Source organism: Diabrotica undecimpunctata, chromosome 7 (assembly GCF_040954645.1).
Source record: "Diabrotica undecimpunctata isolate CICGRU chromosome 7, icDiaUnde3, whole genome shotgun sequence".
NCBI classification, from domain to species: Eukaryota; Metazoa; Arthropoda; class Insecta; order Coleoptera; family Chrysomelidae; genus Diabrotica; species Diabrotica undecimpunctata.
In genome coordinates, this window is record NC_092809.1 from 46,452,721 (window position 1) to 46,596,899 (window position 144,179).

The 144,179-nt window shown below is 33.5% G+C and overlaps 3 protein-coding genes across 3 annotated transcripts; 2 read left to right on the forward strand and 1 right to left on the reverse strand.

Annotated features, from left to right (window-relative positions):
• The first annotated feature begins 16,025 nt into the window (after window positions 1-16,025).
• Window positions 16,026-17,252, forward strand: LOC140446668 (kallikrein-6-like). Its single transcript, XM_072539260.1, has one exon. The coding sequence runs from the start codon at window positions 16,072-16,074 to the stop codon at window positions 16,948-16,950; it is 879 nt and encodes a 292-aa protein (XP_072395361.1). The 5' UTR covers window positions 16,026-16,071; the 3' UTR covers window positions 16,951-17,252.
• Window positions 17,253-22,030: 4,778 nt separating this feature from the next.
• On the reverse strand, window positions 22,031-23,026 carry LOC140446360 (uncharacterized). Its single transcript, XM_072538903.1, has one exon. The coding sequence runs from the start codon at window positions 23,024-23,026 to the stop codon at window positions 22,031-22,033; it is 996 nt and encodes a 331-aa protein (XP_072395004.1).
• A 1,188-nt stretch (window positions 23,027-24,214) lies between these two features.
• On the forward strand, window positions 24,215-108,446 carry LOC140445285 (midasin-like). Its single transcript, XM_072537215.1, has 22 exons — window positions 24,215-24,356; window positions 41,503-41,717; window positions 49,794-50,005; window positions 56,031-58,073; window positions 62,263-62,815; window positions 65,902-66,001; window positions 67,500-67,812; window positions 70,775-70,963; window positions 76,153-76,565; window positions 77,628-77,788; window positions 78,317-78,543; window positions 80,553-80,846; window positions 80,925-81,216; window positions 82,857-83,039; window positions 84,069-84,283; window positions 85,967-86,129; window positions 90,239-91,261; window positions 92,005-92,247; window positions 94,055-94,208; window positions 94,377-95,023; window positions 105,085-105,459; window positions 107,128-108,446. The coding sequence occupies exons 1-22, from the start codon at window positions 24,323-24,325 to the stop codon at window positions 108,406-108,408; spliced, it is 9,330 nt and encodes a 3,109-aa protein (XP_072393316.1). The 5' UTR covers window positions 24,215-24,322; the 3' UTR covers window positions 108,409-108,446.
• The last annotated feature ends 35,733 nt before the right edge of the window (window positions 108,447-144,179 follow it).

Here is a 144,179-nt window from a genome sequence, read left to right on the forward strand (position 1 = left end):
AGACTTTCGGAAGAAATATTGGAGGCACTGGCTCTTTCGGTGGATACCTGTTCCAAAAACCGAAGTCTTTCAAACAGCTCCCATTTGGAATTTTTAGCTGTAGCACCCGATCCAGTTGCCATTTTCTTTTTACGTTTGTAACGATTATACGAATCTCGAATGTACTTCCACCTTTTTTTACAGTCAGCATCTGCAAAAAAGAAAAGTATTGTGTTATGTATCAACTAATTGTTAAAATCATGTTATTGTTATTGGTAAAAATTTAGTGATACAATTGTATTTTTTTCAGATTTCTTGCTACTGGAGAAAGCTTTGCATCTCTCTCATATGCTTCTAGAATATCTGCATGTTATATTTCAAGAATTGTGAAAGAAGTATTACATATTTTAAGAAAAAAAATAATTCCTCAATTTATGCCTGAGCCTACACAAGACGACTACAAACGTATTTCTGAGAACTTTTGGACACAATGGAATATTCCGAATTGTATGGGAGCCATCGATGGCAAACACGTTCGTATAAGAGCTCCTTCAAAGAGTGGATCTTTATTTTTTAATTATAAGGAATATTTTTCTATTGTACTCTTAGCTATTGTGGACTCTAATAGCAAGTTTATAACGGTAGATGTCGGTTCTTATGGTAAAGAGGGAGACAGTAGTATTTTCAAAAAATCTGTAATGGGAAAAAATATTATGGACAACAAATTTAATTTTCTTGAGCCTCAGTGCCTTCCAGGAACTGATGTAAAACTAGGTTACTATTTAATAGGAGATGAAGCTTTTGGTCTTGACACTTACATGATGAAACCTTATACAAAAAGAGACCCGAAGAATGATTTAAGTAAACAAGTTTTTAATTATCGACTTTGTCGGGGTAGAATAGTTTCAGAAAATGCATTTGGGTTGTTGGCCCAGGTATTTAGAATATTTTACACACCAATAGCGATTGCTCCAGAAACATGTGATGACCTAATATTAGTTAGCTGTTGTTTACATAACCTACTACGTGAAGGCTTTCTAGAAGAATCTGGGAAATCTGTTTATCGGTTGAATAGTTCCGATGTAACGTCACATCCAAATATGCAGTCTTTAATTCACACAGGCGGCTATACAAATAAAACCGAATTTACCGTAAGAGATGAGTTGAGAAAATATTTTACTTCTGAGGCTGGTAAAGTTTCTTGGCAAGAGGATCACGTAAAAAGAACAAACTAATAAATATTTTAGCTGTACATGGTTGAAATTTCTTTTAATAACGATAACCTATATTCACTGGAATATTCAATATCTCACTATTGCTAACCTTTATAATTACGTATAGTATTATAAATATCTATTCACAAGAGGTTATACCTATTAAAAGTAATGAATTAAAAATAAAATTGTAACTTACCAGTTCTGTTCATTTTTTCTGCTATATCCTTCCAAATATTTTCCCGAACGATAACATCCTTGTAGGATTCTACTTGAGGATCGTATAGTGGTGGGCTCTTAGATAATAACTCTATTAGCAATTCATCTTCCTCAGCACTAAATTTTATTTCGGACATTATTATTAACAAAAATGCATATACAAATCAGCGCCAAATCAGAAGTGTCGCGGGACGACACACTTCACTACTGCTCTTGTAGGAGACCGAGGCGACACAGACAAGCGACAATCGTTTGTAGCTTGTCTCGGTCGCGGTGCATATAACCTGATATAATTGCATTGAGAACAGACGTGGAGAGACCACAATCGGTCTCGCCTATCTGTCGCCTGTCTCGGTCTCCTGTCTCGGTCGCGTGTTGCGGAATGGTACCTTTAGCCACTAAAAGGTGCACTTTGAAGTTGGATACTTGGATTAAATGTGTAAGTGAATTATAATTTAAGAATATTTCCCGTTTTAATTTAGGGGTTAAAACCATAACACAAAGTGTTCTTTACTTTTTGTAAGATTGTAACTATAGAAAATGTTCCAATCAGCCTCAAGAACACCTTCCAAAAGAAGATTTCTAATAATTCTAGTAAACTGAACTTAATAAATTATTGTAAACTGAAGGTAAAGTATGACTCTCTACTTGATCTTTATATAACACACTACTTTGATAACACAAGTATCTTTTTAAATAAATGTAGGTACTTTTATTAGAGGATTTTTAATAAAACATTTTGTCATTATGGTAACAGCCGACTACAGAAAATTAACTTTTTCCTTGTGAATTGTATTACAAGTATACTTACATATTACTGTATTCTATATTACATTAAACTATATTACATTGATATGAAAACGATTATAGGACATTTCTCCGAAATTGTGTTTTTAACTTTTAACCCAAAAAATAAACGACCAAAAGAGCATTATTTTCTGAATTATTTTCTTGTAGTGAGCAATGTCGAGTAGTTTTTATACCCTACTTTATATTACATTTAAAAGAAATTCATCAACGGGGTAAATGGAATAAAAAGGGCATATAAATTATTTCAGCGGTTCAAAAACTAAATTATAATTTTAAATTTCGGTTTAGATTGTACAGCGAATTTAAAGTATCCAACTTAGAGAGCTCCGGAAGTCATTGTTATTCGCTCAGATGATAGGAATGCTTAGATACTCAGCGCGCAAAGGGCGAAACTGGAAAGAACGAAAAATTCGTCTACCCTTAATTAAAGTCTTGTACACGGAGTAAATTCCAAAGTGATATATGGCTTAAACGAGTTTTTGAAAACTTGCCTCTTGATAAGGGTGGATCCAATCTAGGGTTTACCCAAAAAATAACAAGTCAAGATTAGTGACATGATTTTTTATAAAATATAGGTATATTAAAAATGTGGTCGGTCAATTATACAGTGCGATGCAAATCTATTGAATAAATTCACTATTTCAGAAACAGATGACTTTCAAAAAAATCGTCAATATTAATTTTTGAATGGATATATTATGTGTTGTAAATTACGTCATCTTTTTTTATAAATACAAATTAAGGTCACGAGACACCTCATTTGAAAGTTCTCCAAATCGCCTTTGCAACGACGCAATTATTTGAATTTTTATTTCTACAGGGTTAACCAAAACCATAACTGTTTAGTAAAATACAATCAAATTATAAAAAACTGTTGAAATTGGCGACCTTCAGCAGTAATGCAATGAAGAAGATAAATTATTTTTATGTCATGAGCAATGAAGCACTGAAAATAATAGATAAACGTTCTCGATGACTTCAGGAGTTATTTGTGTAATTTTCGTTTTGATCTTCCTCAATTCCAGAACACTTCTAACACGCTCCTAACTCTTCTAGATTATTTAAATATCCCCATAAAAAGTCTAACCTAACCTAACTCCTCTACATTATTCATATATTCCCTTAAGAAAAGTCTAAAGGCCCGAGTAAAATCTTAGTCTACCAATATACGAAAGATAGGCTTGCTGTACTTGTCGATTTTGTTATGGTTAAGGTTAAGGTTATTTTGTTACATATCTAGAGAGCACCCAGAATGTTAGCAAGGTGGGGAACTCTCTTATTTAGCGGTTCATAACCTGTGGTACATGTACCACTGATAGTACATATCATTATTTGCGGCGTACGAAAAGCGCAAAAACACGAAAAACAGCCAAAATCAGCACCGGCATAAAATAACACAAAAAAATTAATATAGTATTTTACGTTACAAATTCAGTAGGTGACTATAAAACTAAAATACGCGAGCTAAAGTGACGGTAAGAGCTAAAGTGTTTGATTTTTCGCTAACGATAATCCTGAAAATTTCGAAAGCTGTTTTGAAGAATAAATACTAACTGACAGTACTAGGTGATTATAAAGTGAAGGCCAATAAAACAAGTGTAAATCCGCTGCGAAGAAGTAATATTCGGTATAAAAAACAACTCTGATAATAATAGAAAGAAGTAAGGTTATTTTGAAAAGATAAACAAAACACCCGTTTTTAAGCCGAAGTCCGAGACAAATATAAAGCGGTCTTGCCAAACCTCAATTTAAGCGAATGGTTGTTGAAAAGCGTAACTAAACAAAATTTAGTGAGAAGCAGCTGGCACTTAGAGTGGTGGATATCTCTGAAGGGTGGACCTGGGTATCAACTCCTATCGCAATGCAAGGAATATTCACGCAAACCAAGGGCAATATTAAGAAAAGTGAAACCTCATATATAAAGTTTTTTATACATGAGGTTAAAAAAAAAACTTTATATACTTGGGATCCCTAGTCACGTCTGATAATAACGTTACGGAGGAAGTGAAGAGGCGAATATTTATTGCAAATAAATGTTACCATGGCTTAATTAGACACCTAAGATCAGATAACGTCGCAAGAAAGACAAAATGCCAAATATATAAAACCCTAATAAGACCGGTACTCACATATGGCTCAGAAACCTGGACACTTACTAAAAGAGAGGAAACGTTGTTAGCCACCTTCGAAAGAAAAATCTTGCGACACATATATAAGGGCACAAAAGAAAACGGAATATGGCGAAGACGATACAACTCTGAACTATACAAAATATACCAGGATCCGGATATTATAACATTCATCAAAATAGGACGGCTGCGTTGGATAGGACATGTAGAAAGAATGGAAGAAGGCGAAATACCAAACAAAATATTCAAACAGATGCCAGTAGGAAAAAGAACAAGAGGAAGACCGAAACTGAGATACTTAGAACAAATAGAAAATGATATAACAACCTTAAAAATAAAAAACTGGAGAAAAAAAGCACGAAACAGATCGGAATGAAGAAGAATCCTAGAACAGGCCAAGACCCAAAAAGGGTTGTCGAGCCAGTGATGATGATGATAAAATCTCATATATAGGACAGACTCCGATTTTACGTATTCAGATGGAGGAAAGAGAAAAGTAGAAATTTAGGGATGATGTATTCAAAAAATCCGAGAAAACGATTAGATCGCCAAAAAAAGGTGATGACCCAAACCCAGATATGCTAGCCCAAATGATGGGTTTACTGAAAGAACTGGCTGAGGATTCAAAGGAAATAAAAAATCAACAGAAAAAACAGGCGGAAACCATGAATATACTAACTGGAGAACTGAAAGAGCTCAAAAAAGAACAAAAGGAGTATCGAAGAGATATGGGAGGACTAAAACTAGCTAATGAAAAAGCGATGAAAGAGATCAGCTGCTACACGAATTAAGTAATACTAATATAAGATTACAAAAACTAGAAGGAGAGAAACGAAATAGAAATATTGTGATCCAAGAACTTCCAATTGACACTGACAATACAAATATGCTAAAGAATGCAGTAGAAGGTTTCATAGAAACGAAAATGAGAGTTAAAGTAAAGATGAATGATGCAAGAAAGCTGGGAGACAAAAAAATGTCTAGTAGAGTTCGATAACAAATATGAAAATTCCAAAGAATGCAAAATAAAATGAAGTTTAACCAACTGATGAAAAAATATATGTAAATGATAATTTAACAAAGGACGAAACGGAAATACTGGTCAAAGTTGGAATAATGGCTAGGGAGCAGAAAAGCAGGGGAAAAATCACAAAAATATGGTACGAGAGATTAATAGTAACAATGAACTAACTATAATTATAATGTAGGAGACGCGTATGCCAAAATAGGCAGAGAAGAAATAATAATGCCACTATAGGCAAGCACAGTTTACATGTAGAGACCAACGAAAATGGATATTTCCTGGTGGATGATTTTGCTAAAGCAAGGGGACTTATAATAAAAAGTACGTATCAACGAAAAGAGGTGACCACCACAATAAGAGAACATGGAGATCTCCGGACGGCCGTACACTCAACCAGATTGACCATGTTGGAATAGGGATGAAACAGTCAGTACCTACCAAATCGTCGAAACAAAAAGAAATTAAAATACGAAAGAAATATGCCAGTCAGATGACAAACAGAAAGTGAGCAAACATTGTATGGACAAATTATTAACAACAAATTAAAGAGCGTAGTAGGTGAAAGGAATGTAAAATGCATGTGAGGAACATTAACAGATGTAATTAAATAAGCATCAAATATTTCCAACACTAATGACAACACAAAGAAAAAAAAAAAAGAATGGTTTGATGAAGAATGTGAACTGGAACTGGAAGAGCTGGCCAGGCTACGATTAAAAATGACAATCCAAGGAACAAGAGAAGCGCAAAAAATTACTTCGAGGAAAGAAATAAAACCAAAAAAATACTACGAAAAAAAAAAGAAAACATAAAGCTAAGCTGAAAAATATAGAGGAAAGCTATAAAATTATCAAATAAGGAACCTGTACTAAGGAAAAAAATGAGAAACGAGAACACCAGCCGAAAAGTGTTTCCGGTAAAGTAGTATTTTACGTTACAAGTTCAGTAGGTGACTATAAAATTAAAATACGGGAGCGTTTTCAAAATGACTGTCACTCCGGCAACATTATTATACTTGATAATTAAGTAGTAGTACACTCAATTTTATGTTAGCCGCGTACCTTGTTATTTTAATTATAAAGTAATGGCTAAATGGTTAAAGAGACCCAATGGTTGCAAATATTTATCGATATTTCAGTTATTTTTCTGTGCAGGACCTTTAAACTCTTTTTATAACTGTCTAAATACCACATAATTTTCTGTGTATTTATATTTCTATTCTCTTCTTTTATTTATAAGATCTGTCGTGGCAAGGGAAGTTAATCCTCATTGTTTTCCTTTTCTCCTTATATCTTCAATAGCACTATATATTTGCATGTCAATTTAAACGGCCGCCAATAATGAAGAATTTTTTAACAAGATGCAATAGTTTGAGTGCCTAGGGTTACTCTATCAAATAAAAAGGAATACAGTCAAGAAATTGAGAATCAGATTTCAATAAAAAATATTTAGCTCTTTATATACTATTGAAACCAAAAAATATCTTTAGAGCGTCATAATTGAACTATAACCGAGAGTGGTTTAATACCCAGACTTTCCTGATGGCAGGGAACTCTGGGTTATGAACCAAAAACAAAAAAATATATCTGGGAGAGGAGTCGGATGAGGAACATTTTTGGAGAAGTTAAATTGGGAAACAGCGATTGAAATAAACCAACAAATGCATAAATTGGGCAACTTTATGGAAAACCAAAAATTATCTAGATCATTACATCAAGAAGAATGGGTTTTCTGGGTTACTTGGCGTCAATGGAAGATAAACCAACGATTCCTTGTTAAGAGCCGAAGGAAATAAATAATGGGACCTAGAATCCATAAGTTTACAAAACTGAGGACAAATAGTTACCTTGGTGGACATACTAGTTACGTTAGTTAGACTGAGACGCTCACTTGGACTCACTTTAACCAATACGAATCACTCCATACATCACAGGTTCCAACTTTTGAAAAAAATTCCTTGTTCTCCTAATTTCTGGATGTTCCTCGTAGTAAATATTACGGGCACAATAATATAGATGGTAAGTTTGATTTCAGCCCCATAAACACTAAATGAATATAGACAAACGCCTGTCGTTTATGGTATGGTAATTTTTCCGACGAAGATTACACAAATGTACTAAATGAGTTGCTATTCGAGATTAGAAGACCACAGAAAACCGATTAAATTCAAAATTAACTAGCCTTGATTTATATGTTGAAGCAAATGTATATATGCACGGAAAACCGCTGCTAAACACGTATATATACGTAGTATAATTGAAGTTCACATTGCACACCCTGACCAACTGTATAAATTATACAGTACAGATATTGGCTCTAAATTTCAAAATTTGACACATTTGCAAAATTGTACCTACTAGTTTGATGATATATTTTGTGAGAACAACTTTGTCAGGGTGATAAGTTTAGGCTCAAAATTCATTTTATGCATCCAGAGTTTTGAGTTTCATCTAAAAATGAATTGATTTGTTTGATTCTAGTGTTACGTGAGTTATTTACCATCACTTTAAATTAAAAGAAGATTACAGGTACAAATTATAAATTAGAAAGTAAAAAATACAATCTCAAAGATAAATTTAACCCCTTCAGTCACGCTACAAGAAATAATATAAATAAAAATCTGAAACTTGCCAGCCTGTTTCTATTATTATTTTGAACATTTTTAAACCATAATATTTGGTTATAGCCCTTTTGGTTTTTTATTTATTGCATGTCTTTGTACAAGGACAAAGTTACTTTAGGTAGTCCACCAGTAAAATCGCAAGAAAAAGTTAAAAACTAAAATATATTGAATTATCAGAAAAGGAAATACACAATTATAATATTTTTCATGATACATATGAAAGCAATAGTTTCGCAGAACGTCCGTTCTTTATATACTGTTACGATACATAATGACGCCTCATATGATACCTGTCTACCTGAGTTCTGATGAGTCACCCGCGACTTGAAATTTCCAGAAGCAGGTCTAATAAAACCAGTCTGAGCGACCTTCTGGGCTCTGCGATGGGAAATCGCGGCAATTCTCGAATAACGGGATTTTATATTTAAAGAGGAATTTTGTTGTAAAGAGAACAGTTAGTTTTTGAACATCGCGTCGAGTTTTTAAAATGTAACGCACGTAGATAAATTATATAATTGTTAGTGTAAGATAAATTAGTTATATTGTGCAAATAAAGACTTTAAATAAACTTATAAGTGTTATAAGTGTAGAACCTTTAATAATAAATAAAAACAATAAATTAGATTAATAATAATACTACAATACTAAGCAAAAAATCAATCTTATCGATTTGGTTATATAACGTAACATCTTTAGGTTGGAGTACATCCATATATATTGTTTATTATTTTTGTATCCCTTTGTAAATTACGCAGTTGTCATATACCAACAAAATTAGATGCAACAATCACTGGTTTATTATCAAATCGTTTCATGATGACCATTTTTCTTACTTTTTGGCATATCTAACAGCTGTTTTTGACTGCTCCTTAAATTTTTAAAAATAGTCTTACATGAAATATGCCCAGATGATAATGACAAAGTAAATTAGAAATAAATCAAAACTAGAATATACTAAAATTGAAAAATTTTACTCTCACAATTTGTGTCATGAAGTACGTTTGTCCTTTCTGGAGAACGTTGATGTTTACAAAAATATACAAAATTTGCAAGAACGCTAAGTGTTTAAATAATAAAGCATAAACTATTAAGCTTTTAGTTATAATCAAACCAATTGTATATATATTTCAGCTTTTAATTCTACTTGTAAATGAATCTCTGGTACTGCGTTCGCTCCTAGGTAGCACCATCATTCATAAATGAGTAAATACATAGTCCTTTTACAAGGAATATGTTATTTTTTTGGGTTAAATGTCACTATCTGCCAATATGATGCTTATTAAGTTTGTGTCCTCGTAGGAGGACGCTCTGACTGAAAGGGTTAAGAAAAAGAAATTTTGAACAGTACGAAATATCAATTAATTCTTGAAAAACGAAGTGTTTTTAACAAAAAAAAAAATGTAAATTCTTTCTGAGTCTGGTCAGTCAAACATTAGATGCTGCAGCTTTAAAATGCAGTAAATTACAAAGTTGGCATAGTTTATTAAACCTGTACCACTTATAGAATATACTTTTATAATCATTATTGGTACTTCCGATCTAGTTGAGTTGCTAAGTCCCCTTAAGATGTCTTTTCTGTAATTTACAATTTGAATTTATTAAATATTATCATCATTGGCACTACAGATCTATTTTAGTCTAGACCTTTAATATTTCGCCAATGGTTTCTACCAACCGTTGTCAATTTGTCGCTTCAATCCTCTTCAATTCCTCATGTGTACTATCTTTCGACCTCATTCTTGGCCTGGGTCTTTTTACTGCTCGTTTTCTATTACCAACAGACATTTATAGTGTGATCGTCTGGAAAGTAGTTCGCTTTTGGCAGGTGTCCTGATTCCTGTTTTTACAGTTTGCACCAAATCTTGTTCTTAGGTCTTTCATTGGAAGTTAAGTAGATGATTAACACATATTATATAAAAAATACATGTTTCCAACAAAAGATCATCATTGAGTTTCGAAGGTCTACTGCTAAACATAAGCCTCCTGTTCTTGTTTTTAACCCGATCTATCGTGCGCTGCTCTCATTCAGTTTTTATTTGTTTTCTTTCATTATTTTTATTCCGTTTATTGGTCATTCAGTGGAACTATAGAATAACATTCCGTGGTATGCTGATTCCAAGTTTATATTAATGATGTAGTGTTCTAGATGATAATGTGATGTAGATCATGTCCTCATGGATGCAAGACACTCTAGTAGCATTATTAATTCGCGAAGAGTAAGAACAGCGATAGTGATCACTTTTGTAAAATCTAAGTTGAGAACACGAATATCACTACCGAAGCTGGAGCAATAAGAACAAAGAAAAAGATGGGACATAGAAGCTCTTCAAACACCAAATAAAGAACTGGATTATAAGCAACATATTCAAATTGTTAGGAGAAGAAGAGCATAATGAAGACTTAGGAGACTTAGGACAAGCATAGAAACGAGTGGCATTACTTATGGAACACGCAGCGAAGGAAACCAATGCGAGGGAATTCTGGAAATAAAAACTCACACAAGATTGAAAAGCTACAAAACTCTACAGATGAGAACAAAGCAGATTTTCACTGAACAAGAACACAGACAAGACGACTACTCAGAACTAAAAAGAGGAGCTACCTAGAACAACAAATACGAGTAATGAACAAAGTGGTGAGACGAATCAAGTAAAGAAATTTTTTAGGGAAGTGAAGACAGTCAGACAAGGTGGAACTGTTGGGGTAACACAAGCTATGAGAAATGAAGCAGATGAACTAGTAATGATAGAAACAGAAATCGTCGAACGATGGAAGGAATACTTTCGGAATTTACTAAATATTGGAAAGCCAGATGGAGGAAACAGATATGACATTCCATTCTGCAGATATGGAAATACCAGCACCATTACTTCAAGAAATAAAGAAAAGCATCTCTTAAAGATCATAAAGTGCGAGGAAATAATGGTATAAATGGAGAATTGATAAAAAAGGAGGAATCCTTTTACATCAAAAATTTTACATGATAATATTTTGAGAGTATGGCAACATCAGAAAATGCCTAGGGAATAGAATGGAAGCATTATAATGCCCATAAATAAGAAGGGAGATAAAAGGACAATTTCGAAACTATAGAGGCATATGGCTTATTACCACAGCATATAAAGTTTTATCAATTATCTTGCTAAAGAGGCTCACACCGGATTGAGAAGATATGCTAGGTGACTACCAATGCGACAAATATTTACGATCCGACAAATATTAGAAAAAACCTGGGAATTCAACCGAGATGTACACCAAATTTTCTTAAATTTCCAGTAAGCATATGATTCGGTAACAACAAGCAGACTATGGCTAGCAATGCTAGAAATGGGAATACCCAGAAAATTACTGGAGCTAACTCAAATGTGCGTGATAGACTCATAAGTGCAGGTAAAAATAGGAAATACGACATCGAAAAATAGACAAAGAAAAGCCTTATCACCGTTGCTATTCAATTTGGCTTTAAAATATGCAATAAGTAAAATATCGTCTGAGGTGACAGGGGGATTTGCGAATCGAGGATCAGAACTATTGTTGGCGTTTGCTGATGATCTTAATTCAATCACTCATTCTACAAGAGACGTGAGAGTGGTGTTTTCACAACTCGAAAAGGAAACAGATAGTCTGGGTCTTCGAATAAATGAAGAGAAGGTGAAGAAAAATCGAAGTCCAAGAGTTAGACAAAACATAACTATAAATAACCACAACTTCGAAGTAGTAAAAGAGTTTAAATATTTGAAGCGGTAATCACAGATGACAACCACATAGAAAAAGAGGTCTCAGCAAGGATAGCTGCAGGGAATAGACCATTATACTCCCTATCATCATTATTAAGATCTAAACTGCTAAAAAGACAATCTAAATTAAGACGTATGTACATGTCAATTATTCGCCCAATTGTTACATATGGAAGTGAAACATGGACTCATTACATGAGTGGGAAATGAGCTACTGGCATTTGAAAGGAAGGTTCTCAGAATGATATTTGGTCCTTAAAGAGATGAATGGACAGGAGAGTGGAGAACACGCCGAAATGCTGAATTGGTGACTCTGTATGATACTAAATACATCGTCAGGAAAGCTAATCGGATAAGATGAGCAGGTCATGTGGTAAGATCAGAGGAAGGCAAATTGCTAAAGATAGTGTTTTGTGAGAGATCAGACGGTAGAAGATCAGTAGACCGTCCCAGAAAAAGATGTATCATGTTGATGAAGCCGATTTATTTAGGATTGGGGTACAACAATAGGAAATAGAAGCGCAAGATCGTAGAAGATGGAGCGCTATAGTGTAACCGGTGAAGACTCACACCGAGTTGTAAAGCCAGTCAAAACAAAGAAGAAGTAGATATAGTGTTAGTAGAAAATACTGAAAGGGATTTAGATCAAGACAAGCGGGATCAAGCTCTTGAGGAACAAGGCCTAGAACTTAGTAGGACAGTACCTAGTGAAAATAGATGGAGTCTTCCCTGATATCGTTCTCCAAGGCTTTTATGAATAAAGCTTTAAAAGTTATACTTTTAATTATTCTGTGATTTAATTAAAGAAGCATGCAGGGGTCTAAATTAACAGAACCTGAGTTCTTTTAATTTAGTTTTAAACCTGAAAGACAAACAAATGATAATATTTTTTAAAAGAGTGTTTTATAAAGAACAATAAAAAAAAGAAGACATATTTATCACATTCATAAACTTAAAGTTAGCATTCGACTCATTTGATAATTGTGCATACAAAAAATTGAAGGGCATGCTACAATTTAAAATATAATTAAAAGCACGCCCGAAATAGTAAGTGCACAATAAAAATACAGCTGTATTTATAACAATCAAGTAATAAAACAGTTATTGGTTTTTCTTTCATACCAATTGTATATAAAATTAAAAATTGTATATAAAAATAGGTAAATAAATTTCTATTTTACACTTTGCCAATTTAAATTTTGGACGCCACTGAGAACGATCGATTATGCCGAGTAAAACACATTTGCTGTCGGATATGTAGCCTTTTGTCTTCTAAGGTTGAAAAATTAGTTACAATATCCTTCTTTTTGCTCAATTCCCCAAAAAAGATCTTATGTAATATCTACTATTCGTGTTTCACGTCTAGTTTGAGAAATTACTCTGGATCATAATAGCATCGCATCAAAAAATAATACGAGAGTATTTGGAAAACTGACAAAAGGGTGATAACTCAGTAAGATGGTGTCGCTGCAAAAAAAAAGAAGAAATAAATATTAAAATCAATAAAAATAAAATATAGTATGTCTCATACTACATCAATATGTAAAATTGATGTTCTAAGCTATAAAATAAGATTCAGGTTCTAAGATTATCATACTTAAAAGCAACAGCACTAAAAACATTATTCTTGATTTAAAAAGTTACCATTTTAGATTTATTTTTAAAGTGAATACTTATCATTGTTCTAAAGCAATTTTCTTGTGGCATGAAAAGTAATTATTATTTAAATGGAAATAAGCCACAATTAAAGGTTAAAGTACGTTTATTGACGTTTCAATTTCCACTTCGGAAATCGTTCTCAAAATACAAACATTAGTAACTTAAACAAATTTTTTTTTGTTACTTGGTGAAAATTTATTAGAAGAATTTTAAGAATGCTTAAGATCCCGTGGACTGACAGAGTCACAAATGAGGAGGTCCTCAGAAGAATGAATAAGAACCGAGAGGTACTGACCACCATCAAATCCCGAAAGTTACAGTTCTTCGGACATATTATGCGAAATGAATGCAGATATACTCTCCTTGAAGTCATCCTGCAAGGAAAAATATTTGGAAAACGAGGTCCAGGAACCTCAGAATCTGGTTCAATACAACATCTGTGTAGCTTTTCCGCGCTGCTGCAGATAAGATAAAAATTGCCATGATGATCGCTAACATTCGTAACGGATAGGCACATACCGAATCTTCTAAAATAGGACTGAAAATGAATTTAAACAAAACAAAAGTCATGCACTCCGAAGACACCGTGACAATAATAAACGATAAAGTTATAGAAAAAGTTGAAGAATATATATACTTAGGACAAAAAATAATACTAAATAGGGAAATTCAAACTGAAGAAATAAAAAGAAGAAGAAAGTTAGCTTGGGTAGCATTCGGTAAACTGAACTATATACTCAGAAATCAACAAATTCAATTACATCTTAGATCTAAAGTTTTTGATGCATGCATTATTCCGATATTAACTTATGCGGCACAAACATGGACAATCACAAAAAAGAATATGAATATACTTAGAGTCACTCAATACGCGATGGAAAGAGCAATGCTAGGTATATCACTTAAGGACAAGAAAACAAACACATGGATAAGACAGAAAACCAAAGTCACCGATGTGGTGCAAAAATCATTAAAGTTGAAATGGGAATACGCTGGACATGTAGCTAGGAGCGATCTAAACAAATGGCACAGATTAATTTTAACCTGGAGACCATACCAACACAAAAGACCCAGAGGCAGACCTCCTATGAGATGGACAGATGATCTGAAAAGGACTGCCGGGAAAAATTGGTTACAAGTAGCGTACAATAAAAAACAATGGAAAGGAAGACTTGAAGAGGCTTATGTTCAGATGTGGACGCGAATGGCTAGACGAAGAAGAAGAAGAAGAAGGCACATCAAGAAGAAGAAGAATATTTATTATGCATCAAAATGTGAAATGATACATATGCGTAGTGTATGGCAAAATATATGGTTGGGTTCATGTAGTTGGATGGATTGTAGGCTTCATGTAGTTGAAATATAACTTGCGGTAGAACGTAGTGTACGTGTAGATGAATGCTACTTGTTTGGATGTAAGCTGAATGTTAGCTGAAGTACTTTAATTTCGGTGTGGAATTCTCCAAAGTGGCGACCATCTTGTTACTTCAGTTTTATTCCCTGTTGTACGACGTGGTTCGGGAAGTCCCTTCCAAATAGGGGGAACAATTTTTGAAGTAAGGCCAAAAAACTAAAATGAGAAACCTTATGTTAGCGACAGCATACATTTTAAACATTTCCTTGTCATATTTTACCAAAATTACACATAATTTCAATTTTAAGACAATTAATAGATATACATAAAAAAATATAGCAAAGATTAAAAGAATGCAATTATATTAAAATCATTAGTTGAAATGCCAAAAGATTCTAGCTACATTCACTTAAATAAAATTTAAAAAGAAACGTGGCTTGGAGAGTTAGGTTATGTCAAAAAAGAAATGTTCTACCCAGAAACTACGGTATATGCAGTAGTAATCTGTAAGAACCAATCAAAAATAAATACTCATAATTCTCAAAGTAAATAAAGTAGTTATAAATTAATCATAAAAAATTTCGAGTATAACTCAGGGAAATTGAAGATTTCCCAAGAAATTATACTATCTGTCAAACTGAAATTGATCAATCAAAAAAGATCTTTGTTAGGATGGACAATAAAATGTCCAATTCTTTCTGTAGCAGCGCAGGATATATTCAATCTTCCCAGGGAAGATAGAATGTCTTCCCCTGGGAAGATATAAGAAATAGCCTCTATCCAGGGTTAGAGAAATAGCCTCTATCCCTTCATACTCCTAGTCCTCTTTTCTAGGACCTTTAGTTGGTTCTAGGTTTCCAGCATGAGTTTGCTCATCAATAATAATTGTTGATTCTGGAAAGTGGTTCTAGTGGTTCATCAGGTCTTGTAAGTATACCTGGTCGCTGTACATTTACAATTTAATAATTTCTTAATTTAAAAATTTGCTTGACAAAAATTTCCGGATTGTTAATGAAAACGTCAAATAAACGAAAAAGGGGATTTTATTTACAATCAAATGTTATTTAATACTATATATATATATATATATATATATATATATATATATATATATATATATAATAATATTTAACCTAAATATGCTAAAATAAAACATTTTGAAAAACTCTTTTACTCTAATTACGTATTTTTTCGATGGCTCTATACAACAATAGATAAAAATAATTAAAAACGAAGCAGAAAAAAAGTCGACAAAAATCCAATGAAATTTGTTTAAATGAACATTTCATTGTCAAAATGTAATACCACTTCTGTCAAATTCATATGATCGAGCTGTTTTTATACATTAGTTATTATATCTCTTTATCTTGGTGTAATATGACCGAACCACTGCCAATGTATCCAAATGTACTTGAATCTTCATCTACGCGAATAGTTGGAGGAAAACCGTGTGACAAGGAATATCTCTTTATGGTTTCTTTGCGACCTCCAGAAAAGCCAAACTTGCATAAATGTTGTGGAACTTTAATAAATCCTGAGTGGGTACTGACTGCTGCGCACTGTAGCACACCAAACGCCATCGCAGTACTTGGTATAAGAGGTAATAGACTCAATAATATAACACTCACAAAAAATAACGAAAATATGACCGTCATGTTCGTAGATTATACGGTAGTACATCCAGACTACGATCAGTACACACATATGAATGATATAGCACTGTGTAAATTATCCAATGCTACAAACTCCCTTCATGTGGTCAAATTGCCAGCTAAAGACTACGGAATGTCCGTACGATTTTGTGACTACGGTCTTGCTATGGGATGGGGATACATTGAAGAAGATAAACCTGTTGCACCCTCTCTCCTACAGTGTGTGTATATGAGAGTATTAAAGTATGTGGACTGTCAAATAAGAATATCGAAAAATGTCATCTGCACATTTACAAGAAACAAAGACACGTGCTTTGGAGACTCCGGAGGACCGTTGTTATGTGGAGAGGTTCAATTCGGAATTCTTTCTTGGGGTAAAGGATGCGGGGGGAAGCATCTCAGTGTCTACACCAGAGTTGACAAGTATTTGAAGTTTATCAAAAAATATGCTAAAACATATACTAGTGATGGGCATATACGGATCGATAATTTATGTGATAATCTTTTGACATTTTGGTTTTACATAATATTTGTACTTTTAACTTTGTGAGATTTTTTTGTCAGATTTTTTTGTGGAATAATATATAATAACTTCTTTAAGGAATCTGTGAGTAAATTTTATACAGGAACTTCGCAACCAGTTATGTGTAGAGAGATAATGGGGTGGAATATGTTTGCATACCGTGATACTCAACAACTAACCCCTGCGCTGCTTGCCTGGTATAGCTTTGCTGCATTCCATACTGTATATAAAGTTAACAAAAATTTTGAAGTATGAATAAATATTTTATAATTCTCTTGTGAAATTTGTTTAGCTGGTTATTTTTCATGAATTTAAAAAGAAGTGTTATAGGACCACTTTTAAACGAGACAGTCATTTTTTTTAAATTTGTTATTTGTTTATTTATTATCATTAACCCATTAATGCCCAAAATTAAATTTTAATCAAAACGAAATCAAAACTTCAGAATGAAATAAAGAGAGGTGGTTTTTAACCCGCGATCAGTACCGCTGTTAGAATTTATCTAACATTTTTAATTTTTTTTTGTATTACTTTTCTTTCGCGACTCGTATATTCATTTCCGGTTCACTATGCCCCACTCAATGTTTTTTCTAGTCAGTCCCATGTTTAATTTAGATTGAAATCAACAAGAATTTGTTCAGTGCGCTAATGAAAGTTGTCAGTGTCGGGATGTTAGTAAAAATCTAACGCGGTACTGATTATGTAGTTAGGAATTTTGAATTATATTAAAATATTTTTTGTGATCTAGAATAAATTTGGACTTTGTTGTTGTTTTGTGATGGCGTACGATAGGGAACAGCAACCGTTACTAGCCCTTTGGGAGGCTATAGAAGATGATATGCAACAAGATGAAATCGATCAATCGGACACATGTTTCAGAGGCCGCTTTCTCAAGTGACGAAATAGATAAAGAGAATGTACAGGGCCCTGCCTCTACACAATCAAATTTAGAAAGATATGACAGAAGTGGTCCCTATTATACTGGTAAAAATGGTACTAAATGGTTAGTGCACGAAAATAAAAACAAAGTTATACTTAAACAAAGTAGATACCAGGTGTAAAAGGTGTTGCAAAAGAAGCCAAAACAATATTGGATTGTTGGAAACTTTTTTTCTCGGATGAAATCATTCAATATATTACAGATTGTACCAACGAGAAACTTCAAAAAATTAGATTCACCAGAAACGCAAAACATTACAGTCCTACAGATTTTGACGAAATGAGTGCATTTGTCGGGCTTTTATATCTTGCTTTTGTAAAAAGAGCCCAATATTTAAATACCTCAGAACTTTTGAGCACGGACGGAACGGCCCCAGAATACTTTGCTGCTACTATGTCAGAACGCCGTTTTCACTCTTTGGTACAAGCTTTTAGGTTTGATGATGAATCTGGAATAAAAAGAGTCCAAGAAGATCATTTGGCGCCTGTGCGATACGTTCTGGATAACTTTGTTGCGAAGTGTTTACAACATTACTCGGTGGGTAGTTACATAGTCTAATCTCTTACTACCAAACGAAAAGTGGTTCTCTCCTTCTCAAATTGGACAAGCTATCCCCTTGAACTGGATCATTCCCACTTAAAGAACTCCCTCGTAACACCAACCAACTTATTTTCAATTTCGCGGAAGCATATAAACATAACGGTATTTTTTAAAAAGGGAAGCAAAAAGGCAAATAACTGTACAATATTGAGGGAAAAGTTCTCTTTGAAGTAAAGTAGCCGCTTCCTTGACCCAACCGTCACAAGCCGGATAAAGGCAGCCATAAAGCAATCTGCAAGTTTTGGTATTTCTTGTAAGGAATAAAAAAGCTGAAAGATATAGGAAGAATTAAGTCTATAAAGATACAAAATTCTAAAGTACTGTTACATTCTCATAAAAGATTATATCGGCACCTCTCATACGGCGCAAAAGGGAGATTTTTGGATACGGCCATTGGCGTAGCTGCTGTAATTGCAAAGAGTTTTTAAAATTAGTCTTAAAGTAATATATAATAATTAGTTACTAATCTGCCGGAAAATTTAGAGAATACAATAGAACTAAAGGGGGAGTAGAGTTCGCGTCGTGGTTAATGGCCAATGGTTTTGTTTTATGGTGCAATGAATGTGACTGGCATAAAAATGCATAACAAATGCCATAATAGAGAAACCTAGAAAGATTTTTTTGGAAAAATTTATGATTTACTAAACGATCATATAAAACGACGAGTTCAACAGGACACTATTCCTAAAAAAAATCGATCAAGGCTTTCAGAAATATTGGCATACAATTTGATTATCATGAAATTAGAAAAGAAAAAAATCGTATAACTCCTCAACGGATAGAACATTTTTATCCAGTCGTATCTTCTCGGAAATTAAATTATCACTATTTTATTTCATTACGATTTTGCTCCAAAATGGAGCGGTTTTACGGAACGGAACGGAAACGGTTTTAAAGTTATAAACAAGAAATTTACAAAATAAAGAAGATATTTTTAATCATTTTTAAATATTTTAATTTTTCAATTAATATTGCCGGAAGGGAATATTATAGAGAGGAAAGATAAGTCAATTATTATTACTGAAGTTGCCACACAACTATTTCTGCAAAAATCAGAATGCCACCTACCTCTCACATCCACCTCAAAACACCCTGGTCTATTCGCGAACTCAATCGCCTATAGGGGGCAGTGCAGTTGTATCAATATGGCGGATATAATTGGGATATCGTTTGTGGATATAATTAATATTGTAGGTGATTCAAAAAGACCTTTAATTGAAGGACAAGCAGTGCTCGATGCCAATCACGTAATAATGTGCGGGGTAATTTCAAAAAATGAATTTCAGGTTAAACTTGAGGCATTATGTTTGCAAACCAGCAATCTGAAAGGATTGCCCCATCAAATACAAATCGACATAAAGTCGTCAACCGATTCGAAAAAGACCTTCATTTGCAAGTGCACCTGTAAAGCTGGAGCCTCTGGGAAATGCAAACACATTGTCGCTGTTTTGCTCTTTGTTTTTCGGTAAAAATACATATTAATTTTTTGTAAGAATTGACAATATATGTTATTTTTGTTGTAGATGCTCCATTCAGAACTTGGAAGACTTAAGTAGTACAGATACGAAGCAGCAATGGGGAAAATTAAAAAAAGAGTATATAGTTTATGAAAAAACCGTTCCTATAAATGGTTTCTGCCACATGGGGAAAACTGATTCTCAAGCAGCACTAGAAAGTCGCCTTGATAATAATGCCGAGACCAGTGTTTTAGACATTCTACTTTCTGGTGCAGAAGGATCGGAACTGCAATTAAGTTTGCATGAAAGTGATAACATTAACTCAGTGGAAGTGTCTGACGGTGATAATTTAGTACAATTAGCAATGTATCATGACATTTTTACTAACAATAAGTTATTACCTATGTTTGATAGTATTTTAAATGTTACAATAGAACTGAGTGATGATTTGGTACAGTTCTATAACAAAGAAATATTTGTTGCTCATGAAAATGGCATAAATTTATGTAGGGCAACTATTTCTCAGTCTGGTGAAATGTGGCGGAATGCTCGAAGAATGAGGATTACTGGAACTACTTGCTACAGTGTTTACACTTATTACAAAAATAAAAATCAAAACTGGGCTTCGAAAGTAAAATCACTATTTGACACTCACTTCAAGGGTAACGTTGCAACTCGCCATGGAAAAAAATTTGAAGGAGATGCTTTAAATGCCTATCAACAAAAATCAGGCAACAAAGTTGAACGTATTGGCATTATTGTACCATCAAGTGTTTCATGGTTGGGTGTGAGTATTGATGGGCTAGTAGACAACAAATGTTGTGTAGAGGTAAAGTGTCCTTTAGCAGGCAAAACCAGAACTTGCTGTGAGGTAATAAAAGAATTAAAATACCTGAATGGGACTTTACACCAAAGGACATTAAGTTTAAAGACCAATCACCAATATTATGGCCAAGTGCAATTGCAGATGTTATTAAGTGGATTGGACCTCTGTCACTTTGTTATATACTGCTCGTATGACAAATCCAGTATTATAATTGAAGTACCATTTGACCCCCACTTTACAGGAGAGATGTTATCCATAATTAAAAATGCATATTTTTATAAAATGTTACCTGTTTTGTGTAATAATATGTCTTCTTCTTCTTCTAATGGCGCTACAACCCGTTGTGAGTCTTTGCCTGCTTAGTAATGTTCTTCCATTCTGCCCTGTTGGATAATTTTCTTCGTCACAGCCTGATGTTGATGGTTCTAAGATCTTCCTGTACGTTGTCTATCATCTTTTACTGGGCCTTCCTCTTGTTCTACTTCCTTGGGGCTCCCATCTCTGGATTATTTTTACAGCTTGATTATGTGGCATTCTTTCTAAGTGACCAAGCCAGTTTAGTCTTTGTGACTTTACAAATCTAACAATATCTATGCTTTGAGTTAGTTCACTTTAAATCTCCACTAACTATTGCAGCAATGGGTTGGTCCAAATAACTTTCTTAGTATTTTGCCCTCAAATATTCTCAGTTGATTTTCATCAGTGGTGGAGAGGGTCCACGTTCCACGCTTAGATTCACGATTCAATAACTTACTTTTCATTAAGTCTTTGTTGCATAAAAGCACTTATTACCGCTAAGAATCTGTGCTTGTATTCCTTGACTGACATTGTTGTTGTCATTTATTATTGAGCCTAGGTAGGGAAAAGTGGAGGCATATTCGTAGGTATAGTTGTCTACCTTCAGGTTCTCATGTAGCTCAAATGTAACAGCTTCCAGTTTCAGCTCTATAACTTTTTCGCTGAATTCCCTTTTGTTGTGACTTATTATGGCAACATCATACACATATGCACATATTTTTATGGATATTGTATTAATATATCCGTTCATATCCAATTTTCTAACAGCTTCTGGGTTTAAGAGCTCTTGATAATGCTCCTTCCACCTTTTCATTAGTTCCTGTTTCGCACTGATAATTGCTCATTTTTGTTCTTTGTTTTAATATGTATGATTAGGATAAATTTTAGTTTTATTATATTTTATTTTTTTAGTGTTTTTATTAGAGTAGGTATAAACAATAAATGTTAACAAACAATTCAAAATGTAAAATATATTTTTAAAACAACCTAATTTGTATATTTATCAACAGTAAGTATTGGAGTAGAAAGATTTACAATTCCTGCAATTATATTCACAATTGAGTCCATATATGGAACCATATATAAATTTATTCGTCCTTTAAGAATTTTAAAGATTTTCATTCTTTGAATTGTCCTTTCAACATGAACACGAGCTGCAGCTATCTCAGCAGTTGATAGTGCATCTTCTGCTGAGAATTGCTTCGTTTTCCCTAAAAATGGTGGACGTATTAGTCTTATTTTATTTTGTAAACATTCGTCTTCAATTAAAAACCCTTTGTCCACCATTATTGCGTCTACATTAGGGATTAACTTGTTTATTAAATTTGATTGCACAAAAATTTCCTTGTCCGAAGTTCTACCCCCATATACTTGGCTTATAAATGTGATCAAACCTGAAGGTGCAATCCCAATAAGTACCTTCAGTGTGTGATCACCTTTATAATAACTATAGGACATTATGCGGCACTTTAAACACCTATTTTTTTCCACAGGAATTTCTGTGCAATCAAGTATTATTCGGGTATCAGGATACTTTTCGAAACAAGTTGGCATTCGTTTCGAAACTCTTTCTTGTGACAGCCATGGTACAGCAGGTTGTAGTACCTTATGTAGTACTTCAACTGTCACATGAAAGTAATTTTTGCAAGTATTTGCTGATACTCTGAATAATACAGATAAACATCTAAATGAAAGGTTAGTTTTTAACTTTACAAATACCAGTATTATACGCTGCCGTAATGATAAATGTAATGGTTTTGCATCTTTCTTTTCCAGCATACTGGCAGCTAAACATATTTTGTCAAGTAGACCCACTGACTGAATTCCTGTGAATGCGTTCACATCTCTGTTGGTTTTTAGCATATCTTCCAATGTGGATTTTCTAGTTTGATTTAGCATAGTTTCCGTAACCTGTACACCTTTATCAGTTAAATATGTTTTAAATCCAGGATCATCTTCTGCAGCTGTCAAAATTTCCTCCATAACATTTATCTCTTCATCTTGTGCAGGTGGAGGTGATGTAGATGTATCGTTAACACCAGAGGAGGAGCAGCAACTTTCATGTTTAAGTGCCCGTCTTCGAGCTAGTCTTGCAGCTCTTTCATGCTTAAGCACTTGTATTCTAGCTAGTCTTGCAGCTCTAGACTGCTGTTGAGATGAAGATGATGGTCTATCCAAACTCCTTGTTGGTAGGTTCTGGGATGGAATACTACCTTTTTTTAAAAATCTTTTGTGAGTGGTTACATCTGAAAATAAAACCACTATTAGGCTCACAGAAGTGAACAAAAAAAAAATGTTACGCCTTGTAATAAAATAACATGCAAGATTGAATATGCAATGCCCATTATTTAAATATTTACTTACTTGGTAGAAAATAATCATTCTCCGTAAAATGCAAACTGCATACATTCATGTATTTGGATATTTTCTTTCCAATGAGAAGTACACGACCCCATTCCTTCTTCTCCATTTCATTTCGAGGAAAGTAATGCAAGGAGATATCTTTCGTTGCTCTCGCAGAACACTGCGGAACTGAGCACATTCTGTTACTACGCTTTTTGGTCTCCATAATTATAAATAAATCGTTAAATGAACAAAATAACACAATCGACAAGCACTCAAATGACGTTTATACATAGGATGACTTAGGTTAACAGATGATTTGTTTACATTTTTATCCCAATTCCTCTAGTTCCAAATAAGCGGCAGCACCGTCGCTTGAGTTCGCGAATAGCGAGTGAAAATAATAATTACGCCATCCTTTTTGCAATAAACATTTATGAATTTATTTTCCAATTTTGTTTTCTTTATGGCATTATTATAAAAAATCAGAATGCTTATAAGATAATGACCATAAATTTTTATTCAAAAATATATGTTTATACAAATAATTATTACAAAAATATTTTTTCAACCATTAACCCTTTCAAAATGTTTGTCATTATATGCATGTCAAAAAATTACATAACTGTTTTTGCGAAGTAAATACCCTATAAACGCCTACTTGTTATACTAAGTTGTTATTCTGAAGCCTTGAAAACAAACTTTAATAATGTTAAAAGCCAAATTTAAATCTTGAGTACTATAAAATAAACAGTCCCTCGCGACTCTTTATAAAGTTTAAAAAAGCACGTAGTAATAACTTCCTTTTTTATCTGTTCTTTCCAGACCGATTATAGCCGACACTTAGATGAGATAGCTAGGGAACTGGAGCGAGTATGTCTTGAAGTGAATCAAGAATTCCTGGTAAACGGCAAAAATGGAGATGCCCTAAGGCTGATGCAGCACTGGGAAACTTATCGGCAACTGTCAGGTGAGAATTTGCCCTTTTTTATTTACGAGATAAGTTATTGAGACCTAAAATTCGTTATTTTAATTCTTAAAGTACTCAAACAATTTATAATAAAAATGGAAATATCAAATTTTAGTTATTTGACTGAATCAAGATACAAAATTAACATGCTATGCGGGAGTTACCTTTTTAATTTCTGCTTAACAGGCTATGTCAGGTTGATATATTTAAATTTAATGAACTTTATATAAAAACTTTATTTTAAAATCCTTTATAAAAGGTATATAATTAACTAATTAATTATATGCCTTTTATAAAGGATTTTTAAATAAATTTTTTGTGATACATGGTATACAGCCTGCTACAGGAACTTGGTTTGCTTGTGAACTTTATATAATTTATATAAAATACAGTTTGACTTTTTACATCTTTTACTTTCGTTCATAAACATCCACTGGATTTTTTTTTATCTTTATAAAACTCTTCCTCCTCATTCCAGTCAGGGCGTAGTGACACAACATTGTTAGCTTGTTGCCTCCACTGGCAGCGGTCCTGAGCCAGATGGACGGTTTCATGTGGGTAGTTTATCACCAAAGCTTTCATATGGTCTGCTCATCTTGTTGGAGATTTTCTCCTAGGTCTTCACCCTTATACCTTCCTTCTACTGCCAATCGTTCCATTGTCCCGGTTAGTAGTAGTAGTAATTTAAGTATGCTCGGCTGTTTTTTTAATCATCACCATCATTCAATATTCGCTTGTCCACTGCTGGACATAGATCTTCCTCATAATTTTCTGTCTGTTCATTCAATTACTGTGGCAACGTTCTAGATCGTCAGTCCAACGTGTTGGTGGACGACCTTTGCTTCGGTAGGCATCATCCCTTGGTCTCCATTTCAGTATCCGCTTTGTCCATTTGTTACCTGTCATTCGAGTGACGTGACCTGCCCAGTTTCAATTGAGTTTTGTTATTCTCTCTACATCAACCATTCTTGATCTTGGTCGTAGCTGGCGGTTCGGGATCTTGTCACCGATCTTTTTCACTGTTTTTTTTTTGTCATGGATGGATAGTCTATGGATGTTGTTCCTACGCATATATATTCGCGGACTGCAAGATTTATTTGTCATCATCTGGGTTTTAAATATATTTATTTTCAATCGCCCTTCTAGCGAGGAAAGGTAATTCCTCCGTAATTTGAGGATCTGGACAGATTTTAAAAATGACATACCTTCTTGTTTCTGTTACTAACATCTGGATAATATTATTGTTTAACATTTTTTCGAACAGAGCAACAGGATCTTCGATATCTTTTTTATTACTTTGCACAGGAAAAGGTCGTGCATGTGATGGAACTAAATCATAATTCTCGTTCCAGTTGATTTTACTGTTAAGCTTAATTTTTTTGGGATATCTTTAGGTAGAGGAAAAGTTTCTGGATTGATCGGAGACTTCGGACTTGGAGCAAGGAACGAGAGGGGAGAGAGAATGGCCGAATTCTGCCAACAACACAACATAGTAGCGACAAATACATGGTTTAAGTTACACCCTCGCAGATTGTACACCTGGACTTCACCACAACACAATGAAAACAGAGTAATCCGTAACCAAATAGATTACATATTGGTCAACAAAAGATATCACAATGCAATCATCAGTGCAAAAACATATCCTGGAACTGACATCAATTCCGATCATAATCCTGTTGTTGCAAAAGTTCGCGCAAGATGGAAACTAATAAAAAAACAAAAACCTCAACACCAACTATTAGACATCCAATTATTGAAAAACGACACCATACATCAGACAGTAAATAAAGAATTAAACAAAAATTTAGGAAATATCGACCACAATAGAATTAGCGAGTACGATGACATAAACGTTCTGTGGAAAACTATTAAAGAACAAATGAACAATGTAACGGAAAAACATCTAAAAGTAACACCTAGAAATAACAAACAGGAATGGATGACAGAAGAGATTTTACAATTAATGAACAAACGAAGAGAATCTAAACGAAAAAATGCCAAGGACGGAGAATACAAAAAACTAAATAGAATAATTCGAAAAAAAATAAACGAAGCAAAAGATAAATGGCTGGAAACAAAATGCGTAGAAATAGAAGAACTACAACAAAGGCACCATTTTTTTTAATTTACATAAAAAGGTAAAAGAGTTTACATCGACTACCAAGAGAACGACTTTTCAGATCATGCTGAACACAGATGGCAAACTGCTAGAATCAACGGAAGATAAACTGAAAGAATGGGAAATCTATATTAAAATTCTTTTTCACGACATACAAGAAGAACCAAGATTGGAAAATAACAACGAAGGGCCAACAATTCTGAAATCTGAAATCATAAATGCAATTAATCATCTTAAAACAAATAAAAGCCCAGTTCCAGACGGAATATACCCAGAAAGTTAAAATTAATCAGCGAAGAAAATATCGAAATATTTGCCCTTTTATTCAATCGCATTTATGATACAGGCAAAATACCCCAAGATTGGCTGGAGTCAATATTCATCCCACTACCAAAAAAAGCCAAACCCACAACACTGCAATGAGTTCCGTCTGATAAGCCTTATGAGTCATGCAGTAAAAGTCCTACTAAAAATCGTACATAATCGTATCTATAGAAAGTGCGAAACAATCATCGGAGACGATCAGTTTGGATTCAGAGCCGGCATGGGAACGAGAGAAGCAATGTTCAGTTTACTAGTTCTCGCCCAAAAATGCTACGACCAACAGAAAGATATATTTATATGCTTTATAGACTTCGAAAAAGCATTTGATAGAGTAAGACATGACCTACTATTAGAACGTTTGCAAGAAGTCGGTTTAGATGGAAAAGACATCAAATTCTTAAAAAACTTGTACTGGAACCAAAACGCCAGAGTTAGGATCGAAGGTTCCACATCCGCAGAAGTAAAAATTAGGAGGGGAGTTAGACAAGGATGTGTTCTGTCGCCTCTGCTGTTTAATCTTTACTCCGAGTTTCCATTTAAAGAAGCATTGGAGGATTCCAAGGATGGAGTCAATGTGAATGACGTAAATATCAACAGTATCAGATACGCCGATGATACAGTGTTAATTGCGGATTCCGACTTAGGTCTACAACGACTCATCGACAAGACCAACTCGACCTGTCAGCAATTTGGTATGAAAATAAACATTAAAAAAACCAAAGTGATGTCAATCCGAAAAAACCAAAACGTACATCAACCTTGCACAATAAATGGGCACATTTTAGAACAGGTCAATAGATTTAAGTACCTGGGATGTTGGATCGATAGCAGCCTAAATCCTGATCTAGAAATAAGATCGAGAATAGAACAGGCCAGAAAATCTTTCGAAAAAATAAAAAAACTGCTTTGTGATTCTCGAATAAAACTCGAAATTCGACTACGTTTATCAAAATGCTACGTCTGGTCGACTCTTCTATATGCAGTTGAAACGTGGACCCTTAAAACATCAACCGTAAATAAATTGGAGGCCTTTGAAATGTGGATCTACCGGAGAATACTTAAAATTTCATGGACATCGCATACCTCAAACGAAGAAGTGCTGCATAGAATAGGCAAGGAAAGAGAACTTTTTAACACAGTAAAAGTTAGAAAAACATCATACCTAGGCCACATACTGAGAAATAATAAGTACCAATATGCCCAACTTATAGTGAAAGGAAAAATCGAGGGAAAGAGAGGCCTAGGAAGGAAAAGACTATCGTGGCTCAGAAACATCCGACAATGGACAGGGCTAAATTTTGAACAGCTAATAAGAACAGCTGAAGATAGAGAAGAGTTTAAAATTGTAGTAGCCAACCTCCATTGAGGAGAGGGCACTTTAAGAAGAAGAAGGGATATCGTCCCTCTCTTCCTACTTTTCAAAAATTCTCATTTTCTATAGTTTCTCCGTCTGTATTTTGTTCGGATGTATCATCTGAAAGAGCTTCGTCATCATCACCATCTCTATATTTTTTAAATTTAATTTCCACTTTGGACAGAAGTTGAAGGCCAGTTAGATTGTCTAAAGTGCCTCCCTCATTATCATTTCCAGAATCCTCATCCGTTAATTCACTGGCATCCGGAGGATCAATGCAGATTTCATCTGCACCATCTATATATACTAATTCTATTGCTTCTTGTAGAGTTAAACCTCGTCTAGAAAGAAATAAAGAGTATTAATACTTAGTTCAAGGTTGAAAAGGACACGTACTCCAGAGAGCCTAGCGTTACATATATGTAACTCTGCAATTCAAAGCTGTTTTTATCAAACATACACAAAGTATTTTATAAATTTTCACAGACAACAACAAAAATTATGTAACAGTGTTCTTGTAAAAATATCATGCATTTTACTCTAAAAATAAGATTTTTGTAACACTTACTCGAAACGAATGTTATGCTCCATGTTACTTGCTAAATTATATCTGATTTAGACTGCAGTTACTCACTAACTAAAACAACTATCAGCATGGCTTTGCACAGAATGCTTTTTATGTTTGTTTTGAATGCCTTACAATGTTTTACACCGCCATCTACGTGATAATAGCCAAACTAAAACTTCATGTACAGTTTTCTAAGTACCTCTACAACCGTAACATAAAAGTAACATTAGCTCATAATGGGTTAAGGGTTTTTACCCAAATATTTAGTGGCTTGACACATGTACACCAGGTAAGTATTTAACCACATTAGTTTTTTCCTTAGTCAAAAATTGATCTTTACGTTTGTATTCGCTAAAGTGGTAATACTTATTTCAGGTAAATACACTGATGATGGAATTGTTAGTCCGAAAACGTTCTGTAATGTAACCTAAAAGGGTTTCTTAATTATATAACTGTTATAAAGGATTTTTAAATAAAACTTTTGTGATTGATGGTATACAGCCAACTACAGGAATTTCATTTTCCTTGTGGAAGCGGAAGAATATTAAAAATAAAATACAATTAAAAATACACAAAATAAATTATACTGCAAACATTCATAATTAATGGGCCTATCCGTAAACCGAGCAAAAACCTAAAACATATGCATTGGGAATTCAACAGCAAACGTGACCATAGATGAAAACAATATGATTGTTTTTATCTATGGTTATTTTTTTTAAATACAACAAAATAAAACCTACTAGAATTATATACTTTAGGTGAGCAAACACAGGATGCGTAAATTAAATTTTTACACGCTCTCGACACCTTTGCCCACAAATCTCCCAGAATTAAATTCAACAATCCCAAGGTAGAAATTGAAACTGTCAAGAGCACGTGACGTTTGAACTTTCGAACTTCATGTTCAGTGCACAAACATTTCGGTTTTTGTTATCTCGTTTATACGGTCGTTTACACCAAAATGGACTGCAATTAAGTTTATTAAACCGCAATGGGTAACATCGGTGCAAAAACTCATTTCAGTTTCACACGTGAAATTACTCGTTGTTGATATATTGGTCGACCCATACCTTTATGTAGTTGTAATTAATAATTAATACTAATATACGATACAGGGCATAATATCGGGACGATGCAGTGTAAATTATCATAAATCGGAAACTCTCTCGTCTCCTAGACACATCAAATGCTTATCTCTACAGCTCTTGCAAATCGAAGAAAGTAGTTTATTCCACCGTTTTTTATTTCTACTAAAAAATAATTCCGAGCCTATGAAAACGGATTACAGAAGTGGCACAAGGAGAGTAGAAAAAATCGATGTTTTTAGTAATTTATTAAATATTGTAATTTTTTTATTAATGTTGCCGACATGTCTGTACGATTACAGCTTTAGAGTGGACAAACACAGTACAATTATTTCTAAAAATAGGAAACTATGAATAAAATTATTATATAAAAATATTTTCCATTTAAGAAGACCACTTTGCAATTAAGTGCTGGTGACTTTATTACTAGCGGACCAGATAAGCGGCGATATATTCTACACTACCTTTATGAATAACATTTTACTGCTCTGTTGTTTCAATCAGCACTGCTTAATAAGTTATCGTTTATTCGTTTTAATATTTTATTGCAATAGTACGAGTACGGAATATTTATTTAAACAGTGAATTTATTACATGTTAATTTTTTTCAATTTCTTCTGACGTATCGTATAATATCGTGTAATGTACCCAATAATCAAAGTGATGCCTTTACAAGAACATATTATTTAAAAAATAAGGAGTACAATGTGCCATAATAATTGTAATCTCCTTTATACACACTTTAAAAATTTGTTTAGTAATGTATTTCTTAAATCCACATAATCATTGAAAAATGATTCATGCTATTTAAAAATATCTTTCTGTTAACGACACTATTATCGACAAAGTAGATCAAATTTAAACTTGTCATCATATTACACTTCTGTTTATCGTTAAAAATTAATGGATGGTCGTGGATTGTATTGGTCTTGTTTAATAATTTAGCAAAATACATAATCAGCAAAAATCTTATTTAAAACATGCGAACGGTTTTTATGCTTGTTTAGCATTGGCTATTAAATAATGTGTGTTCGATTGTTTCGTCTGTTGTACAACCCTCGTCCGTTTTAGGGTGTAGTAGTTGTATAGAAGTACCTTTTTTTTTATAGTAGTGTAGTGAAGCGGTACTTTAAAGTAAAATGAGTAGAATGAAAAAGACAGCAAAGATTTGATTTCACGTTCAAAGCGTCTATGTATCTGTTGATACGTATTTCGACTTAGTAAGTCTCATCAGAACAGTTATTCATAGCCGTTCTTAACGTGAAAAATAATCTTCTCTGTCTTTTAGGAAGCAACAATAAAATGGCTTCGTTATGGACGCAATAGCGACATCTGATAGAAAAATCGGTAAGATAGTTTCAAAACAAATTCAGATTTCTGCTTTAATCTGAACCTTCTATAAATGCAAGGTATAACAGACGTTGATAAAGATGTTAATAGAGACATTGGGAATCTAAAATTTGCATTCCACGACATGTCTATCAACTAAGCAGAAATCCATAACGAATTTGTTTCTTGTACTCATACAGAGTAGATCCGAATAAAATGAAAACGACAGCAAAAATTTTATTTCACGTTCAAAGCGTCTATGTATCTGTTGATACGTATTTCGACGTCGAAACCTGATAGGAGACCAGTAAAATCCAATAATATTACTGAACATAAAATCTTCTTCTTTGGGTGCCGTGTCCGTATTCAGACGTTGGCCGTCATCATGTTTACAATTTCCTGAAACCTTTCCCTGTCGGCTGCTGCGCGAAATAATTCTTCTACTCTGGAACTACACCATTGTCTAATATTACGCAGCCATGAAAGTGTCTTTCCACCAATCCATCTCTTGCCTTCCACTTTTTCTTGTATTATAAGGCGAAGTAGATGGTATTTAGGTCCTCTAATTATATGGCCGAAGTATTCTGTTTTTCTCCTCCTTATGGTGTTTATGAGCAGACGTTCTGAATTGATCATTTGAAGAACATCTTCATTGGAAGTGTGCGAAACCCACGATATATTTAGGATTCGTCTATAGCACCACAATTCGAATGCTTCTAACTTGTTAAGCATTGTGGTTTTTAACGCCCATGTCTCACAACCATACAATAGGATGGACCACACAAAACATTTCAGGACCTTCTTACGAATATTCATCGACAGGTTTCTGTTGCATAAAACTGGTTTCTAGGTCATAAAAGCCTTATGTGATATTTCGATCCTGGTTATTATCTCTTCATCAGAGTCATAATTTACATTTAACCGGCTGCCAAGATATTTGAAATAATTTACCCTTTCGATCACCTCTCTAAAAAGAGAAATCAGACCTTGATCTATATTGATCTTTCCAACTACCATTCACTTTGTCTTTGAAATGTTGATTTTTAGGCCTCTCAGATAACTTGCTTCACTGACTAGATTTAGTAATGTTTGGAGATCTTGTGTAAATTTTCTGCAAGAATGGCTGTATCGTCAGCGTATCTAATATTGTTGATTACTTCTCCACCTAGTCTTACTCCCTCTTGTCTGTCATCCAAAGCCTCCCTAAAGATTTCTTTAGAGTACAGATTAAAAAGAGTGGGTGACAAAACACAACCCTGCCGTACTCCACGTTTGATGGATATTTTTTCAGTCGGACTGTCTTCAATTTGGATAGAGGCTACTTGATTGTAATATAAATATTTTAGCAGTCTTATATCATAGTGGTCAAGTCCTGCTGCCCGTAGACAATCGAAAAGTGTATCATGTTGTACTCTGTCGAACGCCTTCTCGAAGTCGATGAAACAAACATAAACATTCTTTCGGAATTCACAACTTTTTTGTAATAGAACGCGCATACAGAATAGTGCCCCTCTAGTTCCTAGACCGTTTCTAAATCCAAATTGCTTAGTATCCATCCTACTTTCGCATAGAAGGAATACTCGGTTTTGTGTAATTCGTAGGAGTATCTTCAGTGTGTGACTCGTCAAACTGATTAGTCTAAAATCGCTGCATTTGGTGTGCCTGCTTTTCTTTGGTAATGTTATAAACAGTGACTCTAACCAATCATCTGGTATTTTCCCTTCGTTGTAAATTTTGTTGAAGAAAGTGGTTAAGCAGGCAATGCTTTCCTCATCCAAAAGTTTAAGTAGCTCAGCAGGGATTTGATCTGGTCCAGGTGCTTTATTGTTTTTGGCTTGCTGTATTGCCTTTTTGACTTCCGAATTCAGTATACTGGGACCTCTGTCTAACTGGTTGTCACAGGCAGTATTTGGAGCATTTTCTCTAGAAGCATCATTAAAAAGGTCAGTGATGTATCTCTCCCATTCTTTGCACTGTTGTTCGTGATCACAAATTTTTCCGTCCGCGCTTTTAAGTATGTGAGCATTTTTCTGTTTTCTAATTCCGGCAGTATATTTAAGTTTCTTGTAGAGGTTGAAACTGTCATGCTTTTTTTGGAGGTCTTCTATTTCTTTACATAAATTCTCAAGCCAGGATTCTTTGGCTTGCTTAATTTTTCTTTTTATGCGTTTATTGATTTCACGGTATTCGATAATATTTGTATTTTTGTGTTGCCGTCGAACTTCCATCAGGTCTAGAATTTCTTGTGTCATCCACTCATTTTTTGCCAACATGGTAGGTGTTTTCAAAGACTCTTGTACGTTCTCAAAAATCGAGTTTTGAATATCATACCAGCATTCGTTAATGGTTCTGTTTTCGTTTGGTATATTTGATATTCTGTGTATTTTACTATTTATCTGCTGTGATATGTGTTCGCGCGTTTGAGGGTTTTTCAGGGGGTCGAGATATATCTTACAAGGCTTAGTACAACATAAAATATAGGAAATGAAATATTTTTACTTTTCAAGCGATCGGAGTTAATTAACGTCCCACTGTTAGAGGCCCACTGATCATATCTTTATTGCATATCGGCCGTCATAGGATAAAAGAACTTTAACACTGGTTTTGAACTTGATCTTTTTATTTCTGTTTCACGTTTCATAACAAATTTTTTTGTACACACAAAAACTTTACACTGAAACTGTCAATGTTCGTGTTTTCTAAGACACATTAAACCTAAATAGTCAAAATTTAATATTTCCTCACTTCGTATTAATTATTGATTTCAAAATTCGTTGATTCAATCTTTAAAATGAAATAAAACTCCGATGCTCAATATGCTAAAACGAAATTTATTTTGAGAATATTCTAATTTAAAATCGCAAGATTCAAAAGATTTGATATTCACCTCGCAACTTGTGTCGATTGGATTATTGCATTATAAGATGAGAAGAATAAGATAAAAATAAAGGAAAGATATCCGTGATTACATTTTGCCATTTGTCGTTCGGAATCCCTAAGGAATTCAATAAACATTTGAATTTTTTTACCTTTTACTTAAAATGGATCTCATTACAAAAATGTCAACGTATAGGCGTTCCAGAATTAGATATTTCGAAAGTTTTTTCTTTTTAAAGATAAGTGAATATTTAATACAGTCTACGTTAAACTTTGTAAATTATTTCAAACATTAGGGGCCGATTGTTCGAACGCTAATCAAAACTTGATTGTATTCAAATATTTAATTAAAATCAAATACGTCACATTTTGAGGTTATGTTGACTGATTTATTTTATTTTATTCAATTTTGTTATTTTGCATTTCAATTTAAAATAAACCATAATTAAACTCTTTCTGATGTTAATTTCATGTTTTTATTTACAAATCAATAATAATAATAAGCAATTTTTAATAATTTTGACAGCTGCTGTGACGTATTTGATTGTAATTAAATATTTGATTACAATCAAGTTTTGATTAGGGTTCGAACAATCGGCCCTAGAAGTAACATAATTGATTACTGCACCCGTATCAAGATTCACAAAAAGATAAACTTAGACCCACTTTATTTAAAATATCGGTCGAGGTGATTTTCGATTTCTCTAGTATCTACATGTTTAAACGGAATATTTTTAATCCAGAAGAATCAGATGTAGCACAGAAAGCTTTCAAATCAGAAACTGATTTTGAATCTTGTCCAAATTGCGTTGTTGTATTAAATTTAAAAACACCCCGTATATCATTTTAAGTTCTTTTTCATGAAATAATTTTAGGCCGACATACTTCTTAATAAAAATACCGCAATAAAACCTGTTTAAAAGTTTCAGTTATTTAAACCTTATTGTTCCCTTGTGTGGTTATTTACCTAAATGCTGTTTTGACTTAAGTTGTGGGTAGTTCTTTTGTTTGCAAATATACAAGATAATCTCTAAAGAAGAAGCGTCAAGAGATTGTCCTGTTAGATAAAGTCTATATTAGACCACACAACAAGTCAACGGTATTTTGTTATTTGGATATTATCCTATAAGTAGGCCTAGTTTTTCTATTCTATTCATTTTCCGTTAGAAATTGAGTTGTGAAGAAGTTAATATGTTTGGGCTATCGTCTCTGTTCATTAGATTATCTAATTTAATTTGGGACAGTAAAATGCATTTAATTCCTAATATGTCTTCTTTATTTTTCGTATTTTCAGTTTTCCCGGTCTTACTTTATTCTTCCTCTGTCCGTCGATACGAATCTCGTTGTTACTGTTTTATATGGTTCCAGATTTGATTGGTGTGACAAGCAAATTTTTTCTAAAATTAAGACCCATACTCCTCGCTACTTCAGCCTTCATCATAAGAAAGTTGACTACATAGGAAGCCAACGATCAGCTATTAGTTTTACAGGTCAATATGAGGTAATGTGACATCTTTTGTCAGCCAATTTAAGTGAAGTTTTTTCTTAAGAAAGTTACAAATAGAACAAGAGGCTAAATACAGTTACTTAATCGAAATCAATGCTCAAAATCTCTTATTGAAACAGTGCACATTTTATTATTTTTGAAGTGAAAAATTCCTTAGCGACGTTGTGCACTTTTTGGTTAGGATAAAAGCATTAAATACGCGACAGATTTTTGCGACCGTCACCGCTACGTAAATTATTCGCAAAGTCGCACAGCTCGAGAGTGGCTCGACAGATCGTAAGTATGAGGTCTCGTTGGAAAGGAGAGATGGTAACTAGTACAATGACGGAAAAAACAAACAATGCACAAAAAGGGCATTACATCATGTTATTGGTCCGATTTGAGCGTGTGGTGCGTTAAATGAAAAGGGATGGGATAGCGATTATATTAAGATAGAAAAAACAAACAAGGCGAGTACCAAAAGGACACTACACAGCATCTTCGTTATTAATGAATGTATAGTTACATAAGAGATATCAGATGTCACTATGGATGAAAATAGATATATTGTAAGGCAAAGTTTGATTTATTGACTTTACGAAAGCCTCTGGCTGAGTATAAAATAAACAACTGATTGAATCCTAACGTGCGACATATCAAATGAAAGGGTAGAATATAACGAGTTAATTAATATAGAAAAAAAGTAAACAAGGTGACTACCAGAAGGGCACTATGGATGAAAATAGATTTACTATAAGACAACTTTTGATTTATTGACCTAAAAAAGGCTTCTTGTTGAGTAAGAAATAAACAACTGATCGAATCCTAACATGCGACATATCAATTTAAAGGAGAGGATATAATGAATATATTAAGATAGAAAAAACAAATAAGGCGACTACCAAAAGGGCACCACACAGCATCTTCGTTATTAATGTACGTATAATTACAATATACTAAATATTAAAGGGTACTATAGATACAAATATATTTACTATACGACAAATTTTGATTTATTGACTTAAAGAAGGCCTCTGGCTGAGTACAAAATAAACACATGCGATATAGTAAATGAAAGGGGAGGGGATAAAAATTATATTAAGGTATAAAAAACAAGCAAGGCGACTACCAAAAGGGCACTACACAGCATCTTCGTTATTAATAAACGTATAGTTACATACGAGATATCATAGGCGACTATGGATGAAAATAGATTTACTATATGTCAGATGGCACTATGAATAATAATAGATTCACTGTTAGACAAACTTTGATTTATTGACTTATTGAAGGCCTCTGTCTGAGTACAAAAGTAACAACTAGCCGAATTCTAGCATACGATACATCAAATAAAACGACGTAAGACGTATAGTACTTATTATAATGTATATAGCATGCTATCAAAAAATAGTTATGTAGGGTATTGTAAAATTATTCGGGGGATTGCCGAAATTTGGATATTTGTCATTGCACACCAATGGCCAGAAATCTGAATGTGAACCTAACCTCGATTTCAAAAATACATCGCAGCGCATATCAATTATTTAATTTTCTAGAAAAAGTAGGTCCATTTGAAATTTCTCTGAAAATGTTTGGATGTTTCAAAGGTGTCATGAATAGTATCATAAATTTGACCAACTTTTCAATTCTATTGAAATCTCTAAAACGGATTTCAAAGTCTGATACCACTGACTGAATGTCTGTTGTATACTTTTGTGGCTTGACAACATAGACAGGGTGTTTTTCCATGTGATCTTTAATGTTCGTAAATCTTAGAAACCTTTTCTTTTTAATATCAACTATTAAATATACTGCTTGAAGTTTGAATGATGTAGTAGAACACATCATTCCTGATAATGTTTTGTTCTTGCCTTGCAGTTCCAGATTCAATGTGCTCAGTTTACCAGTGAAATCTGCTGGAAATGCAAAATCACATTGCCAGTCTAAGTTACGTAAATGCTGATGATCATTACCCCTTTTCTCAAGAAACTTAATAATGTCATTTAACAAATCTGGAAACATTTGCAACAACTTGCAGCCATTTAGCCACCTTACGTCGGTGTGTGGGATTAAATCTGGTTCTTTGTCATCCAGTTGTTGCTTAAACAGCCGTCTCTGAGAAGATTTTTCTTATTGAATTGACAATTTTAAACGCAATATTCATCATGTCTTTTGTGCTAAGCTTTTTACTGGTCAGGATTTGTTGATGAATAAGGCAGTGGTAATTAATGAAGTCCGGAAAATCTTTATCTTTGTGACATAGTGATGTAAATCAATTATTATCACCAATAATTTCCGGAGCCCCATCTGTCGTTACCAAAACGAGCTTAAACAAAGGCAGATTAATCTTACCGAAAAAATGTTTGAATCCCGTGAATAAATCAATGCCACGTGTTCTGCTTTTTAAAGATATCATCGTTATCAACTCTTATCTTGTTGAAAAATCATCAAAGACCGTCCGAATGAAAATAAGTAACTGTGCAGTATCCGTGATATCCGAAAAAGCAACGCACCGGAGTAGATCGCTTTGCAGTTGTTTATTAAGATTACTAGTTTTGTGTAAAACGTGAGGTCGCTGGTTAAATGAATTAGAATAATAACGAAGAAGAATGCGATATTGTGATTATGAATAAATTAGCAATTAATTTAAATTTCCCGAAAAATAGCTGGCTTAACTCATTGCTGTTATCTGTACAAAGAAAAAAACACTTACCTTTTAAATATGGTGTATTAGTTGTAGCAATCGAAGTAAAGTAGCCCCTGCGCGTCGCGACGCAAGGGCCGAGGCACAAAAAAGGACGTCACCGATAACCTGAAGATGTTTTCCGTAAGCTCTCTCGATTTAAAGCGTCTTTTCTTGTATAAAATAGTATAAAATAGTCAGAAACTCTTTCACCACTCAAACTGATTTCACTTAATTACTGTGTGCTGTGTATGCGGCTTCTTCCGTTCGGTTTTAAAGGCATGTAACTTTGCAAACAGCCAATCACAAACCCTGAAACTTTCCAACACTCAGTGGTCACGCGTCCTTGGGATTCTATCTATTCGACTTCGCGACTTAGTAAAGAAACCAAAACATAAATATTGTTGTTGATTTCAAATATAAGATCAATACAATATCAATGCAAAATGTAATTTCAAAAAAAGTAGAAATAATAAGCTTTATAGATAGGTACACGTTGCGTGCATTATATACTATTGAAGTGAAAACTTCCCCGAGTGTGAAAACCTTCTTATTGAAGTTATACTTCTATACGCACGCTCCACGTTGAAAATTTGTATGGGAGTGAATCTGTGAAATCATTACATATGTAAGATAATGAGTAAGAGAGAGACAGAAGATATATTTTCTCTCTCTTCCTCTCTCGAATAAAAAAATGTTCCTTTTGTATATATATATATATATATATATATATATATATATATATATACATATAATATTATATATATAATAAAATATTTATTAATATTATTATTTATGTGATATGTTTTGTATTATTTATTAAATGTTCATAATTATATTAGTCTTTTGTATTTCAAAATAATAATCTCAATAAATCACTGTATGACCCAGAACTGTCAATTTTGAAATGCATTTGTGTCATGTCATCGGTAGTATAGTAGTCAGTATCCCCGCCTGTCACGTCGGAGACCGGGGTTCGATTCCCAGTGGGGGAGGACTTTCTTATTAATATTATTACATGGTAAATTAAACATAATATGCGTAAGTAGAAAAGTTATGTATATTATTGTCATTTTTAAATACTTAGGAATATTGCATTTTAATTTGTATTTGCATTATTATATTGAATTATGTTGCAGTGTATTGTATTGTATTTTTATATTAATAACAAAATAAACAATGAATTTTACTGCAGAGTATGTGTAAAAAATTTTTGCATTCAACTCCTTTCATACATATATGAAAATAAAAATATACATTTTCATCAAAATATTGATTCAATCCTTCATTTACCATACTCCTATTACAGGTCAAATGTTGTTTATTAATTGTTAGTAAGTTGTTATTAATTCTGTTTTTCTTTCTGCTATGTCTTACCTATAGCATTACATATGTAATGATTGTGCAGATTGAGTCCCAAATAAATTTGTAACTGCGAATGAGTGTATAGAAGTGTAACTTCTACCGGGAGTCCCACTGGACTGCCACACCCGTTTTTTTTTTTTTAGTATTAAATATTTAATATTCTTGTACAGTCTGCGACTTATGTTTAACCTAAAGTAGATTAACTAGGCAGTAAATTTTTTAGTTCTTTTATATTTTAAACTTTTTTTTTAAACAAAGCAGATTTTTATTTTTTTTTTAATATTTTTTCAACATAATAAATCCATTGAAGCGAGGACTTAGTAGCTAGTTATTTAAAGAGTTCAATAAAAAGGTTCTCATTTGTTATGATAATAACTTTATCAATATCTGATATTATGTTTAATACGATATTTATTTGAATATTTTACGTGGATATTTCATGTCTATTTTGTGATATTTATGATTTTAATATTGTTGAATTTAGTTGATATAGTGAATTTTATGTTTTTTATTTTAATGATATTTGCATTAATTCTCTTTAATTTGTGACTATCCCGTTTCTGTTTTTTGGAGGATCCAAATATTTAAAAAAAGTATTTAAAAACTTTTTTTTAACAGTTGTTTTCTTCCTTATTGCCTTTTTTGCTGTTTAATATCTTTTCTTTCTTAAGTTTCTTACCTCTATAATCGTCTCAGTTCATAATCAACACGGATTGAGCAACGGTGCCTTCGAGCCTACTGTGTACCGGTGTTCTAAAATTAGTTCTTCGAAATCTAAATTACTAAGTAGGTTACAGTATTGACTTAAAGTAAGAGGTTAATTTGATATAAACTATCATTACACTATCACATTATAGGTTTTCCAAAGTTCGCAGGTCATGTTATCTACGGAATCAATAGAAATTAAGTTTTTTATACTTAAACCTGTAAGTTGTAGAGGTACCGGTTGCTGCAAACACTTTAAGCTAAACTTTGTATTAAATCTTGTGTCATATCAAAATTTAGTTCAAATTTCAGGGACTAAACTTTATTTCTAAACTGCATGTATACCATGTATCAAATTTTTTTAAATTCTATTATAAAAGGTATGTTAATATAAAAACCCTATCGGGCTACATCACAGAACATTTTCGGAATAACTATTCCATCGTCAGTGTTATCTGGATTTACACGTTACATGAACAAAAAACACATATAAAATATATCACATACACTAAAAAATATTCTTAATGAAAAAGAAATTGTATTCAAGGTAACTTATATGATGAACTATCTATTTAACAAGCCAGGTAATTAACACTACTTTTTCATAAAATTAAACATTTCGGGTACATCATATATTCCACTAGAATTAATTTTATTTGGTTCAGAAATTGCCTGAACAAGGTCACACTTTTCGTATACAAGTTCATTTTTTTTCTGACCACTTCCAGTGATTTAATGTTTTGACCATTGTTGTAACTATATTATCATCACCATTAATTTTAATTTCTGTTTTTATATATTTTCAGGTTCTTTTTTATTTCTTGTGCTTCAACATGTTTCTGTTGATTTTCTTTTCTTTTTTCTTGTTTTTTTCTTTTTTCTTAACTATATTCTCTCTCACATAATATTTTTTGAACAGAATAGTACAATCCATCTTTGGTCATCGGGAAACCTCCTTCACACGAAGCTTCCATTTATGAGCATAGCGTTTTTTTAAGATCGTCTCCTAACACATACTTTGGTCCTACTTTGCCAGTTGTTTCAGGCCGACGATTTACATCTGAGGGTAGTCCTGAAGCGGTCCTGGAGTCCTAAAGCATTTTTTAATGCTTCTGGAATATAATTAAACAATTTGTGTTGTAATTTTTTTTTTGTTTTCTGCATTTGTCATTTTTTTATTGTTGCCCTTTTATTACTGAAAAAAATTGCTGTCTTTTACAATTTTAATGTGAGAATACTTTCTAGATACTCCTAGTTCTTCAATGGAAGAAGAAATTAAACTGTTCCTAAGAAAGATCAGCAGATTGGAGGACGTCGCTCAGTTTATCAGCTCGTACTATCAAGAATCAGTAGTTGCGGCTTTAACGGACCGTCTGCAAAAAATATCTTTCGCAATAAAGAACGAAGCTTCACTTAATGCTGGAGGAAAATTCGAATGGGTCGATTCTGTATTGATAAAAGTAAGTATATATGCTTTTTAACTTTCATAAAATGTACTTAAACTTAAAATTTATTTATAAAATCGTGCCTTGGAAAAGTTAAAATAAATAAAATTAAAGATGAAAATCAAATCGAAATAAGTGGGAAAAAATGAAATACATTAAAAAATAGATACAGATTAAAATAAAAAATGAGGTGTGAGATTCAATGGGAAATTAGTAAACCTGAACTAATGAGAATGTTGAAAGGCATGAAAAATAATAAAGAGTTTGGAAAAGCTGACATTATTATCTTCTTCTTCTTCTCCTAACTCGGTTTACCTACTAGGGTGTCGGATTTTTATTTGTGTTGTATTAAATATAAAAATTAAATGTTACATGAACCTATTGAATATTATGTAACTAATTGTGTCCAGTTTCGTAGTGGGCAATAATTAACTCCTAAACACCACCTACAAAATCCTGCTAGAAAGGACCAAAACATACACAGAAGGAATCGTTGGAGATTATCAATGCAGATTTAGACCGGGCCGCTCTACCATTGACCAGATATTCACAATAAAACAGATACTGGGAGTTTGATCGTGAGCTTCATCAGATGTTCATAGATTTTAAACAACCATTTGATAGAGTATGCAGGGCCAGACTGTGGACAGCGATGCAGGAACTTATCTTTCCAAAAAAACTAGTCAGGTTGATACGGATGTGTATGGAACGGTTACGATGTAAGGTAAGAGTGGGACAACAATATTCGGAGACATTTGAAATAAACAATGGACTAAAACAGGGAGATGCACTTTCACCACAACTGTTCAACTTAGCTCTGGAACACATAATCAGAAGTGCAAGAATCGAAAAACCGAATACAGTATATCATCGAGAAGGACCAAACTTACTACTGGAATTTGCAGACGATATCGATCTAATAGGAAACACACGATTAAGGATGAAGGAGACTTTCTGAGGTTTGAGAAGGAAGCAGAGAAGATGGGGCTCCAAATCAACGAAAACAAGACAAAATATATGTATATGAGCCGCAATAACCAAAGCAGAGACAGAATCGGTCAGAACATCACCATCGATGACTTTAACTTTGAGCGCGTTAGAGAATTCAAGTACCTTGGAACAACAATGACTGAATACAATAACGGATCACAAAAAATAAACAACAGGATCCAGGCCGGCAACAGATGTCTTTTTGCCCTGCAAAACCTTATAAAATCGAAACAACTAACAAGACGTATGAAGGTAAAAGTCTATAAAACAATCATACGACCCGTTGTGATGTATGGAAGCGAAACGTGGACGATAACAAAGGCAAACGAAGAGAGACTACGTGTTTGGGAAAGAAAAATCCTAAGAAAGATGTTTGGCCCTGTGCTGGATGAAGCATCAGCACAATATAGGATAAGAACTAACAAAGTGCTCGAAGAACTTTACCCAGACGCCAACATCATAAAAGAAATAAAGTCCAGAAGACTCCAATGGGCAGGACATCTCAGAATACATTCTGACGAACGAACAGTAAGACTGGTGTGGGAGGAAGTCTTAACTGGAAGAAGACCACGCGGACGCCCTCGTCTCTGGTGGCGAGATAATATATCAGGAGACCTAAGCACTATGGGCGTGGAGAATTGGATGGAGGTTGCTCAAGACAGAAAACAGTGGAGGCATGTTGTCGAGTCGGCTAAAACCCACGAAGGGTTGTAACGCCACGGAGTAAGAGTAAGTAAGTAAATAATTAACTGCCCACTGCTAATATATTATTAACTGCGTCACTATTATTTCGCCTTAAATCCAAATAAAGTCCACATATGGTTAATCGGATTGGCATAGACTAAAATCTAATGAGAATTTAGCAGGTTTAAATTCATCGAGTACCGGTAAAAATTAAGAAAATTTTCTCACAAAATTGGCAAAATAGAGGGAAAATAAATAAATTCGAAAATAAATGAATTTGAGAAGTGGAAAAAGAATACTGACAAAACTGACGATTAAGGAGATTAGCTAAAAGGGACAAAGAATAAAATATTATTAGTAATCGCTGTTGAAAATCATCATCATGAAAATATCTTGAAATTTTATTTCAAGTTCTCTACTCCCAAGTTAATGAGTTTGTTTTCTATAGATTGATATTTGTTTCTTTTGTAATAATAAATATAAAATAATGAATCTTTACGACATATACATCGTATACGAAAATCTGCAAAATATAAAACAACAATTAAATTAATGATAAACATTATAGATAAATGATACACAAGCCTGTATTGACGTACAGAAAGACTTGGAAAATCACAAAAAAATACAACAATTCAAGCTTCGAAGATGAGTTTTTTAAAAAGGTATAAAAAAATGCACAAGACTCGTCAAATTACGTAATGAAGAAATAAGAAATGTAGACATTGTCTACAGTATACAAAAAATTATAAGAAACTCTATAGTAATATAAAAAAAAAATAAGAAAGAACGCCAACGAATCATAGTAAGACCTCCAAAGGAGTGAAAATACATCCAACACTTTGAATTCTTTTTCTTTAAGTTCCATCTTCTATCGAAGGTTGGAAATTATCATGGCTATGCGGACCCTCTTGACTGCCGCTCTAAATAGTTCTGCACTACTGTATTCAAACCATTCCCTCAAGTTAGTAAACCACGATATTCTTCGTCTTGCCACATTTCGCTTTCCTCGAATTGTGCATTGCATAATAAGCTGCAATAATGAGTATCTTTGGCCATGTTATCTCTCATAACATGGTCTAAGTACTCAAGTTTTCTTCTTCTGATAATCAATATTATTTCAACTTCATTTCCTAGCGTTCTAGTAACTTCTGCGTTTGACATTCTTTGAGTCCATGATAATCGTAGAATTCTTCTGTAACACCAAAATTCAAAGGCGGCCAACTTATTTGGATGTACTTGTTTTTAATGACGCCATAAAGAGGAGTAGTGAATACGTAACACCGAAGTATTCTTAGGCGTAGTCCTAACCTTTTATCTCGACAACAAAGAAACTTTTTAAGTGTCTGTCATTTCTTTGATTTTTTTGTGTAAATTTAAGCTATCATACTTTTTATCCAGCTCTTCTATTTCCTTGCATCTGTCGGAGAGCCACCTCTCTGTTGCCTCTCGAATTTTCTTTCTGATAAATTTCTGGATTTGTTTGTAATTATTGTATTCTATTCTTATTTATGTTTTCTTTGTTCTTTCTTAAGTTCAAGAGTTTCTACTGTCATCCAAGTTTTCGTTTTTTCCCCAAGTGTTTTGAGGGTTTCTTTTCCAACTGATACAAGGGCATGTTGAATTTTTCCCCATTTTTTCCAATAGTTAGAGTTTCTGCATTATCTTCTTTGACTTCCCTAAGTTTTCGTTTATTTTAAATTTCGTTTCCGCGTATCGATGGCCTGGTTCCAAAAGTGGCTAACTACAAAATCGTCGATTTCGCTTAAACGAAATTTTAAGTTTAACCCTGTCGATCAAATGAGGTATTTCAAGTCGAATTATTGTTTCTCTATAAAATATTAGGTAGTAATACTGACAAACACTTTAGATATAAGAATAATAAATAGTTATTTAAATTATTCGGTATGGGGAGTATGGGTTTTTCGTAATAAAATGCACGTAGCTACATTTGGAACTTAACTTTATTTTAAATTGAAAAATGAATACTGGTTATCTACAATATTACAACTACAGTAAAATTTATAAAAATAAGTAACAAATAAACAACGGTGTAAACTTCTTGTAAAATAAATATTTTTAAAAAAGTCTTGCTCTTCCTGGTCATTTATATCGGGTAATACCGTCTTCTCCTCAATATTTGGATCTCCAATTAAGCCTCTATAAAAGGCTCTGCAATCGCCGGAAAAATTTGCGGCACTACTGATTTCTTTTAAGTTTTGCAGCCGATATTTTTCTTTTTTCTTCAAACAAAGGCTTTAAACAACTTTCCATGGTGGACGTAACTCTTCGACCCCTACGGGGAATAATCAATATTTTGTGAAATTGTTCTTCATCTAAATAGGTTTTGACGTGCATCACAAAAGGATTACTTTTTTCATAACGAATCCACTTAATGTCACGTCAATTAATCACAGTTCCATCTTCAGCTTTGTTTCGATTAACCATTATATGTAAGTTTTGCAAGGGGTTTCCAATCAATAAAGGTAAGGTCAGCTGTTATATAAACTTCATATTTTGGAGCATTTCGTTTTGCGTTCTTTGCAATAGTTACCCATTTATGCGGCAAGTATACAGGGATATTTTTGGTTGCGGTTTCTATTCTAGCCTTTCTTTGATGACATTTTTGAATTGTCCTAAAACATAAGCTATACTTTTATAAGGTTTCTCCATACCTAAATACAGGGTGCTTTGATTTATTAAGTGGCGCCCTATTCCTATCTTATCTTATCTTTGTTAATTTTACCCATCCATCTTTTTGTTTATTTCGGTATCTTTTCTAATACGTCTTATCCTGTCATACCTTTACTTATTTCGTCCGTTGGACCCATTCCCGGTTCTAAAAGCTAGTTTCGAACCCACGACTCGCTCTCCACCAACCATCTTTCTAGCACCATCTAAAAAAGGTTTCCGAGGTTACAACATATACAGACAATTTAATAGATCTCAAATATATGTAGACTCGCATGGGAAAATGACAAGCTACTTTAATTAAGTTAAACGAAACAAATTGCATCGCAAATTTTTCGCCAGAATGCAATACACTAGTTACCTGAAATAGGGTTAAAGATGCAGTTGGCGCCGAAACTGTCCGAAAGGTAAAAAGTCATACGATATTGTTATTATTATTATCCAGATTTAACCATACGGCTCACACTCCCACTAAGGGGAAAATTCAGATACCTACCATCCCTATCATACCATACCTATCCCAGATACCTACGGTATCAAAAGGATTAAGCTCTGGTGGAACTTTTCCCGTGTTATCGAGCCCTAGGTGACAGATACGTCGAAGTATACCCCAAAAATTTTTGTACGCATCTGGATGTCGAGATTAGCACAGCTTTCTGCCTTTAGATCTTATACAGGTGTTTACAGGTTATTATCTGAGATTTAGCCATATGGCTCACACTCCCTCTAAGGGAAAAATTTACTTATCCCAGATACCTACGGTATCAAAAGGATTGAGCTCTGGTGGGACTCTTTTCGTGTTATCGAGCCCTACGTGGGAGTATATCCCAAAAAATTTTGTACGCATTTGGACGTTGAAAATAGCACAGCTTTCTGCTGTCAGATCTTATATAGATGTTCACAGGTTGTTGTCATTATTACTATTATTATTATCACTACTATGTGGTCTGTACCTCTTAGATTAATTGGGCCTCTCTTAATTTTAATGCCACAATTATAACCATCCAAGGCTTTATTCAAAATATCATCTGAGTATATGTTAAAAAAAGAATGGTGAGAGTACACAACCCTGATGAACCTCTCTCTTTATTTCTATATCTTCGGTTTTCTTTCCATCTATTTGTACGGCAGCGCTTTGGTCGTAATAAAGATTGGAATTAATGTTAATATCTCTTGTAATTTATAGTAACATAAACGTATTTGTCTCTTAAGGGTCAAGGTAATTGTCAAACAAAAGTTCTCAATTAGCGAATACATTTATGACCAGCCTCCAATTTTACTAATGGGCAATTCCTGAGATAGTAAAAATAATCATTAAGGTCAAACATTCACCTACCCTTAATATGGACTTTACGACAGACAAAGAGGACAAGCGAGAAATTATTGAGATTGCAGTACAGTACATACCACTAGAAACAATAATTTGATTAAAGATAGGATAGGAGGAAAGACCGATACAGTGGGAGACATCAAAAATAGGAATATAACAAAGAAGTAAAAAATATTAATGAATGAAGAAACAATCTCGCATCTTCATAAAGTGTAAAACAATATAACCAGATACTTCTTTTTGACAAATAAGATGTATTATTAGCAAAATTTCATATTTTTATACAAAAATTAAACTATGAGGTTTAAAATCTTATTTACTACAGTATTTGGGATTAGTATTGGTAAGTGGAGCGGGCGATGTTTTATTTAAGTAGGGTCAATATTTCCAAGGCAACTGGGTGCTGTTATCTCTTTTATTGAGGCAATTCGGACGTTTTTAATCTCTATAGATTTTCAAATAATTCTTGGTTTATAGAATCTCAAAGGATCAAACTAAGATGGAATAAGACTCATTACAAGGCAGCTAAAAAGGAACTAGAGGAAAAAAAATCTGCTGGCGATGAAAATTTATGCATTAGATACCGCAGTGGTGCTCCTACAGTTTGTGAAGTTAAACTACAAAAAAACTACCTTCACATTAAGAGTTTTTTATCAAAATGTTGGAGGCATTCGTACAAAGATTTCCGAGATCCTAAAAAGTATTTCCTGCTGCTTGTACAATATAATTATTTTAGTGGAGAGTAACTTCATTGATAACATAACTGATTCTGAAATTAAATGTGATGGTTTAAATATGTGTTCATTGTACCATGGGTTATAATAAAACAAATGGCGCTAACTTCACCTACATCGAAAGATGTCCATTCTAAAGGTGGCTATGTGTTACGTTCATTGTGTAGGTAGATACTAATGGTTCTACATATTCTGGCGCTAATTTTTAAATTAATGCTATTCGCCACATTTGCAACAAAACTTAAAATGGCGCTAACTTCACCTACATCGAAAGATGTCCAGTCTAAAGGTGGCTATATGTTACTAGCTACATATGGAATTGCGAACTACGTTCATTGTGTACGTAGATACTAATGGTTCTACATATTCTGGCGCCAATTTTTAAATTAATGCTATTCGCCACATTTACAACAAAACTTAAAATAATTATGCGGTTTACTGTGTAAATAGCTCATAAATGGAAAAATTGTAGTTAGCCACATTTGGAACCAAGCCATCGATATGTGTTGTCTTGTTTGAGTTGCCTTGTATCCATGATTTTCTTGGAGCTAGGGTGCTTTACATTCTTTAGTTTCGTTCTTATCGACAATATAACCGGATCTTGCCCGGAGAATATGTCCGCTCCTGGATAAGTTATGTATGATATTATAGAATTTCTATATCTTCTGTTGATGATAATATAATCTCTTTGATTTCTGACTATTTTGTTGTTAATGTTATGTGTATAATCTATGTTTAGGAAGTTTGAACAAGGTATTTGCAATTATGAGTTCCTCGTTAATACAGAAATCAACCATCTACCACGATCGCCACGTTCATTCCTCTCTCCGAGTACATATCGCCCCACACAATTCTCTTTGGGCCTCTTTAGCTTTTAAATCTCTCAATATAATATTAATATGATATCTTTTAGTCAGCCTTAAGACATTGCCAATTTGTTCATAGAAGTTCTCTATGATGTCTTCATCCTTATCTGCAGTTGGTGCAAATACTTGGATTATATTTACTTTACGTTTTAAATGAGAGTTGAGAGACAGCATCAATACTCGATCAGAGTAGGGAACGAAAGTTACAAACAGCTTTTTGGGAATTATTATCAACTATAATGCCAACTTCCTGCCTGTGATTGGAGTTGTTGTTACCGGAATAATACATTGTTTGGTTTCTGGTGTTACATTTTTCTGATTTAGGCCATTGTATATCGTTAAGCCCCACTATGTTAATCTTCATTCTGCACATTTCCGACACAGTGTTATCTAGTTTTCCAGATTGGTATAAACTTCTTACGTTTCATGTTCCAATTTTCGTGTAAATCTGATTGTCCTCCACTGTTGGATCTTTGATTCCGAGATCCATGATCATTAAGCAAATTATCGACTAGTAGGTCCATGATGATTTTTACTAAGGATATCCATGAGAATCTTTAATGTGGTAGTCATCCAGTGGCTTTCCATATCTCAATACCGTTGACTAATTTAGCTCTTCCGCCTTCGGACTTAATTTCTCATCTTCAGGGTAATGAAGTGCCCTACCACGTGTCGGTTCTTCTATCCGTATCTGTTGACCAACAAGTGGGGATTACTTATAATATTTTCTAATATTGTATCGCAAAGTAAGGATTCAACTATTTATTATTTCTTATAATTGGTTTTATAATTGTAGTGTCTTCAAGATGGTTCCTGGTTACTGGTAGACAACGTGAACTTGTGTAGCTCTGCTGTTCTAGACCGTCTAAACGCCCTTCTAGAACCTAATGGAGTTCTAACAGTTTCTGAAAGAGGGGTGAACGCCAATGGTCAAATGGTAGAAATAAAACCGCATAAAGATTTTAGGCTCTTCCTTACGATGGATCCAAGAAACGGAGAAATTTCAAGGTACAAAAATATATAATGATTTTAAAACAGATTATTTTGATCTTACAGGTTAAACTCAAAATTATTCTCTAATAAGCACACACAATTTTAAATTGTAGTTTATTTACTCTATTAAGTCTCTAAACTAATAAAGTCAACTGGAGCATTGTTTAAACAATAACACTTGGCAGTAGTTATATATGTCCTGTTTTTCAGATGGAACTTCTATTATTCTTAGTATTTTTGTTCTTAAAAAGTTTCGCAATATCCGGTTTCTGTTATTTCCCCCAAGAATATTCATATAATTATCTATATGGAGCTGACAAAGCGTAGCTACACTATGAATTTGCCCCTGCTGATGATCTTGCTTCTGTAAAATAGTATTACCTATTGTAGCATGTTGAATTTCTTCAATTTAAAACTCTTGACGTGTCTGTATTTTCAGTACCATATCTAGAGATTATTAATTTTTATCGCTTCGAATACGAAGTGTTTGTACTTAAAAGCCTCCTTGTCGTAATAAATTATGTTTGAGGTTAGAATATACGTTCTTTTAAACCGCTTCATTTAAGTATTAATCGCACATAATCTCTCTCAATATTTTATTGGTTTTGGCTCATAATTTAGTTACGAGTTATTTCTCAAGGGAACAAATATTTTGAAACACACTACACAGTCTCTTCCCAAAAACTAATTAGTTTAGGTCTAGTTTATAAAAAGCCAAAATCCAATTTTAGTTCTCAGTTGTTATTGGTATATCAATATTTTCATCATTATTCATATTTTCATATCAATTTTGTGAGTCCGACTGGTAATTCACTTTTTGTCGCTACCATTTACAGGTAGCATTTGCCTTTTTGTCGACGCCAAACCACCTTTATCAATATTTTTGCCGAAGAGGAAAACATAGCGTTTTTTACATCTAGAGGGCCACCTGTTTTCAGAGATTACACATATTTCCTTTAGAGGCCAGTGGCTTTGTCATACTGTAAGTGCCAGAGACAATTTTTTGTTGTTTTTGTGTGCGGTTGATGTATTTTATTTTACCGAACGTTTTTTAAAGAATTTAAATTTTTATAAACTATTTTTATAAATAATGAATAGGAATTATGGAAATTCCTGTTTTTTTTTGTAACGGTAATTTGAGAATAAAGGAGACAATGGCCGATAGGATTCGTTTAGGTTGCAGTTAAATATTTATTTGATTATTATTTTTTATGTTGAGAGATTAAAGATTTAATTAAAGTAATTTGCGTATTGAGTTGATTTAAATTATTTAAAACCTGCAATCTATTTTAAGTATAAGATTATTGATGGCAATATGTGTCATTACCTGTTTTTTATTAATATGTCTTTGTTAATAAAACTTTTGAGTATTAATAAACAATTTTTTGAGGACTATTATTTTATTTTCGTTTAGAGACGATATAAATATTGTAAAGTATATTATTGGATATGTAACCATTTTTTGCAGCTTATGGGTAAATATGTCGATTTTCATGATTTTTGTTGATATTTTGCTGATATGTTTTCTGACGTGTGTCTTTATGATGCTTTAGAGAGAAATGTTGGTTTAATTTACTAATTCTTGAGTTCCACACTATGAGAAACAACAACTGGCTCATATTAACTAATAAGTTTCGATATCAAAGTGTTTAATAGAATATTTTACCGCAAGGACTTCGATATCGATATAATATTATATATCGATAGTGTGTACTCTTATTTGATTCGCTCCTATCTGTATTGAATTGTTGATATTCCCGACGAATATGACATGAAATTAGCTACAAGGTCTGTAATATAATATTTTTAATATTAAAACCTATCCAAATCCATCTAGACAAATCGTCAGAAATTTGATCTCTAAAAACGAGACCAGCAAACTGAATTTTTCTGGGAATGTCAATTTTGAGATCCCAAAAAATATGAAAAAAGGTCGCTACTCCTACCCCCTGGCCTCCTCCCCCGCCCTCTGAGTAGCGGCTGAGTGCAACCGCCAATCTGGATCAAACGTAAAAATAAAAATTAGGAATGAAAAAATAAAAATAAGAACGTTTGTTGCACTACCTAACTATTTACAACTCAGAAATATATTTTGTTCTTGATCTTCTTTTCTTCTATGACTGTACCGCCTCTACCACCAACTACTGTTGTATGGGACCGCATCCTGTTTGAGTTTCGGAATCGACTGCTTCTGATCTAGACGTCTGTTTCAGTAGGTACTTTTTCGGCGCTGTACATCCATGCTTGGTTTTTTTCAGTAATCGTCTTTACAATCGTTACACCCTGTTGTTGGCTGTGGTTTTGTAGATGCAGCCTTCTCAGTCATCTCCCTCGGTAGTGTGCACTGGATCCTACCCGGATGGTTGCACTGTATTATGTCATTCTCCGTCGGTTCGCGGAGATAAGAATACAGCCGGGTTAATTTATCCACCAATTTATACCTTTCCGCCCGGGGGGGATAACGGAAGGGCGTACCGCAACCCAGGTAATACGGGGAGGGTGGAGCCCCGCGATGTTTCATGCAACGCGCCACCCTGAAATGGTGTCGGACTCGTAGAGGTTAGTGGCTAGCTAACGGTCGTATGCCGAAAGGCCAGGTAGACCAGGGTCCTGCTAACAATTTATTGTTGGGGGGTACACGAATTTCGTCAATGTATTATGTTATTGCTGTATACAATGTCGTAGCTCTAACGTTGGCTTGCTATAATTAGATTTTCTTACTCTGTCATAGAGGGCTGGTCATGAATGTGTGTGACTAGATCATCTTCTTCTGGATTTCTTGCGTCGATTTAGACTTTCTGGCACTTGACGACATCTCGTCTTGGATTCTATTTCCTGTGGTAGTCTGTTGATTGAAAACCTTTGATGCTGTGTAGATTGTTGTGTCGTCTGCGTATACCGTCGTGTTAGTTCAGCCATCAGTGGGCCGGGCTAAAACAAAAATATTATGTAATAACGTCGATATAATGCTACCCAGCGAATCCCATCGTGAACGAGCTACTTGCACCCTAGACATATTTTGGTCTGTTGGTACCTAAAAAGTTCTGCTGGTTATCTATACATCACATACATTGACCAGGTATGAGTGTAGTCTTACTCTCGATTGAAGATATAAGTTCTTTCCAAACTGTCATATATTTTTTCTATGTGGCCATTTCGCTTCTTCTAGTCTTGTTAAAATCGATTTTTGCTTAACTAATGAGTCTTGTCAGTTGCAACTGGCTTACAATTTCTTCTTTTTCTGAATCCAAATTGATCTTTCTGGACAAGAATGTTGTAGTTTAGACTAGAGCAGAGTAGAATAGATGTGATGGAGAGCGAATGAGGGAGTGGAAGGAGCCGGCTGAAGTACTGCCATATGGATTTTCCATCATACCCTTCTCTACAAACGGAGGGTTTTATTGGGCAGAAATTCCAAACTACCATCTATTATAGAAGGGATTGTGTCTTTTGTATATCTTCCTTCTCTTTCTTAAGGTGCCCTCTCCATTACTGAAGGTTGGCTATAACTACAGCAAATTGCTCTCTATCTTGAACTGTTCTTAGTATCGAATATGTGTCCATGCCTGTCCAGTCTCTTACATTTTTCAGCCAGGAGCATTTTCTTCTTCCTGGACCTCTTCTTCCTTCCCCTTTCCCTTCCATTATCAGTCATAGGAAGTTGTATTTTTCTCCTCTGTAAATATGTCCTAGATAACTCGTTTTTCTGGTTTTTACAATATTTAGGAGTTCTCTCTCAGTCCCCATTCTTCTCAGCACCCCGTTGTTGGCCACATGCTCTGTCTAAGAGATCTTCAGCATTCTTCGAAAAACCCACATCTCAAAGGCTTCTTCACGTCTCATACTAGTGATTCCGAGAGTCCGTTTCCACTTCGTATATCAATATGGAAGAAATGAATGTTTTTACAAATTGGTATCGGATATCCAACGATAAGGTAGAGTTTATTAGGAGTTTTTTCATTCTTTGAAAAGCGGAACTAGCATACTCTATATGAGCACGTATTTCAACTTCGTAGTCAAGATCGTTTGTTATCCAGCAGCCAAGATACTTAAATTTTTGTACGGGTTCTATCTGTTTGTTGTAGATACGAACTAGAATTATTTGATCCCAATATAGGTTTTCAATAAGGGGCACCGTGTTATGGTCTATACATGTTGTGTTAGGGATTCTATGAGTTCTGTGTGTTTTACTCGATCAAATGCTTTTTCGTAGACGATGAAACAGAGAAACACGTCTTTTCGTTGATCTCGTCATTTTTGGAGTAATATCTGGAGGCCAAATAATGCCTCCCTCGTACCCCATACAAAATCCAAATTGATTGTCGCTCAGATTTCTTTCGCATTCTCTGTATAGATGTTGATGTTTGAGTAAAATTTTCAGAAAATGGCTCATCAGGCTAATTAATCTGAACTGTGAGCATCTATTTGCTTTATTTTTCTTGGGTATAGGTATAAATGTCGATCTAAGCTAGTCTTCTGGGAAGATTATAGTGTATATGTGTATATAGTGTATAGTATATATGTTGTTAAATAGTAGTGTTAAGGACTGAAGATTTTCTTCATTGATAAGTTTTATCATCTCTACATATATCTCATCTGGACCTGAGGCCTTTTGTGGCTTTGCCGTATTAATTGTTTTTGTAACTTCCGATGTTAATATATCAAGTATTGTGTCTTGTACTATATTCATTTGGGGTTCTGTTCTCTCGTCATTAAGCAGATCTTCGATATATTTTTTCCATATATTTCCTACATTTTCTGGACTAGATACTATTTGGTTGTTATCATCTACTAGAGTTGTTGTAGTGAATTTTTTCTTCATATTTGTGATTTCCTTAATCTTTTTGTATGCATTGGAGTAGTCATGTTTTTTTAGTAATTCCGTCAGTTTCTGACATCTGCTGTTTATCCAGTCTTCTTTGGCTTTCCTGATTTTGTTTCGGATTTTTCTCTGGGTTTCTTTATATTTTACTTAATTGCGGTTTTTGTAAGATCTTCTTTCGTCCATCAGTTCTAGGATGTCTTCTGTCATCCACGTATTCTTCCTCTTCTGTATATTCCCAAACCAAAGTTTCCGACTACGTCTTCGGTTCGTCCTTCACCTACTTTGGCATTAAAATCTCCCATAATAATGTTTACATCATATTTCTTTGCGATGTTTATTAGCTGTTTGATCTCTTGGTAGAATTCTCATATTTCTCTTTCTGGTTTTTCTCCTGTAGCAGCATATACTTGAATAAAGTTAATCTTTCGAGGAGTGGTATTAATTTGTAGCACAGCTACTCTATCAGATATAGGTATAAAGTTCTTTACACATTTACTGCTTTTCTCTTCAACTATTAATGCCACTCCGTTATAATGATGAGGATCGTCATTACCAGCATAGTATAACACATGGTTATCGATGTTTGTCTGTCCAGATCCAGGCCACCTAACTTCACTGACTCCGAGAATGTTGACTCCTATTCTTTTCATTTCTCTCACGATGTTATGAGATTTTCCTGGCATAAAGAGAGATTTTGCATTCCAGGTTCCAATTGTCAATGTGTCATTTTTGTTTTCCACTTTTGGGTGGTTCTTAGTATTTAACTTGGAGATTCTTAGCACCCCTTGACCATTTAAGGTCTGCCACGGACTAGGGGCCTTTTGTTTTCCATAACTTGCCATAGTCATAATATCTTGAGAATGTTTAGTGTATCGGTCTCTCCTTGCCTTACACACCGTAGTATTACATCCGATTAAACCAATATCAGATTGTCGCCTATAAGTATCTGATTCCAAGCCTATTAAGAAGTCATTCTTCTCTAGCATTGGAGTTAGTAATGGCATATCTTCCTTAACTCGCGTAAAAAAGGCTGAGTTGTCGAAGGAAGGTATATTTTATTGTGCCTTACCCGTTGTGTCCTAATTTGATGTGTTTTTATCGATTATTCCGAACATACGAGTATATTGTACAAATTGGTTAAAAAAAATTCTTTATGCCATAGATTTAATTCTAATTTTGATGTTTCTGAAATAAAATGTATCATTTTAATTTTAGGGCTATGAGAAATAGAGGCATAGAAATCTACCTATTAAACGAAGGAGAACTGCAACGCTCACATGACATCGACAGAAGTAGTTTAATCCAGCTAGAAGGACTAAGCTCATTCCATGCACAAATGCTAATAAACCTACACAATTTTATTTCCGAACTCATCATAGGCGAAAGACCAAATGTAAACGAGCTAATTCAAGTCTCAACACTAGCAGCTCAGCAACTAAAATATGGTGTAGATAGCAAACAGACTTTTATAAGTGCAATACTGGAAGTTTATTATAAAACTAGGTCACCGTGTGAATTTACTTGCACTAATTTTGAAACTGTTATAACCGAGGAAATCACTAAATTACTTAATACCGAATCCAGTACAGTCTCAGCTTGTTTTGACTCAAATGCAACACTTAAAACACAAGAAATATCTCTAAATTCATCTATCGAGAAGGTTAAACAACAGTCTGTCTTGCTGTTTGATTATTTAGAGAATATAGTCAAAACTTGCGCAGATGTAGACGTTAAACTTGGACATCTACTCTTTTGTTTTTATTCTACAACTTCCTTGGAAGATATAAACATTCGGCATTCCTATTTGCAAGCAAAAATTAAATCTATTCAACATTTAACTCCACCATTGCAAAATTTGCTGTTAAATATAACAAATAAGCTATTGTATATATGCCAGAGAAGCTCAACTGACCTCAGTTTGCCCATTGACCATAACTGGATTCCAGAAATATCTACATCGAAAGATACTTTTGAAAGCAACACCCTAATGTTGCCTTTGTTCTTCAGTGTTGATACTTTGTTAGAAAATAACAACTTATCTAATATTTCTGGAAATAGAATAGAGTTCGATGGCAAAAAATTAAATTTTATTAAACCAAAAAAAGGAAGCAAACTAACTCTAGTTGAATATTCTCGATATTTACAACACGGTTTAATCGAAGACCGCTTTGGCGATGTTGTTATTCAAAATTTTACCAATCTAACTAAAGCCTACAACGATTTTTTAATGACTGTTGTGAATATGACAGAAAGTATTAATAATCACGATATTATAGATTTGATTTACATGCTTTTTTGGAAATCTAAGTTGGTAGAACTTCTTCACTTTAATTATTCTGTAGATGTAGACAAAAAACAGCTACAAAAGGTTTTCGCTGAACTTCCTGTACACTACAAATGGTTTTATAAATTTTCTGTGCAGGCTGTTTCAAAGATTACTAATCTGCCAGTACTAGAAAGCTTAGAAGATATCCTAAAGCAGATAAATAGTAAATTAGATAAACAGTTTTCGGTTATGCATAAACTGGGCAAAAACTATCAGAAATCGAGCAACAGGCCTCCTCCTTATACAAGCAAAGAACACTATGATATTATTTATAAATTCAACGAGATAAGTGAACGGTACAATTCTAGTCGTAAAGGAAATGATGTTTTGAACATTTTTAACTCTTTCAATGGAAATAAAGGTTTAAGATCTTGCCTGGTGGAGTTCAAAGCAGAATTAGACTACGGGTTTAACGATTTTGATAAAAAGATTGAGCAAATAAATGAAATTAGCATCAAAATTAGTTCTAAGAATCTTGAACCTTGCACCAAATTTGAATTACAACTTATACCATTACTAGATCATTTAATGCACTTACAAATACGACATAATATTTCTACCGAACATGACATGCCGCTTACCAATAATGTACTCATCCCTACAGAGTTATGTGGTACTCTAGTATTATACCATAGAACAAAAGATCCACGATTATCGTACGAAATGTACCGGCACTACTACCAGTACCTTATGCTGTCGCCCTCTGCACAACCCTCCAAATTTTTGGGCGAAGACGAAGAGAAAGAGATAAATGAGTTTGGTCCTAAAATTACTTTCCTTTTAAGTAATTTGTTGATCAATGCCAAAGGTGTGGAAGATTTGGGAAGAATAACTCTTGGTAATTTTAGACATCTAATGAAACAACACGATGTTTTGAATCTCACGCTTTGGGGGAATTTGTATCAGTTATCCGACAAGGACTATTCGTTTATGTAAGTATTAATTTATAAATTCATATATATTTTAAATAAATTGTATTTGATTAGTTACTTTGTATTCACAACTTTCAGATCTTTAATGTTTTTTTTTTTTCTGGAATATTTGTTATTTCCAATAACACGATATAATCTATATACTCCAGCTCTCCCACCCAAAATCATCGCACACATCAAAACAAAACGTAAAATGATCAGAGAGTATAAAAGATTTCGGGACCCCCTCATCGAAGCAGAGTATAACAAGCTCTCGGCGTCTATAAGATTCGAAGTAAGCAGGCTGAAACAAATACCGTAGATGCGTGTTACGGCCAACCTGGACTACCCAGAGGGTGCTAAATTCTAGAACCAATTCAAAGTCCTAACGAAGCAAAAAAGTCAGCCACGTTTACATCTCACAGTCAATAACATCATTCTTAGTAACCCACAAGACAAGGCCGAAGCCTTCAAAACTTCACTCCAGGCCGCACTCTTTTCCCCCAATAATCCCAATTTCAATGAAAGATCCAAAAGGAAAGCCAAACGGAGAGTGGAAGATATATTCTATTACCCGCAGGCACATTTGGGGCCTCATTCTCACCCGATGAAGCCTTAAAAATCTTCCAGAGAATATAATCCCGTTGCTCACCAACATAATCAATGCATGTCTTACGATGAACTATTTTCCAATTCCATGGAAAGTGGCCATTACAGTTATGATTCCCAAACAAAGGAAACCCCTAACCAATCCTGAATCGTATAAACCCATTTCTCTACTGAGCACCCTAGGTAAAGTCTACGAGATGATCCTTAAGGAAAGACTCGTAGAATTCCTAGACGCTCACCTCGCCATTCCTAATTACCAATTAGGTTTCAGGGCTGGACATTTTACGCAAAATGCATTGGTTAAATCAACAACTTTCATTTCACAATCAATTAACGAAAGGAAACACGTCATAGGCATATTCCTGGACGTTTAGAAGGCATTCGATCAGGTCTGGCACACAGGTCTGTGTCAAAAACTCCGCCTTGCTGTATTGCCCACTTCTTTCGTTAAACTAATAAATTCCTATCTCTCCAATCGGACGATCAGGATCAAAGTTGGCGATATTTTATCCACACCCTTTACTCCACAAACTGGAGTACCCCAGGGCTCAATTCTTCCTCCAATATTATACACAATCTACAATAGTGACATCCCCCGCCCGCAGTATAGTTCGGAAACCCTTCTTCTGTATGCGGATGACACTGCACTCTTCACTTCAGGGCCACATAGAGAGCGTGGACAAATATCTATTCGAAAGAGCACAAAACTATCTAGATCGAGTCATTAGGTGGTGCAATAAATGGAGAGTGACCATAAACGCTTCCAAAACACAACTTTTATTATTCAAATCTTCCAATTGTCGTGATGTTCATAGCCGGATAACCTTGTTAGGAGAAGAAATTATTCTCGGAAACTCGGTTTCGTATTTGGGAGTTCATTTTAGCAGGACTCTCAACTGGAAAACCGACATTCAAGACACCCTAGACAGGTTAAGAAAGAGGTTTAAACTCCTGGCAGCGCTGTCCGGTAAAATGGGCAGGACGTCATCTAAAACATTATTGCACACCTACAAAACCTTTATAAGACAGCTAATCAAGTACAAGGCATGTGTCTACGCATCACTTACCAGCCGCCAAATTAACATCATCATGGCCACTGAAAGGAAAATCCTTAGATTCTGCATGAGGAAGTGCAGATACTATCTATCGGCACACATACATCAGGTAGCCAATCTAACACTCTTTAAGGACAGAATCCTATCACTCAGCAGGAGGTATCTCCTTCGAACTAGTACATTCTCGAACAACCGAGCCAAAAAAATATTAAAGACGCCATGCAATCGCTAAGGGCAAATACTCATCAGGGTTCCTAAAAGAAAAGTTCCCTCTAGCTAAACTTCTACACAACACTGGAAATGAACTTCCTGATGAGTATTTTAATATTTTAGAATCATTCCCCATCAAGCAAGCCAAAAACACTGATTAAGAGCCGTTCCCAGTATGGCTGGTAACCCCTGAAGTACCTCCCTTCGACTTGTTTGGCCTTTTTCACCAACAATTCTTCTTGTGCGTTTCATCATATCGTCCATATCACACATGCCTCCTTCTGAACCCCAGCTTTTTAGTAATTCACCTCTACATCTCTACAAGCGTTCGTCATCACGTTTACTACACCCTTTGCACCGAATAAAAAAGGAGTACCCCTTCCTTGAAGAAGCAATAGCCTAAAGGTTAAAACATTGGATCGATCGAATATTTGTGCTCAAACTTACGTTTTTCTATTTTGTCTATGTTTGTCCTATATAGCATTTTACGCAATAAATATGACTAAGTTTGTTTTAATCCTCTAATGTGCAAATTTGTATTTTTCGATTAAAAAATTTATAAATTTATTTTATAAATTTTTAAGAATATAATCACAAAAAAAGTATTTTAAAAACTCTTTTCATTGACAAATAGCCTTTTTTCACTTTCTTTTTGTATTGTAAGTTTGCTACTGAGCGATTTTTGGGACACTATTTTAAAGTAAAAAATATGTATTATTACGTAATATATTTGTTTAAAAAAATATGCATAGAGTAATTAATTTTTAAAGAAGTGAAAACAGTTTTGAGTGTTATTGGAACATAAACGGACACATAATTTATTACATTTAATAAAGGTCAAAAGGTAAAACCTGTACTATCAGGCAATTGATATAACAGTCGCTTCTTCGTCCAACTTGAAATGTGAGAATTGTGATTTTTTCTGATTTGTGAATTGTTAAGTTTTATATCTTTTGAAAGTAATGATTTTTGAACGCAGGGTAACGTGCACAAAGTAATACATGGACTTTAGTACACATTGGGCATTTGTATGAACTCACATCATACAGAGTATCAGCTACTGAAAATCGTCAAAATTAATATCTTCATATCTTCATTACCAATTAGACGGTCATTTATCTTATGTCTGACAGAGTTTTAGTCAAATATTCTAATTTTTGAACAGTACACCTTCATTTTTTGTTATATATTACCCAGAAAAATGTAAAAATTTATAAGAAACGCGAAATGTAACATATATGCAACAAAAAGTGACAAACAAAATACTTACATCCACATTGGGCATGTTGATGAACTCCCATCATGCAGAGTCTCATCCGATTAAAATCGTTAAGATCGCTATTTTAATATCTTCATCACTAATTAAACCCTCATTTATTTTTAACATTTTTAGCCATAATATGTTCTAATTCTTGAACAGTGGACCTTTGTTTTCTGTTACCTATTGCAAAATATGCAAAAATTTAAAAGAAACGCGAAATGTAAACATATAAACAACAGTTACAAATGTAACATTAGCATATATGCAACTGATACGTAAAATCAGATAGAAATTAAATTATGGTAATTTTAAATATACTTGTATTAGACACAAGACACAAGTTATACTTGTGTCTTGTGTATATACAAATGTATACTATACATTTTAAAAATGTGTATAAATACAATATATTGTGTTTTTATTTTTGAATTGACTCAAAAAATATTTGACAGAAAATACTTATATCCAAATTAACCATTTTGATGAAGTCCCATCATCCCAGATGAAGTATCATTTAATAAAAATAATAAAATCACTATCTTGACTATCTTTGTTACTAATTAGACGAGTATTGATCTTATGTCTGACATATTTTTAAGCAAATACTCTCACTTTCGAGCAAGGCACCTGCTTTTTTCATCCATTACCCTGAAATATCGAAAAAAAAATTATAAGAAACGCGAAATCTAACATATGCAACAGTTATATTTTTTTATAATATGTGGCATGTTGCATGTATGCAACAGATGTTAAAACAAGGTAAAAATATATAAAAATACATAAAAAATGTTTAGAAATACAATATATTATGTAGTGGTTTTTAAATTGAGTTACAAAAAGTGAAAAAGTTGGCAGCTTTTATTCTCAGTGATCATCATTAATATTTCATTCTTTTCGCCCTAACTGCTGTCATCTGTATCTCAGATACTGAAAGATTGAAAGTATGTATTCCCAAACAGCAATAAAACTATGGATTACTGTACATTTTAAAAATATGTCAGGTTTATGCTACACTGCACATTAGATGGTTAACATTATTTATTTCAGAAAATGTTTCACTTTTATATTTTTTTAGGTGTTGTGAGAAACAAAATATCACAAAGGTATACACCAAATTTTTACAAGAACTAGCTCTTTCACTTAAGGTAACCACTGAGAATAAGACTAACGATCTGGTGCAAAATATCCTAAAGAAACTTCAAGATGTTCATAGGTCCGACGCCCATCCTGAGCTAACTGCGCTCTTAGACAAAATAAAATATTCGTTCCTGAAGTTTCAACAACTGCAGAATATTTTAGAGCTCGATCAGTTTATTTTAACCGTTTCTTGTTTATACCAAAGTGTTAGTTACTTAAAAGCGAAGTTCAATTCCAAGCTTTCCTCGATAGATCCTCTTGCTAAGAAGACTCTAAAGAGGAATTACTGTTTGGAGGCTATAAAGATGTTTGACGTCTTAAGATCGTGTTATGATAGTCTTAATCAAATTTATAGTGATAAGAAGGAGACTGTTCATGATTACTATAAAGAGATAGAAGTTTTGCAGACGAAATTGCAATCTAAACATCGCGAACTTAGCAAATATGTTGCTTACAGGCCGGATGATGTGCTCTATAGTAATGTTTCTGAGGTAAGTGTTCATTTATCAAGTTAATGTAATTTTATATCATTAGCCTAATTTTTACTTCTTCTTCTTCCTTTGCCCTATCCGTTTCGGACGTTGGCTATTAACAAGGCTATTTTGACTTTGTTTACGGCACCTCTGAACAGTTCGGTCGATGTTAGTCCGAACCATTGTCGCAGGTTATGCATCCATGAGTGTCGTCTTCTTCCCGGTCCCCTCCTACTGTCGATTCTTCCTTGGACTATTAACTGTAGCAGCCGGTACTTAGTATGCCTCATGACATGTCCGAAGTACTCAAGCTTCCGTTTCTTTACGGTGAAGATTATTTCTTTGCTTTTGCCTATTCTCTGCATTACTTCCACGTTAGTGATGTGGTCTGTCCAGGATATCCGAAGAATACGGCGATATATCCACAGCTCAAAGGATTCTAGTTTCTTCAGGGTGGCTTCCGTTGTGGTCCATGCCTCTGCTCCATAGAACAAGACCGGGAAGACATAACACTTGACCAGTCTTAATTTTAGTTCCATTGAGATTTTGCTTGTGAACCACTTTTTCATATTGTTGAACGCGTTTCGCGCTTTTTCAATTCGTGATCTTATTTCTGTTGACTGGTCCCATTTTGTGTTGACTGTGGTTCCAAGGTATGTGTATGTCTCCACTTGTTCTATTTTTCGGTTGTTTAATGTCAATTGCATCGGAGGTTGTTGTGTTCTGCTGATGAGCATGCATTTAGTTTTGGTTGTATTGAGTTCTAAACCATATTCTTGACTTGCTGTGTGTATGCTTTGCATGAGTCTTTGAAGCTCGTTGCAATTTTTACTAGAAATAGAAATTTTAAATTTAAGTTATATCAAACATATTGCAAGACGCTGAAAAAGATTTTTATTACGTACCAATAAATTTTATATTCGAGACAATATATTGAATAAAGAACAAGAAACTCATGTGGTAATTTTAATTTTTTTCTTCTTCTTCTTTTTATGTAGACATGACTCTGTCTGTTTTTTAATATGCCTTCAGTAAGTTGTCGTTCCATTGTTTTCGTGATCTTCCTACTGATCGTCTTCCTATAGGGAAACCGTCTCTTGGAGTCTTTACTACTCTATTTGTTGTTCTTTTACTATTAATTTTTCTAAATGTTTTCATCTCTGCTGTTTCTAACATCCTTTTTGTCTTCTCTGCGCCGGGTCGTGTTTCTGCCGCGTATGTATTGGTCTGATGACTGTTTTGTAAATTCTGCCTTTCTTTTTATTCTTGATATTTTTATTTCTCCATATTGTTTCATTCGGGCAAGCTGAGGCTCTGTTTGCTCTATTTACTTGATCTTCCACTTCTATTTCGAGCTTTCCGTCTCTAGATAATGTGATGCCTTGATATTTAAACTCCATCACTTGTTCTATTATATGACCTTCCAGCTCCAATTTACATCTTAGTAGATTTGATGTTATAACCATGCATTTTGTCTTTTTTGGAGAAATTAACATGTTAAATCTTTTGGCGGTTATATTAAATTGGTGCAGCATACGTTGTAAATCATCTTCACTATGAGAGAGTAATATTGCGTCGTCTGCATAGCAGATTATTTTAAGTTGTTTTTCTCCCATTTGCTATCCTTTTTAGTTTTTACTTTTTTTATTATTTCATCCATAATCAGATCGAACAATAGAGGAGCTCAGGGAATTTTCTTGTCTTATCCCATTGTCAGCTTCAATAGGGTCACTTAGTTCTTCTTCTACTTTTACTTTTCTTGTGTTTTGGTAAATATTTTCAATCGTTTTGATTGTTCCTAGAGGTATCTCTCTTGCGTACAATAAGTGGATAATGCCCTCTAATTTGACCCGATCAAATGCCATAGATATACCGGTTTATTGAACTCTAATGATATCTCTTGCACTTGCCTCATTATAAATATAGCGTCGGTGCATGATCTTCCTGACCTAAAACTTTTTATTTTATGAATTTTAATTTTAAGTATTACATATAAATAGGAATTGATCCTGATTTGGGGTGAAATCTTTTAATATGTGTACCTTAGATAACACCTTGGTCATCAGTGTGAGAAATTTTGTTTTTAAGTGTATTTATTTTAAGCTACCAATAAATTGTTTTTCCACGCTGCGATCGACTGCTTAATATTTTTCCATCGTCGATAAAAAACAACGGACAAATGCACTTTATTTTTACATTGGTCCTTCTAGCTTCGAAGGAGATGGCTCATATTACCGACTTGATGAGTTTTTTTCTAAAAAATTGCAGTCGAAGGATAGAATAAGAACAAACAACAGCAGCAACATATTCTAGAAAAAGACCACAAAACACTGAATTCATATCAAGTAGCATATTAGCATAGAACGTAGTAACGTCCTATGTTCCAGTTCCATTAATTTTCAAGCAGAACGGGAATATTTTCCAGAGCGTCGCCAGTTCCATCCATTTGCAAGCAGAAGAAAAGGAGAAGCATCCAAAGTTCCAATTAGAATGTTTTAATACAGTGAAAAGATTATTCTAATTACATACCTGATGGTTAGATCTAAATAGCTAAACCTATATTTAGAACAAGATAAACTTGGATATTAACCGTTTTGTAATAAGATTAGAAGAATTTATTACAGTTTCTAACATGTCGACACAAATTAGAAAAGGATTTCTACACACACACACTTGACTTAGCGACTTAAGACCAACTGCGATTAACTTTTTTACACACACTCACACTCACAATTTACACAGGATTTTACCTAAGGGTCCGACATAGTGGCGTTAGTGTTTAAAAAACAACAAGCTTATATGGCACTTTAAGACGAATATTTTTATAGACAAGAGGTACAGTCTGTTCCATAAGATTCAAATCAATATTTATGAAATCGAAAAAAAACTAAAATGAATTTACATTGTTTTTACAACACTAAGTTTAAAATTACTACGCTAGCGCTAGTGTGCATCTACACTAGATACCTGAAACAGGGTTAAAGATGTAATTGGCGCCGGAATAATCCGAAAGGATCTGTCCGGCAAAAATGCCATGCGATATTATTATTATTACTACGGGGTGAAAATAAATTTCTTCAAATGTTTTTTTTTTTTATTTTTAGGTAATAAATTATGCGTTTTCCACACTTCTCGCAGATGATTATATTGTGGAAGTGAACGACACTAACAGGCAACAAATAATTAGGGAGAGATTAAACAAAGGTATTATTTTTTGTATTCTAATAAAACATACCGAAACTTTTGTAAAAAGACTTACTTTTGAGTTTTCTCCCTTTTGAAATTTTATATCAAAATATTTTTATTATTATAACTTTTTTGACTTTTGTTACACATTTAACTTCCACGCCATTAGCTTTCTTTATTTGTCATCACATTATTTATTCGTACCTACAACTTTGTTATTTTAACTCTTTCTGCGTTTGTTTTTATTGTGAATTTATTTGCTATCTTTATTATTAAACTTAAGTTCACACGGTTAAAAGTCGTCCTTCTGATGAATTTATACATGAAGAGACATGAAACAACCCATAGAAATTAATAACATTGCTTATTTTAATCAACAGTGTTCAATAAGTCTCTGGTCTGACATATATGTCAAGCTTTACTAATAAAAATCTCCCAAAGCATTTATTTGGATGCACCTTCAATTCATTGATTTATATGCTGAACGTTTTAGTCACCCAAATTTGGCAGTTGTAGTGCAAAACATTAAAAACTAGTACAAAATCGTTCCAATCTACTCCAAATTGAAGTCTCATAAGATAATAGCAGGATATACTGTACTCATATTTACCATTTGGCAATATTTCTCAATAAGAAAGCTGTGGACTCTCACAGACGCTACCTGTAAGAAAATTGAGGCTTTCGAAATGTGGCTTTATCGTAGAATCCTGAAGATATCCTATACTGATAACGTTACTAACCAGAACGTTTTATTAAGAATGCAAAAAGGAAAAGGAGTTGTTAACAACAATAAAAACAGCCAAAATTGAATACATCGGTCACATCATGAGGAACAGCGAAAGGTATGGGTTGCTGCAATTAATTCTTTAAGGAAAAGTAGAAGGAAAACCAGGACCAGGAAGGCGAAGAATTTCCTGGCTGAAAAATCTACGTACGTGGTTCAACACAACAACCACAAATATTTTCAGAGCCGCAGTTTGCAAAATACAGATTGCCATGATGGTCGCCAACATCCGAAACGAATAGGCACTACAAGAAAAAGAAGAAGAAAAAAGCTGTATTCAAAGTAGGTAGGACAGTAACAACTGTGGTACTTAGGGATAAGAATATCTCGACAATTAGAAGCATTGTTTGCACTTGTTTCAGCTTAATAAAAAGGAATTTTTTGCATCGTTAGGTAACAATGGATGAAACGTAGATCATCACTTTCTTCTAAGCTCAAATGGATTGTCAGCTGAGTAGACAGCCTATAGTTAAAGCCGGCCGAAGTGATCAAAGAAATGTAAAGTATGGAAGTTCCTCTCCCTTGCCGGGAACAAGGAATTTTAAATAGTTCCCTGGTTATAAAATAATTATGTATTTAAACTTACGACACATAATCTGATACAATTATCACTAGCTACATCAAGTGATTGTATTTATGGTTCCTTTATGAAATCTTTTTTTATGTGGCAGTTTAACTGTTAATATTATATTGATTTTTTTATATTGTAAATTAACATTTATTTTTTTATAGTTCCCAGCTACGAGAATCTCATCCATGAACTAAGCCAGTATAGAAGCAGCTTTCCAGATATAATCGAGCCTCTTCTGAGTAACATTAGTGAGTATTTGTACGGTTTCAAACTGTACCTAAGCGTATTGAAAATGCAAGATGAAAAACAGAAGCAATCCAATGCTATGGTATCTACCAATGATTTAATTTCTTTGGTACGGTTTCCATCCATAAATCAAGACTCTGAGCACGACCTCATTAAGATGAACAAGTCTGTTAAATTTTTCCTTGACGATTCCGAAGAATCTCATGCTCAGGAACAAGAAAACTTTAGGTACGTATTATTTAATTAGTCATTTGGTATTTATTGATCGCAAAAAGACATATGAAGGGTACAGGTCCAAAAGGGGGCAAGTCGCAATTTTTTATAAATCGATCAGTGGTGCCATCTTGTAACAATTTCAACATAGAAGTGGTCAGAGGCTTGTTACACGTCCTAAAAGCGTCTAGTTCGCGTGAAATGGTAATTATAATTTTCGCATACACCGCCAATAGGGGGCAAATCCTCATCAAACAGGTCCTAAAAGGGTACAGTCTAAAAAAAACACCTGATAGACGTTGATCTAATAAGCGCAGCTTAGAGTTAGGTTCGTCGGTTAAGATAGTGTTTTCATTGTTCTCCAAGTAAATAACAATGAATATAGAAAACAATAGTGGTGGAAACAAGACTGAGGCAGTGCCTAGAGAGAATGAATTAAAAAAGAGGAAAAAGCGCGGCAGAATGAGAGATGTTTTTCAAAATGTGCAGAACTCATACTTATGTGGATTGATTACCAAAATAGTGATATTTTAGTGATACAAAATATCACTATTAGCACACAGTTCCGAATAGCGACACCTAGTGGCATAAATCAGCGAAGGTGTTAACACTATTAATATTTTAGTCTTAAATTAGCTACAAATAAAGTGACATAAACTGGTTTATTTAATACAATAATTATTATATGTATCAATACTTAATTAAGTTGAAAAAATTTTGAATTGATTTTTAACTGTAAAAGTATATTTTTTATGTTTAGATTTCATTATTTGACATTTAAGATTGGGGTTATGGGGTTATTAAAAGGTAAAAATTGTATTTAGTGAATAAAATTAATTATTAAATTGCAGTATTACTATTACTAATATGGATGCAATAATAAAAACTGGATTCCAGAAAATAAATCATAAAGTACCTTGTTAACCAACTATCATATCCACTGTAAATACAATTAATAACTGCATATCATATCAATATTTTGTAGCGACATTAACGCCCGAATTCATAATGACAACATAAAGTAGGTAAACTTTAACTGTGTTCATTTTAGACTAAATTGTATACCTGTACCTTTGGCCAATCCAAACATTTAAAAGAAATATACATCACATTGGTTTAAATAATTAATTGTTTCCTAAAGTCTTGTCTTCCATTCTAAAGTTGACAAACTTGAAGAAATATTTGGCACTTTTTTAAATTAAAAAAAAAATAAAATTGTAAACAAACTTGAACCAACATGATTATTATTAAAATTTACACTTTAAAGTGAACTTTATGTTATTCAAATTTAATTTAATCTTAACGTCAGACTTACTAAAAAATCGGGCGGAAGAATCAATTTGGGTTATGTTACTTACTTCTGCTTTATTATGATATAAATCTACTTTTCTCGTTGCAATAATTTGTGCTTAGAAGTTGGAAACCGATAGAACTTGAATTTACTATTTTTGTTGTATTTTTCCAATTTATAACACAGCATTTGCGAAATCCCATTTTCTTCAATAACTACTTATGAAATACACTAACAAAGTTGCAAGATTTCACCGCTGTACGCGCAGGATCGTTTCTCGTATCCCCTCCAAGCGCTTGCACAGCGAGTAGGCATTGACCATGTTTTGTGTGAAATTCTGAGAGCTGTTGGTGTACCCTCGGGTTGCTATCAAATTCTGATGTTTCTGTGGCTATGTTCTTTTATATAATATTGTATATTCTTCTTTCGGTATTCATTATATGGATATGTTTTCTGCAGATTTTTCTTCTTCTAATAAGATGAACGTTTTGTTCATAACTATTTATGCACCTTTCCATTGCATTATGTGCTCATTATCCCAGGCATGTTTGCAAATCTAGGAATCTATCGAAGTCTCTGTTTTCAATGTATGATTTCTGCTCATTTATCCCAATACTTAGTGGTCTTAAAGTTTCTCCCTAATAAAAATTGTTGGTCCAATAAAGTCGTCCCAGGAACGCATCTTAAAAATATTGACAATATAATATTAAAATCTTCTACTTTAAATTGTTTAATATATGTCGAATTGGCAATATGAATGGGGCAGATAAATTATTAGAAGAATTTGGTTTAAATTTCTAAGTAACAAAAGAAAATAATTTGTGCCAAAGTGAAAATAGAAACTTCAAAATAAACGAATTTTAACTGAAATTGTTGTTGATTTAATTTCGCAATTGTTAGTCACAGATTACAGTTAACAACTAGGATGATACGGCCTGATACACTGCGGCCTTTATAGATCTATTGTGCTTCCCTTTGTTACTTAAAACTTTCATATAGAATGATGCTTTTGGTTTTTCCTCTTCGAGTTCTGGCTACCGCGGCCTTGTGTGGCCTTCACACTGACATAAGACGTCCAGAGCGGTTTCTTCTTCTTCTAGACAGAACCGACAAGTATCCTCTTCCGTCAAGCCCATACGACCTAAATTCTTACTAAGCCTACAGTGTCCAGTCAGCAGCCCAACTGTCACCCCGACATTCTTTCGATTGTGTCAGTTTGTCGGCTATGAATTACCTGCTGTTTTGTGTGTGTTCATAACCGCAAGGCAGGGCTCCGGACCAATTAATTATAAGCGCTTTCTCGGGCCAGTTTACCAGCCTATCATTACCTATTTACTTTGGTGCCCTGGAACTTAGGCCACCTAATGTTAATATGTTCCGACTTCCAGCCAGGTGGAGAGTACCCAACAGTCCCACGCAAGTTTTGAAGGGCTTTTGGAGTTACTTGTCTTGGAGTAGATCACGATTTAGTCCTTCTCCACTTGCCGACATATTAGTCGCATGGCACAACTTTGTATAGCGTTAACATCTGCCTGAAATACGGTAACATATATTTCCAAGGTTAACCGGATTTCTGTCCTCGGTCTTGTCATATACCAACCCCTGTACCTTCATCGGTTTTGGAGACGAACGATTGTACACTTGTTGGTACTTTTAAATTAAAAAAAAAATGCATTACTGTTTCAGGTTACTTAAATGTTCCATAGTAGAAAGTGTCAACACATCTATATCGAATTCGCTGCCTTGCGAAATTTTAAGAAAACACGACTTCTTCCAATTCAACAAACTATTAGATACGTTTATTGGCGCTTACAATAAACAACAGGAGCAAATGGAGATTAAGAAACAGGAAGAAGAAAGTTTATATAAGATTAAGTAAGTATGTGCTATAATTAGCATTTAGGTGTTTGGAATATCAGATTGTTAAATCTTGTGTTAAATATAATATATATTTATTTTAATTAACTGAATTTTGTGGTATAGTCTTGTCTTGTTGAGAGTGGGAACAATATGGTGTATCTTTAGATGGGTTTGTATAATAAACTAGTAATGGTATGTTCGCTTCCATATAGAATCTTGTTTATGTAAATGAGACCATTCAAAGTTGAGTGCCAGATTATGAAAAATTTCCTATGATCATATCCTATGGTTCTAGGACAAACTGACATGTGGCAAAAGAAGTAGTCGATCAGAACAAAAGCAAATGACAATAAATGCATTTAAGCCATATAAAATACCATGTCCGACAGGATTTATGCAATACTTATAACTTCTGTAGAAGAAATGGAGAGAAATCACCTTCTATACAAAAAATTATGTATGATACCGCAACGTAAAACAAACCTGGATGGGTAGAAAGAAGGCTCAGAGCTTAGTTACTTTTTTGGTTAACGTAAAAATTAACCTAAGGGGAAGTTTCGTCTTGGAATTTAAGTTGAAAATGAAAAAGAATGAAAAATTCCAGGTTTAAAGACGTTCAATATGCGAACCGGTTGGCAGGTATTTTGAAGGACACAACGGCAAGCGTTCAGAAGTGGGTCAAAAGATCTTTAGACGAGGGATACTGAAGTCGGAAAGAAAGTAAAAAAGTGAATCATACTAATTGAAAGGGAAATTAATTACTATTTAAATGGGAATAAGCCACAATTAAAGGTTAAAATACGTTTATTGACGTTTCAATTTCCACTTCGGAAATCGTTTGTATTTTAAATCACTAATGTTTGTATTTTGAGAACGATTTCCGAAGTGGAAATTGAAACGCCAATAAACGTATTTTAACCTTTAATTGTGGCTTATTCCCATTTAAATAGTAATTAATTAAAAATGCCACAAGAAAATAGCTTCAGAACAATAAGAATTGAAAGGGAAGTAGATAAAAAATTTAACTAAATAAATCAAAAAATGGATTTCTATCTTTTCTCTAAGTGACAAGGAAAACTCAAGAATCCTATACGGATTCATAGACAAATAAAAAAATATATAAAAGTAATAGAACAAATAGGTTATATCTTTTTCTCAAATTTCCGCAGAAACAATCACACTTACCTAATGTGGTCTTTATTACAAATTATTAGTTTTACATTTGCGGTCCAAGAGAAGGTAAGTTTAGTGGAGAGATAAAAATAATAAAAAGTGGTTACTAACTAATCATGTTTATTGCTGCATCAAACTACTCAGTATGGTAACTAACTGGACACATTAAATTACATTTTACAAAAACAGAAATGTCCATTACAAAATAATGCCTGGTTGGTTCTTTGCTGACTACTATTGTTTTAGTTTTCTGAGATGAGATTGTCATATTAAATTTTTTTGCTCTTATGTTAAATCTGTCAGTCTTTGCAGACTATCTTCATCTTGGGCTATCAATATTGCGTCGTCTGCATAACAAAGTATTTTGATGATTTCTTTGTTTCCCATTCTGTATACTCTTCCTTTATTAACGCTTTTGATGATTTCATCCATGATCAAATTGAAGAGCATGGGGCTCAATGAATCTCCTTGTCTTATTCCGCTGCCTATTTCTATAGGTTCTGTAAGTTGTACATCTATTCTGAGTTCCATTTTGTTGTTTTGGTAAATGTTTTCGATAGTTTTTATAATATTAAGGGGAGCTTCTCTATTATGCAGAAGATGGATTACATCTTTGAGTCTTACTCTGCCAAACGCTTTCTTTAGGTCAATCATAACACAGAAATGCTGGTCTATTATCATCATCATCATCACTGGCTCGACAACCCTTTTTGGGTCTTGGCCTGTTCTAGGATTCTTCTCCATTCCGATCTGTTTCGTGCTTTTTTTCTCCAGTTTTTTATTTTTAAGGTTGTTATATCATTTTCTATTTGTTCTAAGAGTCTCAGTTTCGGTCTTCCTCTTGTTCTTTTTCCTACTGGCATCTGTTTGAATATTTTGTTTGGTATTTCGCCTTCTTCCATTCTTTCTACATGTCCTATCCAACGCAGCCGTCCTATTTTGATGAATGTTATAATATCCGGATCCTGGTATATTTTGTATAGTTCAGAGTTGTATCGTCTTCGCCATATTCCGTTTTCTTTTGTGCCCTTATATATGTGTCGCAAGATTTTTCTTTCGAAGGTGGCTAACAACGTTTCCTCTCTTTTAGTAAGTGTGCAGGTTTCTGAGCCATATGTGAGTACCGGTCTTATTAGGGTTTTATATATTTGGCATTTTGTCTTTCTTGCGACGTTATCTGATCTTAGGTGTCTAATTAAGCCATGGTAACATTTATTTGCAATAAATATTCGCCTCTTCACTTCCTCCGTAACGTTATTATCAGACGTGACTAGGGATCCCAAGTATATAAAGTTTTTTACCTCCTCTATGTTGTATTCTCCTATTGTTATATTTTGTGGCTGCCTTATTTCTGCGTTTTTTCTTACCTGCATATATTTTGTTTTGGTCTGATTGATTTTAAGACCACTATTTTGTGCAGCTCGTTCTATTTGGTTGTATGCCTCTATCATTTCTCTTCTTGATCTTGCGATTATGTCAACATCATCTGCAAATGCTAGTATTTGCACGCTTTTATTAATGATTGTTCCTCGTGTATTGACTGTTGCTTCTCTATTATGCAGAAGATGGATTACATCTTTGAGTCTTACTCTGCCAAACGCTTTCTTTAGGTCAATCATAACACAGAAATGCTGGTCTATTATACTCTAGTGATTTCTCAGTAATTTACTTTATAACGAATATTGCATCTGTACACGATCTTCCACTACGGAAACCCTTTTGCCAACAGCTAAAATTATCCTCTGATTTATTAGCACTTTTGTAAAATTTTAGTTGTAAATTTTAGCGTAGTATTTAATAAGTTTATACCTCTGTAGTTTTCTGTCTGTTTTTTATCTCCTTTTTTGAATAGTAGAATTAGTTCGCTCGTTCTCCATTCTTCCGGTATTTTATTGTGTTTTATAATTTTATTAATTAATGTTGTTTATTGTTGTGCCATTGCTCCTCCACAATATTTCAGTAATTCGTTTGGTATCCCGTCTTTACCTGCTGCTTTTCTGTTCTTCAGGGTTTCAAGTATTTTCTGAACTTCGTGTACATTTATATTAAGTTCTTCATTTGTGGTAATTTCTGGTGTTTCCGGTTCTAGCGTCGTTTGTTCTTTCTCTGCATATAGCTTTTTTAGGTAGTCAATCTACGTATCCTTTTCTATGTATTTTGGTTCTATTAGTTCCTTTACCTCCGTTATGAACCTCTTATGAAGCGCCATATTTCCTTTTGCAGACCGTAAAAATCATGTTCCATTTCTTTCGAAAAGCGTTCCTAGTGATAATTTTTTATTTTTCTAACAAGTGCATGTGTTTCGTTTCTAATTGTCTTGTAATTATGGTATGCCTCTTGTGTTTTGGTTGACATGTATTCCTTGTCGGAGGCTAAGATATTAGACTAAATTTTTGCCCAGATTTCCATCACTTTCTGTGATACATATATATATATATATATATATATATATATATATATATATATATATATATATATATATATATATATATATATATATATGTATATATATATATTTCTGCTTTTTTCGGTTATTCTTTTTTGTAATAGGTATCTTGTGGAGTCATCCTGTAAGCTTTTGACTTTTATCTTTGTGGTGTATTCTGGTTTTTTGTTATCACATATATGTGTTTTCATTCGGATTTTGCACAATACCAATTTATGATCGCTTCCTATTTCTGCTGATGTTAGTGCTCTTACATCCAAGATTTGAGAGATGCCTTAATAACACTATATGGCGAAACAGACACATTAACACTGAGATGAAATCAAGAATTTATAAAGCCAGTGTAAGACCAATAATGACATATGCCTCAGAAACAGGACCCGACACCGCCACAACGCAAAGGCTGCTGGAAACAGCAGATATGAGAATACTGAGAAGAATTATAGGAAATACGCTTTTAATTTTATCTAAATTTAAATACATCTCTCGGTGACCTGGTAAACATTTTGATTTCAAATTGCTTGCAAAATGTAAAAAATTTAAGAATCTACCTTGGTTATTATCATTTCATGATATGTAGGTACTAGAATTTATTTCTTGCTACAATCTACATAGAAATTTAGTGTAGTATTAAAAAACAATGGTTATTCAAACATCCAAAAATATAAAGGAATATCCCAAAACACTTAACACTGCACTGACACTGGGTATATGATATGTTGAAAAAATAAAAATAATTACGAGTATCTTTTGTTTTTATAACCATCAGGAAATATTCGGCTTATCTAATTGTATTTGTTGTAGCAGGATATAAAAAGGATAAAAACTTACAGTGAATTATGCCTTTTAATGGCAACTCTGAGTTAACCATACTGCACATACTTAATTTTTATTTCGTGTTTCATCTTCTCTTGCTGGTGTAACTGCGCACTTCTGTTTACTGCATACTATTATTTAAAAAACTACCAAAGATACAACCATATCAGGCAACGATGCACCCATGCATCGTACCGGGACAATCCCAGCACCACGTAACGCCAGACTAATAATGCTCTTTATCCCTTCCCGCGGGGTAAATAGTGTTGCCTCTTAATCTTGAACATGTCAAGCGTAAAAAAGATCTGCCGATCTCTGACCTATATTAATATTTAAAACTCAGTTATTATTTTAAAATTACTATGGGTGACACGGAGTAAACGAATTAAAAAGAAAGACAGATATTGCTTTATCCCGATGCCATTTGACTGTGTAAATAAACAGTTGGATGTTTATTTTATGGAAGAGACACTAAAGTGTTTCTCGTCGAATATTTTAAGGCGCTTAGGACTAGGGTACATACCAAAAGCCTGCAGGCTCATAAGGGTAGCTTTTATAACCAAGCATCGCAAAACCAGACAGTAAAAAGCTATTTCCTATAATAAGATAATTGACTGCCTTACTATCTGTTTATATTATAGTTATAGTATATAGTTATACTTTATAGATAGCTTCCAAAAAAAAAGATATACAAGCTTTTTACGTGTTTACTTTTTTATTTCTACCTTTATATTTTAACAATATCTTATTATATTTACTGTCCTTTTAGAACAAATCGTGATGATAAATCAGAAGAGGAGCAGATCCAAGAAGATCTCGACACTCTATTTCCCAACTATCACACCATCGACTTCGCAGACTTTCAAAAAGATGCAAACATCGACGATACACCTATAGAAAATAAAGTAGAAGCTAAGTATGAAGAGGTTATTTCGTATAACGATCTAAAAGACATCACTCAACTCCACGTTGATTTACTCACTTGCATGACTAGAAATGAATGGCTAAATCCAACTAAGACCAAAAAACTAGTCCCCGATTACATTTTGCCGTTACTGGAGAAATTCAAGACGTTCTCCAAAATTCTGGAGAAGATTATGGATAGTGTGGACTATCGAATGGACGAAGATCTTATTGCTAGTTTGAATGTTTTATTGGCAGTGAAGAAAAGATATGGCAACAGTAAGTATACAAATATTTAAAAGTTTTATTAGCTTATACCTTTTTTTTCAATTACACCTTATATATATATATATATATATATATATATATATATATATATATATATATATATATATATATATATATATATATATATATATATATATATATATATTTTATTTATTAGAACAGTTTATATAATATAGTCAGATATTTTATAAGCTAATCAGTCTGTTGTGGGTTTATTCATCATCATCCAGCCTCAAAAATCCACGGCTGAACATAGGCCCCTTCCTCGTGTTTCCAACCCCATCCATCTTGCGCCACTCTCATCCAGTTTTTAGGTGTAGGTGGTCGACCGACGCTTCTCTTGTCTTTTCTTGGTCTCCATTCCAATAACCTCTTTGTCCATCGCGCATTCGTCATTCTAGCTATGTGTCCTGCCCATTTCCATTTTAGTCCGGCTAACGTTTTGATGACGTCAGTCACCTTGGTTCGTCTCCTGTCCTCTTCGTTTTTTATTTTGTCTCACAGAGTTATTCCTAACATGGATCGCTCCATTCTTCTCTGTATAACTCTGAGTTTGGTAGCCGAGGCTTTTGTTAAAGTAAGTGTTTCTGCTCCGTATGTCAACACTGGGAAGATGCGTTGATCAAGTACTTTTCTCTTCAGGCATATGGGCAGCTACTTTTAAAAGTTTCTCTCAGTTTTAAATATGCTGCTCACCTAAGACCGATTTTTCTCTTCAGTTCATGGGTCTGATTATCCCTGCAAATCATAATTTCATGTCCTAGGTATTTATATTTATCCACGAGTTTTACTTCTTGCCCACCAATACTAATGTTCTGGTTGGGTACCAAATTTGTCAATATTTTTGTTTTAGAGATGTTTATAATACCTACATTTTCTGTAGCCACAACGAGTTCCTGTACCATCTCTCTTGCGTCATCAACGTGGGTTTATTACAACTATCAAATTCCAAAAATTCAAAAAAGAACTAACACAGCCAAAGGAAAATTATACACTAGTTCTTTCAATTTAAAGTTGTACCACAATATATTATTAATTTTTCTTCCGTTTTAGCTGATGATATATTCCAAAGAACCTCATCTCAAAAAACAAATGACTTCTACAAGGATTCTAACGTCGAAGAAGTCAAATCTTGTTACCACGTTTTGGAAGATCTTAAAATCAAAATCAATGAATTGCTAGCAGAGTGGCCAGACCAGCCAACGTTAAATACGGTAGGAATAATTTTATTTGTATATGTATGTATCTGTAGGGGAACAATGTGAAGGACAGTAAACGTCTCTTATCATAACGTAGTAGCTGATTGTGAGAATGGAGCCATCGGCGTAACGATGGGAAGCTCAGCATTCATTCAGTGGCGTATCTGCGAAGTTAATTACTGTTGTTACTAATTACTTGTGCCTGTTTCTGTTTCTTTACCACGATTTACTTTACGAATGTCCCTAAAATTGCTTGTTTTAAAACCTGCGCGACGAAATGTCTAGGTACTTAAAAGATGTAGCAACTGAAGGACGGAATTCAAAAGATACGTAGAAATAAAAATCAGTAAAGAAGGTGATAAACCAGGGAAAGGTTGGAACAGATAGAGAGCGGAAAGAAAAAGAGAACATATGGTCAAAAAGTGAAAAATACGGAAAAGAAAGAGAGACAAAGATATGCGAAGATAGGGACATTTTTTATTTTTAATTTGTTAGATATATATAGAATGAATGCACTTTTCTAACATTTATCTTATTTTTTAGATCCTTACAGTAATTGACAGGATCTATAAGTTTGAAATAACAAGTCCTATATCAAGATATCTCACCGGTTTTGAAATATTGCTAACTAAGTGCCACGAATGGGAAGAAGTGGCTCATTCTGGCGTTAGTTTAAGTCAACACACTCAAAATTTGACGAATCAAATTGTAACTTGGAGAAAAATAGAACTTTCGGTATGGAAAGATCTTCTGAGTAAAGTACACGATAGGTAAGTGTTTGATAGTATTTATTTGGAGTTGCTAAAATAATGTATTTATTTACTTTGTAAAGATGTTCTCAGTATTACGATTTATGTTTCATTTTGTTTATTTTTCATTTGCAAAACCTGCCTTTCCGTTTTTTTACCTTTATTTAATTTAATTGCTCACCCTTCGTATATTGATAAGTAAGTGCAAGAAACTACTACTATCAGGCTACTAAATGTTAATTATTTTAGCGTGTTTTGACATAAACTATGATACATTGTTATCTTATTTTTATTACCATCGAAAATCACTTCAAAGATTCAGAGAGAGAAATAAATATGGAAGATTTTTGTCCTTTTTGAACTATTGCATCCATGTTAACGCATTAAACACACTAAGTGAAATAACAGAATTAGGGCACGGCTTTGCCAACACCCCGTTTTAGCTCTCGTCGCTCGAGAATGACATGTTCCCAATATTTAAGTGATTTTAATAACTGTAACTAAATTACCTTATAATTTTCTCTAAAAACTAATTTTAATTCTTTGAAATACGTCCATACATCCAAGTTCATTCTGTAGTCTGGCAAATATTAAATGAAACTATCAATCACAAATCACGCGCCGTAAGTGGTCAAATGTAGCCGAAATCACGTGCTCATTATGAATTCTAGGAAATTTTCATTTCCATCATTTTCGGCGCACAAGAAAATATGTTTCCTTATTGTCACTTTACATTGTAACAATAGAATATTATATTTCTGCTTGTAATAATAAATACATTAGACCTAGTTTATAAAATAGGTTCTCATTCACATTAATAATGTGTCGACTGAGCGGATGGACGGAAGTTCATTATATACCTAAGGATGTAAGATACTCAAATTGGTATATTCTTTTTCTTTCAGAAGATCAATTATTTAGTCTATCAATAGAAAGAATGCTAGCAACCGCAGATGCTTGTGTGGTCTGTATATCCATAATGTATTTTAAAAACATACCAAAACGTGTTTATTTGGAAGGAGTTATACATCGAGTCATGCAATTCATCAATCATATTGTTACAAATACGTTCTTCTCCGCAATTAATTCTACGTATTGCGTTGATGGCAGTAAACAGAACGAAACGCAATTGTCAAGATTCAAAGTGTTCTTCTGAGAAAAATTTAATTCTCTTGAGTATCAAATAACCGAGTTAGTCTATTTAATAGCGGAATTATTTAATGTCCTGACATTATATCGAAATGTGTTTACACAGCTACATATTTTTAGGTAACAAGGTCTTGCCAAGACGGTCGACGGTTTCCTTTTTCCATTTTCGAATTTTCTGTAAAACTGGATCTTTTGTTCTTCTCTGATCTTAGTAGGCGTTCACTCCTCGTTGACCACCGTTGTTCTCTGTGGCTTCAGAATTTTATGCATTTAAATATTTGGTTGATATAAGCCATGTCTGAACAAATTAGTTTCCAAATTTCTGAATACAATATAGCAAAATCAATTGCTTGTTTTGCGAATGTATAAAATTATTGTTTTATCTTATGTATATCTGAGCTATCCACTTCAATCACCACCATCTTTATATCTATAACATCTTATCAATTCTTATTACTTCTATCTCACTATCTTATTCCTTCTATTATTATCTACTATTCAAGAAGGCGCTAGTATTCTTATTTTAATCCCCCTTTTTCCTCCCTTCCGATTTGAACTGACTTGAAATTAACTCGTTCCAAATTGGCGCCTAACGTGGGGTACGACTGAGCTAGTCGTAGCGATAGAAGAGAGAGAAAATATATATGTTCGCTTGTTATCAATGGGAACGTGCTGTAATTGCATCTTATTCGTTAGTGTTAATTTTTAAATACACCTTTGAATATTAGCGACTCTGTACTGGAAAATATGTAATTATTAACAAAAGTACTTATTAACGTAGTTTGTAGTGAAAGATCTATTTGAACGAACTGTAAGAAGATTTTAACTATGAGTGATGTCGAACTTTTATGATTGAATATGCACAATGTCTTATTTTGCAGATTGAATGAACCTTTACCTAAATGGTGGTTACATCTGTACAACGTAATGCATCAATTTATCCACGAAAGGAAGTTTGGAGAAAAAGAATTAGTAGAAACATTGCAGACGTTTATAACCAAATCAAATATTGCCGAATTTCAGGGTAGACTGAATCTTTTGTACGCTTTCCATTGTCATGCTACCAATTTGGAACACACTGAAGAAACTGAGTCCTTCATCAATATATTATGGAACGTATATAGCTACTTTAGGCAATTTAACGACGTGGTTTCCAAAAAAATTAAGGATTTAAAGTAAGATATATTTCAGTTATAGTTAATAGTTTGCCAATTTAATTCTTTCGAACCCCTAATACAATATTTTTTATTTAGATCTCCAATAGAAAAGAAATTAAAGGATTACGTCAAAATAGTCAGATGGAAAGACATCAACTACTGGGCTATAAAAGATACGGTGGAGAAATCCCATAAAAACATACACAAGTTTATGAGAGAGTACCAAGCAGCCTTGGAGCAACCAGTATCACCTTGCATTCATAATATCGATCCTGAAACCAGTTCTCAAAATGTTGGTATTTGGGATAAACCGAAGAACGGAAAATCGCCTGATTTCTACAGCCATTATTTAACTAGCGAAATTGACAACTATTTAAGTGATCAACAGGTAAGTAATTGATGTGTTTACCATTGTTTGTGTCTGTAGTACGATAAAGTACTTACTGGAATTATAATTTTCAGCATACTTTTCTATACCAACCGTTTTCAATATCTGCCTGTGAGTTTTTATTTACTTTGAGTATGGATTTTAACCATTAACAAATGTTTGATTTTTTTGTTTTCTTCTCCATTTACGCTTTTTGTCTTAATCTCAGGATTCGATCTAGCCGTCCTCTTTGGGGAGCATCTTCTGTTCAGACAATCCAATGAACTGAACTGAACTGCACATTTCCATTTCCTTGTGTAATGCTGTAGTCATTATGTTGATTCTCCTTTGCTTTATATTTTTTGTCCAGTACTTTTTTACTTATTCTATGTTCCTCGAGCGTTTTTTGAAACGTCATTTTGATTTGCTATTGTATCTGACTACTTCTTACTTAATCATAAGTTTCTTATACTCTTTTTTCTTGTTTTCCTTCATTTTCTAATTTGTTAAATAATACAATTTTCTTTTTAATCTTTCTTTGACATTTTTTCACTGCTTTCAGCCATTTTTATTAGGGAATAAGTTGCTATAATTGCTTTATGCCTAGGTGTACTTGACCTTATGATATCGCCATAAATAATTCGACTTTGGTTTTCTTCTCCAGGTCTTTCACTCTATTTTAAACTGGCAAACAAAAGGTTTTTCTTAGATTCTGTTAGCTCTTCCTCGAACTTTAAATGCCCGTTTTAGCTTAAGTTGGGTTAGAATGTGGTTTCGAATGTCTGTTATCTAGTCAAATATTTTACAGTTCTTTTTATATCTTTCTTATTACCTTTTTTAAATTTATTTCACGTGGTATTACCGTTTTTAAATGGGTATAGTGCTGGTCTAAACTTCGCCCCTTTCCAGCTACTTTCTGAACCACAAAATAATTATTTGAGTGACTAACCTATGTAACCAACACATTGTTTTTATGATATTTTAGTTATGTAATCATTCAAAATAGTAGACGGTTGCAAAATTATTTTAAATATGGCAAAAATATGGCAAATAATACTTTATTTGACAGATCTTGTGTTACTCGGTATGTTACTAGATTTTTGTGCGATGCTAAGGGGTTATTTCAAAAGTGCCGACCGTTTAATCTTCAGTGACGACTGTATAAAAAAATGTATGGTCTTCAGCTTTTACGGAAAACCCTAGGCCAGTTTCAATTTGTTTTCTAGCGTTTAAGTCTAAACACAAACTAACTTTTCTCTACAACAACCAAAACACATTTTGCAAAATTTTCAGGTTTTAAATTGGTGATAAATAAGAAGGCCATACAAAAACATGATTATGTTATCAAGAACTCTAAATCGTTTCTCTGGTTGTCTTGTTAAATCATTATTTTGGCTTTACCAAACTTTACTTGAAATGTAAAAACAATAATTTCACGTCATTCAGCATGGTGACTAAGCTACTACCGACCCATATAAATATATAAGTCCATAGCCTTTCAATTCTTAGTTACGATTTTTTTTTCGACCTCTCTATATTTACTGATATCTTTGTATTGCTAAGTTACAGAGCAATCGGCAACGCCAGATACATTCCCGCGTGTGTCTTTTTAAAACGAGTAAACTGTAAGCTAAAATGTATTTAACAAAATATTTTTTTAGGAAATTCAACATTCTATTGAATCTGCTAACGGTTCAGCAAAGAGGTTGCTTGATAAAGCAACAAAAGTTCGTGAGTTATCTAGGAAAATAATTTTAGCTACAACGTATCCTGCATTAATACAAGACTTAGATGGGTTTGTAACGGAAGTTATAGAAACTAGCAGTCATCTTCAGAAATTAGAGGTAAACATTTAATATATTTTTAATGGAATATTGTATTCAGTAGTTTACATACTTGGTAGTGAGAAATTTGATGGGTAGTATAAAGGTTTTGTCTCGATTTCTAACGCTGACAGAAAATATAATGAAATATTCTAATAACTAGGTGTCAAGTATAGTCAATATTGAAGACTGGGTACATCACTGAATGTCTCCATGTATGTCATAATAGGTCAATTGTAAGTCGAGACAATTCAAGTATTATGTCATGCATTAAACATTTAGGTCGAGATTGTATTGTTAGGTTGTAATGAAAGTGGGGTTATCACAAAAAATATTTTGAAGCCTCCACGTTGGCCTGTCGGAATGAAAGCAATAAATACCCTGGTCTTGGCTACCTGTATGTTGATATGCCGATGGTCCATGCAGCGTTAAAGTCAAACTTAAAACTCTTTCTTTCAAAAGTAAGCATTAGCATATTTTTTTCTCTTTACTCCTTTAACTGATACCCTTATTGATGCAGTTTTTCTGATTCTACTATAGTTTAAATATAAAATATTTCTTTGTGTAATATTTATCTATTAGATTCTTGACAAAATACTTGTTGGGCCTCCTAGACCTTTAAACACTACGACCTGAAACATATTTTGTATATAGTCTAAATCAATGATGGTTGCTTTCGATTAGGCTTTTGGTTCAAAGCTTTACTTCAACTGTTAAATCTTGTTCTCGCTGTACCTCATGCTCATTTGCTGGAACTTGTTCGGTCATTGTTGAAGGCGTTGCAGTTTTTGTTTTGTCAATTTTTATTTTACGAGAAGCTAGGTAAGTGATTGGAACTCGCAGCATAGGTAAGTGATTGGCACTCGCTGCAAAGTTCCGCGTCCCAGAAGAAAGCTAATGCAAGGGTGTCGCATGGTACCCTGAGTTGAGCCGACCTCAGTTTCCGCTCGGACTGAATATGAAGAGGTCTTTCACTACGACAAGATTAAAGGGCTCTCGAAGGGGAATAATATATATTATAATCATATATTTTCTTTTGTTGCGTTTTAGGTTGACACAACTTTAACCAAGGAAAAGCAAAAATCGCAAGCGAAGAACATTTTACAGCGAAAGCATCGCGCTTTAGCAGATCTCTTTAAGAGTCTTACAAAGATGGGACTATCTTTTAAAACCGGTATTGTCGATAGTAAAGTCAAAGATCCAACTGCAGAGTTCCTCATTAAACCGATCGATTTAGAAAGCCAGTTTCGTAATGAAAACTATGGGTGAGTAAATAATTTTTGTAAACGATATTGTATCTGTAACTTGCAACATAATTTTCAGTTTTTAAATCAAGTTTGTCCTATCAGAATTTTATCAGCCTTTCAGGTTTAAAAAATCTTGCAGGGATTATATCATGTTTTCGTGTATTTCTGAGTGTTCAACAGTTCAAAAATTGTATTGCCGTGTGTGGGAAAGTTTGGTAGTTTTGAAGAAATAACATTCGTGATAATGGATAGTAAGTTGTTTTGGTAGACTAATTCCGTGTCTATTATTAGTTCCCAATAAAGTGCAAGGCAAAATCGGAAGAAAAAACATGGTACCTGAATAAAAGAAAGCAGTAGGTTGCTATCTTTCTCATGACTGAACGAATATTTTCTTGGTATTTTCATAATCTCTACAAAAGACTTGTCGATGATTTCTGGTCTCAAATTTTTAGTTTTCGTGAGTGATCACTGTCCTTAGACAGGTTTAACTAGCATCAGTAAATACGGGTCTCGATATAATTTTGTAGATTTTAGTTTGTTTGAAATTTAGTTTGTTCTTGGTATTATCGATCCGTACTCACTCATAGAAAAATCTTCTCATTTCTATGAATTCTACTATTTCACCTTCATGTTTTTATACGATAAAATTGCTAATTACCACATTTATTTATAATTTCTTCGTCAATCACACCGTTTTTTCTTTCTTTGGCCATCTGGTCCTTGCTATTAGATATTACACCAAAGTTATGCATTGGAAGTTGTACGTGACTGTTCTTTTTCTTTAAAAGCCTCTTTCTTTCATACTATGACATGGTTAGGTCTAGTTGGAGCTCCCTAATGGTAGAGGGGAAGACAAACTCGGATAATAAAAATAAAAATATTTTTTTATGTTTCGCTTCTTCGCCGATTGCTGTCTCATTTTTAGAAATCTACTTCAATTATTACCGAGCTTCTGGACGTCTGGGATTGAATCGTCCATCCATCTAAGTTTCTCTCTGTAATGGCTGCATCCTGTTTTTGGTGAGGATATCTCTGATCTTAAGGAGTCTTCTTCTTGCGGCCTATTGGTAGAAATTGCTGGTTCTTTTCATGTCCACCCCCCTCAGTACTGTATGCTGATTCTTTCTTGGATGTAATTTGTTACCCTGTCGTTCCATGAAGATTATTCGACGAGTTGGCACGCTGTTTCTGTTAATAGCTTCTGCCTGTTGGTTTCTGCCATGGAATTCCAAATGAATACTGCCTAGAACATCACCGCTGTAACGTGATCTGGTTTAACTCGAACTTCTTGGCTTGTGATGGAGGACTAGTATTTCTCATGAAGTTGAGATTTCTGTCGAAGTAGAATCTTTTTTATAAAATTGCCTGTTGGGTTTTATTCAACGTAAAGTTAGCCGCGTTAGGCTCCGAAGAACATTATGTTCACCGTAGGAAACAGCTGCTTTCTTTTGTTTCATGTCCTGAACATCTCTAGTACAGATTTTAAATAATATGGATCAGGTCTAGAACAGAGCTAAAACTATTCGGGACTATTTATGTATCTGTTCTAGCCGAAATTTGTGTCCAAAAGATATAGGTATTTTCAAGTATGACAAAATGTTTCTTGATACTTGTTTTTAATAGGTTTATCGATTAAACATCTTCTTAAACTTCCAAATAATATTCTATGTACATAGTAAATTACTAATTTTTTAATTGCAGCTATAAAGAAGAGAGAATATTGTCATTTTGGGAATCGAGTGAAAAATATTACGTGCGTTCTTTAATGAGATTCGACGTACTGGAAACGGCTTTGCAAAATCCATCTAAAGAACTTGGAATGCAAAATATCGAGAGGCTGAAAGGTTTCAGTCAGGATATGTTGGTAAGTACTTCATTGGTTTTCTAAGAAAATGTCAGTATATAATTAGTAACATCCTCCAACTATTGTGTGGAGATTGCAGATGTAGAATTTGAAATATTATGAAATAGATGTGGAATATGGAATGCTTGTCTTCTAGTTTCAGTTCTTTATCTGACTTAAGTCATTATTAACGAGGCGCTAACTAATAAACTACACACAACTAATAAAACAACAATATTTAAGCAAAAGGGAATCTTGTTCTTCAACGTAGTATCGTCCTTTCTTCCAGATTGATATCCTCTCTTGTTTCCATAACATTTCTCATCTCATTTGATCTAAATTGCTCTCTCGGTACATTATTTTGTGATTTGCAAGCAGCCCCTAGTCACTGATGGGAAAAATAACTTTTTATTATTCACTTATTGTGGTTTATTCACTATTAATGTTTTTTGTTTCTTAAAGTAATCAATGAGCAAACAACCTTTTAGCCGATAAACGTTCCATAATATGAAAGTCACAGCTTTGGCTGCTCATGTATGTTTTTGGTCACTTCGGACACCTTATGTCTGCTATTGTTGATTATCTTGTAACGTAAATTAAACCTAGTATGGCTAAAAAGGGCTCCATCTTTGTGTGTGTTTAACCTTTTTTTTAACCTTTATATATCTAAAGAAAAAGAAACAATCCATTTACCTCGTATAGTCTTTTAGTAAATTTGCTAGAATTATTATCTCAATATGTTAACAAGTTAAACATATCTTAAAAGGTCCATTTAAAAAATTAGATTTTTGGAACAAATATCTCTATACTTACAAATTTGACATAAGAATATAACAGATAACGATTATTCTGTGATTCTGGACTCTAGACTGCCATAGGAAACCATTGAACTGAGGAACAATGTTTTAGCTCTGCTCCTGTGAGGAGACAGCTGGACAAGTTTTATCATCTTGATAACAAGAGATAATCCAGAAATTAAGAAAACAATAATATTGTTCCTACAAAAATAAAAACATTTCCAAGGCCACTTTGGGCGAACCAAACTGTTCGCCTGCTCCGAACCAAATCACTGAATCGAAATGACTTCTATCGACTACCCTGACGAAAGTGACTTTTTTTCTCTCTCGCTTTAGCTCGTAAAAATTTAATTTTCTCGCAATACTACTCGATCTTCGATTTTTTCTCGCCTATTCTGGTTGGAAAATTAAGATGTTTATTTTAAATTCTTATGAGATAAATAGAAACTCGCGGGATACGAAAGGGATAGCGATTGGTTTTGTTGGAGGCATCTGGCTGAGTAAACAAACCAGTGGATTGTGTTATTCTAGCTCAAAAGTGTTAAATTAAAGCCTTTAGAAATTTTTATGATATACATAGTGGATAAAAAATTTTACAATGTTACTACTGATTTGCGACTGAGCGAACTAACGGATCCATGTTTCAACCATTCAACCATATTTCATCCTGTGTTTTGTGTTGAAAACGTGTAAACAAACTGAAACGTAGCCTTTTTTAACTATGGGCAAACCTCACATGCACTGCAAAAATGATGTCTTATAAATTTTTGGTTCAACTACACAATTCAATGACTTCTGATATTCTTCACTTCACAGTAATTCCACGTGTCAATTTACGATTGTCCCAAACGATTTTGTGAACTTTGAAATGTTCTTTGGAAAGCCTCTTAGTTTTGACGTTAGTTGGTCATAGTGTTCAGCATCAATTGTTTCTCTATGGTCACTGTAAAAGTCAGCATGCCATATCCCTAACCGTTGTTTACGACGCAGCAGAGTTTTTATCACACTTATTAAGCCACTTATTCAAATAGGATGGACATGCGGAAATAAGGTTAAAGTACTGTGAGAAATACGCAGGAATCAACTTAGAATCATGACAGTCTTCATTACTTGATATGAGCCACTCAAGGGACACCTGCTTAGTGCGAAGCTGTTTCATGGAGTTTTAAGTTAAAAACTCTATACCAGATCACCTGAAATAGTCAAATACATCTTTCATGACTGCGAAGCATTAGATCGTAGGCGGCAAATAGTTTTTGGAGACTATTAAGTTACTTCAAAAACATATGTTACCCTTTCACTGGACCTGTGCAAGCTGGTACAGGATCCCAGAATTCTGGAATGGGTATTATGAATGAAATGAAGATTTACAATAAGGCACTTAACTGTAGTTCGACCAGTTTATAACAGACGGCTTAAAAAAAGCCATTAATTTTCTTTGTAGTTTCTCCATCATGAAACATTGCTTTATTAACGCGAAATTCAATTTTTTTCATTGTTTTTAAACTTGCAAAAATATCGACACTTGAACCCCTGTAACTTGTAAACTAATTGTCCGATTCAGCTCAAGCTTTTACAGCTGATGTTTAAAGGTTAGTATTTTCCAAAAATTATAAATATTATTAATATAATATATATATATATATATATATATACACTCAGGTGCAAAAAAATCGATCCATGGGTATTATTTGCTGAAAAAAGAAAACGTTTGAAGATATTAGTTTTAAAAAAGGTATATATGTAAAAGTATATGTTAGATTAAAATAATTTTTACAGATTATCCAAAAAAATAATTTATTTAGAGAGACATGCGCCAAAACTCAAAAATACAAGAATATTCAAAACTTTCTGAAATTAAGAAAAACATTGATAATAAATCAATATCTAGTGTTTCCCCCTTGGGCCCTTATAACAGCCTGTACACGTCTAGGCATTGAGGTAATTAACCTCTGGATATCAAATTGATCCAATTGGTCCCATATTTCTTGAAGAGCCGCTGTAAGTTCAGCCAAGTTGTTTGGACGGGGTACTCGTGCTCGAAGACCTCTTCTCATCATATCCCATAGATGTTGTATGGGATTGAGATCGGGACTGCAAGCTGGCCAGTTCATGCGGACAATTCCCACCTCCTCTATATATTGGTTGACGATTCTAGCACGGTGAGGACGCGCGTTGTCGTCCATAAAAATAAAATTAGGTCCAATGAAAGGAGCAAAAGGTACCACATGCTGATCTAAAATACTTGTTATGTATCTTGCAGCAGTCATAGAACCTCCATCTACAATAACTAAATCAGTATGGGCTTCTGAACTGATACCGGCCCAACCATAACGGAGCCCCCCGATAACTTATGCTTTCCGCAATATTACATTGAAAATATCGCTCTCCGTGTCTTCTCCAAACCCTTTCTCGGCCGTCTGGTGACTTTAGACAAAATCTGGACTCATCTGAGAACAGTACATTGCTCCAATCTGCATCACTCCAGTTTTCATGTTCTCTTGCAAAAGCAAGGCGAGCTCTGCGATGTTCTATGGATAGTATTGGAGATAGGGCTGGCCTTCTGGATAATAAATTACCTTCTACAAGTCTTCCACGAACTGTCCATCTGCTTACATCCATATTTCTCATTTCGCTCAGACGATTTGCCAGTTCAACTGAAGTTAGATGCCGATTTCTCAAACATGATGAGACGAGAAATCGATCATCTCTTTCGGATGTTACCCTTCTACGACCTGATCCTGGTCGTCTTGTGAACTTACCGGTGTCGCTAAAACGCCGAACTGCTCTTTGAACCGAATATCGACTAACACCCAACATTTCAGCTGCATAATATTGGCTACGACCATCTTAAACTAAAGTCACCGCCCTTGCAGCATCTGTCGGAGTTAGAGACATTTAGGAAGGATAATCAAATAAAAATATAACACGTTTTGAAAATAAAATCACTACACTAGTATGGTTGTTCAATTAAAAACAACATTCAATAAATATCTACTTGCTTCAGACCCTTTTTGACAAAAACCTGAAATACCAATTTGTTTTAAGAAATATAAAAAGCAATATTAAAAATATTATTTTATTTCTCGTATACAAGGGTACACCTAAATTTACATACGTAATTTAATGTCTCTAAAATTATACAACTTCAAATAAATAAGAAATAAGGAATGGATTGATTTTTTTGCACCTGAGTGTATATATATATATATATATATATATATATATATATATATATATATATATATATATTTATTTTTTAATAATTTATTTTAATTAAACTAGTAGAGGTTTTATTGATTACTTCTTGTCAATATATTAATTTATTTTCAGACTTCAGTTCAACACCAGAAAATTAAATTAGTAGAAGCCAGCAGAGTTTATTACTACATAAGAAACTATGCCCGTCAACTCAAACAATTTTGTAATGCCAAAGAATATCTTCCATGTAATGTGATCGATAGCATAACGGCTTTGTTGTCTAAAATCAACTCCACGATGTGCCAGTATCAAATATGTTTAAATACTTGTCCAGTAGAAAACAGTTTCAACTCTGTAACTGTTGAAATTCTTACTCTGGAGACTAATTTGGAAAACAGAATAGTTTACAAAAATGACAAGTATTGGTCTAAAGCAACTGCTCTTATCAGCAATATTCAATCTTCTTGTAGGAAACTTATTTCACAACTATTTAAAGCCAAAGCAGTAGTACCAACTACTGATTTCCAATTACTGAGGGATCAATATGTACCTATAACGAACTTAAGTGAACTAAGCAATAATTTATCAAGTGTACAGGAAGAAATATTGAGTCTTAAAACAATTTTTGCCAACACAAAACTAATAAATAATTTACTAGTGTTAGCAGATGAAGTCCAACAAATTACAAGTAATTTAAAGAATCCAGTGTTAACTAAAACATTAGTTGAAGGTGACATTTCCGCCAAATGTGAACAAATAATTAAGAAATTATCCAAAAAAATTTTAAATACTGTCACAGATCTGCACAAAAAGTCTGAAGCTATACCTAAACCCAAAGATGAAGCTGACGAAACTGAAGAAAGTATTCAAGAAGACCACCTGACAAAATACTTGGTGGACAACTTGTCGAAAGATATTTCGCAATTGGACATGCAGGTAATCCTAGAAGAAATTAACCAAGTAGCTAGTTATATCATGGGAGCTTCTTTGGAAAATATGGACAAAAGAAAAACTTTGGCAGATCAAGTTTACCATGTGCTGGACCAAGCTATACTACTTCAACGATATTTTTTCACTCAACAAGTTGCTGTCTATAGAGTTAGCTGCAAGATGGCTTCTGTGTTACTCAATATCTTCATCGAATTGGCTTCAAAGGTAAGTTAAATGCCTTTTTCTTTTGTTATAATTGTATATTATGGTTGGAGAGGTCTTTTTTATTTGTTTTTATTGTTAATGCAGTTACCATGTTTTTTAATTTGGATTTTTTCAAAAATATCTTTATACATATAAGAAGAGTTATATTATAAAGAATGCTTGAAAAAGACCAAGGAAATTTATTGTCTGCCGCAGATGAAAAGTCAAGAAGAAAAATATTGGAGAAGATGGTCTCTAAACCAGGAAAAGTTATCATTGCAACTTACTTATATTTCGAAGGCGATCAACTTTCTTATATTATTTAGTCATAAATATATTTTCCCTAAATTTAGTTCCACTTTTTCATACGTTATAGTTTGGAGTCCTTCTTCCCTGATTAGATGACAAGTCGGCTCTACTGCAGAAGTCACGTGACACTTCACTAATAGCTCTAGATGACCACGTGACTAATATGGCGGCCAACTAGATAAACGGAGATTTAGCTAAAATAAAAATTTTGGGTAGTTGTGGCTTGCGAAGTAAATAATTAATAGCTTAAGGCTTCTAGAAGGTCGGAGGGTAACTTTAGTTTTTTTTTTGTTTTTGAGTCAGAGGATTCACTTTTGGTGTTTTCACTTCTTACGTCCTTTCAATGTATTCCTCTATATACGAGATAGGTACTCTAGTTTATAAATATAACCTTATATTTGTTTTATAATGGTGATGATTCTAATTTCTGTTATTTGCATACATTTTTGTTTTAGGGATTCTGCATTCCACCCGAGTTTTCCGACGAATTTGATAAAGAAGGAATAAGTAAACCATCGGACGGTTTAGGATTAGGAGAAGGCCAAGGAGAACGGGACGTTTCGGATAAAATAGAATCCGAAGATCAACTAGACGATGCTCAGCCAGCAGGCAAAGAGAAAGATAACGAAGAGGACAAAGACTGCAAGGAGGAAGAAAAGGGTATTGAGATGAGTGAAGATTTCGATAGTAAACTGCAGGTTAGTTCATCGGTTTTATGTTAACATTTTAAGGACTTAATTAAATTATGCAATAATTGCAAAAAAATAATCCAGTCATAATTTTATCGAATGTCTAGAGAACATACAAACAGGAATATGTACTCCTCTATTTATGATTGTAATATACATTTGTCAATATTTTTCTATCCTCAGATACGGCTTGCAAGAGAAGTTGGAATAATACGGAGACAATAACGCTGAGACAATATCTTATCGAACGACAGGTCTATGGGCCAGTATTGAAGATCAGGACAAAGAGTTTAGTTTATCAAAAACTACTGAAAATCCAAGATTATTAATAATCTTGGATTTTTTTTGTGTACTTTAATATTTTAAAACTAGTTTTTTACTGCTCCCTAAGTAGGTGCCAAGGTTTTTGCAGTTTGGTAATAATGACTAAAATTTGAGATACTTTTTGATAGAGAACAGAACTAGAGCTAAAAGTTTAAGTAAAAAATAAACCATATTAACAAAAATATTGATGAAAATAAATATCAAGTCAGAGAGAAGATGATAACATTGGGAGCATTTTAACGCTCGAACAGGCAATCAAGTAATACCCGGAATTAAGCAAAAACATAACGAGGATGTCAAAAACGAAAATGGAGAACTGAGGATAAACTTTTGCACGAATAACGAACTAAAAATAAACAACACATTTTTTGACCACAACGACCAACACAAATATACATTTAATAACACCCGTGGACAAAGATCTATGATAGATTATGTTATAACCAACAGAGATATACATTGATCGAAAATAATCGACGTAAGAAGACTCAACTCAGCAGATGTAGGTAGCTACCATAGTCTAGTATTATGTAAAATAAGAATCATCCTGAAATACTTCCTACCCAAGAGAGCGGCGTCAACACAAACAAAAATCAAAGTCGAAGAACTAAATACGGAATCCACGAAATACTTATACAGGAAAAGAATATCAGAAAAGATCGCTGGGAATGAAATATTAGAAAACGATAACATCGAGGAAAGCTGGAAAAAACTCAAAAATAACATAATTAACGCAACAACAGAATCACTTGGAGAGAGGAAAGTAACGAACACTAACATATCAAAAAAGAAAACAACATGGTTAAGAGAGGAAGTGAAGACAAAATGTGAAGAAAAGAAAAAAGCCTTTTTACAATACAGAATACAACAAACACAACAGGCATACAACCACTAGAAATAAATCAGAAATCAAACGAATACTTTAGTTAGACAAATAAAGAGGGAACACTGGCAGCGCTGCACAAAACAGATGGAACACGACTTCTACGGAACACAAAAAGAAATATGGAGAATGATCAGAGGACAAAGAAAAGAGATGAATGAACTAATAAAAACGAAACACATTCAGAAGGAAACATGGGTAGACTACTTTCGATCCCTATTTGCTAAAGGTGACGATAATGAACCACCAACCCATAGAATTTGAAGAAATATGACTAGTATTATTAAATATACTGTGTTTGAATTACTTCAGGAAAGAAATATAATCTAAGGAAACCTGGCTATGGACAGTATGGACCAACTCTCAAGTCAAGCAGTCCAAAAAAAAAATAAGACAAAACAGAAATACAAATAAAGAATGACAAGCGTTGTCAAAATTACAGAGTTGCCAACAATGGAAGCGCATTTACCTGTAGTAAAAAATTAGAATCCTTTAAAAATCTATATGACACCAATTGCCAGATATAAAGCAAAGAGAGGGAAAGAATTTATACATATTTTCTGTATGTTTTTCTTTATAAACTAAATCACTGAAACAAATATTTTCTAGGATAAAGAAAAGAAGGATGATGATGACAGCAATAGTGAATCTGGTGATTCGAATGCGGACGAACAGATGGGAGAGACTGAAAAGGGCGCAGAACAACAAAATTCAGAAACATTTGGTGATGATAAAGAAGAAGGTGACGGCGAAGAAGAAGAAGGTATGCATTTATTTTATTTTTATATCTATTATCAAATTTTTCGATTGTATAAAATAAATTCAAGCAGTATATTGTGTGATAGATAAATAAGTAAGCAGGATAAACATAAATTTATAATTACTGAGTGATATATGAACATGTTTTATTTACTAAACCTTTGTCTTTTAGGTCCCGATCAAAAAGAGGAGAAGGGAGAAAAGGGCGAGAAAGAGGGAGAGGAACAACTGGGTGCCAAGGAAGGTAAAACTGCCAATGATGAAGAAGACCAAAAGGAAGGAAAAGAAGAAAAGGAGAAAAATAAAAAAGAAATTAATGAGATGGAAGAACCTGAGTATGACGATGAACAAATCGATCCGCATCACGGTCAACAACAAGAACTGCCAGAACCAGAACCGATGGATTTACCGGAAGATATGCAATTGGACGAGGGAGAAGCCAACGATGAAGGAAATGATGACAAGCAAGACGAAAATCCATTTGATATAGACACTATGAAGGCAGATGATAAACCTGACGACAAAAACGATGAAGCGGCAGATGAAAAAAAAGACGATGAGACTAAAAGAGACGATGAGAAAGATTTTAGTAGTGATGATGAAGATGTTGAAAGGGGAGATAAAAACGACGGAGAAGAAGGAGCAGATGGCGAAGACGATGAGAATAAAGATGACGATGCTGCAAAAGAATCAGAAAAAGCTGATAAAGAAGATGATGCAAATAGCGAAAATGGGGATGAATCTGCTTTAGATCAGACACAAAGCCATCAAGAAAATATAGAAGCTATGGAAATAGACGATGCAGATGCAGCTGATAAGGTTAGTTGTACATAATTGGTATTTACTAGATTACTTTTTTATAACTGAATTTATATAATCCCCGATTAGTAATAATCAGTAAGAATATTACATGGAAAAATTTCTGTCAAGCTATCATTTTTACATTATTGGATCTTAAGAACTTTTGCTCTGTTAGTTGTGTGCGGCTCCTCAGTCTAGCTGGGGATTAGTGCAGCCAAAACTGTCACAGATATAGAACAATTGACGAATGATTCAGATTTAGCATTGAAAGTTATTTCGTCAAACTTAAGAAGCTACTTACTTCTCGTCTCGAGAAAACTAAAAAAACTCAGTTACATAAACTATGATAGCCAGAGCAAATTTGATCACGGGACTGATAGTTTCTGCCCTTCAGGGACGATTTTTAAAAAATAATTATTTAATTTACAAATGCGAGAGAACTTTATTACGTTCTTAAAAGTTACAATATTAAAATTAGACTTTACTGTACAAAGATTCAAATCAGACTGAATAATAATTAATTAAAATGAAATACATTACACATTGAAAAATAAAACAATAATTCGCAAGTTGCACTTTTATATTCAGGTCGATCATAGTTCAGGTGCTGACGCTGATTTAGGGTATTGGCTTATGGGGTCAACGACTATAACTCCTCCACCCTTAGTTTCTGGAATTTTTCATGGAATTGAAAAATGACCTAGGTTGGGCTTGTGGTAGGTTTTCTTCAGGATCATCTTGGATGTGAACACTCTCCATGGGACTATCATCGTTTATTTGCGAATTCGTTCTTCTTATACATTTAATACCAAAATATGCAAAAATTATTATAATCAAAAATATTGTTGATAGGTTCCAAAAGTTAAAAGGACTAGTAGCTTTTGAGTTTTTAAGTATCAATGTTTTAATTTCTTCTTGTTTCTTCTTAACTAAATGAATCTGGTCCAGTTGGACATCTTCGATATGAACTTCGGGAATCTCTTCTTGATGAGGATGAGGAATAACTATATTCGGAAGTAATAGTGGCTGACTTTCAGAAATGAGGCGATAATTGCTAAATGTTTGATCTTCTGTGCTAAACTGGCATTGGAAAGGAACTGTGATGAGATAATTTCCAGAAATTAGTTGAAAGTCTGTGTTAGTACAGTTCATTTGGATTTTGGTTTTGGTTACCAAAATAGCGATGTAGTGGGACTCATCTACTTGTTGGATTATATTTTTTGAAATGTGAACTTCTATTCTTTGGCATCTCGTAGGATTAGATTTCAGTTTAAGGAGTTGGAATAGACAGTCTTCTTCATTTTTACTTTTCAGATGATTCTCGGGACAAAAGAATTTTGGCTTCAGATTGGAACATGGTACAGATGTGTATTGGTAAAAATTTTCATTCATTATCAGATAGGTGTTAGGGGGTACTATGGTAGTTCGATTTACAGTAGGAATCGAGTATAAATGATAGTAGGAGTATTCGTCGGGATAAGCTATTGGAACATGGACAATGAAAACAATTGTCAAGTTAGAGTAGTACGCTTCTGTTTCTAAGATATTATAATATTTATTTATGTCTGATGTGATATTCGGATAAATAAGTTCGTTTCTTGAATGATATTTCATAATTTGAGTTAATATTGACTTTAGTTCGTTAATCTTTACTATACTACTATTTAAAATACCTAGTCTCGCAAATGTTATAGAGTTTTCTATTTCTGTTAGCAACTGTAATGTAATATTTATACTTATACTTAATTGATCTAAAATATTTCTAGTTATAAGGAAATCTTCAAAATTAAAAATAAATTTATTAAGATTTGAACGAATAGATTCTAAACCAGAGAAAATTACTTCTTGGTTACTCTTTATGAGAGAAATAGTATTATTAAAATTCTCTACAATCTCAGTCGATAATGAAATTTGTTTATTAAGTTTATTTACAATTTTATTTTGGTTACTTTTTAGTTCTTCTAGTGCGTTATCATAATGTTTTGCGTCTTCTGTATCTAAGTTTCCTGTAATACATTTAATAATTGAGCCTAGTCCGTCTATAAGACCTCTTTTTGCTCTGTGGTCAGGTAAGAGTGATTGGAGTTTTTGTTCAGCTAGTTGTAGCTGGAAGAAAAGGACACGGTCAAAATTTTCTAATTCGGAATAATAAGGACTACTAAGGCCGTCTTTAATTGCAGCTGTTACATTTTGATAGGAAAGCCTTAGGGTATTAATTTCTTTTTGAATTGGTTCTAAATTGACATAATGAATAAATGAATGAGTACTGAATTTAATTTTTGCACTACCTAATTTATAAGGGAGTATACCGGGATTGTCTTTAAGATTTGTAAAGGTGATTTCTTTAGTCTCGGCTTGTTGAAGGCCCAGGACCATCATCGTTGTCATTAGGAACCTGCAAGAGTTTTTTCCGGTTAGTTTTTGGTCGTCTTAAGTTTTGTTTATGTAAAAGTCTTTTTTGAGTAGCAACTTTAATTTTTGCATCTTTAACAACTTTATCTTTCATAAATTTAGGGTTAAGTTTATTTCGTACAAGTGTAGTGTTTTTCCTGTAAACATCACTGTCTTCTTCGTATGTGAGTGGTTCTTGTCGATCCTTATTGTGATATTCAATACTTTTTTCTTTTTGTTCGATCAATTTTTTATTAAGTTCTTTATAGATCTCTTTGGTCATATCTCTATGTTTTTGCATATAATTATTAATCAGTTTTTGGTCTATGTTCATATCAAATATTTCTTTAGTGTTAATGTGTCCATTTATAATATCTATAGGCTTTTGTTGAGTTACGGAATGTATTGAGTTATTATATCCTAAAATAGCATAAGGCATTTGATTTAAGATATCAATTTTTCCATCTGATTTACTTCTAATTATTCGTAGGTGTTCTATTAGAGTAGAATGAAATCTCTCTATAGATCCTTTAGATTGGGTACTATTTGTAGTAACATAATGAGTTTTTACTTTATGTATGTCGAAGAATTCTTGTACAACAGAGTTTTTTAATTCTGTGCCTCGGTCCATAGTTACGAGATCAGGAATTCCATGATGTGTCATGAAGGTTAGAAAAGCTCTTACAATTTCAGTACTTGTCAAAGCTGAAAGTGGGTATGCTTGACCGTATTTAGAAAATGTGTCCATTATAGTAAGAAATTTTTGGCCTTGACTTTGAAAAGTGTCTGCAAATATTATTTCAAACGGTTTTGTAGCTGTGGGTGTTATCATCAATTTTTGATTTGGCGGATTACGATCATATTTATTTACTTGGCAAATATTACAATTATTTATAAAATCTGTTACATCTTGTTTTATTCCTGGCCAATAGTAGGTACGTTTAATTCTAGTTTCTGTTTCTAGAATACCTCGGTGATTGGTTTTCCCTTCATGAAATAACCTTATTTTTTCATGCTGTTCATCTTTGTCTACTAAATCTTTTAAGATGCTGTTACATTTTATTAACTTGTAGGCAGAATTTTTAAATGTGTTTTTTAACGTTTCTAATATTTCTGGTATAAAGGTGTCTTCTTTGAAGTACACAGCATATTTGTATTTTGGGTCAATGTAATTTTTAAATATATTAATAGTTTCTTGTACAATATTATTTTTTGAAATTTGGATATAAAGTCTTTTTCTGTTGGGAAATATTTTTTCAATTTTTGGTTTGGCAGCTGAGTGTAAAACAAAATCAATTACAATTTGGTGATCAAAAACATTGAGATGTTTATCAGAAATGAGCATTCCTAGTATTGGATCTTCTATACTAGTATGTACAGTTTCTTCATCATCTTCGTTATCTTCAACGTCGTTATCTTGGTTATTTCCTTGTTCTAGGTTTTCTTCGTTAATGTCGTCGTCGATATTTACAGCCATCGAAACGCTATCATCATCGTTTCTTGGAGTCTTATTTTGTTCTTCCATGTATTTTAAAAATTCATTACAATTAATCTCTATTCTAGATAGGGAGTCTGCATTTGCATTGCAACTTCCTTTCTTGTATTCGATTATGTAATCAAATTCCTCTAATTTTAAACGCCATCTCACTAATCGCGAATTTGGTTCTTTTAGAGACATAAGCCACTGTAAAGGTTTATGGTCTGTCATAATTTTAAATTGTCTTCCAAATAGATAAGGTCTAAAATACTTAGTTGCCCATACTATTGCAAGAAGTTCTTTTTCTATAACACTGTAGTTTTGTTCGGACTCGTTTAATGTTCTCGATGCATAAGCTACTGGTTTGTCTTGACCATTTACCAGTTGAGATAAAACGGCTCCTACTGCTACATTACTTGCATCAGTAGTTAATATAAAATCTTTATCAAAATCTGGATACTGAAGTATAGGTTCATTAATTAATAAATTTTTGCAATCTTCGAAACATTTTACAAATTCTGGAGTGTGTTCTATCTTAGCATCCTTTTTTAAACATTTCGTTAATGGTTTAGTTAATCTGGCAAAATCTTTTATAAATCTCCTGTAATATCCTAACAATCCTAAAAATCCTTTTATTTCGCGTGCTGTTTTAGGAATTGGATATTTCACAATTGCATTAATTTTATCTGGGTTTGGTTTTACACCTTCAGTAGTTACAATGTGACCAAGATAAGCTACTTCTTTTCTTAAAAATTCACACTTATCTAATTGTATTTTAAAATTATTGGCTTGTAAACGTTTAAAAACTTTTTCTAAATTTACAATATGCTCTTGTAGTGAGGTAGAAAAAATAATTATATCGTCTAAGTAAACAAGACAGATGTCATCTTGAAGACCTCGCAGAATATCGTCCATAACTCTCTGAAAAGTTGCAGGAGCATTCTTGAGTCCAAATGGCATACGAACATATTCATAATGTCCATTCTCAACATTGAAAGCTGTCTTGGGAATATCGTCTGGGTGCATCTCAATCTGATGAAAACCACTAGCTAGATCAAGTGTACTAAAATAGTTGCATCTGCCTAATTTATCAAGTGTATCGATAATATTTGGTAATGGGTATTTGTCTGGAATTGTTTTCTCGTTCAGTTTCCTATAATCTACGACAATTCTCCATTTATTTTTTCCTGATGCATCTGCTTTTTTGGGTACTACCCAGATAGGCGAGGACCAAGGTGAGTTGCTTGGTCTAATAATTCCTTGTTCTAACATTTTGTTTATTTGACTATTTACTTCTGGTTTATGAACAAAGGGGTATCTATACGATTTACTATAAATAGGTAGTTCATCCTTAGTTTTTATAAAATGCTTAACTCTATTTGTAAATGTAAGAGGTTTATCCTCGCTATGAAAAAGATTAGAATATTTATTACAAATTTTTAGAATATTTTGTTTTTCTTCAGAGTTCATATGAGATGTACGGATTAAATTTTCAATATTAAATTTTTCGATTTCGTCTGCAGGCACTATGTCTGCATGGAATAAATCATGACAATTTTCGTCAAAAGGAACAGTATCAATTGGAGCATCTAAGGTGACAAAAATTTCATCTTGGGTTCGGTTATAGATTTCGACTAGAGCAAAACCGTCTATTGCGTTCGAGAGACATGCAGGGATTTCACATTTTTGAATAGTTTGGTCAGGGATAAATATACATCCTGATTTTTGAGAAACTGGAATTTTAGCTACACTACAAGATAAGGGGTCCAATTTTTGTTTAAAAATTATTTTTAGGTCAGATTTATAGTATGTTATAGGTATACTAGAATATGGAGTAGTTAAATGGGAATTTACGAAATCTAACTTAGCATTAAGATATTTTATATTATCTAGTCCTAAAAGACCATCGAAACTTCTATGAAAATCAAAAAGATGGAACTTAATCTTACCTTCCTGATTAAATTCTGAAAAAATGGGGATTTCTGCACAAAAGTCCTTCTTTGTACTTTGAAATACTGCGGAAACAACAAAGGGTTCATAAAAGATATAATTTTTGTAGAAAAGGTTAGCTTTTTCGGGGTTTAAAAAAGATTTAGAGGAACCTGTATCTACCAGTAACTTTAATGGAGGATCATGAATCTGAATATATGGCAGTTCTCTTTTATTTGTGGAAAAATTTAATTCTATTAAGTCGGTTGGTTTTGAAAGATGCCGTCTTGAAAATTTTGATGATGCTCTTCGTTAACAATATCATAAGTTTGTTGATGAGAAGTCTGAGGAGTATTTTGGTAATCACTATTATTAATCGATTCGTATTCAGTATTATACAGTTCTTCGAATGTAAAATTTTGATTTGGATTTCTAGGGTTGTGGAAATTATTCCTGAATTGGGGAGTACTATTTCTAGTAGTTGTACTCATAGGAGTAGATGTGTTTGGAGCAAAATTGGGATTTGATCGCCAAGCGTTCTGAGCTGGCTTGTTAGAGTTTTGAAAGCTATTTCTGAACTGGGGAATACTATTCCTAGTAGATGTACTCATGTTAGTGGGTCTATTGGGAACAAAATTTGGATTTGGTCGCCAAACATTTTGAGTTGGCCTATTAGAATTTTGGACATTATACTGATAGTTTTGGGGAGTGTTTCTTTGATACTGATGTGATTGTGAAGGTTGAAAATGTCTATTATTGCGAGAATTTATTTGGGAATTTGAATGATAATTATAGTTTGGGTTTCTAGAATATTTGTTACTATTATTATTATTATTAGTATTAAAATTTTGACTTTTTTGATAGTATTTAATATTATCTTCTTCTTTAATGAATTGTATAGCTTGCTCGATAGATTGTGGTCTCATTGCACGAATTATGGGTCCTAAAGGTTCTCTTAAACCTGCTAAAAATGTTTTTAATGCTTGTTTGTTAAAGAAATCTCGTTTATATGTACGTTCCTGACCAAGATGGTGTAAATCTATATAGTTACAAATAGAATTTAATAAATCTAGCACCTTTTCATGAAATTGATAAGGTGTTTCGTTTGGCTTTTGTTTAAGATTAACTAGATCCTGATTTAGACAATTTTCGTCTCTTTGATCAGCAAAATTTAAAACTAATGTATTTTTTATACCATCCCAATCAGTATTGCCTCTAATCGCAATTATTTCTTCAGCTCTTCCTTCTAATTTATTTAATATACCGTTCAATAATAAACAATTTTGAAAGCTATTAGGATTAGTTGTATCAAAATAATGTTGTAAGATTGATTCGGTAGCATTTATAAATCTATAAAGTTTATTGATATTGCCATCAAAACGAGGAATAATGGCTAAATTTGCGATATCTAACTTAGGTACAATAATAGTAGCATTTGAAGTACTTGGTGAAGTCATTTTATTTTTATTTAATACTTTTCTTTCTTAATTATATTCTTATCAATCAAAAATAATAAGTAAATAATACGTACTCTTGACTATTATTTTCACAAAAGGATTTAATAGGCAAAGAGGAGTCTGAATATGAATAAAAATTATTAGCTTACCACATTTATGTACTTCTGCTTGTTTATTCTGATGTCCCTGGAAATTCTGGATGTCCTGATGGAGCCCAAAATCACTGACAGTTCGAAAAGTTTATGAAGAACGGAAACCGGTTCTTTTTTCGTCAAAGAGTTAAAACTCACGAATATCCGCAATGGAATTCTACGAAAAATCCACTAAGACTGCGCCACTGATAGTTTCTGCCCTTCAGGGACGATTTTTAAAAAATAATTATTTAATTTACAAATGCGAGAGAACTTTATTACGTTCTTAAAAGTTACAATATTAAAATTAGACTTTACTGTACAAAGATTCAAATCAGACTGAATAATAATTAATTAAAATGAAATACATTACACATTGAAAAATAAAACAATAATTCGCAATTTGCACTTTTATATTCAGGTCGATCATAGTTCAGGTGCTGACGCTGATTTAGGGTATTGGCTTATGGGGTCAACGACTATAACTCGGGTTGTTCATGTCTGAAAAAATGCATCTATATAATATTTTCGTTGATAAAACTTATTTTAATCCATAAACTTCTAAAAGGTAATAGTTATTTATTTGTTTATTTATTTATTTGCCCATTTTTTGTGTGTGAGTTGTATAAACGTAATTTTCAGTAAAGTAACTTTCTGGATGGGAAGTGTGGGATGGAAAGAGAAGAAAAAAATGCAGGTGCAACTTAGTTCCCACCTTGCAAACCGGCGCTCAGATGTTTAGAAGGACACAACGGTGAACTTTGGGGCGTAGGTCAATAGATGTGGAATGGTGATATATTTAAAAAATATGAATTTAAATGTACCAATGAAAATGAGGGAATTTGGTACTAAACGAAAGGAGAAAAATAAAGTTCGCCGCCTAGTCCTTTGTCAAGGGATGAGGAAAACTCGATACGACCTATGAGAAAATTGGTTTAAGAAAGATTTAAAAAAATAGGCTAAACATTTAAAAAATCCAATATGCATGCATAGTAAAAAAACAAACACTTACCTTATAATATCTATCTATATTTCTCTCAGATGTACCTTCTAATTAGTTACCAGTTAGTTACCAGAAGAAAGGAAGATTATAGTAGAGCATTAAACAAATAATGGCTACACATTAACAATCTTTATTACTCAAAAGTTTAGCTTACTCAAAACTTATTATAGAATGTTAACAATTTAGCCAAGTAAACATAAATAAAATAAAATAGACAACAAAAATACAAATTTAGATAAATCAGATTTAGACAAAAACTAATTTTCAACTGAATTAAAACTTCAAATCACTCAAAACTCAAAAATCTCTTTATTTTGTCTTTGTGTACCTGTTGTACGTACATATTTGTAGTACTGCACTACATTATCGATTTTCCCATCTTTCTTACGAGCTATTTGCCCAATTGCGACAAAACAAACTAAATCCCGGACTAACCTGAGTGGGAATCCACATACTCCACCTTACTACTGATGGTGAAAGTGATTTTAAAATCACGTTGTGATCAGTTACTGTGATTTTTAAATAACGATGATATTAAACGGTGACCGTGATCACCGTTCTTTTATGTACAGTAACGGGTAGTCACAATTATCGTAAACTAAACAACACGATCGCGATCACTCTGGGTTAGGTAGTTTGCTAGGTATTTTCGAAAATTAAATTAAATCACCGAAAATATATAGATGCGTTTTTTCAGACATGAATAACCCGTGATCAAATTTACTAGGTATTTGTTTGGTGTTAGCTAGATGGTTTGACTTAATTAACTAGTAAATTTACAATACTAACGATAAAGTAATCTGTTTTTAAAGCACTGTAAAACTTTCTTAACAACGCTTCCTCTTTAAAATAAAACTAAAAATAACTCTAGAAGTTCACTTCATTTTTTTTATAGACTTTTAAGAATGTTTTTATGAAAGAAAAAATATATTCAATACGTTTAATGGCGTTATTTTAAATAAATCATTTTAAAAAGTTAAATATCAGTAGATAATAACATAAAATATCTTGTATTTTAGTTCCTAATATTCACAGTTGGTAAATCCCCAGATGTTCGTCACCGTTCCCCAAATCACGTTCACCGAGAATATCATATTTATTATATATACTACTTATCTAAGTTTTGTTAGACGTTGACCGTCAATTGATATCTGAGATATCTGTTTATTTATTACGGTTATCGAAGCGTAGCAAGCAACGCTAGTTATTGGTGATTTATAAATCGCCGTGACTGAATCACCGTTAGTGCAATCACGTTTCATTACTACACCATACCCTGACGGTTGTTAAAATTGAAGTACTCTCTGATGACAAAATTCGGAGCTTCACCATAAAAGTTTCTCTCATTGGCCGCTCCCCCGAAAAGTGAAATGATCATCAAATATCGATTCTCTTGCCAGCATAAGCGGAAAGATTCTTGTTTATTTTCTGCGTAATTATCTAGATATCAAACGAAAGAGCAATTTGCTTATTATAAACAGACCCCAAAATGTTTACATTATCAATCTCAGAAACGCAAAAAGATTAAGAATCTTTTTCGGTTTTTATGATACACGGGGTGAAATGCTACAAATGTACAAATCTTATAGTGATCGTTGTATACAATTCGCTCTTGTTTTATAAGAGGGCAGTTATTAATACATATCATAATAAAAGCGATTTAGTCGTAATAAAAATTTATAATATTTCAGGCGCAAGCTAACAAATCCGAAAACCAACAATCAAATCAACCAATCGACGAGCTTCAGCAAGAGGATCGGCAGGATCAAGAAGGCGTCGGTCAATCGCAGATGGAAGAAACCAGTTCTGGTCACACAGCCCAAACGAGCGCCCCACAAGAAATAAAAACGGCCAAAGATAATCGAGATATGAAGGAACAGAAGAGAAAGCAAAAACCTGGGGAGAGTGACTCCAAGCGAAGTTTGGGAGACGTGGACCAACCTGTTCGGAAGAAATTGAAGACTGTGGAAGCCAAAAATGATAGTAAACAGGACAAGGAGGATAAACGGGACGAAGATGCCGATATGTATCAACATATTCAGGATGCGGAGAAGACGAAAACTCAGGTAATTGTTTGTTAATGTAATTTTAATTACAGTTTAAGTGTGTATAGGCTTTCTCTGTTGCTGTTGAGTCTTCGTTAAATAAAAATCTTTTTCCACGCAAAACTTTTTGATAAGTCACAAGAAGCCAAGTTTGGCGAATATGTTGTAAGAAATCGTACTAATTTACTCATTTTCGTGATGATTTTTGAGCTTTGTAAGAGGATGAGTTGTTATAATGACAAATGATTCTTTTTATCACAATAATGTTTTATCCGTCACAGTAATAATCTGGGTTTTTTGTATAACGAGCAGAATCCCCATTTCATTTCAAAAACAGGTAATACTAATATTTTACTTCCAGATTTCTACGCCCTAACTCACTTAGAAGTATACCAGGTTTGCACTATTCCTTAGCATTTTGTTTTAATTTAGGATTATGGTTGTAGACCAATTCTCATCCATACTGATGAAAAAAAATCATAAAATCCTTTTATTCTTACTAGAATTCTCCTATTGTTGATGAAAAGGTCCTTTTGATCAATGTTAACGAATGCGATTCTCATTTGCACTGCCTAATGAGATTTCTAGTATGTCTTCTACTTGCTCTCTTTCAGTTAGTTAACGATCTTGGAAAACGATATCATGTAATTTTGGTAATGTTTGCTCGAGTTGATACACTTTTTGGACTCTTCATTCACTTGGATCTTCATTCACTTTGTTACAGCTTACAGTATGAATAAATTCAGAAACCCGCCATGCCTTTTTTTTGTTTATAGCGAGGCAAATAGCAACAGCGGTGTCTCTTATATAACGACAAACCTATGAGCCAGTATTAAAGAGGGGTACCTATTAAAAACTGCATATTGAAAATCAAAGATTATTAAGATTTTGTGTACTTTACTACTTTAAAATTAATTTTATACTGCATGCTGAGAAGTGCCAAAATTTTCACGATTTGGTAAACTTATAAGCTAATGGCTAAAAGTTGAGACTTCCCGATAGAGGATACAACTAGAACAACTAAAATTAAATAAATTTGTATACAGGGTATCCAGAAACTCTTCTGACAAACGAAGACAGGAGATCCCTAAGATAATTTTAAGACAATTTAACCCAAGTCCGAAAATTCTTCCTAAGGGAGCTAGAGCTCTTTAAATATGGGCCTTGTAATTAGTTTTTTTTTAAATACTTCCAGTATACTTTTATTTAGAAAAATGAAAACTGGTACGATTATTTATCATGCAGAGTTGAATCGATTCCATTATTTGCGAATTTCTAGTACCGGTCATAGCGTCCGTTTTGGGAGGTCATCGGGTATTTATATAGAAGCGTTCTGGAGGTATTAAAAAAAACTAATTACAAAGCGCCATCTTCAAAGAGCTCTAGCTCACAAAAATAAATAAAGAATATAGCATATTAACAAAAAATAATAATTAACTATTATATACTGGATTAATCAGATCGGCAACATATTTAAAATATATTACATTAGTTGAACGACTATTTTAAAGATGGCGTTAATTTTGAAAACAGTTAAAGTTGATGAATTTTAATTTTAAAAACAAATATATGTGTTATATTATGTATCTATGTTATATGTACATTTGTATAACATTTAGTTCTTTTTTGTAACATTTCTTTTTTCTAAAAACTGTCTAGAAAAAATATTAAAATATATCACAATTTCAGGTTCTCGATGTGGCTACAAAAGAACAAGCAGAAAATCAGAAAAAAGAAACACACCACGAAGAGGAAAAAGACGAAGAACCTACAGAATCGTCAAAAGATCTTCCAGAAGAAGAAGAGACTGATGTAATAGACGTTGACACCGCAGAGTCGGAAGTAGCAGAGAAATTAGGCGAAACAAAGGACCAAAAGAGTAAAAAGCAGCAACATCCTCAGGGCGATGTTCTAGAGGAAGTACAAGAAATAGAAATAGACGGAGAGCTTGTCCAAACATCAACTGTACCACGTAGTACTGAGTCTACACATCATACCCAGTATTCCACAATTGTAGAAACTACAGCTTCTAGACTCTCAGTAGAAGAAATCAACAGTCTTCGGCTTGATGTTGAAAGACAATTGTCGGGTTGGAACGAACCTCCCTCTACCGTTGAAGCAGACCAAGCTTGGCAGAAAATATCTTCGGTTACTTCGTCGTTGGCTCAAGATTTATCAGAGCAGCTGAGACTCGTGTTGGAACCGACGCAAGCAAGCAGATTACGTGGAGATTTTAGAACCGGTAGAAGAATTAATATGAGAAAAGTGATACCGTATATTGCATCACAATTTAGGAAAGATAAAATATGGCTTAGGCGGACTAAGCCGTCCAAAAGAGAATATCAAATAGTATTAGCCATAGACGACTCTTCTAGTATGGCTGACAACCATTCCAAAGAATTAGCGTTTGAAAGTGTAGCACTTATATCCAAAGCACTATCTCTTTTAGAAAGTGGACAATTGTCAGTTTTGAGCTTTGGCGAAAACGTAGAAGTGATCCATAAATTGGCAGACCAATTTACGGATAAAAGTGGCATCAAACTGTTACAGAAATTCAAGTTTGATCAAAACAAAACTTGTGTAGCTAAACTAGTGGATTTTTCGACGGAAATGTTTAACCAATCTCAACTACAGTCCACTGCACTAAATGCCAAATTACTAGTGATTGTAAGCGATGGAAGGGGCGTATTTTCCGAAGGTGAAACTTTTGTTAAACAAGCTGTGCGCAGGGGGAAACTTTCCAATATATTTACGGTATTTGTAATTATAGATAATCCAGAAAATAAGAACTCTGTGCTAGATATAAGAATGCCTGTATTTAAAGACGGAAAACTTCAGGAAATTCAAAACTATATGGACGTATTTCCATTTTCGTTTTATATTATTTTAAGAGACATTAATTCTTTGCCTAGTGTTTTAAGCGACGCCTTGCGACAATGGTTTGAAATTGTGTCCAATTTAGATAAGTAATCATGATTTTTGTTAATTTATTAATAAAGCATGTCTTTAATAAATAGTAGTTATCATTTAGTCCTTAAGAAATCACAAACAAACAAATCAGTAATAGTTCAAATCTGGAATTTGCAAAAAATCAGTCGTATAGTCCGGTCGTTCAGCTTGGGAACATTTTGACAGATTTATTGTCAGAATCATCTTCCTCTTCTTCAAGTTCCATCTTCTATCGAAGGTTGGAAATCATCATGGCTATGCGGACTCTGTTGACTGCCGCTCTTAAAAGTTCTGCACTACTGCATTCAAACAATTCCCTTAAGTTCTTAAGCCAGGATATTCTTCATCTTCCCACATTTCGCTTTCCTCGGATTTTGCCTTGCATAATAAGTTGTAATAATGCGTATTTTTGCACTCTCATCACATGTCCTAAGTACTCAAGTTTTCGTCTTTTGATAGTTAATATTATTTCCGCCCCATTTCCTATCTTTCTAGTTACTTCCACGTTTGACATTCTTTGAATCCATGATATTCATAGGATTCTTCTGTAACAACAAAATTCAAAGACGGCCAACTTATTCAGATGGACTTGTTTTAGTGACCACGCTTCCAAGTCATAAAGAAGAGTAGAGAACACGTAACATCGAAGCATTCTCAGGCGTAGTTCTAACCTTATATCCCGACAACAAAGAAACCTTTTAAGTTTAATGAATGATGCACGTGCTATTTCAATGCTTGTCCTACTTTCTTTGGTTTGGCCTAATCTGATGTTATCCATGTTCCTAAGTATTTATAGTTATTAACACTCTCAATTGCAGTATCTTCAATAGTCAATTGGATATTTGCATGTGCAGATTTAGTCATGATCATGCATTTAGATTTCTGTAAATTTATCTTCAGTCCGTACTCCTGACAGCGTTCATTAAGGCGTTGCATTACGTTCTGTAAATCATTGTTGGTATCCGTCATTATTACTGTATCGTCTGCAAAACGTAAGTTATTCAAAACTTCTCCATTGATAGATATACCTTCTATTGAGTCTGAGCGCTTTTTGAAATACCGCTTCACTGTAGACATTGAAAAGGTAGTGGACTCCTCTCTGTATTTTGATATTTTGGGTGTACTGGTTGTCAACTCTTACCTTGGCAGTTTGATTCCAATATAAATTAGATATAATTTTCATATCACGACTGTCAATATTTTTGCTTTTTAATATATCCTACCTATCTAGAGAGATCTTGCTATCTAGAGAAAATGGGAGTGCGACAATGGGAGTTACTGGCACAGGACCGACAAACATGGAAGGCAATAGTAAACGTGGCAAAGACTCACGAAGAGTTGTAGCGCCATTGATGATGATGATGAATATATCTACAAGCTTTTTATGTTGAACCTTATCAAATGCCTTTTCAAAGTGTACAAAACATAAGTACATGTCCTGATTCATGTCCATGCATCTCTGAGCCAGCACATTCAAGCCGAACAAAGCATCTCTTGTACTCATACCATTTCTAAAGCCAAATTGTGTGTCACTAATTTTATATTCAAGAGTTTTTAACAATTCTGCTGTGAATTATCTTCAAAAATGTTTTAAGTGTGTGACTCATTCAAGCTATTGTTCTGTGATCTGAGCAATTGTTGCACTTGGCTTTTTGGGAATTGCTACAAAGGTCGATTGCAGCCATTGTCTGGGGATTGTGGCAGTCTGATATATTAGATTAAAGAGTTCAACCATTACATCAATAACATCTTCATCGATGAGTTTTAATAATTCGATTGGCACATCATCTGGTACAGTAGCTTTACCCTCTTTTGAGTTTTTGATGGCATAGATGACTTCTTCTCTTAATATTGGTGGTCCGGTATCCTCGGTGATTTCTAATGACAGTTCTTCTCTTTCATCATTAAATAGATGTTGGATGTAATTGGTCCTTTATCATTTTTAAGGATATTCGTTCTTGTACGTTTTCTAGAACCTGTCATTTCTTTGATTTTTTTGTGTAAATTAAAGCTATCATATTTTTTATCCAGATCTTCTATTTCCTTGCATCTGTCGCATAGCCACCTGTTTTTTGCCTCTCGAATTTTCTTTCTGATGTTTCTCTGAATTTCTTTATATTTGTTTAGGTCTTTTGCTTTATGTTTGCTTTGTTCTTCCATAAGTTCAATAAGTTCTACTATCATCCAAGGTTTTATTTTTTCTCCAAGTGGTTTGAGGGTTTCTTTTCCAACTGACACAAGGGCATGTTGAATTTTCCCCCATTTTTGGTCAATAGTAAGAGTTTCCGCATTATCTTCTTTGACTTTCCTTAAGTTCTCGTTTATTTTAAATTTTGTGTCCGCATATGTGTTGTCTTGTTTGAGACGTCTTGTATCCATGATTTTCTTGGTGCTAGGGCTGTTGACCTTCTTTAGTTTCACTCTGATCGACAAAAACATGCAGAAAGGGGAGAGGTACAGATAATACGCGTTTCAATAATCTTGTAATTACAGTTAAGTATGTACTGACTTGAAATGAGAGTAGAACAGAAGTATGTAATTTTTTTTTTCAAAATGTTTATGGTCTAACAAGGGGAAAATGCAATGTTATTGTTCAAAAGAAAATAGTTTCAAAAACTGGCATTTGTCCAACGACAGGAAGTGGCAAACATCCTCCACGTAGTGAATATTTAGAAGAAAGACTTGATATATTAAATATATATCCATATATACCATATTAAAAGTTTTCCTAGGTTTCAAAGTCACTATTCACGTCGACATACACATAAATATTACCTATCGCACACGCTTAATATACGCAAAATGTATGAGTTATATGAAGATGTGAAAAAATCAAAAGGTGAAAAGCCAGCTTGTTATCGATTGTACTGTTTTGTATTTAAAACAACAGGGTACATTATCAAGAAATCTTAAATTGACACTTGTAAGAAGTGTGATATCTGCAAAACAATTAAAAAATTCAAATGCAAATGAACGTATGAATATTGAAAAAAACAAGTTAGAATACGAAACTGTATATGAACTAGCATATCGTTCAAAAGAAGAAGATAAAAAAGCGGCAATGGAAAATACCAATGAAAGAATTATTGTGTTTGATTTGCAAAAGTGTTTGCCTACACCTGATCTGACAATAAATGAAATATATTACAAAAGTCTTCTGTGGACACTCAATGAAACGGTTCGGGATACAACAAATGGTATGACCTACTGCTACATGTGGCATGAAGCAATATCCGGTAGAGGATCAGATGATATAGCTTCTTGTTTATATAAACATATACAAGAAAATATACCAAACAGTATTACATATTTAACAACATACAGTGACACATGTTTTGCCCAGAACCGAAATATAAATTGTTCTATCATCATGTTAATACCATTGAAGAAACGTTCATCCTTGGAAATCATTGACCAAAAGTTTTTAGAGCCCGGTCATACACATCTAGAATGCGATGCAGATCACGCTCGCATTGAAAGAGCAAAGAAATCAAGTGACATCAAAATTTCAATTCCACAGGACTGGTTTCAGTTTGTACGGACAGTGCGTGGCAAGATACCTGCTCGTGTAGTTGAGATGAAGAATAATGACTTCTTTTCTTTTTCATCGTTAATTAAATACATTTATATTAAAAGAACATCTGACACAGTTGGAGACAAAATAAACTGGTTAAATATTAGGTGGATTCGGTATACAAAACATTCAGATGTCATTTCATTCAAATATTCACTTGATCGTGATGCACCGTTTCGAAAAACTAAATTTGTTGAAGAATCGTCGTTCTGTCGGTAGGCCAAGTGAAGTCACTGTTCTTTTGGCACATAATGGACCAATTTCCATTAACCCACTAAAGAAGAAAGACTTACTAAGCATACTGCCGCTATTTGATCCTGTTTACCATGGTTTCTATACTATTCTAAAAACAAGCAGCCTACGCCGAATTAGTGGACCAGAAAATAATAGTGAAACCGATGAAGACTAAAATTTTGTAAAATAAGTAAATACTGTTTTGTGTACTCTCAGTCTTATTAAACCCGTCAGGTAAGGTTTTTTCCATCAGTGTACTGGCTAATAGTACATGTCATCTTATGACTTGCTATAAAATTTACTGTTAGGAGCGGTGATATTATTTGTCATTATTTGTCATTACATGACATGTCAAAGAATTCAATATAAATCAGGAAAACAAGATACTTTTCAAACAGTGATATAATAATTCAATTAAGTATTTATTGATTAATATTAAACACTAGTAGCAATGATACAAAAATAAAATGTGAATTAATAAAATGCTTATACTTTTTCTTTTTGCTCTGGTGAGAACCTGATAATTTTGACATGTCAGCTTATGCTGACACAATATTCAGCCACAGATTTTGTTCTTGAAACGATACGGTTGATTTATTGCTAATTCATTATAAAATTGATGATTCAAGTATCCTTACTGGGAAAATGATACTACTTCATGAGTACTTAATTTTTGTGCAAAATTGCCAAAAATATTGGTTACTGTAATTTTAAGGTAAAATTTATTAAGCAAAATAATTTAAAGCTTTATCTTACTTTATATTTACTTGATTTACATGCAAGAGGTTTATCATTTTAAAAATTGATTTTTTGATTCTTTTGAAAGTTTGTTGGTCCATTAAAGGTAAAAATTTATAATAGACTTCGTCCCAAACTAGTCCCGAAGCTATATTTATAATCTCACTAAAATGCTACGATTCATCAAATAAGTGTATTGCCCTCTGCATAAAATAAAAACCTTTGATTTTTGAAAGCTGGCAAATATAATTTGAATCAAGTAAATGGTTGCACGCAAGTCAAAATTTGTCCAATATAGATATAAATGAATTATTAAATTTGCTAGGCACTTAGACTGAGATCAGTGAATCGAGTATACAAGTTTTACAATCGAGTTTTAGAAGCGTAAATTTTGGCCTTTGTTGACTGCGTAAATTTTGGCTAGAGCGTTTTTGACAGCATTAATTTTGGCGCATACTTAACTTTTTACAAATTCGGTCAAAATATTACTAAGAAACTTAATATATTACTGGTTGCATAAAATAGGGAAAATAGTTTTATGGTCTTCCAAAAATAATCAAATTCCATTTCATGTATGGTTTTCTATTTAGTATAGTTACTTAGGTAATTCAATATTTTATTTATGCCATATATACATATGAACTTGACAAATAAGAAGCAGATATTTTTTATATAATAGTGTATGTAATAGTGTATAATAGTGGAACTATCATAACAAACCCAGACGGTATCGCAGAGTTGTGAAAACAATATTGCGAAATACTATTCTTTAACAATGACCCAGACAATAATACAGAGAAAAGAAATTATGAAAAAGAACCTCAAATATTGAAATCAGAAATTGAGGCGGGAATTGAAAAGATAACATTCAGAAAAGCAGAAGGAGAAGATGGAATAACAGCCGAAACACTCAAAAAAATGGGAGAATTAGGGACGGAGTAATGCTTAGAATTTGCAATGAGATCTGAAATACCAGAAAGTGGCCAACTGACTTATATAAAAAAGGTTCACCGACAGATTGCAGTAATTACCGTACAGTAGCATTGATATCACACGCGAGCAAAGTACTTCTAACCATCATTAATGAAAGACTAAAATCACAAATTCCCCAAGAACAATGCGGATTCGTCCCAGGTAGAGGAACAAGAGAACATATTCGTAATATTCGTCAAATTATCGAAAAATCTCGAGAGTTTAACATAGGAACATATTTATGCTTTGTTGACTATTCCAAGGGCTTCGATACCGTAAAATGGGATAAAATGTCAATCAAAAATGTCATCTAAAAGAGAAATGGGTACGCCAGAACATCTAACCTATTTGTTACAAAAACTATATGTAAATAATACTTCTAATGTAAGAGTTAATAATGTGGTTTTGAAAAACTTCAAATTAAAATCTGGAGTTCGACAGGGATGCATATTATCCCCTATTCTATTCAATATATATAGTGAACATATTATGCGTTAAGTTTTTGAGAAATGGTAAGGTGGAGCAACGATAGGAGGAAGAAAAATCATAAACCTACGTTATGCTGATGACACAGTTATATTGGCGTCATCACCAGAAGAACTGGAACAAATTATGAATAGGCTAGGCACGGTGAGTACGGAATATGGTTTGAAAATAAATATGCAGAAAACCAAAGTGATGATCATAGATAGAATCAGAAACAACCAAGCAGAGATAAGAATCATGGCAGGTTACGCAGTGGTCAGGCAATTTAATTACTTTATTAATTATTATTACTTGTGGCGGCTCCGTTATTACTTGTGGAGGATGCGAAAACGAGATCCGTCGACATCACAAAAAACACAAAATTAGGCCTTGTTCGAGCATTGATATTTTCTATCGTAACAGCTATCTATAGCTGTGGCGATATAAATAGAAAATATATTTTCTATCTATAGCACAACTTAACATAAAAACTAGACTCATCACTACTATCAACCATGATATACTGAGATATTTTGGACATATAACTAGAAGAAGAGAAGGCATGGAGTGAATGATGTTAAAGGTAACGTAGCGGCTAAAAGATCTAGAGGAAGATCTCCAGCACGATGGTCGGACTAAATAAAAGAGATGACTGGTAACTCATTCTTCGAAGCATAACAACACGCACAGGAGAGAGATAATTGGACAGAAATAGTCAAACAAATTACATGACGCTACTACATCCTTACGAAGGAGAAAAGATTGAGGAGGATTTTTTCGGTAAATCTTGCCCAAATACTTTCGATCTCAGAGCATCTTCATGGGCATTTTGTCAAAAATGTTGGCTATCCAGTATGTCAATGAATGTTGTAAACATTAAATACATTTACACAAAAACTAACACTAGACAAAGGACAAACAGTTTAAAAATTATTTCGAAGCTACATTGTGGGCAACGGCAGGAGATAGAATGATTCTGTTTCCTACCGTGTGTGTCCCGGTGATTCTTTGCACCATCTGCCCTTGGTCTGATCTTGTGGCTACCATTAACAGACACTGTTGTGCCTCCGGGGACTAAGGACCTTTTTACAGTTTGTATCATGTATTTATGGGGGAGATTGGCCATTTCACTACCACGCTGGCCTGTGCTGTTGGTAGCAGTATATAGCGGGATGTTGTAAGGATTGGAAAATGAGGGGCGAGATAGGATGGGATCTGGCCTCTCCTGAAGGCTTGCACATACTCACTTTAGCAGCCTTTCCTCTACCGCGATGCTACCCACTACCTTACTAATATATCTAGTATTTGTTTATAAATAATATTTCTTTTTGAAACCGTTTACACAGACAAAGGAGAGGTCTGTTAGAATTTGAGGGACAGAGTTAGAGTAAAACAGAGGAGAATATGAAAGGAGTGTGTAGACTTAAAAGATAAAGATTTAACTGAAAAAGACACGATGGACAGAATTTCAAAAAATTAATAACTATAAGTATAAATATAGAAAGAAAAATTCTTTGTAGTTATGGGTCAAATTTGAATTAATTAAAATAAATGTTTTATAATATCTTTTATAATATTTTTTTTTATCATCTCACACTCCGTACTTGCAGACTTAAATAAGGTTTACATGGGTCGAGTAGCTGTTCAAGTTACTTGAGCAAGTAAGCTTTATTTCGTCATTACTTCTCCTATCCATTCTTGTTACTCTGCAGCATCTTCGCAGGCATTCCGTCTCTGTTGCTACTATCTTACTGTTGTTTTTCTTGTTTATGATCCAATTTTCAGCCCCATATGTCATAATACTTCGCACTAATGTTTTATAAATCTGTTTCTTGTCTTCATATTTAGGTGTCTATCCCACCAAACTGAATTAAGTTGTCGGATTGCTGTTCTTGTTTGTCCTAATCTTTGTGTAATTTCTTCCTCTGTTGTTGCCTTTTTCTGATTATAAACCCCAAGTATTTGAATTTATACTTTCCTTTGATTGTTAGATCTGTAGATCTTCTATGTCTTCTTCACTTGTAGATAGGTACTCTGTTTTCGCGAGGTTAATATCTAGGCCAGCCTTGGTATATTCTTCTTGTAGTTTCTTCATCATGTAGCTGAGGTCGTCTGGGTCTTGTGCAATCACTACTTGATCGTCTGCAAAGCTTAACGTATATAGGTATTCGTTCCGTACCGGTACTCCAATGCCTTCGCATTTTCTTTTCCATGTAGTCAAGGCTTTCTCTAAGTATATTTTGAATAGGGTTGGAGATGTGGAACAACCCTGCAGGAGCCCTTTTGTTGTGGTGAAGTCTCCTATGATTCTTGTTCTCATTTTAATGGACACTTTATTTTCTTTATACAGAGCTTTTGTAGCTTTTATGAGTTCCGTCTGTTCCAACCTCACACTTGCTTCATGTAAACAGTCGATCAATCGCTGTCAAGAATTGGTCATGTGAAGTCGATTTTTAAGTACTTGAATTTTATTAAAAATATATAAAGTGGAATGAAGGAACAACATTAAAGTTTGTGGAGTTGTACGAACAACAAACATGTCTTTGGGATATATCTAGTAGTCAGTATATTCATAAACAAATGAGAGATTCTGCTATTAATAAAATAGAACAAGAAATGAAAATAGATGATTTTAATACTCAAGATGTGAACAACAAAATAAAAAATCTGAGGACATATTCCCATGAACGTGCTAAAATTGCAAATCATATAAAAATTGGTGCAGAAGCAGATAATTTTTTCGCTTCAATTTTCTCTCTTTGAACCGCTGTTCAAGTTCAGTTATTTTACTTGAATAGTGTAAATGCTTTAATTGAATGCCCTTCAAACTTGAATACTTACAAAGTACAAAAAATACGTGCGCGTTTCTAATGTTCTCGACTGCAAAGTGTATTATTAGGATAACAGAAACGCGAGGAGATCTGTGGCTAATTTGGTTGAAAGGCGAGTTAACAGTTTCTTTCTTTTCTGGTTCCACTGGTCAGCTATTTAACGAATAGATGGTGCAAGAGCCCAAACGTACAAAATGAATTAATTCATTAATTATACATTCTTGTTCTTACTCTGACGATGAACCTTATTTAACAAAATTTAGAATTTTAGACAGATAGAGTCAAGAAATCAATATTGCTTAAAAATATATAATAATTAACTACCACAATTCACAACTCAAAACTTAGATACCTGGGTTCTTGACAACAACTTCGGACTTATGTATATTGTTACGATAAATTCTGACCCAAAACCGTAAATATATTTATTACTAATATTTTCATTCATTCACGTATTTTTTAGGTAATGCCTACCTGACACACGATGGGTCCCCCTTTGTAATAAAAACATAACAGTTCGAACCTTCTGGAGACAAGCCGATTTAACCATACCGGTTCTGAGAACAATTCGCCGCTCTGTCTAGAAGGCCTTTCAGCAAAACAGCGGTCTATGTTCAATGTGTTTCGAGAAACAACTGTTTTCATTCTCGAATAACAGGACTTTATATTTATAGAGGAATTTTGGTTATGGAGGGACAGTTAATAAAGAAGATTCGCGCTCGCGATATTATTGTTACGCTCGCCTACTAATAAATTATTGTATATGTAGTGATAAATAAACTTATATAAATTATCGTGCCTTTTAATAAATTAAAGTAGGAACAATATAATAAATTAGTAAAGACATTATAAATTAAAGACATAACAATTAATAAATTCACAACAATATGCTGATTTAGATTTCAAATAGAAAACGGATATCAGAATTTCAATACCTACATACCTATATAAAAAAGATCGAACTCTAACGAAAAAAAATCAGTTATGGGTAAATAGGTAGGTAAGACATATTTAGGGAACTATTCAACGGAAAAAATACAAAGAAATGCGAACTCACTTACATAATAAAGTGACATAGTAATAGAAGTATCTTCCTAATGAAGAAGAAAAAAATTTAGGTAAAGAGCTTCAAAAAAGGTGTACCTACTTATATCTAATCTTATCAAGAGAATATGGCAAGGAGACAATAAATATGTCGAAAGACAGGATCAAAGATTTATTATGTCCCTTATACAAAAAGGGATATAAATTTTCATGTGAAAACTTCAGAGTTGGATACCTATTTTCAGATCAGATTGTTACACTAAAATAAATCCAGACCTCTTGATATGAACGTTCGATACATATTTCAGGTTTAATTAGAGGTGAGTGCTAATTATTTTCGTTTAGAACGTATATTGTATTTGCAATATTTGTTAATAAGAAATGTAAATTTAAAGGATACCTTGTTTATGTTTACCTTATTTATTTAATTATTCTGAAGGTTTTTCGGTTACTAATATGAGTTCATAATACTAGTATATGGGAAATGAGTCAATACTTTCAATCTTAAAAAGTTTTTATTTTTTATTGATGCTAAATTTTGGGCGACCGGTATTAAGGCTTATGCGATCTGCCCCATGATCAGGCCTCAGTATGTTAGTCTTTGTTTATTAAAAACTATAAGATATCAGTTACACGAAAGGCTCTATTACCAAAGATAATCTTAGAAACCACAATTCCTCTCAAAGAATCCATTCAGTCAAACCTAGGGACGTCTATATGTTTTATTGCATGCATGTATTATATGCTATGTAATAAGATGTTTTATGAGGTTAAAATAAAATAAGGTACTATTTTAATGGGAAAAAGCCAAAATTTGAGGTTAAAATAAGTTTATGGACGTTTCAATTTCCACTTCGAAAATCGTTCTCAAAATAAAAAACATTAGTAAATTAAACAAATTTTGTTTTTTGTTACTTAGTCAAAAATTCTTCGAATAATTTAATTATCTCTGGCTCATTTATATTGACAATTCAGTATACATTATACATTTTAAAGTAGACAACTTTAAAATGATATTGCCAATATTGTTGAGTTGCGTTCCTGGGACGACTTTATTGTAAGATAGTTACTTTAGAACTTTAACTTGAGAATATCCGTCAGAAAAAATCATAGCATGTAATTTGTCTTTAAAAACACAACCACATGCCACGATGACTGAAACTGTGTGGGTGTTTTTATATTCTCTGAGTATATTATAAATACTTCGCCTGCACACATTGGACGCATGTGCAACTAATATTACCGATTCATCTATTGTAAGAGTAGAATTTTCTTCCATTTGACACTTATAACAATGGCATTTTTTTGTTCGTTTTCTAAATTCACATAAAAAATCTATACCTTATGGAACCTCAGGTGTTAGACAGACTGAACTTACGTCGATGACTCTGCAAACGAAAAAGGGAAATGAAATTGATCACCTGGAATACTCAAACTTTGTACCGAGCTGGAGCACTTGCATCTTTATTAAATATACTGAATAAATATACATTAAATGTTAGATGTCTTAGCCCTGCAGGAAATACGTTGGACGCTAACTAGCATCTTTGAAAAAAGATCAAATTTTGTGTATTATAGCTGGAGTGAAAGTGAACGTATAGATGGAGTGGGCTTCATTGTAAACCAGGAACCAAATTCTTCTTCTTCTTTAGGTGCCGTCCTCTTAGCGAAGGTTGGCGATGACCTCTGCAAATTCTTCCCTATTTTTGGCTTTCCTTATTAAACTTTGAAAGTCTAATCCTGTCCAATCTTTGATGTTGCGCAGCTAGGTCATTTGTCGTCTACCCGGACCGCGTCTGCCTTCTATTTTCCCTTCTGTATTAAGCTGAAGGAAGTTATACCTGTCGTGTCTAAATATGTGTCCAAGATAAGACGTTTTACGCTTCTTGATAATTTCTGTGAGTTCACGTTCTCTATTCATACGCCTTAAAACTTCTTCATTTCTAACGCGGTCGGTCCAAGGAATTTTCAGCATACGACGACATACCCACATCTCAAAGCTCTCTAAACGTCGTAACGAGCTGACTGTTAACGTCCAAGCTTCCACGCCTATATACATAACACTTTATCATGCGGTATTTCCAACCAAACTGGATGGAACCAAATTCCTTGTTATTAATTTTAAAGCCTACTATCACAGAATGTGTTACTTATGCTTAGAAGGGAAATTCTTTAATTATGTGAGTATACAGAAGCTTTCCCAGAAATGACAAATAGTGCTATAGGTGACATGAATGCGCGTACAGGCCGAGAGCCGGATTTTGTCCCCACTATAGGACGGCACACCCTACACAATGATACACGAGAAGCTAATTAACCCAAGCGATGCCGACGTTGCCAGATTTTCTTTACCTAGATTTTAGCGCGATTTTTAAATAATGGAGGCGTAATAATCCTCTTTCGGGAAACACATCTTAACCATCAAAATGAAAATTTTTTATGAAGACTTTATTCAAAACAATGATTTGTTTTGAATGAAGTCTTCCATGTTATTAATAAAAGAATGAAATATTTTTGTAGTTATTTTTTAAAAGAAATAAATACTTTGAGTATTTGATTCGTTAATAGCAAGGAATACATACTTTATTTAAAACAAAACTTCACTTGTAAAATTTTTATATTGACGGTTACGATGTTATTATTGGTTATTATAAGGAAAAGATCAATATTTTCCTAACGTTTCTGTTTGACTCTAAAATTAATTGTACATTTTTTTTATTATTTTAAAGCAACTGTTGCAAAATATAATTAGTATATAAAATTACAACATTCGTACATAAAAACTACATAACAATTCTATTTAAGAAATTTTAATTTGCAAGTTGCAACACAATAAAAATTCCACTTTTTAGAAAATGTATATATATTTAATATTGATATACTCATGTCGTGATGGCTATATAGATTTAAATATAAAAAATGATTATTCATTGGAATGTTATAAATTTTCTTTAATATCGCTGAGTTCTTGTTTAGTAGATCTCATAAGACTGGAGTTTACTTGCAATCTCTTCTTTTTTATGGAAAAAATCTGATTTGTGAATCAATATGTCTTTTTAGTTTTTAGAATTCTAAAACGACCAGAAATAAATGTTTTTATCTTCCTTTTCTAAATTGATATGTTGTGAATCAAAAGTATGACTAAAGAAATTCTTTGGTATGACCATAATGATGTTTTTTCCATTCTACAAGAATTGTGTTGTTTTCTATAATTACTTTAATTGTACTTATACATGAATTGCTATCTTACGTGATTTTTGACCATTTTGTAATCTAGATCTTTGTTGTATTTTTTGGGACAAAACCTATAAAGAATAAATCTATGAATATTTAGTTATTCAGTTAAATATTTTAACATATTTGATTTACTTCTATTACAATTTCTACAGTGGTACTATTACATTTACTTGTTAAAATGTCAGAGCAATTGTTTGCAATTTCGATTTCTTATTTCCAGTTTTCAAAGTCTGTTTTTTTTTCAAATTAAATCACATACCTTCACATTTCACATTGCCTTGTGGTTGTGACTGACAGAAGACCGACACATAGACCAACACATCACCATTTGACAACGTCGGCATCACTTGGGCGAATTAGCCTCTCGTCAATGATACCAGCGAAAATGGACTACGCTTGGTAAACTGAGCAGTACCACGTAAACAATTGGTAGTACTAATTTTTACCACAAATACATACACAGGGTACATTGGTTCTCTTCTGATGAAAGGACAGCAAGTCAGATTGATCACATACTGGAGCAGAATAAAAAAACTTACTTAAAAAGAATAGAATAAAAGAAACGAAATTAAAAAAAGAAACTAAATCACTTAAATGGCGAACCTAAATATATATGGAAAGCATTAAGAGAGAGAAATAATTCAGAGCATTATATAAGACACGTCAAACTAACAGAAAATTTTTTAAAAAATGACAAACAATCTGTTTTTTTTTTTAATTTTCATTTCCAGACCGTGACGGTTCTAACGATATTTTTAAAAATTTATCGATGTCTAATAAAATAGTAAAGATGAAAAAATGAACATAACACAAATAACTTATGCCCCGTTTTACTACAGCAGGACAACACAACGTTTGTTGTTTACTATCAAATGTAAGACAGTTTGGGAAACACTGATTTAATTTATATATAACAAGGAAAACTCAGGCAAAAGAGTTAACTAAACACAAAAGGTAGAAGAATTTAGATATAACAAGATATAGTGTTCTAACCAATTGTTGAAAAACCAAATAATTAATAATCAGAAGAAAAAAAATTACAGAAGGGAATTAATTTTGTCGAAAATAATTTTGATGCTATTATGAATGTATCCTTTCTGAGATTATATTATTATGATTGGAAAACTCCAGCGAAGGATCTGTTTTATATTCGTCGAACATACAATAATTAAGAAGAAATAAAACAGGTAAAGTGTGTCGGATGTATCCTGTAACAAAAAATACGACCTCTGAGACAGGGGTGAGGAGTTCATTCGTTGGGAGGGGCCCATTAATCAACTGTACGAGTAGCTTTTTAGCTGATTCGTTTGGATCCTAATTTCCGGCTTTTTACCGATATTGGTAATATCGATACATATTAAAGTGAATGGAAATTTTATTAAAGAAGGAAGTTTATCTAAGAATTATGAATTTTTTCAAATGTCTATTATATCTATCTAATATAAGGACCTTAAGTATTTTTTATTTAAGATATATATTATTTTATATAGGATTAAACCTCAATTGATTGTGTAAGGGTAAGGATCTCACTACCAATGTAGAGAAGTGAAGTTACTGTCGTATATGTTGTGTGCGGTGACCAGAAGAAGAATTAGATCAACGGTCGAACGCCAAGGACTGGGTTATGTGTCTGTGTCTTTTAATTAACACGTTAAGCCCCATGTGCACCACACTGGTGCACAGCACGATTTTACCACAGACCATGTGTACCGATTTGGCCTCACCTCAGTATGTTATAGTGTTTAAGAGACTGTGGCCACGTAAGGGACGCAGTTTCTGTGATGTTATATAATAAATTAGAAAGGTCTGCTCTATAGAAAACAGAAATATGTCTTGGTCCTTGGTAAAACCTGCCTTCATTTTTTGTAGGTTAGTATTTTTGTTGACATTTGTATATCACTGTGTTATCATCGTGTGCGACAATTGTATTTATTTTCTGCAGTAGAAAAACATTCATATCTTCGTATAATGAACAAAAAAGGATTATCAGAAGATGAACTTCGTTGAATACTAGAAGAATCTGATTTCAGTGATTATAATATATCAGATTATGACTCTGATGCTGATCCTGCTTGTAGAGAGAATGACAGTGATCAACTTTATTCGAGTAGTGATGAAGAAACTGGACCCAGTAATTCTATTGATAAAGTGGTAATAGGTAACTGATTTCGCTCACAGTACAGATTGGTGTTTTGATTGTTGTCTTACTTTATAGACAAAGGTGACGATGTTAGTAGACCAAGAAAGAAACAAAAGTTGTACAACGAAGCAGGTCCTTCTATTTAGTCGATGATTTAGTAATTGGTAAGATGTCTTATTTGCAATTTTTTATTTTGTATTGATTTGTTAATTATTTAGAACCCATATAGAAACTGAAGGAATCGTCAACATAGACGATGTTAATTTAAGAGCAGATAAAATAATGTGGAAAGAAATAGATGGCCTGGAAGAACATTATTCACGGATAATTTCTATACAAGCTTTGAACTACTTTGAACAACACACTTAGTTGGTACATTACGCGTCAACAGGAAACGCAATCCAAAAGCTGCCTTAAGTGTCAAGCTCAAACTAGGAGAAATTAAATCTTTTTTAACAAAAGTTATTGTCAGTAAGTGGAAAGATACGAGAGGCGTCCTCTTTCTAACTACTAAGGATCCTCCTTCAATGATTGAAGTAGAGACTAAACGTGGAACTGTTACTAAGCCATCGACTGTTGTCGAATACAATGCAGCAAAAGCCTTTATTGATGTTTCGGACCAAAAAGCGGCATACAGTTCTCCCATTCGTAGAAGTATCAAGTGGTACTAGAATGTGCTTTACAAATATGTTACGGGTAACACAATACCTTTTACTTCTTTCGTAGAAAAAATAGTTTTATCATTGCTAAACACTAGGGGTGCTCCCGAACCACAACAAGAATAATCCGTCAAACACTGCATTAGAGAAAAAGAGAATAGAGGAAGATGCACATTTTGTTATAACTCTTTTTCAGAACGCGATGGAAGGCAATCCGCAATGAAAAATGCTAAACAAGTACATACATGTTGTCCAGGCTGTCCCTCAACTACTTTTATGTGCATTAAGTGTTTTTTTGATACCCATGCAAGTACTGTTAAGAAATTAATGTAACAGAATATCATAATTTGTATATTTATTGCAATATATTTTTTTCGTGCATTACAAACTATGTGGGACAACCTGGTGCACATGGTCTGGACTAAAACCAAGAACAAACAATTTTATTCACAGACCGTGTGCACCAAAAGCGACCACAATGTTTTTCCTTGTTTTAATTCTCAGAACGGTAAACTGTCATGCACACATAAATACTAATATAACATTGATGTCGGAAGTACAAAAAAAAATCCTTTGGTCCAATACAAAAGGAGCGCGTTTATGCTTCGGGGCTTAACGTGTTAAAATACACAACAGTTACTACCTATAACATTGGGTTCTAATTGTTTAGGCTTTGACCAGCTCTGTATCTCAGGTGTAGGTACGTCTTATCTTAAATGCAAATCTGAACAAAGATAAATTTTAGCAGGGATAAATAAAAGATTATATTAATTAGTCATATATATTTATTATATATATAACACACAAAATAAAGAAATGAGGTAAGGGGAACAGAGGAGAGGGAAGAGAAACCACCAACGATTCTTGTTAAAGTTAAAGTTAAAGATGCAGTTAAAAACTAGCTAGAAACAAATCACCCGGAATGAATAATAATCTCCCAGCTGAACTATATAAAGAAGGTGGCCATAATACCATAATGGCATTAGAAAATAAATATTGTTCCAGAAATGAACATATAATTTTAAAATATAAAATAAAAATATAGTTCTTTACACTTTTCTTAGTGTAGAATAAGTAAAATATTCAATAATATCAAGTTTACTCTCGGGATACCCGACTTGTTGGCGCCACCACAGCCTCTTAAATAGTTTTCACACCTAAATACAAGAGGGGTAATCTACACTTTTACGCACCAAGTATTATTTTTCAGTCGTTCTCACACGCCCTTGAGGCAACACTCTCAATTCATATATAAAATATTTCTCTACGCCGAAATCGGGCATTTTTTCTCATAAATACGGTTTTCTCTTTTACGTGTGATAAAGAAAGAATTATTTGATATGGTATAGTCAGCTACGGTCATTTTGAACCTCTCTACTCTAAAAATAAGTTAATTATAAGTCGATAAACTTAAAGTGCTTTTATTTCTCTGGAGCAATATTTGCTCACATTAACAATCCTTATCCTTCAACGGTCACTGAAGAACCAAACCTATAGAGATACATCCATTCACAAGTCCTTTGAAGTAAGGCTTGGAATCAAAAGATTTCCAACCCTCTCATATAGGGAGCCAGTTACAAGGCTCCCACTCATTCGTGGTCCTATCGAGCACAGATTATTTGATGAAACAGGACTGAAGAAAGAAAAGGATTACACACGCCGGAGAGCAACAGGAAGAAAGAATAATGGTTTCTCGTCCCTAGAAGAAAGATTGCACAAGTTGACCTTCGTTCAAGATTAGACACGTGTGTTTTGTGAAAAGTGCGTTATGTATTGGTAAGCGACAGCGGTAATTAAATTGGATACTTGAAAAACATTTGGTGAGGTTAAAACTCTTTCTATATTTTCTATAATCACTGCATGCACATAATTTATATTGGTAGATACTTGTCTCAACTTTTATTTGTTTATTAATATTTATATTAACTAATGGCTTTGATTTGACAACAGATCTTTCTTCTCAATATCGCTAAAGATAGCTGACAATTGTTTATTATACAGATTGTCTCACAGCCCGCTCTCACGAATAATATTTGTTTATCACTCTAGTAAAAATACTCTATTAAAATTAAAATCGCGTCTTAGTTGAAAAAGACATTTACACTAAACAAAATCATTCACTCTTATTTCTCGATCAGCATATATTTGCAAATAAATTCACTTTTAAATAAAATATGGAAGCTTTAAAGAAAAAGCGTAAATCACTTAAAGCATCAATTACACGTATCTCAGAATGGTTTATAGCCAATAAAGACACAGAAAACGAAATACTTGATTTTGAAAATAGGAAAGAAAAACTTTTTAATTTTTTCACACAATATGAACAAATTCAATTAGAAATCGAACAGACTGATGACAGTGACCAACAATCAGCTGATCGAGCAAATGTTGAAGAAAAATACTTCAACACACTCAAAGGTTTGCAAAGAAAAATAATAGAATTAAATTTAACAGAAAATAAAGCACCTAGCTCAAATAATAATGCTGTTTCCAGTGCGAGGCTGCCTGAAATTAGCATGAAAACCTTTACCGGAAATTTCTCAGAATTCAATGAATTCTTTCAACTATTTGAAACTCTGATCACAAACAATTCAAGTTTAAATAATGTACAAAAGTTTATATATTTAAAATCCTTCCTCAAAGGAGAACCTTTAAACTTAATTAGCAGTATCGAAGTAGTAGATGCAAATTTTGCTATCGCTATAAAAACCCTAAAAGAAAGATATGATGACAAATCACGAGTGATTAGTACTCTTATAAAAAAGCTGTTAAAGTCTCAATCTCTAGTTAAATGCACTCCTCAGGTACTAAGAGATTTTCTTGTACACACGAAGCAAACGCTTCAAGCTCTTAGTAATCTCGAAGTTCCAATTGAACATTGGGACCTCCTTTTAATAGAAATATTTTTAGAAAAAATAGATTTTGCTTCTCACAAGGCTTTTGAATATGAAGTAGGTTCTAAGAATTTTCCAACACTCAAACAATTTTTTGAATTTCTAGAAAAAAGATGTGATGTTTTAGAAAAACTTAATTACACTGAAACTCAGTCAAAGTTTAATAATAAAGTCACTCAAAAAACTGCTCATATTTCCACTATAAATAATAATAAATCTAGCTATGAAAATTGCATATTTTGTAAACAAACTGGTCATAAAATATATCAGTGTAACTTATTTAAAGACTCAAATTCTCGAGAAAGGTTTAATTTTGTAAAGCAAGCACAGCTTTGCAGAAACTGTTTTGGCACTAAGCATTTTACTGATAAATGCATCTCTAAATACACATGTAAAATTTGCAATAAAAAGCACAATACACTTCTACATGAAGAAAATAATTTTTCTCACACTCATCAAAATAATTTATTCTCTCCCACTCGAAGCAATCAAAGTGCTTCAAATTCACATGATGGTAATCAAAGTCACGCCAATAGGCAACAATCACGCTTTAATGCACCACAAACCTCTCAATCCTCCGCAAGCATACAGGGTGATTCACAAACTCGCCATAGTGCACCACATATCTCTCAAAGTCATTTTCATGCTCCTCAAAGGAGTAATAATGCCCAAGTTACTCAAACAATTAATTCTCCACATTCATATAATGAATCACCAAACACTTCTACTCACTTAAGTACTCAGACAAATGAAAATTGTCTACTCTCAGACACGCAAAGTCAAAATTCATCTTGCATCTCTTCTCTCTCAACTTTCAATCCAAAAAACGAAGTTTTGCTAGCCACAGCGCTGGTAACAATTTACTCTAAAAGTGGACAACCTGTACACGCAAGATGTCTTCTCGATAATGGATCTCAATCGAGCTTTACAACAAAGGATTTAGTAAATAAACTAAATTACTCTACCACTAATAAAAGATTACAAATTTCCACAATCTCTCAAAATTGTTCCATCTCAAATGAAATGGTAAACATTGAATTTTTCCCATATAAAAACAATGATATGAAATTTGAAGTATCATGTGCAGTTTTGGATAATATTACGTGTAAAATACCTCAGGTACCTCTAGATCGTAGCAAAATAAAAATACCAGATGGCATAAAGCTCAGTGATCCCTCTTACTCCTCCCCAGGGAGAATCGATCTCTTATTAGGTGCAGAAATTTACTGTGATCTATTAAAGGATGGTTTAATTCATATTGGAGCAGGTCTTCCAGTGCTTCAAAACACTCATTTAGGATATGTCATATTCGGTAACTTATCTCCACAAGTTTCATCTAAGAAAAAGATGCACTCTCACTCAAACTGTAACTATTCACACTCGAATCATATTTCTTTATTTGTTCAATCTCACACCGAAGAAGAAAATATAAATAATCTTCTCCAAAGGTTTTGGGACATTGAAGAAGTTCCCGAAATAAAGCGTTTAAGTCCTGATGATGAAAAGGCTGAGAAAATATTTAAAGCCACAACACAAATCCTACCGAATGGACAGTTCCAAGTAGATTTACCCCTATGCACGCCTAATGAAAATAATAAATTGGGCGACTCTTTCCAAATGGCGCGAAGGCGATTTCTAAATTTGGAAAACAAATTCTCAAAAAATGATTCTCTTTACAAACAATATAAATCTTTTATAGATGAGTATGTTGAATTAGGACATGCAAAATATGTTCCGTTGTCTCTGCAGAATGTACACTCAGAAAACAAATATTTCTTGCCTCACCACAGTGTAGAAAAAGACACTTCTCTCACAACTCGTTTGCGCGTAGTTTTTGACGCATCCATGAAAACCACTTCTGGTTTTAGCCTTAATGATATTATGTTAAAGGGTTATACCACACAACCAGAACTATTTGACACGTTAGTCAACTTTAGACTCTTCAAGTATGTATTCACATCTGATATAAAAAAGATGTTTAGACAAATCAGAATAAACCCCAACCAAACTTTCTTATTAAATATTTTGTGGCGCAACTCTCCCTCGGAGCCGTTAAAATGTATACAATTGGAAACGGTTACCTATGGAACGAAACCAGCTACCTTCCTTAGCACACGATGTTTAATTGAACTCGCAAACATGCATAAGGAAGAATATCCTCTCGCTCATGATATGCTCATTAATTTTTGCTATATTGATGACATATTATATGGTACAAATAGTATTGAAACACTCACACTTGCGCATGAGCAAATCACTGCACTGCTACAAAAGGCAGGCATATCTCTTCACAAATGGTGTTCAAATTCATCACAATTTTTAGAAAATATTTCACAATTTTCAACTGACTCCACGTATGTCATATCTCCAGAAAATCATTCCAATAAAATATTAGGTCTTTGTTGGGACTCTAAATTAGATAGTTTCTCTATTTCAGTGCCAGAAATCGAAATAAAAGATTCCTACACTAAGAGACAAGTGCTCTCGACAATCGCAAGTTTTTTCGACCCCAAGGGATTAATTAATCCTGTAATAGTAACTGCAAAAATAATAATGCAAAAAATTTGGCTTTCAAAAATTCAGTGGAATGAAAGTTTAGACTCTACACTCTTAAATGAATGGTTAAATTTTCTCAAACATATTTCAGCACTAAAACATTTAAAAATTCACAGACCTTTTTTTTTTTTTTTTTTTTTTATTTAAACAAATATACCCGCATCAACCACTAAGGGTTATTAGCGGGGGGACATACACAAACAGTAAGATACATATTGTTGCATAAAAAAAAATATTTTTTACAATCTGGTATATAGTTTAGTCATTTTAAGATAACTTAATAAAGACTGTAAATTTGACGTTAGTATACTTTTTAAATTATCACTAAGGGCACACGCGATTCTTTCGTTCTGGTACACTGGACACTCAACAATTATATGTTTCACTGACAACTGAGTATTGCACTTGGTACACAACGGAGCAGCCTCCTGGTTGAAGATATGCTTGTGTGTAAGGAAAGTATGTCCTATTCGGAGTCGGTTAATGATGACTTGGTCTTTTCTATTATTTGGTAAGATGAGTTTGGTTCCTACTTGACTTAGACATTCTTTGAGTTTATTAGCAGTGTGATCCCAAGTAGTTTGCCACGCTCTGTATACGTGGGCTTTGATATTTACTTTGTGATCAGTCCAAGGCATTTGATTTATGATAGCAATACTTTGGTCGGTGGTTGCATTGCTTGCCAGAGAGTCCACTTCCTCATTACCACTTATTCCCATATGGGAAGGTACCCAGATAAAGGAAATATCTTTTTGTTGAGTCTGTAGATAAGATAACTCTTCTTTGATCTTGAGAAGTATGGCGTGAGTTGTATATAGCTGTTTTATTCCAAGTAATGCGCTCATTGAATCGGTGATGATAACAAATTTGTTTTCATTGATAGAACAACATTTTTTCACGGCCTGATGAATTGCCGTAAGTTCTCCGGTATATATACAACAATTTGTTGGGATTCGTATGGTAGACTTGACGTTTTCGTAGATGTAGGCTGCAGCATGTCCTTCATGACATTTGGAAGCATCAGTGAAGATTTGATGGGTTGTTGGGTATTTGGATATTACATTTTTATAAGCTTGCTGTATAAGGAAAGGATGTGTGGAATGTTTCGGGAGTTCTTTTAAAGACGTGTCTATTTTTGGATGTTTAATCATCCAAGGAGGAACATTTACATGAATAGGCATAGTAAGACTGAACTGTTCTAAATTAAGACCAATACGTTTTATTCGTTCGGGAAATGGTAGTTTTTTTATTGCAATGTTTCTGTAAAGATCGGACGTTATATTTGTTCTGCAAAGTATTGTTGAGTAGGTTACGATGCTGTTGTTTGCTGAAATTCTGGCAACGTAATTTAGTGACAGGAGTTGCCTTCGTTGGCTTAAGGACAGTTCATTAGCCAAAACTTGTAAGCTACTTACTGGACTAGTTCTTGTGGCACCTAAAACTAATCTCAAGCACATATTTTGAATGTAGTCAAGTTTTTTTAAAGATGTTTTGTTAGCAGTATCGTAGCATAAACAGCCGTAGTCTAGTTTACTTCGTATTAGTGATCTATATAGAGTAAGTAAGGTTGTTGTATCTGCCCCCCAAGAGGTATTTGACAGCATCTTTAGTAGATTAATTCTGGATTGGCAAGAACGTTGCAGATTGGTGATGTGGGTTTCCCAGTTTAATTTACGTTCAAAAGAAAGTCCTAAGAAATTTATTTCTTCTGCTTGTTTCAAAACAACTCCATTTAGTGTTAATTGAACATTAGGATAATTTTTTCTTTTGCTAAAAATTAAATAACGTGTCTTTTCACTAGAGAATATAAAACCCGTGTTTTGCGACCAGCTTTCAATTGTGTGTAAGGTAGTTTGCAGTATATGTGTTCCCAGAGTTACATTGTTTGTTCTTAGATAAATGACTAAGTCATCTGCATATAGGCTAGTAAATACAGGTAGTTTTATTTGATGTATAATACTATTTATTGCAACTAGAAAAAGAGTAGGACTTAGAGTAGATCCTTGTGGAGTGCCGTTTTGAAGTACTCGTCTGGAGGATGTAAATCCATTGGTTCTGACTCGAAAAGTTCGTGTTTCTAGAAAATTCTTAATAAAGGACAACATGTGCCCTTGAACATCCCATTCTTGAAGTGTTTTTAGTATAAGATGTCTCCATGTTGTGTCAAACGCTTTTCTTATGTCAAAAAACACGGCAATAAGTTTTTGGTTGTGCAGAAAGGATTCATGTATACTTGATTCAAGTGTTATTAGATTGTCTGTTGTGGATCTACCCGTACGAAATCCACTTTGTCTGATACTTATTAGGTTATTGTTTTCGAGGTACCATTTAAGACGATAATTAAGGATTTTTTCTAAAAGTTTGCAGGTACAACACGTAAGTGATATTGGACGATAGGAATTTGGATCGTCTTTTGGTTTATTATATTTAAGGATTGGAATTATAGTTGCTTGCGACCATAGATCAGGAAAGTCATGATGAATAAAAATATTATTAAAAATATCAACTAATATTAGCTTTGCATTCAGAGGAAGATTTCGTAAGAAAAGAGGGTGGATATCATCAGGTCCTGGACTCGAATTTTTAGCACTTAAACAAAATTCTAATTCTTGAAGACTTAGTGGTTTGTTTATTGGATTGCCACTCTCTGTGATTTGTATATTTGAAGACTCCGTTAGTTTTTTGTGCTCTAGAAAGGATAGGCTGTAATTAGAATCACTAGAATTACGTTCGTATATATCTGCTAGTATTTCTGGAATATCTTCTTTGTTTGAATGCATTTGGTTATTATATGATAGAGTATCTATACCTCGAAAGTATTTTGTACCTTTTATTCTACGGACTTTGTTCCATATGTTGCCTAAGGGAGTGGAAGGATTTATTGAAGAAACGTACTTTTTCCAACTTTCTCGTTTTGCTTTTTTGATTAATTGTCTGCTTTGAGCTCTGAGATTTTTAAACGTTAAAAGGTTTTCGATAGTTTTATGTTTCTTGTAAACGTTAAAAGCGTGTTTAGACAAAGTGAGTGCTTGTGCAATTTCGTTATTCCACCAAGGAACTGGCTGCCTTTGACTCGATTTTGTTTTTCCCACTGCGATTGTTGCTGCAGAAATAATAATGTTATTAAATATTTCCAGGTTTTGGTTTGCGTTATTGGTTAAATTATATTTGTTTGTTTGTTCTTCTATCAGTGTTCGATATAAATTCCAGTCAGCTGACTTTATTTTCCATGTCTGGTGAATTGGAAAAGTTGATTTATCATTAGTGTTTATGGTTATCGTGATAGGGAAGTGATCACTATCATATAAATACCCCAATGTGTCCCAATATAATAAAGGAGCTAGCGACGGACTGCATAAAGAGAGATCTATGGCAGAAAATGTACCATTGTATGAATTGAACCTAGTAGATTTGCCAGTGTTTAGTAAGACTAAATTTAAATTATCAATGAGATTATTTAGGAGATTGCCACATTTGTCGGTTTTGTTACTTCCCCAAGTACTGTTGTGACAGTTAAAATCGCCTAATATTATTTTTGGGTGTGGAATTTGGTTTAAAACATTGCTTAGTTCAGTTATGTCTAAATCAGTAGGATGAGGTAAGTATACATTGCAAATATTGATTTTCATTTTGTGGGTGACTGACACTGCAACTATTTCGAGATTTGTTTGTAGTTGTATTTCAGTTGACTCTATGTCATCCCTTACAAAAATTGCTGTTCCGCCGCTTGAGTGATCTGCAACTCGGTTTCTTAGAAAAGGAACATAATTTTTTAATGTCACACTTTGGTGCTTGAAATGGGTCTCTTCTAGGCATATGACTAAAGGAAGATATTCGTGTATAAGAAGCTTAATGGATTCTATATGTGTAAAATAACCGTTGGGGTTCCACTGTAATATGAATGTGCTGGCCATTAACTCTTTATGTGTTAACTATTTATTGTTAAGAACTTGATTCTTGGTCAGTTTCGTCAGTAGAAGAAGGACTGTTGAAAAGCAGTTTCTTCTTCAATCTGGTGATATTGTTTTTTAAAGTTTTATTTTGTATTTGGGAATATATAAAGTTTAAAATTTCTTTTATTTCTTGGCTTTCATTTGAATAATTTTTAACAATGACTTCAGGATGTTTTGAGTGAAGGGAATTTGCCAGAAAATCACATATTTCATGAAAAGTAAGTGTAAAGGAAGGGTTTCTATTTTCAATTTTTTTTTTAATTTGATTTAGAATAATTGATATATCTTCTTGGGTTTTAGGCTTTTTCTTAGGTTTTTGAGTATCGGGAGGAGGTAGGTCATTTTCAAGAATTTCAGGAGAGGATATTTGTCTTTTAGTTGCAGGAGTAATTTTAGTGCTTTTTCTATCGCTTTCAATTACTAAGGAATTATCTTGGAATATTTTTGGTTGATTCAAGATTTGTAATTCATTGTTTGTTTGTGAGGAAGTGGTTTGGTCTTTTGTAGCTGATGCGTGATTTTGTATGGTATTGGGTTCTGGTTCCATTAATGTTTCGGTATCTTCTTGGTATTGGTTTCGTGGTTGATCTTGTAGCTGATTATATTTTTCATTGGTGGAGTTATGTATATTCACGTGGTGGTCAGTTTCCATTTGATTAATTGAGTTGCTTGATGATGATAAAGAAGGACAGTCAGAGTCTTGATGTCCGACAATCTTGCATCTGGAGCAGTTTAAACCATCTATGGAAATGTATAGTCGATATGATGTATTGTCGAATGAGATTAGAAATGAGTCAGGAATTGATGCATTTTCTAAAGGACTTATGAACATTTGCCTCCTAAAGCTGAGTACGTGGCTGTATTCTGAGTCTTGCATGCCTACTCGTAGAAACGTCATGTTGGAGGCGGATTTTATACCCATAGTTTTTAAGTGCTCTTCAATTAAGCTATTAGGTATAGTAGGACATACATTAGATATGATGAGTCTCTGGGCGGGGGTTATAAGTCTTCTTACTTCAATCTGGTTACCATCAATATTTATATATTTGTGGGAGCTAAGAAATTGATCAACTACATATTTAGAGGAGAGGTAGATGCAGATGCGGTTGTTTGATATTTTGGATGCCCAAACAACATTTTTGGGCTGTACTATTGATCCAACAGCTTTTATATATTCGAAAACTTTTATTCCTTGTATGGTTGAAAGTATAATACCTTGGTCTTTTGAAGGATATTTGAAACTATTTAATGCATTGGAGTAAGATATATGTGACGTAGTGGGTATATTTCGTGAGGTAGTAGCTGATTCCGGTTCATCCATCTTCCCGCTGAGAATTTACGTACATTGGCACAGAGGATCTAAAGCCGGACTTGGCCACTTAATAAAATTAAACAGCAGCCTAGCCTAATTACTTGTTAGTAGCAAGAACCAGCAAAAAGTTGTTGTCAATAATCGATAAGTTGAATTGAAATCGATAAAATATTTTGCTTTTTAAACTTCTGATTTTAAGGTTATTAATAATGCAGTTTTGTACTCACAGAATTCTACGATTTTCAGTACACTGTCACATTTAACTTTGAACAGGATTTTGATTTTAATATTATTCACTAATTACACGTTCAGAACTAAAGAAATAATAGTTTAAATATTTAAATTTTTAAGAGAAACTTTGAAATGCGTCTAAACACTTTGACAGTTTTTTAGACCTTTTTTTATTGAAAATTATATATGTAGTATACAAATACACGCATTTTCCGACGCTAGTGAAAAGGCATACGCCAGCTGCATATATATTAGAGTTACTTATAGCTCAAGAAATGTCTCTTCCACACTCATCACCTCTAAAAGTAGGGTAGCTCCAATAAAAACATTAACTTTACCTAAGTTAGAACTTATGGGTGCTGTTTTATGCAGCAAACTCACTAAAAGAATAGTTGAAATTCTAAATAATAAATTAACTCAAATAGACTCAATAAACTGCTGGACGGACTCAGAAATCGTACTTGCTTGGTTAGGCTCACATAGCTCGAGATGGTCACAGTTTGTTGCAAATAGAGTTTCTGAAATACAAGGAAACCCACAATTTAAGTGGCAATATATAAAGTCAAAACAAAACCCCGCAGATATTGCGTCAAGAGGCATGTCTGCTCCTGAACTTCTAAACTCAAAATTTTGGTTTCAAGGTCCCTCATTTCTACTTAATTATGACTTAGATTTAACTTCTTATGATTCAAAACCAAATGTAAGTAAAATACCCGAGGAAAAGAAAATAGTTCATCTAGCACAAGAAAGTCCAATAAGTTTCATTGAAAATTTATCTCTCAAATTTTCAAACTTCTCAAAACTACAACGCAGTATCACACTTATTCTCAGGTATATTCACAATTTCAAGTTTCCAAATGAAAAATATGTTGGACCCTTCTCTGTTTCAGAATTAAAAAATGCTGAAAATTTAATAATAAAATTTTTGCAAAAGGCACACTTTTTTCGAGAATTTTCTTGTCTTAAAAATAAGGAGATAATTTCAAATAGAACAATTTTAAAACTCAACCCATTCATAGATAATCAGCAAATGATTCGTGTAGGTGGTCGTCTAAGGTACTCAGACTTCCCATATGAACAGAAGTACCCATTACTTCTACCCTCTCATAATCACATAGTAAAATTAATGCTGCATAGAGAACATATAAGATTATGTCATGCAGGCCCTCAAAATACTCTTTCCAATTTTCGTTTAAGATATTGGTGTCTAAATGGTCTTAAAGAAACTAAAAGAATAATTAATAAATGTCACGATTGTTTTAAATTTAAAGCAAAGACAGCCACACAGTTAATGGCTGACTTACCGCGGGAACGTTCATGTTTCTCCCCTCCATTTACCAATGTTGGTCTAGACTTTGGTGGTCCGTTTCTTATAAAAAGCTCCAATTTAAGAAAGGCTCCAAAAATAAAATCCTACATAGCGTTGTTCGTATGTATGGTTACTCGTGCAGTGCACATCGAATTAGTCACAGGTCTCTCCACCGAAAGTTTCTTACTTGCTTTAAAAAGATTCATCAGTAGGAGAGGCTGTCCACAAATTATCTACTCAGATAACGCCACTAATTTTCTAGGAGCTAGAAATCAGTTGAGGGAAGTTGCACTATTTTTTAAACAAAAGGAAACCTCTGAGTCCATATTCAATTTTCTCTCCTCTTCTGGAATCCAATGGAAATTTATTGTAGCCCATTCTCCGCATCATGGTGGAATTTGGGAGGCAGCCATAAAAAGTGCCAAATATCACATTTTAAGGCTTTTAGGCAATACCACTTTAACTTTTGAAGCCTTTAGCACAGTTCTCGCACAAATAGAAGCAGTACTAAACTCACGCCCTCTTTGTGCTATGTCAAATGATCCAAATGACTTTAACACATTGTCTCCAGGACATTTCCTAATAGGAAAACCAATTACGTCATTTCCTGAAGAGATAGTGACGGAAATACCTGACAATAAATTAACAATTTGGCAAAACTACATGAAGATTCAGCAATCATTTGCCAAACGCTGGAAAATTGATTACCTTAATCAACTTCAGAATCGCCCCAAGTGGTTAACACCACAGAAGAATCTTGAAGTTAACGACTTAGTTCTATTAAAGGAAGATAAAGTTCCACCCCTACACTGGCCATTGGCAAGAATTGTTGAATTGTTTACTGGTAAGGACGATAAGGTCCGTAGTGTTAAAATAAAGACTAGAGATGGATATTTTAACAGACCCATTACAAAACTCTGTCCTCTTCCTGTGGACAAAGTAGAAAATTAAAATTTTAAATTTTGTCACATTTATATGTATTACTCTAGTTTAGGAATAGTTATTTCTTAAATTACATTTAAGTTTGCTTACTTTCTCAAATCACTCTTTCTTTCGTTTTGAAATAAATACTTCAACGCGGGCAGTCTATGTTCCAGAAATGAACATATAATTTTAAAATATAAAATAAAAATATAGTTCTTTACACTTTTCTTAGTGTAGAATAAGTAAAATATTCAATAATATCAAGTTTACTCTCGGGATACCCGACTTGTTGGCGCCACCACAGCCTCTTAAATAGTTTTCACACCTAAATACAAGAGGGGTAATCTACACTTTTACGCACCAAGTATTATTTTTCAGTCGTTCTCACACGCCCTTGAGGCAACACTCTCAATTCATATATAAAATATTTCTCTACGCCGAAATCGGGCATTTTTTCTCTTAAATACGGTTTTCTCTTTTACGTGTGATAAAGAAAGAATTATTTGATATGGTATAGTCAGCTACGGTCATTTTGAACCTCTCTACTCTAAAAATAAGTTAATTATAAGTCGATAAACTTAAAGTGCTTTTATTTCTCTGGAGCAATATTTGCTCACATTAACAATCCTTATCCTTCAACGGTCACTGAAGAACCAAACCTATGGAGATACATCCATTCACAAGTCCTTTGAAGTAAGGCTTGGAATCAAAAGATTTCCAACCCTCGAATATAGGGAGCCAGTTACATGGCCCCACAAATATATAGGCTTATGACACAAATATGAACACAGAAATCCCTCCTCAATGATTGAAATATTGGAATACTTTGAACACAAAAAAGGAGATATCTTTGAATGCTCTCACCACAGAGGAATTATGCTTCTAAATGAAGCGTATAAAATATTTTGCACAGTACTATGTCTTCGTATGGCACGATATGCAGAACAGATAGTAGGAAAATACCAGGCTGATTTCAGAGGTAAATCGACAATTCATCAGATTGCAATCCTGAAACAAATTTTGAAAAAACACTGGAATATGGCATTGATACTCATCACATATTTATAGACTACAAAGCAGCCTACGACTTTGTGAATAGAAGAGAAATGTTCAAAGCACTGAAAGAGGGAGACCCTCTCTCCTGTATATTGTTGAATATTGCTCTGGAAAAAGTAATACGTATGTCACAAATCGCAACCACTGGTCAGTCTATAATAAATCAGTGCAAATCCTGGCCTATGCTGATATATCAATATTATTGGGAGAACGGAAAACGCCGTACGAGAGGCATATGTAGCATCAAACGAATCAGCTACAAAAATGGGTTTAATAATAAACACCAACAAAACTACCGCAGAATTTGCACGGCCAACAGATACTATTTTGGGCTCAATCTCCTCCTTAAATCCACAATTATATCGAGAAATACAAAAATAAAACTCTACAAAACAATAATAAGCCCAGTCCTATCATATGGTTCAGAGACCTGGACTCTAACAAAAAATAATGAAAACATGTTAGCATGTTTCGAAAGAAAAGTACTAAGGCGAATTTATGGAGCAGTGAATGATAATGTAGTGTAGAGAAGACGATACAACTTCGAACTTATAGAATATAGCAGGAACCTGATATCGTAAAACATATTAAAATAGGACGTCTGAGGTGGATAGGGCATGTAATGCGGATGGAACAAAATGACCGAGCAGAAAAACGCTCCTTAATAGACCCATTGGTCAGATAAGAAGAGAAAGGCCTAGAACAAGGTTCCTTGATAACATCGATGAAGACATAAGAAATATGGGAATACGTGCTTGGCGGAGAACGGTGATGGATAGGGACGACTGGATAGAAATTCTTAAGGAGTCTAGGACCCACGCAAGGTTGTAATGCCAGAATGATGATGATAATACACAAAATATTAATAAAAAGCAAACCTTGTCTAAATCGTTACAAAGAAACATAAAAAAAATGATACTGATGATAATATATTTCGTCACATTCGGGGGTAAGGTGGAGTTACAATTGAATGTAGTTTCAGAGGACGCTTAATCTAGCGGGAACACATCAGCAGAATCTAGTTTAACCTATGCCATATTTTTTTCACGTATTTGCATTAATGTATTACCAGCACAATAATTTTTCATCCTAAAACCTATGAGCGATTCCGCTAGTTTAATATTCAAGTTAGGATCTGTTTTATACAGCAGAATTCCAAAAAAAGTTTTTTATTATATACCATAGTGTTCTGCTACGTTTTTACGACTTTATTACCACCCTGATAATTTTTCACCCCTAAACCAGTCTTATTTGGAAACGTTCCCCCTAGCTTAATAATCGAGCCAGTGGAATTAAAAAAAATGACATGCCTCAATATTCTGTTAAGTTTTATACCAATTTATTACCACCCTACTAATTTTTCACCCCTCAACTAACCCTTTAAAAACAAATTACAAGTACCACTGTGTGCTACAAAGTTTTGCTATTCGTTTATCACGCTAATAATTATTTACCCCTTAACTACAGCTAGGTTGAATTTTTAACTGACAAAATTAAAAAAGGTATTTTTTATAATCTTTCTGTATGGTACTTTTACTTCAACCTTTTATTATTTTTTACTATCTTTATATTTTTCCCCTTAAAATAAAGTCTAAGGCAAACTGGTCCTTGTGGTAAAGGCGTAAAGTCCGCACAACTTTACCACAAGAGTTGAAAATCAATTATAGACGTGATCGTGCGTAGATGAATGTGACGCACTGTTTTTTACTAGGTATTCAAAATTACTCAAAAAATATTGTACTCAGCATAATAAAACACAGTCGCGGTCAGATGTTACCTTCTAGTGGACCTACTAAGGACACCGCTGCAGCTTCTAGATTTGTTATCAGAGGAATACTGCAATATTCATAGGAATTCTTGATAAAAATTCACCATTGGCACGTTCTTGAGTTTGCATAATTTTGGATACGCTTATATAATTTCTTAAATTATGAACTTTGTTGTTTTTAAAATGAGTTTGTTGTAGACAAATTATAGAGGAAGAATTTTGAGCAATTATTAACTGTAACATTTCTAAACGGGTATAATACCCGTTCAAAATCCACTGTAGAATAGACTTGAATGTGAGTTTATGTAGAAGGTTCTATGAAGGAGTCGCTCTCGAGCTTTCAGTTGTCTAGATCGCGATTTAATTTTTTTATATAATGTAGGGCAGATTTCTCTTAACAAATTAAGTAAGCCTGATGTGTCTCCTAATGTATAAGTTTTAAAAAGACTTAATTTATCTGGAGATCCTAAAACATTTTCAAAAAAATCAGTTAGTTGTTTAAAATTTAATATCGGTGTTTATTAGTAAATCGTAGTAAATTAGTATCGGTAAGTTTATTAGTAATAAAATATTTTACGTGTTCCGTACTTTTAGCAATAGTCTCAAAATTATCAAAAGTTTTGGATTTGTTAAGTTTTTGTATTGGTTTTGTAAAATTATCTTTAGGTTCTTGTTAGGTGGGGTTAGAATTTCATCAAGGCTGCGCTTAGCTGTGTTTGCTTCTTTACTAGGTGTATTAGTTATTTCAAATGTATCAATAGTATCTATTGATATGTATTGATAGAGCATGCAAGTATTGAGGAAGAGTTTGGGATTGATGTATGAGGTTGTGAAACGATTGGTATTATTGGTAACTGTGTAGTTATTATGGTTGTATCTGTGCTTGTAGTTTTAGAACTTGGGAATGATGTTAAGGGTGATATTTGATATGCAGTTAACAATGGTATAGTTAAGGGAGAAGTTACAGTCGAGGATTGTAATGAAAAGGAATTCGTTTTGAAGATGATGATATGATCGGGACGTCATCTGGAAGAGTATTAACTACTGTATTTATAGAAGTAGTTGGCAGTGTTGTTAAATTTTGATTTGGATTTGTACAGAATGGACAATTTCCTACAAAATGGTCAGATTGTTTACGAAAGTAACCTATATGTTTTTCTAAAGATAAGAAAATACGATACGATGTTTGATCGTAGTTTATGACAATTGAGGGCAAAGAAGAGATAAATGTATGTCTTCAAAAGCTCAGTATATGTCTATATTTTGGGTTTGTTGTACCTATTCGTCAAAAATTAATTGGAAGTAATAAATTAAGGTCTAATTTTTTAAGTTCAGATTCTATGAAAGTGTGAGGAATACTAGGGCAGACATTAGAGATCAGTAATCTTTCATTTGGTGTAATTAATCGTTGAGCATAAATTATTTGTCGATTGATAGTCATTCTTTCGTTGTCAGCGTTCATGACAGTTTCTACTTATTCTTCACTAGCTAGGTAAATACATAATTGAGCTAATTTGAGACCCCGTCATATATTAGTGTACGATAGGGTGACATCAAGTGAAAATATTGAAAACTGATCATTCAGTGCGATGGTAGTGCACATCTGCTTTCAGTTGACGCTTAGAAGTGACCGTTGTTCATTTGTCGACGGTAATTTGATGTACGCATTTACAAAGTTATTTCGGTGTTTATAAAAACTTACAAGACATCAAGGTAAGTTGATTAAATTTACTCCCATTATTTTCGTTTTGTTAGTTTAATATCAGTTAATACATTTTGTTCTAATTACCTTAGATACCTTAGATATAAAACGACTGGCCTTTCAACTTGCAACACGAAACTCAATACCACATTCATTTAGCGGAATCAAAAAATCAGCCGGAAAGAAATAGTTGCGACTCTTTCTGAAAATGCATCCGACGCTTTCAATGCGTACTCCTCAAGGAATGTTATCTGCTTGAGTAAAATCGTTTACTGCTGAAAATGTATCTAAGTTCTTTGACCTGTATGAACCAGAATATCTTAAGCTGACTAACCCTGCACAACATATTTAATGTGAACGAAACAGGCCTTACAATTATTCGGCACAAACATAGCAAAGTAATTTCTATAAGAGGGAAGAAGCAAGTTTCGCCACTTACTTTAGCAGAAAGGGGCAAGTTGATTACTGTTATTACGTGTATGACTGCTGCAGGAGTTTTTGTACCACCATTATTAATCTTTCCTAGAAAAAATATGAAAACAGAGTGGATGCTAGAAGTACCCACTGGAGCAGTGGCAGAATGCCACGTGTCAGGTTGGGTAGAGGCCGATATTTTCACTAGATTGCTTCAACACTTCATAAAATTCACTAAACCTTCAGCTGCAGACTCTGTTTTTCTCGTCGTTGCTGGTCACTATTCTTATGCGAGAAATGTTGCTGTAGTAGATTTGGCCAAGCAGAATTATGTGACGATTATTTGTCTCCCACCACATTCTACACATAAGATGAAATCCTTGGATGTTGCTTTTATGGTACCTCTGAAAACTTACTACGCATAAAACATATAAAACTGGCTTAGAGAAAATCAGTTGAGTGTTGTCTTACCTTATGCTGTTGCCAGTATTTTTTGTAAAGTGTATAACAGAGCTGCTACGATGGAAATATCTTGCAATGGTTTCTCCGAAAAACTGGAATGGACGAACAAATAGTAGAACCAAACCATGAACAACCAAATCATCTAATGCGAGAACATAGAACTCCTAGTCCACCAATATCTCATAAACAACTTGTTTCTCCGAAAGACATCTGTCCAATCCCTACTTACGAGAGAGATACCACTAAAAAACTACATGCCAGATCAGGAAAGGCTTGAGTTATTACTCTAACACCCTACAAAGAAGAATTAGAGAAAAGCTTACAGAACAAAAAAACAAAGAAACTAGTACCCTAGAAAAACTTGGATTGTATATTAGCTCCAGAAAAAACAATTCAACAAAAAGTGTTAGATAAAAAAAACAGCAACGCCCGAAAAAGAAATACCAGTACATGAAGACGTAGGTCAACCTTCTACATCAAAAGGCAAAACATCAACATGGAAATGGAAAGTTTCTTCCAGTTCAAGCTTAGACAACAGTGAAGACCTTCCATTAGCTGATTCATCATCCGACGAAAGTGGAGATAACGACGCGGAATGTCTATTTTGCACCGGCAAATTTTCCGACGACAGATATGGCGAACAATGTTCAAAGTGTTACCAGTGCGACAGGTGGGCACATGAAGACTGTGGAGAAATAGAGTCCGGCATATTTATTTGCCTTTTCTGCGAAGGAAAGGGCTTTTTTTGAATAGTTTCTTAAATTGGGGTACCTATCTCAAATTTGGATACCCGGCTGTTACAAATTAGGCCACCTTTTATTTTTAACATTAAATGTCGCAAAAAAATTAAATGTATTTTTTTGCAAAAATATAATATTATGTTTTATTAGCTTTATATTTTTTTGTATTCTAGAAACAATAAATTTAAGTTTTGGAAATAAATGTCTTAAAAACTTTTGAATATTCTATGTTTTATATTTGTTTTTCAAAAAAAGTGTCTCAAATTTGCTGCCTTTCCTCTAAGGTGATTTGAAATTCGTAATGAAAAGATAATATATCTTGGTTCTATAATATTTTCAGTATAAGTATATATTCCTTAAGTTTGGTGACTTCCAGAGCATTATACAAAATAGCTTTTGAAGTTAAATTGATTAATGGTGCAGAATATGAAAGAGTTTGATATGATGTCAATAACGTTTGAGGCCTCGATGTCCCTGGAATATTAACATTATCTATTTTCGTTGTGACAACCTAATGACATCAGGTAATATAGACAATAGAAACTTGTTTTGACGTAAGTATCTAATTAAATTAAAA

Excerpts from the sequence above, each read along its gene's own strand:
- LOC140446360 (XM_072538903.1), bottom strand. The coding sequence starts at position 23,026 with ATGGAGGAAATTTTGACAGCTGCAGAAGATGATCCTGGATTTAAAACA.
- LOC140446668 (XM_072539260.1), top strand. The coding sequence starts at position 16,072 with ATGATCGAGCTGTTTTTATACATTAGTTATTATATCTCTTTATCTTGG.
- LOC140445285 (XM_072537215.1), top strand. The coding sequence starts at position 24,323 with ATGCAGCACTGGGAAACTTATCGGCAACTGTCAG. Across the intron at positions 66,002-67,499 it reads TAGGGAGAGATTAAACAAAG|TTCCCAGCTACGAGAATCTC; the intron begins GTATTATTTTTT and ends ATTTTTTTATAG. Across the intron at positions 77,789-78,316 it reads ACCAGCCAACGTTAAATACG|ATCCTTACAGTAATTGACAG; the intron begins GTAGGAATAATT and ends CTTATTTTTTAG.